Here is a 139,433-nt window from a genome sequence, read left to right as displayed (position 1 = left end):
CATGGATCCCTTGATACAATCTAAAAAAAAATGTGAAATTTATATTGAGTTCTTTATAGCTCTTTTTTTTTTTTTTTTTTTTTTTTTTTTTTTTTTTTTTTTTGAGACAGAGTCTCGCTTTGTTGCCCAGGCTAGAGTGAGTGCCGTGGCGTCAGCCTAGCTCACAGCAACCTCAAACTCCTGGGCTCGAGTGATCCTTCTGCCTCAGCCTCCCGGGTAGCTGGGACTACAGGCATGCGCCACCATGCCCGGCTAATTTTTTATATATATATCAGTTGACCAATTAATTTCTTTCTATTTATAGTAGAGACGGGGTCTCACTCTTGCTCAGGCTGGTTTTGAACTCCTGACCTTGAGCAATCCGCCCGCCTCGGCCTCCCAAGAGCTAGGATTACAGGCGTGAGCCACAGCGCCCGGCCGAGTTCTTTATAGCTCTTTAAAATGAAGTGATTGGTTTTGTGCAGCCCAATCCCCATGAGATGGATGGGGAAATTGAGTCACTTGCCCAAGGTCACGCACCTGATCAGTGGGGGAGCTGGGATTCAAACCTGCTTCTGGCAGAAGTCAAAGTTAGTCATTAAACCACTAGGCTGTGAGGGGACAAGCCTAGGTTCTGCACCACTGTTCCCAGTACAGCTCACTAACCCACTCGTGTACGTGGACGAGGGGACCTACCACTGACAGATCCGACAGGCCACCAGGGGATCCCCAAGCAGGGAGCAAAGGACTCTGCTAGATACCCTACCCTGAGCACATCCTTTCCTTGTAGCTTACGTTTAAACAGCCCTTCGACGACCCTTCGGGCTGAGTTGGGGGCATCTTGGATCCCGCCTAGGCCCTGACCCCTCTGGTTGTGGCTCCATCCTCACCCCGGCCCATTCTGGGCCGCCCCTGCTGTCTGGTGGCAGGTCTGTCTGCCCCGCCAACTGTGAGGGAGGGGAGGGTCTGGGGCCGTCTCGGTCATTTCCGGGTGCCAGCACAGAGCCAGGCACAGAGGAGACAATCTCGGCTGTTCACCTCTGGAACCCACTGGGGAGTGAGAGGGGCAGAAAGGGCCTAGGGCTGGGACAGAGAGAATCTGAGCAACTGCGCGCCATCTGAGCTTCAGATGGGGAACTGAAGCCACAAAGCTCACAGCAAATCGGGGACAGACGCAAGGCCTCCCCCGCCGGACTGGGCTTTGCAGAAACCATTCTTCCCTGTGCCAAGAGTAGTCCTCCTCAGGCTCCCCACGACGGCCCACGTGGAGGCGGACGGGAGGGGCCGTCCTGGGGAGCGCCACAGACCTGTCGTCTCCATACCTCCCTCCCACTCCCTGGACGGAGCGGAGCCACCTCCCCTGGGCGACAGCCGCCTACGCCCGCGTCCCGGCTTCGGGCCTCTCGGGACAGAGCCAGGACGCGGGAGTTAACGCCCCGTCTCCTTGTCCCCCCTAAACGCCCATGGGGCCATTTCACGGGGCTGTGCCCCCTTTCCCGTTCCCTTCGCAGGGCCCCGCCCCCGCGCCGCCTTCTCTCCCGGAACCGCCGGCTGCGGCGGCGATTTTGGCAGGTTCCCCGCAGGACCCCGCGCGCCCCCGCCCCGCTTCCTGTTGTTCTGGACAGGAGTGCGCTCCGCGGGGCCAAGGGCGCCCCCTGGAGGCCGCGGTCGCTCCGGGGACGGCCCGCGCCGCGCCGGGGACTCCCCGAGGCCCGCGGCTTCCACCGCCCTCCGAGGGTCGCCCGCCACCGCGTGGCCGCGGTCTCTCCGGACACGTCCCACGGTGTGACGGACCGCCCCCGACCCTCGCCCCGTCCCGCCCCGCACACGTCCCGCGCCGCGAGGCCGCGTGGCTGCCGCGGGTGCTCCGCGAGCGCGGCGGAGCAGCGCCCCCTTGTGGCCCTGACCTCGCAGCGCCCCGAAGGGCCTGATTCGTGGCTCTGGGCGAGAGCCCCAGCCGGAATGTCGCTAAAGCAGGTTTGCTTAAAAAACAAGATTAGTGGCCGGGCGCGGTGGCTCACGCCTGTCATCCTAGCACTGGGAGGCCGAGGCAGGCGGATTGCTCGAGGTCAGGAGCTTGAAACCAGTCTGAGCAAGAGTGAGACCCCTGTCTCTACTATAAATAGAAAATATTTAGCCAACTAATATATATAGAAAAAATTGGCCGGGCATGGTGGCGCATGCCTGTAGTCCCAGCTACTCGGGAGGCTGAGGCAGGAGGATCGCTTGAGCCCAGGAGTTTGAGGTTGCTGTGAGCTAGGCTGATGCCACGGCACTCACTCTAGCCTGGGCAACAAAGAGAGATTCTGTCTCAAAAAAAAAAAAATTTAGTGTTACAGCCATAAATAACATTATCCCTCAGGCCCTGGCTCAGCCCTTCCTTCCTCTTAGAAGCCCTCCCAGATTCCCCCAGTTGGGATCAGGAGCTTCTTTTGGGCTCCTACAGTCCCTTATGCTCACTCGACAGCCCATGCCCCCCATCCTGCCTCAACCCCCCGGCCCGTGCCCCCCCAGAGCCCTAGACCTTGCTCCCCACCCCGCACTGACCACCCTTCCCGTGTCCCCCTATCCCAGCCCTGACTCCTCTAGGCTGTCACTGTCTATGAAGAGTCCGCCCCTCTCCTGCACAAGAATCCGTATGAAGACTGGGACAAGGGCTTTCACGGTCACCCCTGTGTCCCCAGTATCACCAAGAGCCAGGGAGGCTCAGAAGACCTGCACTCACCTCTCGGGAACATTTGCTTACTCCCTCAACACATACTTTGTTTCAACAGCTTTATTGAGGCATAATTACCTATTATAAAATTCACCTGTTTTAAGTAACAACAATTCTGAATGATTTTGCAGCTGTGAAACCATCACAATCCAATTTTAGAACATTTCTATCACTCTAAAAAGATCTTTTTTTGCCCATTTGCAATCACTGCCCATTCCCAGCCCTGCCCCAGGCAACCACTGCCCTACTTTCTGTCATGTACATATCCTTTCCTTCATTTTATGAGCATTTACTGAATACTTATTTTTATTAGTTATTGAGTGCTGAGGATACAAAATGACACACACAGCCCCTGCCTTCAGGGAACTCAAAGTCTGCTTGGGGTGTTAAGTAATGGGAAAACATGGCCACTCATTCATTCATTCAAAAAACACTTATTGTACAACTGCCATATGCCCATTATTCTAGACACTGAGGATATAGCACTGGAAGGAAAAAAGACAAAAAAAATCTCTACTCTGCTGGAGTTGGTATCCTAATGGAAGCATGAAAAAATAAAGAAATAAACAAACAGGCCAAGTGTAGTGGCTCACACCTGTAATCCCAGCACTTTGGGAGGATCACTTGAGGCCAAGAGTTTGAGGTAGCAGTGAGCTGTGATCATGCCACTGCACTCCAGCCAGGGTGACGGCCATTAACAGCAGAAACGACAGCCAACACCATAGACATCTCAGTTGGTTCCGCTCACACAATTTTCACTGAAAAGTTAAAGTTGAGCAAATTTTCCACTTGATGGGTGCCAAAACCATTGCACCCAGATCAGCTGTAGAAAAGAACATTAAAATTTCAATGGAGATTTTTTTTTTCTTTTTTTGAGACAGAGTCTCGCTTTGTTGCCCAGGCTAGAGCGAATGCCCTGGCTTTAGTTGGCCAATTAATTTCTTTCTATTTATAGTAGAGACAGGGTCTCACTCTTGCTCAGGCTGGTTTTGAACTCCTGACCTTGAGCAATCCGCCAGCCTGGGCCTCCCAGAGTGCTGGGAGTCACCGCGCCTGGCCTCAATGGAGGTTTTAAACAAGTGGGATCAAGATCCCGAAGCATTTCCTGGAAGAACTGTAACAGGAGAGGGGACATGTCTTTACCAGGAGGATCCTGAGGACAGAGCACAGCCAAGGCGACCGCGACCAGCAGGCGGAAGTGGTCCAGTCACAGCAAAGACAGACAGGTCAAGAGCAAAGGTCGTGGCAACAGTTTTTTGGGATGCTCAAGGCATTTTGGTTGTTGACTTTCCGGAGGGCCAAGAACGATAACATCTGCTCATTATGAGACTGTTTTGAGAAAGTTAGCCAATGCTTCAGCAGAAAAGCACCCAGAGAGTCCTTCTCCTCCAAGACAATGCTCCTGCTCGTTCCTCTCATCAAACAAGGACAATTTTGCGACAGTTTCAATGGGAAGTCATTAAGCATCCCCCTCACAGTCCTGGTTTGGCTTTTTCTGACTTCTTTTTGTTCCCTAATCTTAAATGGCACTCATATTTCTTCAGTTAATAATGTAAAAAGGCCAGGCACGGTGGCTCACGCCTGTAATCCTAGCACTCTGCGAGGCTCAGGCAGTCGCATTGTTTGAGCTCAGGAGTTCGAGACCAGCCTGAGTAAGAGCGAGACCCCATCTCTACCAAAAATAGAAAGAAATTAGCTGAACAACTAAAAATATATAGAAAAAATTAGCCGGGTATGGTGGCACATGCTTGTAGTCTCAGCTACTCGGGAGGCTGAGGCAGAAGGATTGTTTGAGCCCAGGAGTTGGAGGTTGCTGTGAGCTAGGCTGATGCCACGGCACTCTAGCCAGGGCAACAGAGATTCTGTCTCAAAAATAAATAAATAAATAATGTAAAAACATTACATCAGCATGGATAAATTCCCAGGACCCTCACTTCTTTAGGGATGGACTACAAGGCTGGTATCATCACTTACAAAAGTGTCTTGAACTTGGTGGAGCTTATGTTCAGAAATAAAGTTTATATATTTTTATTTTTATCTTTTAATTCCACATTTCCATGAACTTTTTTTTTCTTTATTTTTCTTTATTTTGAGACAGAGTCTCACTCTGTTGCCCAGGCTAGAGTACCATGGCATCAGCCTAGCTCACAGCAACCTCAAACTCCTGGGCTCAAGCCATCCTTCTGTCTCAGCCTCCCAAGTAGCTGGGACTACAGGCATGCGCCACCATGCCCGGCTAATTTTTTCTATATATTTTTAGTTAGCCAATTAATTTCTTTCTATTTTTAGTAGAGATGGGGTCTCGCTTTTGCTCATGCTGGTCTTGAACTCCTGACTTTGAGCAATCCTCCCATCTTGGCCTCCCAGAGTGCTAGGATTACAGGTGTGAGCCACCACACCTGGCCTCCATGAACTTTTTGATGGTGTCAACAATGTTCCAGCCCACATATTCCTCTAGAAACTTGAAACCCCTCTCATTGAGAAGTGGGGTTTATGTACCCTCCCCTTGCATCTGGGCAGGCTTGTGACTTGCTTATAACCAAGAATACATGGCAGGCCGAACCAGGCGGATTGCTCGAGGTCAGGAGTTCGAAACCAGCCTGAGCAAGAGCAAGACTCCGTCTCTACTACAACTAGAAATAAATTAATTGACCAACTAATATATATATATATATATATATATAATTAGCCGGGCATGGTGGTACATGCCTGTAGTCCCAGCTACTCGGGAGGCTGAGGCAGGAGGATCGCCTGAGCCCAGGAGTTTGAGGTTGCTGTGAGCTAGGCTGACGCCATGGCACTCACTCTAGCTTAGGCAACAGAGTGAAACTCTGTTGCAATAATAATAATAATAATAATACTTGGCAGAAAGGATGCTGCATGATTCCCAAGGCCAGATCAGAAGAGGTGAGGCACCCTCTTTTGCAAAACATTTGCACTGGGGGCCTGAGATCCCAATTAAGTCCAACTGCTCTGTGGTCACCATGATGGGAGGGAGCCCAAACCAGCCCATGTGGAGAGACCACGTGTAGAAACCCTGAGACAACATGGAGAGAGAAAGACAGAGAGAGAGAGTGTTCATCACCCTGCCCGCAGCTGCTTCTCTGTCCCAATTTCAGCTGCCAACTGATTACAACCATATGAAATTCCAAGTGAGAACTGTCCAGCTGAGTCCTTCCCCCAAACCTGACTACAGACCTGGTGAGAGATAATAGGATGGCTGTTATTTTAGGCCACCATGTTTTGGAGTGATTTGCTACCCAGCAATAGTAACTAGAAAGAAGGCAGAGTGCAGAAAATAAGGAACTTGCGGAGCAAAGCAGCCATATAGTGGCATATAATGACAGGAACAGCAGCTAACATTTGAGTGTTTCCTTCCATTCTAAGTGCTTTGCATTAACTGACTCATTTAATCCTCACAGCAACTCTAGGATGTGAGTCCCTATTATCTTTCTTTTACTTGTGGGACACAGGGAAGAGAGAACAGGTAGGAATTGGCTAAAAACGTAACTGGAACCCAGATGTGACTCGCCTAGCCCTAGTGTTAAGCACTCACCTTACTACTGAAGAACATGTGACTTAGCTCAGCCAATCTGAGCATTCCAATTCCTCCCTGCTCCTCCCCATACAGTGATTGGCTCTGGCATGGGCATGTGACCTCAGTTGGCCCAATCAGAGTTAGCCTTCTTACTTCGGTGGGAAATCTGAGCTCAAGGTGCCCCTCCTTTGACTTGGGGATGTGAACAAGGTTCCCTCCCTGGGGCCAGAGGTGGGTGTCAGCCATCTCGGGAGCTCCCGCTGGAAAAGATGAAGCAGAGAGATGAAAAGACATGGGGTTACAAATATACAAATGTGAAGAATGTAGAAAAAAAACAACAACAACAACAAAAAAAAAAGACATGGGGTCCTTGGTGACATTGCTGGGCTGTTGTGTCAACTTTGCCTGAAGCCAGTGCAAAGTGTGGATTTTCCAGTTACAAATTTCCTTTACAGTTGAAGCCACTTGGGTCAGCTGTTCTGTTACTTGCGTCCAGACAAATCGTCAAAATATTTGACAGCCAGTGCTTTGGGCATGGAGCAATCGGAATGTTCTGTTCACCTCGGTGCCCGACATTTACCCTTTATTTGCTATATGGGAGGGAGGTCTTGGAAGTCCTGGGGGAGGGACCAGGGCAGCTGGAGTGGCAATAGTGGGGGGCGTTTGCAAGGCACGATTTACCAGCCAAAAATATCTTAGCATTTCAACAACCAACATAGCCAAGAGAGCTTGTCTAAGCTCAATATTAGCTTTACTTGCTGACTGACATAACTCCCTTTTGACATGAGCCAGTGTGGACGGATTTCTGTTTCTTGCAACTGAGCACCATCCAGGAAAAAAAAAAAAAAAAACAAGTCCTCTCACAAGCCTGAGTCATGAATCAAACTTTTAGGAAATAACAAATAGCAGTGCAATCTCACTTTAACCGTATGAGGTCATTTTTGCTTCGGGTCAGGCTGAAACCCTGCCGAGATTTTGATCATGAGCTGCCAAAGGGTCCCCACCCTTTGGCCCAGGAATCCTGCCTCTGGGAGCACAAGGATGTGCATGGGGCATTATTTATAATGGGAGGAAATTGGAAACAGCTTCGACGTCTGGCAACGCTGCCCTGTTGAGTAAACATAGTGCAAACATTAGAGATTGTGTTTACCCAAAGATGTTTTAACAGGAGAACAGCTTATATTTTAAGAAGGGGAAAAAAACAGGACTGTCTAAACAATTTGCTCACACAGTTATGTAAAACACACACACGTGCACACACACACATCTAAAAAGCCCACGTGTAGAACAGAAAAGGCCGAATGGAAATACATCAGAATATTAACTGTAGTGGTGTCGCACTTAGGCAGGCTGGGAGGGGTGTCCTTACCTTACTAATTTTCTGTAGTTTCCACACTACTTAATAAACCCCAAATTCTCCTTTTTAAATTTTTATTTTCAATTTGTTAAATTTATAGCATGAACATTTCCAAACAGACACAAAAAATAGAGAGACCATAAACTTACATATGCCCATCACCCACCTTCAAGAACCATCAATATTTTGCCATTTAATCTTCTTTTCCCTCCCCATTGTGCTAATACTTTATTTATTTATTTATTTATTTTTTGAGACAGAGTCTCACTTTGTTGCCCAGGCTACAATGAGTGCCGTGGTGTCAGCCTAGCTCACAGCAACCTCAAACTCCTGGGCCTCAAGCGATCCTCCTGCCTCAGCCTCCCAAGTAGCTGGGACTACAGGCATGCGCCACCATGCCCAGCTAATTTTTTCTCTATATGTATTAGTTGGCCAATTAATTTCTTTCTATTTATAATAGAGACGGGGGTCTCAATCTTGCTTAGGCTAGTTTTGAACTCCTGACCTTGAGCAATCTGCCCACCTTGGCCTCCCAGAGTGCTAGGATTACAGGCATGAGCCACCACGCCTGGCCCTGTGTTAATACTTTTAAAAAAATTACAGGTGATGAATAGCATATTGTTTCATTCTTAAATATTACAATGAGCATCTAAAAAAACAAAAGAAGGGGGTGCATTTCTTTACATAACCACCAAACTTTTATCAAGTCTAACAAAATTAACAGAAATTCATTAATACCATCTAATAGCCAGTCTGCATTCAAATTTCCCCAAGCATCTCAAAAACAAGTTTTTACAGTGTTTTGTTTGAATTCGTATCTAGATAAAGTACATTCGTTGATTTGATTTGGGTTTTTATTATTCGTCTTTACAAATGGTAAAGCATGGGTGAGCGTGGGTGTGTGTGCTCAGGGGTAAGCAAGAGTCTGGGTTGTGACAAATGTTTAGAGTCGTGTAATCACCACCACTGTCAGGATTCATGGCAATTCTATTACCTCAAAAATTCCCACGGGCTTTGTAGTCAAGGTTGTTGATTTTGATATCCCTGCATTTATTTTTCATTTTTTTTTTCCAACCTCAGCCATTTTCCATCAGTACATTTATTTTTCTAATGGGAGAAAAAGCAATTGTTTGAGGCCTGAAGTTATTCAAGATTGCGAGTCCACTGGCAAGAACCCAGGGTCAGGCCGGAGGAGACCTTGGGTCTGGGCCCTTGGGCCTTCCTCTCCCTGAGCCTCAGTTTGCTCATCTGTAAAGTGGGTGCCACGCGGACCCTGAGAGTTGGGAAATGCATCCAGGAAGCTCTCAGTTATGGCAGCAGTTGGTCTGACTGCTCTTTCTTTTTAATTTACAGCCCCTGAGCATGAGTCATCTCCTAGTCCAGGCACCCGGCCTACAAGGAGCAGCCAGCTCTCTTTGTCTCCTCCCCTCCACTCCCCCTACAGACAATCCAACACTGTGTTCTGTGTTTTCTACCTTCAATACCACTGAAATGTGCCCCTTCCTCTAGCCCACAGTCCCCAGGGCCTGCCCCTCCTGGCCTTTCCCATCTCTGCAGCCTGGGTCCCTGCCCACCCACCTCCTCCCTGGGCTCCAGCCCTGGACCCACTCCCACCCAGCCCCCCAGGGGGACTTCCTAAATCCAACCAGAACCTCCACGTCCTGAAAGATCATGCTTGCCAAACACCTCCCTTCCCTATAGGACAAAGTTATTTCCAGTAATAATCAAAGAACGAAACGAACAATACTAATGGCCAGCAAAGAAATGTAAACAGTGAACATTTTCTTTTCTGGACCCTTGTATATATAAAGTCGTGCCAGTAAAAAATTACATAGAGAATAAACATTACAGTACTAAATAAAAAATGCACTACTATTTATTCAAAGTTTATTGAAAAATTCGAAGTTTGAACTTAGATTCTTTGGTTACAGTCTGATAAAACAAAATTTTATGTAAATAGCTGTGAGGTTTTTTTTCTTCTTGAGGAGAGAGAGATTGGGAGGGAGGGAGAGAAACGGGGAAAGAAAAACAGAGACAGAGCGGGAGGGAGACTGGTTCCCCGCGCGTACACACTGGGGGGGGGACCTGGGCACTTGGGGGTCACCTTGCAAAGCCCCCTCCCCCAATCAGGGTTTAGTACAAGGGTGTCCGGGAAACATTACTTCCCCCTGCCCGGCTCCACCCCAAAGCCCAGTCCCCTGCGCCCCCCCTTGCCTTCCGCCAGGGTTCTCTCTGGGGACCTCCTGCCTGGAACACTCTCGGGCCAATGTGCTTAGCAAGCTGGGGGAAGGAACTCAGGGCCCTTGGGGGTATAAAAGCACATTGTCTTGGGAGGAAAGGACCTGGGGGCTGAAAATGTCCTGTGGCTTAAGCTGGGGACTGGTGGGTGTAGCTCACTGTTTTTTGCAACTGTTTATTTATTTTTTTTTTGAGACGGAATCTCATTTTGTTGCCCAGGACGTCAGCCTAGCTCACAGCAACCTCAAACTCCTGGGCTCAAGCGATCCTCCTGCCTCAGCCTCCTGAGTAGCTGGGACTACAGGCATGCGCCACCATGCCTGGCTAATTTTTTCTATATATTTTTAGTTGGCCAATTAATTTCTTTTAATTTTTAGTAGAGACAGGGTCTCGCTCTTGTTCAGGCTAGTTTTGAACTCCTGACCTTGAGCGATCCTCCAGCCTCAGCCTCCCAGAGGGCTAGGATTACAGGCATGAGCCCTGGCGCCTGGCCTTGCAACTGTTTTTGAAGCAGACACACATGCAGAAAAGCACAAACCATAAGTGTCACCACAAGATGACTTGTCAACAACTTAACACACACCTGCATCGCCAGCTCCCAGTTCAAGAAACATTTCTAGCCCCCTCGATGCCCCCCATTGGTGGTTCCTTTCAGTCCCACCCCCCCACCCCGCTCCAAGGTCACGGTCACCCTGATTTTTCTGTCTGTGTGTGGGTGGTACTTTGTTATGGCATTGTCATTCTGATGTCTGATCGATTGTTCCTGTTTTGAATTTTATATAACTGGAATCAGAAAATATGTTGTCATTAGTGTCTGACTTTTTTTTTCACTCAACACGGTGGAAAAAATTCATCCTGGTTGTTGTGCGTAGTTATAGGTTTCCTCATTGCAGCTCACGATTGCACTATGGGACCAGTTTATTTGCCTATTTTCCTGTGGGTGGTGAGGAACTGAGCCACGTGGAAAGAGTCCCCCAGACAGAGGGAACAGACAGTGCAAAGGTCTGGAGGTCGGGACATGTCTGATATTTTACAGAAACAGCAAGGTGATCCGTGTGGCCGGGGAGGAGTGAGCGAAGTGGGGGATGGGAGAGATGAGGTCAGGGAAGGAACAAGAAGCAGATGGCACAGAGTCTCTGGGCCACAGTGGGAACTTTGGCTTTCACTCTGGGTGAGATAGAGCCCTGGAAAGTTCTAAGCAGAGGAGGGACTGGATATGACTTGAGTGTTCATAGAGTCCCTCTGGCTGCATTGGGAGGAGAGATTATGGGGACAGGGGTGGGGGCAGATGCCTGGGAGGAGGGGGAGACCAGCATGGCATCAGTGGAGGCAGTGAGACAAATTTGGCCCCTGAATACATTGGGTGTGTGTGTGTGTGTGTGTGTGTGTGTGTGTGTGCTTAGTGATGCATTTTATTTACTTTCACAATTTTCCTTTTCATTCTACCATCCTCATTTTTTCTGTGCTTTTTTCCTCTCTCATTTAAGCTTCTTTGACTTGGCTGCATTTTTGGTTTGGTTTGGTCTTATGTTTTCTCACTTTTCTTTTCCCTCTGCTAGTTTGGAATGTATTTCTATTCTTTTTTTTTTTTTTTTTTGAGATACAGTCTCTCTTTGTTGCCCAGGCTGAGTTAGTGCAGTGGCATCAGCCTAGCTCACAGCAACCTCAAACTCCTGGGCTCAAGCGATCCTCCTGCCTCAGCCTCCTGAGTAGCTAGGACTACAGGCATGCACCACCATGCCCGGCTAATTTTTTCTATATGTATTAGTTGGCCAATTAATTTCTTTCTATTTATAGTAGAGACGAGGTCTCACTCTTGATCAGGCTGGTTTCAAACTCTTGACCTCCACCAATCCACCTGCCTCGGCCTCCCAGAGTGCTAGGATTACAGGCGTGAGCCACAACGCTCGGCCTATTTCTAGTCTTTTAATAGTAATCCTTGAAATTTTACCATGCACGTTTTAAAAAATCAAGTCTGAAATTTAATCAAATGACATTTTGAATACCATTAATCATTTAAGTAATAACACCTACGTTTACAAAAGTTGAAAACATTACATATGACATTTGAACTGATTAGTGAAGAGTAAGAAACAAAACTGGCCGATTGGATTTGTAGGTGTTTCATGTAATAAAAGAACTTTCAGAGATGAGTTGAAATCCAATGGTGTCCATGTAACTAGCTCCTGTAACCTGGGAAAGATCTCAAAAAGGCAGTACAAGAGGTGAGAGGATTTATTTGCCATGGTTGTGGTTGTGATGCGTTTGCTACTTGATGATAATAATAAAAAAAAATAAGTAACAAGATGACGTTGAAGATGAAGCCTGCAGTGGCTTCCACGTCAATTTGTGGGGAAAAAACTAAATCTTGTTTTTGCCTTAATTGAACAAGCCTGACCATTAACAGAAGAAACACTCGCCAACGCCACAGACATCTCCATTGGTTCAGCTGACACAATTTTGACTGAAAAATTAAAGTAGAGCAAACTTCCCACTTGATGGGTGCCAAAACTGTCATGTTGCACCCAGATCAGCTGCAGAAAAGAACATTAAAATTTCAATGGAGATTTTAAACAAGTGGGATCAAGATCCCAAAGCATTTCCTGGAAGAACTGTAACAGGAGAGGGGACATGGCTTTACCAGTAGGATCCTGAGGACAGAGCACAGCCAAGGCGACCGCGACCAGCAGGCGGAAGTGGTCCAGTCACAGCAAAGGCAGACAGGTCAAGGGCAAAGGTCGTGGCAACAGTTCTTTGGGATGCTCAAGGCATTTTGCTTGTTGACTTTCCGGAGAGCCAAGAACGATAACATCTGCTCATTATGCGAGTGTTTTGAGAAAGTTAGCCAACGCTTCAGCAGAAAAGCGCCCAGAGAGTCCTTCCCCACCAGGACAATGCTCCTCCTCGTTCCTGTCACCAAACAAGGGCAATTTTGCGACAGTTTCAATGGGAAGTCATTAACCATCCACCTTACAGTCCTGGTTTGGCTTTTTCTGACTTCTTTTTGTTTCGTAAACTCAAGAAAATCTGTAAAGGGCACTCATATTTCTTCAGTTAATAATATAAAAAGACTGCAGCAACATGGATGAATTTCCCAGACCCTCAGTTCTTTAGGGATGGACCACGTGGCTGGTATCATCACTTACAAAAGTGTCTTGAACTTGGTGGAGCTTCTGTTCCGAAATCAAGTTTGGGGCAGGGCGCAGTGGCTCACACCTGTAATCCTAGCACTCTGGGAGGCCGAGGTGGGAGGATCACTTGAGGTCAGGAGTTCGAGAAATAAAGTTTGTATTTTTTTGTTTTCTGAGATAGAGTCTCACTCTGTTGCCCTGGCTAGAGTGCCATGGCGTCAGCCTAGCTCACAGCAACCTCAAATTCCTGGGCTCAGGCGATCCTCCTGCCTCAGCCTCCCGAGTAGCTGGGACTATAGGCATGCACCACCATGCCCGGCTAATTTTATTTTCTATATATTTTTTAGTTGGCCAATTAACTTCTTTCTATTTATAGTAGAGATGGAGGTCTCAATCTTGCTCAGGCTGGTTTTGAACTCCTGACCTCGAGCAATCCGCCCGCCTCGGCCTCCCACAGTGCTGGGATTACAGGCGTGAGCCACTGCGCCCTGCCTATATTTTTTATTTTTATCTTTTAATTCCAGTTTTCCACGAAGTTTTTGGAGTCCCCTTGTATGTATAAAGCAGCTTAGTGCCTGGCACATAGAAAGCGCCATTTGCTTATTAGTTGTTGCTAATGATGATGAGGACGGTGGCGGTAGTAGTGGTGACGACCAGGAAGGATGAAGACGATGACGATGACGACGGGTCTGCAAACCAAAAGGCTCCCCCGTAGGGGCTCAGTCCTCCCTGATGACTTTGCGAGCAGCGGCCACTAGGGGGCGCGGCCGGCTTGGGCCGCCCCGGCGCGCTGTGACCAGCAGGGGGCGCCGCGGCGCGTGCTCCCCAGCACGGAGGCTCCCCCAGGACTTTTTCCCTCTGAACATTCCAGAGGAGAACAAGTCGGTCTCCGCCAGTAACGAAAGCCCCAGCGCCAGGGCTGGGGGTAGTGCGGGGGCCGTGGGCAGGATGAAAACCAGACCTTTAGCACAATCTCCAGGCCCCGCGTGGGTGACAGGGGGTGACAAGGGCGCGTGGATCTGAGAAGACAGCGGCCACCCCACCCACCCCAGGATGCTGAAATTCGACCTCAAAGTTTTCCAGCACCGTTGGCCACCCCTGTCCCAAATGTCCCGGGACATTTACACAGCAACCTGGTTGTGGGGGATGGGATACCCACGGGAGCTGCCCAGGGAGGGAATGGGAATATTTGCAAATAGCCTTTGTTTGTGTGTGTGAGTTTTTCTTCTGGGAACGTCCAGATCTTTCAACAGATTTTCAAAGGGATCTAGACCCGTGCAAACAGACTGTTCAGAGCTTTACCTCTTTCTCCAGGAAGCCTTCCCTGATATTCTGTCAGACTGGGCCGGGTGTCTCCTCTGGGCACTGATGGCCTTTGATTTTCCCCGCCACAGCCCTGGCCCCTCGGCCTGTGCCTCCCACTTCACAGCCCAGGCTGTCATGTGTGGCAATGTGTTTGTGTCCCCCACTGGTGCTCCATACAGGCAGGGGCCGGGGATTTCCTTTTTTTTTTTTTTTTTGAGACAGAGTCTCACTCTGTTGCCCAGGCTATAGTGAGTGCCGTGGCATCAGCCTCACTCACAGCATCCTCAAACTCCTGGGCTCAAGCAATCCTCCTGCCTCAGCCTCCCGAGTAGCTGGGACTACAGGCATGCGTCACCATGCCCGGCTAATTTTTTCTATATATATATATTAGTTGGCCAATTAATTTCTTTCTATTTATAGTAAAGACGGGATCTCGCTCTTGCTCAGGCTGGGTTTGAACTCCTGACCTTGAGCAATCTGCCCGCCTCGGCCTCCCAGAGTGCTAGGATTACAGGCGTGAGCCACCGCGCCCGCCCTGGGGATTTCTTAGGCACCAAAGATATCACCAGCAATGTCCAACACAGGACTGACATACCAAAGGAAAGATATTTAAGATATATTTGCCATTCTTACCTCTAAGCCTTTGCAGATGCTGTTCCCTCCATGGGGAAAACGGTTCCTCGCCTTTATCTGGCTCATTTCCCTGCATCGGTTGTTCAGGTCTCAGCTCAGACATCCAGAAGCGCGGCCCAGCTCCCACTCCCTGCAGCTGCCGGTGGTTTCTTTGTGTCCCCAGCCCTCGCTTATTACAAAGCAGGTATTGTATGGAAAATATTTGTTGAATGAATGAATGAGGGGCTGGCGTTTGGGTTGAGTTTCCTGTACCAGCTACAGAGGGTAACTTCCTGACCCTCTTTGTGGAAGTTTTTTGTTTGTTTGTTTTTTTCCTTTTTAACGCTTGGGTTACAATTCACATAGCATACAACTCACCCCTTTAAAGTGTATAAATCGATGATTTTCTGTACGGATTTGTGCAACCATTGCCTCCTTTGTGGAGCCGTGAGACCCTGTGGTCTGTCACCCCTGCCCATCAAGGTCCCTAATCTGGGTGTTTCTCACCGTTCAGTTGCAAGGGAGAGAGTCTGGCCCCCTGGGAGTGAGAATTGGTAAAGGACAAGACCCGGCCATCTGCCCATCTGACCAGCCACAGGGCTCGGCCTCCCCTGGGAGGCTCAGGGTTATGACAGCAATGACTGAGCACTTGCTATGTGCCAGGGGCCATTCTAAGCACTTGACAGATATAACAATTTATTTAACTGCCAGCAACAATCCTGTCGATTGGGCACTCTTTTTTTTTTTTTTTTTTTTTTTTTTTTTTTTTTGAGACAGAGTCTCACTCTGTTGCTTGGGCTGGAGTGCTGTGGCATCAGCCTAGCTCATAGCAACCTCAAACTCCTGGGCTCAAGCAATCCTCCTGTCTCAGCCTCCCGAGTAGCCGGGACTACAGGCATGAGCCATGATGCCCGGCTAATTTTTTTCTATATATTTTTAGTTGGCCAATTAATTTCTTTCTTATTTTCTTTAGTAGACACAGGGTCTCGCTCTTGCTCAGGCTGGTTTCAAGTTCCTGAGCTTGAGCGATCCTCCCACCTCGGCCTCCCAGAGTGCTAGGATTACAGGCGTGAACCACCGCGCCCAGCCGGCCAGATATGTTTTGAATAACCACAGGGTGGTTATTAAAAATATATTATTATTGCCAATGAGGAGATCTTCCTTCCTGTTCCACCCAACCCGTAGGCAGAACGTCACTTGTTGCGCTTTGGTTTTCTCATCCTACTCCAGCTTTCCCCTAACGTCACTTGTCTGGTCCCTGCAGAGTTGGAGTTTGAAACCCTGGGGAGAGAAGCACTAACAGGTGGGTGGAGATGACTCAGGAACAGATTTTTGTTGTTTTCAGCCCGGCCCAGCCCAGTGAGCCCCTTCACTCCCCAACCCTCCTCCCTTGCCCCTGCCCTGAGCTTAGGCTGGTCCAAGCTGTTCTTGTTTTTTAGGGAGGGAGAATCTGGACTCCCTGCATGGCCAAGTAGGCAGCGGGATTTGGGGGTGACCCAACTGGGCACTTGACCCGTCACACACAGCTCATTCCCGCCTCCACCTGCCAAAACTGCCACTCCCTACTTTGTCCACAGCCAATTCCCAGCTGGAGGGAATTGGCTGTGGACTGAGTCCCAGGGACTCCTGCCTCCTCCCCATGCCCTGCTTGTCCCAGGATAGCTTAAGACTTCCTTGGGGAGGAAAGGAAATCTGAGGGGAGCGCCAGGAACAAGGTCTGAGGCCACCTCATTCCATCCTTCCTCGACCCCCACAACAGGGGAAGAGCAGGCTCCAGGTAGACTGATTGGGAGAGTCAGTGGTATAAAAAATGCAGAGGCAAGGCCGGGCACAGTGGCTCACGCCTGTAATCCTAGCACTCTGGGAGGCTGAGGCGGGAGGATCACTCCAGGTCAGGAGTTCGAGACCAGCCTGAGCAAGAGGGAAACCCTGTCTCTACTAAAATTAGAAAGAAATTAATTGGCCAACTAAAAATATATAGAAAAAATTAGCCAGACATGGTGGCGCATGCCTGTAGTCCCAGTTACTCGGGAAGCTGAGGCAGAAGGACTGCCTGAGCCCAGGAGTTTGAGGTTGCTGTGAGCTAGGCTGACGCCACGGCACTCTAGCCAGGGCAACAGAGTGAGACTCTGTCTCAAAAACAAAAACAAACATTCAACAAGCCACGATTTTGGGGTGTAAAAGAAAAAAAAGTAAAAAAATGTAAAACAAACAAAAAACCAATTCAGAGGCAAGATCTCTCTCTCTTGAGATTATAGAGAACCAAACAAAGAGAAGAGGAAAAAGAAAGGCACACACCTAGACAGAGAAAGAAAAGAGACATAGAGAAAAAAGACATAGAGAAAAGAAAAGAGACATAGAGAATTGGGCAGAGAAAACAAAGCAGAAAGACCAGAGACAGAAGACAGAGAATGACAAAGCTAGAAACAGAGATAGGAGGAGAAACGGAGACCGAGGGAGACAGAGACAGAGCTAGGGAGTCTGGGAAATTAAGAGGCAGACGTGGCCCGGAATGGGAAGGGACCATTTTTGGGCCCTTCCTTGTGCTCTCCCTTAGCTGACAATATGGGTCTGCTCGTCCTCCGTGGTGTATGTGTCTCTCTGTAAACCTGTATCTAGCTCTTGCCCTATAATCCTATCTTTCCCTCTTCAATAAACCCCATTTTCGTGCTTGCCTTAACAAAAAGGAATGGGAAGGGAATGGAATTTAGTGACTGAAAGAACAAACTGAAGTCAGATTTGAGAAGCAGAAAGACAGGCAGAGGCCGAAGGTACAAAATAGGTGTTTTTTAATTGAAAATTTTATAAAAGGGAGCGGGAATGTGAAGGGGCACCTAGCTAGGCCCGCGCCCGCAGCTGCGGTGGGAGGGGTGTGGTGGCCGGGGCAGTGAAGGCCTGGGGGCTTCCGGGCGTCTGTCTGTCCGTCCCTCCCCTCGGTGCTGTGGGGAGGCTCTCTGCGCATGCGCACGGGCGGGCTGCAAGGTGCCTGCAGGAGTGGGTGGGCGACGCCGGGGCGCTGGGGCTCAGGCCCGGGGCCTTGCGGGCGCACAGTGGTGTGCCTGGTGCGTAGGCGCGAATCCCGGGCGGCAGATGCAGCGGAAGGAGCCGTCGGTGTTGACGCAGCGCGCGTTGACGCAGAGCGGGGAGGCCGCCTGGGCCTCGTCACATTCGTTGATGTCTGGGGTGGGGCGTACAAGGAGCGCTGGACTGAGCCTAAGGTCTATCAGACTTCCCCAGAGTTCTTGATTTTAATCACTATGCTTTACTACTGTCTGAACTAGGTGCTGGCAAGCGCCTGTAATCCCAACACTTTGGGAGGCCGAAGTGGGAGGATCACTTGAGGCCAGGAGTTCAAGACTAGCCTGGGCAACATTGCAAAACCCCTGTCTCTACGAAAAAAAAAATTTAAAAATTAGCCGGGCTTGGTGGCACACGCCTGTAGTTCTAGCTACTCCGGAGACTGAGACGGGAGGATGACTTGAGCCCAGGAGTTTGGGGTTACAGTGAGCTGTGATCTCTAGCCATTGCACTCCAGCTCCTGCAACAGAGCCAGACTCTGCCTCTAAAAACATAAAATAAAAATAAATTTGGCCGGGCGTGGTGGCTCACGCCTGTGATCCTAGCACTCTGGGAGGCCGAGGCGAGCAGATTGCTTGAGGTCAGGAGTTCGAAACCAGCCTGAGCAAGAGCGAGACCCCCGTCTCTACTATAAATAGAAAGAAATTAATTGGCCAACTAAAATATATATAGAAAAAATTAGCCGGGCATGGTGGTGCATGCCTATAGTCCCAGCTGCTGGGGAGGCTGAGGCAGGAGGATTGCTTGAGCCCAGGAGTTTGAGGTTGCTGTGAGCTAGGTTGACGCCACGGCACTCACTCTAGCCTGGGCAACAAAGCGAGACTCTGTCTCAAAAAAATTAAATAAATAAATAAATAAATAAATAAACAAACAAACTTGGCAGGTGTGATTAATCTTCCCATTTTACAGATGAGAAGACAGGCTCTCCAAAGAGGTCATGCAAGGTAACCGCTGGTGAAGTCACACCTGAAGGGTTCTACCCCTGCATCCTGCTTCAAGGCCCAGCCGCGACCCTGTGGCCAAGACCCTGTGGCCAAGCCCTGCCTTCCGTGCTCCCTGACCCCGCCTTCTTCATCAAGCCCCGGCCGTGCAAGAATTACTCTCTCCGGCTGGGCTGGCCGGTTCCCTGGTACGAGGTCCCACGTCTAGCCTCTCTGGTGGAGCCCCCCCTCTCCCCGCGGGCCCAGCCCTCACCGACGCAGGCCATGCGGGTCATGTCCAGGCGGTAGCCGTCGAAGCAGCGGCAGGTGAAGCCTTCGGGGACGCGCACGCAGCGGCCGTGGGCACAGCCGTCCACAATCCCGCACTCCTCTGCCTCCAGCTCCTCGTAGTGCTCAGACAGGGCGCCTGTGGGGCGGGCGGGGACCCCGTGACCGGAGGTCCCTGCCTTCCGTCCCTAATCCCCCCACCGAGTGGCTCGGCGCGTCCCTCTAAACTGCCCAGCCCGCTCCAGGGCTCTGGGGGGCGCTGTGGGGCCGGGAGGGTCCCCTGGTCCGGGTCGCCCCAGCTTTCCCTCTAGCCGCGTCGCTTCCTCTGCCGGCCTCCGTCTCGTCGTCGTCGCTGGTCCGCTCGCGGTCGCCCTCCCTGACCCTGTCCCTCCTCCTGCCCTCTGTTTCCCTCCTCCTCTCTCGGTCGCTCTGCGCACCTCCCTCCTCGTCTCGGTCTCCGCCATCCTCGCGGTGCTCACCAGTGTAGCCTCCTCCTTCGGGTGACTCCTCGGGCTCTGGGAAGGAGCCGCGGGTGTCGCGGGACCGATAGGGCCAGCGGGTGCCCGGGCCCGGCGGAGCAGGAGCCTCGGATTCGCCATAGGGGCCACCGTCGTCCTCGAAGTCAGGCATGTCGAAGGGTGGCGCCCCGTAAGGGGCCTCCCGGCGGGCGAAGGGCCCAGGTGGCGGTGGGTAGGGGTCGTAGGGTAGCACAGGTGGTGCGTACAACTCGGGCCCATACGGGAGGCCCTGGTACGGTGGACCCAAGTCTGGGCCATACTCGTAGGGGAGTCCAAAGCCACCGGGTCGTGGGGGGCCATATGCAGGGGGCCGCAGCACATTGCACAGGGCCTCAAAGTCATCTGTGAACGGGAGCCGAGCCGAACAATCAGCCCTTGCTCGTGTCCACTCTGGGAAAAGAGGCAGGGGACACTACAGGGGAGAGCTTTGGGCTGAGGCCTGGGAATGGGAGCGGCCTGGAGTGTAGGGCGGGATCAGGGTTTTCTGGAGCCGGGAGTGAAGGTCTGCTGGCTGGGATGGGATTCCGAGGTGCTGGGATCAAGGGTACTGAAAACTTCAGCTAAGAATCAGGGCCCAAGGTGCTGGAATTTGGGGACTCACAGGAGCCAGGACTAGGGACCTGAAGAAATGAGAGTGTTTTATGGACCAGAACCAGGGAATCCCAGGGATTGCTGCTCGGGGCCTGAGAGGCCAGGTTGCATAGGAAAGCGTGTGAGCCACTAGGACCAGAGGTCTCAGGACCCAGGGCTGGGTTCCCAAGGATTAAGTTTTTCTTTTTCTTTTTTTTTTTTTTTGAGACACAGTCTCACTTTGTTGCCCAGGCTCGAGTGACTGCTGTGCAGTCAGCCTAGCTTGCAGCCTAGCTCGCAACCTCAAACTCCTGGGCTCAAGCGATCCTCCTGCCTCAGCCTCCCAAGTAGCTGGGACTAAAGGCATGCGCCATCATGCCCAGCTAATTTTTTCTATATATATATTAGTTGGCCAATTAATTTCTTTCTATTTATAGTAGAGATGGGTCTCGCTCTTGCTCAGGCTGGTTTCGAACTCCTGACCTCGAGCAATCCGCCTGCCTCGGCCTCCCAGAGTGCTAGGATTACAGGCGTGAGCCACCACGCCTGGCCCCAAGGATTGAGTTTTAAGAACCAAGACTTGGGGCTCTCTGGGGGTGTGTACTGGGGTCTTAGACACCTGGGTGGTGTGGGTGTCCAAGGCAGTGAGACCTGGATGTCTGTGTGGCAATGACCAGAGAGTCTTTGGGCCAGGATGGGGGGGTCTAAGCAACTGGTATTTCAGGTCTAAGGGCCCAGGATTTAGGGGAGGACATATCATAGGCTGTGTCTTGGGGTTTTGGAGACCAGGGCTATGACAGCCTAGACCACAGAGGCCTATTGGGCTGTCACTGTAGGATCTGCTGAGTCAGGCCCTGGATTTCTGTGGCCGAGACTTTGAGGTCTGAGGGATGTGACTTGGGGACCAAGATTTTGGTATGAGCTGTGACATGAAGATCTAAGGGGCCTAGTTTGGGGGTATCTAGGGTTCTGAGACTGGAGATTTGAGGGCCTGGATTTAGAGGCTAAGGGGCAGGGCCTCTGAGTACAGCCTAGGCTGGTGGCAGTACCTGAGTCCTGGGCAGGGCAGAGGGCACAGTCCATGCCCCAGGCCTCTCCATAGAGGCAGCAGCACTCTGTGTAGGTGGCCTGCCGGTCCAGCCAAGGGCGACTGCACACGAGGTCAGCCCCAACTTCCTGCCAGCACACTCCCAGATTGTCATCTGTGGGTGGAGACAGCAAGCTTCAGAACGGAGTGGCATTCAGATCCTGCTGAGTGCTGAGCCTCCCCCCTGCAGGGGCAGCCCAGCCACTGTCTTCCTGTCCCACAAATTCTTCTCATCAGCTGTGATTTGACTCCTGGAAGTCCTCTGAGGTCACTCCAGGGTTCTGGATTGAGGACAAGGATTGTTCTGGCATGAGGTTGTCATGGGGAGGAGAGGGCAGAAGAAGGGGCTGGAGACTGGGGGGAGAGGGTCAGAGAGGGCTCTACCTATGTCTGGCCTCTGAGACCCACAGAGGGTGGAAAGAGACAGAGACACAGATAAACATTTAGCAGGTAACATTTAGCACTTAGTAAGACCAGGCTCCATACTGTCCTTAAAAATAAAATTCCTTGTTAATGAAAAAATAAAATAAATAAAATTCCTTATAACAGAAAACACTTATACCTCCTAAACGTTTGGAAAGTTTTAAAATATTTGCTTTTAAATAAATAAAATTCCTCACCCCACCCTGGAAGGTTGGGGCTATTCACCCAATGTGCAGAAAGGAAGCTGGAGTCAGAGACACAAAGTGCAAAGGTTGCCTGCTCATCTCAAAGACACACGAATTCAGGCTAAGAGGGGACAGCCGGGGCGTGTTGAGCCGGGGGCGTGGCCTCCGTGGGGGCGTGGCCTCCGTGGGGGCGTGGTCCGGGTGCAGACGCGAGCTGAGCCAAGGGAACGCAGCCTCGACGGCATGGGCGGGGCGTAAACGGGTGGGCGGGGCAGACTTGGGGGCGGGATTACCGAGGTTCTGGCTCTCGTTGGAGACGCAGCGGCGCCGCGAGCCGTCCAGCACTAGTGGGGGCTCGCAAGTGCAGTGATAAGAGCCCACGGTATTGACGCAGCTGCCACCCTCACAAGCCGGCTCCTCATCAGCACACTCGTCGTTATCTAGGGGACCATGGGGAGGGTGGTGAAGGGGCAGCCCCCTCAACATCCCCTCCCCTTTCCCGTTTCTCTCCCCAGCGCATTGACAGTGTGATAGATGGAGTCTAGACTCCAGGAAGGATTTCCCGCTGGTGGTGGCCACATTCCAGACAGGGGTTGGCATGGCTCGGGGATGGGGAGGGTCCCCGGGGGATGGTGGAGGTGGGGCTCCTACCGATGCACTCCAGCCGCTGTGCATGGTAGTAGTATCCGTTGCTGCAGTAACACGAGTAGCCCGGGGCCGTATTCACGCACACGCCACTCTTGCACACCTGGTCTCGGAAGAGCTGGCATTCATCCACGTCTGCGTGAAGAGTAGAGAAAGATGGGAGTGGGCGGGATGGGTGAGTGCGAGAGGGCAGGGCATGACCAGGGAAGACAGGCAGAGACGTGATAGAGACAGAGGACATGGGCGGGGCGGGGGAGACGGAGACAGAGACAGAGACAGAGAAAAAGATAGGGTGAGAGACAGGGATCAAGCAAACAGAAAGCGACCTGGGGGCTGAGGATGGGTCGGGGCTGAAGCCTCACCTCTCCGGAGGCTCAGGTCTCCACTGGGCGCCAGGTAGCCGCGGCCGTGGGGGCACAGTGACTGGTACTCAGCTGCACACAGAGACAAGACTGAGCTGAGACACAGGAATCCCAGCCCAGACTGGAGCCCTGACCCTGGGTCTGCTTGTGTCCACCCTTCTCAGCGCCCCATGCCCAAGTCCTTAGGCCCTGTGTCCATTTGTTGCCACCTTAGCCTCATGCCCACCGTGCTGCAGCTCCCTCTTGCCCTGGGAGTACCAGTACCTCAATCCCTCGTGCAAATGTGTCCCCTTTCCCAGTCCCGTACCCCATCCAGTATTTCTACCCAAACCCTCAGCCGTGGGTCCACCCACCAGCCCATGCTCACCTGTCTCGGTGCTTGGGCACTGCTGGATGCGGCAGCCACTGCCCCAACCCTCACCCACAGTACAGCAGCACTCCTGCCACGTCACGTTCCGGGCCAGGATGTTGTCACATGCATCTGGGGCCGCTGTGTCAAAGTAGCATTCCCGGCGCCCACTACCCACAGGGCCCTGCCTAGGCGTGCTGGGCCGGCGGGGCACGGGTGGCGGGGGTGGCCTGGCTGGCAGACTGGGGCTGGCAGGTGCCTGGGGCTGCGAGCCTGGGAACGTGCCTGGGGAGACAAGGAGCTTTTAGCCCAGTGTGGGCTGAGCCCCCAGCTGCCCGAGTCATAGATGGGGAAACTGAGGCCCAGAGGGCAGCAGCCATCAGTGGCAGAACCAGACTCCACACCTCTCACCCATCTGTCATCTCTCTCCCAGTCTCACCTCCTATCATCTCGGCACCTCCCCATCTCACACTTTCCCATCCTTGCAGCTGCAGCTTGGGGCGGGAGGATCTGGGACTTCCCTGGTCCTCTGTTGCCTCCCCTCCCCCACCCTGCCCCTTCGTCTTCATATCCCAAACAGGCACAGAGTCTTCATCCCAAAACCTAGGCCTTGTCTTGGACACAGCTTCCCCACGCAGGTAGCCCCACAGCTTGTTCACATGCCCTCTTGGATGTTTCTCCCACCCGCCTACCCACGCCCATGGTCCCCTGCCTTGGTCCGGCTCTGTCCTCTCCCACCTCGGTCCCTGCCCCAGCCTGCTTCCTGGCTTCCAGCCTCCAGTGTCACCCTCTTCAACCACCTTCACACAGCAGCCAGAGGGAGGATTCAGAATTTGATTATATACCTTTCCTGCTCAAAGCCCTTCCATGGTACCCTGGGGAAAAGGCCAACCTCCTGACCACGGTAAGTCAGGGAGCCCGGGCGCCTGCCTCCTTCTCTGGCCTCATCTCTCGCCTTACCACTCCTTCCTTTGCTCTCTCAGTCGTGCCATGTTGAGCTTATTTCAGTTCCCCAAACATGCCAGGTACTCTCTCGCTCTGCCAGGCTTTGCCCCTGCTGTCTCTTCTACTCCTGTGGTCCCCAATCCCCAGGTGGCAGACCAGCACCAGTGCCTGGCCTGTTAGGAACCCAGCCGCACAGCAGGAGGTTGGCGGCAGAGCTAGTGAAGCTTTATCTGTATTTACAGCCGCTCCCCGTCGCTGGCATCACCGCATAAGCTCCGCCTCCCCCTCCCCTGTCCGTGGAAAAACTGTCTTCCATGAAACCAGTCGCTGGTGCCAAAAAGATTGAGGACCACTGCTTTACCCAGAATGCCCTCCTCACACAGTGCACCTCGCTCATTTCTGTTCATCCTACCGCTCTCGGTTCAGACATGCTCTCCTGCAGGAAGCCCTCCCTAACCCCTTCTCAGGCTGGGCCAGGCACCTCCTCCAGAACCCCCTTCTTGCCCCTCTGGCTTGTGCTTCCTCCCTCCTATCCCTGATTTCTCTAGATGGTCACTATCTAGACAATTGGCATATTAGCCCCTTGGGGACAGAGAGATCTTTCTTGGTCACTGCTGTATCCTTAGTGTGCAGAATAGGGCCTGAGTGCAGTGGATGCCCTGTGAGCACTGGTGCAATGAAGGAATCCGGTAGAGTTGCAGCCAGGATCCTGACACAGTCCGGCCACCCATGTTAACCCAGGTGTTTTTTGTTAATGCTTAAAACAACAGCGTGTCACTGATGGCAGCTGTCCACATCAGGAATGGTTGGACCATGTCATTTGCCTGTAGGGCCAGTAGCTGTTAAATAGACACATCGGTCTCACCAGCAGAAGTCCGTGGGGGAACACAGCGGCCAGTCATGGGGTCAAACTCCTCCGGGCTGTTGGGGCAGACACAGAGGAAGGAGCCCTCGACATTTTCACACACGGCAGCTCCACATACACCCTGCAGTGTTTCACACTCATTCACGTCTGTGAGCAGGAGACAACAGGGGAGAGGAAGTCAATGATTATAAACCTCTGTGATTCCAAAGATCGAGTCTGAGCTTTCAAATAGGGTGGGGATATTTAATAGCCGAGACCCCACCATCTCCTTTTCTTCTGGTGACAAACCCTGAAATTCCCTTGGGAACCCAATGTTCCTCCATTTTCAACCCATTGAGATTGAGTAGGACTAAATCTACTCTGGGGGGTGGGCATAAATCCTAGACGTGACCAATCAGATTACTGTTTCTCTGGTTGAGAGATAGGAAGTGATCATATTGAACCAATCAAAGCCAGGCCTGGGACTTTTGCTAGAAATGTTGAAAAAGAACCTCCCTCTTTGGTTCTAGGGTTGCCAAGCTGAGGGTGTTAGCCCAGAGGTGCTAGGGTCACCTTTGTCACTGTGAAAAGAGACTCCGCCTGAAAATAAGTCCAATAGAGGAAAGAAGAGTTGAAAGAAGGAGACAGAAATAGCTTTGCTAAAATCCTTGGATCCAGTTATGCCTAAAATTCAAATATATCCCAGGACTTTGCTGTTTTAATTCCTTTTAAAGAAATAAAGCCTGTTATATTTGTATTTATGAAAATTTAGAGAATGTATGATTAAGATTCATGCACTTCAATTCAATTCACTTCAATATGTAAATTGAACCTCGAATGAAAATATCTGTAAATACGTATTGAACTCTGGTTATTGATATATATACTGAAGAATTTAAGGGGAAGTGTACTGATGCTTGCAATTTACTTTTAAATCTGCCCCCAAAAGTAGATGGATTAACAGATAGGTATGTGAGGAAACAAATAAAAAGAAAATGCTAATAGCAAATGCTAATAGCAAGATCACGGCTATGCAGGTGTTCATTCTATACTTCTTTCAGTTTGCTGTGTTTAGGAATTTTTCCAATAAAATGCCAGGAAAAAATAATGTATATGTACACTTAAGATTAGCATACTTTGGCCGGGCGCGGTGGCTCACGCCTGTAATCCTAGCTCTCTGGGAGGCCGAGGCGGGCGGATTGCTCAAGGTCAGGAGTTCAAAACCAGCCTGAGCAAGAGCGAGACCCCGTCTCTACTATAAATAGAAAGAAACTAATTGGCCAACTGATATATATATAAAAAATTAGCCGGGCATGGTGGCGCATGCCTGTAGTCCCAGCTACTCCGGAGGCTGAGGCAGGAGGATCGCTCGAGCCCAGGAGTTTGAGGTTGCTGTGAGCTAGGCTGACGCCACGGCACTCACTCTAGCCTGGGCAACAAAGCGAGACTCTGTCTCAAAAAAAAAAAAAAAAAAAAGATTAGCATACTTTATACATTCTATGCAATTTTTAAAGCACAAAAATAAAACCTGAATAAGGTTTCTTGCCACTAGAATAGCTTTGAGACTGACATGGAGAAGATCTTACGTTCCAAGGTCTAAATTCTACAACCCGGAAGTTCACATTTGTTCAGAGGTATGGAGAGGGGCAGGGCCCGACCAACCCCTCCCCCACAACCCTGTCCCAGCCACTCCCCGGAGCCCCGTACCCACGCAGTGACGCCCGTCCCGCGCCCCCTCGTAGCCCTGGTCACAGAGGCACTGGAAGGAGCCAGGCAGGTTCTGGCACACAGCATGGGCGCCACAGAAGGACCGGTTCCGGCATTCGTCCACATCTGCAACCGGCAGACAGTCAGGCCATTTGGGGACCTCCTCCCCCCTCCATATCTCACCGGATGCCCGACGGACACCCACCCTGGCATCCGCCCCCTGGCGTGGGCTGATAGCCGGGGTCACAGGCAGGCGTGCAGCGGTAGGAGCCAGGGGTGTTCTCACAGCGCTGGGCTCCACAAATCTCAGGGCCGTACTCTTGGCACTCATCCACGTCTGCAGGAGAGTGGGGAAGGGAGGAAGGGAGGGGAATCAAGGCCTGGATCCGCAGATTCCTAACGCCACTTCCAGTCCCATTGACTCGACTAAGAAGTCACTAAGAATCTGGTATTCTAGGAGCCTCAGCTTTTTTTTTTTTTTTTTTTTGAGACAGAGTCTCGCTTTGTTGCCCAGGCTAGAGTGAGTGCTGTGGCGTCAGCCTAGCTCACAGCAACCTCAAACTCCTGGGCTCAAGCAATCCTTCTGCCTCAGCCTCCCAAGTAGCTGGGACTACAGCTATGCGCCACCATGCCTGGCTAATTTTTTCTATATATATAAGTTGGCCAATTAATTTCTTTGTGTTTATAGTAGAGACAGGGTCTCGCTCTTGCTCAGGCTGGTTTCGAACTCCTGACCTCAAGCAATCCGCCCGCCTCAGCCTCCCAGAGTGCTAGGATTATAGGCATGAGCCACCACGCCCGGCCCTAGGAGCCTCAGTTTTTACAGATCAACAAGTGTTGATAATGCTTACGTCCTCACTGCCATTTCTCAAATAGCCCAAATGTGGTCCTACCTCAGGGCCTTTGCACTTGCAGTTCCTTCTACCAGGAACACTGCCATCAGGCCATCAGCTACCTGCATGGCTCCTTCCTCCCTTCACTCAAGTGTCTAGGTCAAGCCCTCCTAGCACTCCTGCCCCCACTGCCCTGTCATCTCTGTCCATTTATCCTGTTTTATTTTCCTTCTTAAACCTGACAATACATTACATCCATGTATCTCTTGGTATGCCAATGTTGCCTCCCTAGAACACAAACTCCACAGTGGCAGGGATTTTTATGTCTGTTTATATCCCCGGGGGTAGAGAACAGTTCCTGACACATAGTAGGAGGCTAAAAATTATTTGTTGAACAAATCCTGAATTGATTTACATAGTTATTATCTGCCTCCTCCCCCTAGACTGTTAACTCCATGAGCACAGGGGTTTTGTGTGACTCGTTTCCTGTTGCACCCTTAGTGTCTGGCACACAGTAGGTGCTTAATGAATTCCTGTGGAATGAACAAACGAATGAGGTCTCGTGAAATTGGACTTCCCCGAGTCAGAGGTCTAGCAATCAGAGAGTCAAAGGCAGCCCACTGTTGTTTCATGTGTTCCATCCAACGCCCACCCACACGCCATTCCTATCCCTGCCCCCCAAAATATATATATATACTGTCTGTGAGGTTGGGCCAGCCTCCCGCCTCGGTCAGCCCCTGCTGGAGTCTGCCAGAGGAAGGAGGAAATGGGGGAGCCAGAGGGCAGGTCTATAGGAGGAGCTGATATGGGAAGTGGGCGGCCTAGACATTCCGAAGGGCTGGAGGAGTCTGACTAATGGCAAAGGACAGTCTGGAGAGATAACCCCAGGACAGAGCTTCAGCTGGCAGGAGCCAACTCCTGGGGAATTTTGCACTGGGAAAGGATGAGGCTGGGCAGCCAGGATCGGGCCTCCCTGGAGAGGCAGTGGGAAATAGATAGTAGTGGTGGGTGGGGAGAGGGAGGGCCCAAACTTCTATTAGGAAGAGGAGTGAGAAGAGGGAGTTTTAATCCATAGGCCGAGTGGAAAGGCCTGGAAAGGCTGAGGCCTAAGAGTCTCACTGTGTGTTTGGCGGGTTCTGGCCTACAGTGCAGACTGGGCTCAGGCTGCAGAGGGGCATGGCTGCTTCTGGAAGCAGGGCTTGGACAGGTTCCTGGTAGAAGTGTCTCTCTTCCCCTACCCCTACCCCGTGCCTCCACAAGAAAGTACAAGCCACTGTGGTGGCTTATTCCACAGAGATACCCTGAGGGGTTCCCAAGTCAGTGAGGCAGGGCGCTCCTCTTTGGTCCCCAAGGGAGCAGACTCACAGTAAGAGCTGGCGGAGCAGGGCGGGGAGTAGTCTCACCGTCACAGGTGCCCTCGGGCCCCGCGTGGTAGCCAGGATCGCAGTCCCGGACACAGCGGTAGGACCCAGGGGAATTCTCACAGCGCTGGGACCCGCACAGGGCCGGGCCCTGCTCGCGACATTCGTCCACGTCTGCGGAGGGAGACAGGGCGGTCAGATGGGGAAGCAGGGGAAGGAGGCAAGGTAGGGGAGGGAAGGAGGGAAGGGGAGAGTCAGAAGGGGGCGGCAGAGGAAGCAGAGGAGAAGAAGAGGCCAAGAGAGGGGCTGGGACAGTAAGGGGAAGAAGCAGAGGAAAGGCAAATGGGGGAGCCAGGGGGTCAGAAGGGGGAGGCGTCAGACCCCGGCGAGCCTCTCACCCAGGCAGGAGGCGAGGTCTGGGCCGGCGCGGTGTCCCGGAGGACAGATGCACTCGAAGGAGCCGTCGGTGTTGGTACAGATGCCGCTCTGGCAAAGGTCCTCCTCGCTGCACTCGTCCACGTCTGCGGGACAGGGTGTCCGAAAGCCCGGCCCACCTCCTCCTCGCTTCAAGCTCCAGGCCACACACCCCAGCCCTTCCCCGCCCCTCTGGCTCCCGGGCCCTTCGCGTCTTCAGCCACCTGCCTTAGGCCCCGCCCCTCCCCCGGCGGGTTTAGGCCCCAGACCCCGCCCCTCCCTGCAAGCCCCACCCCCGGCGGGTTTAGGACCCAGACCCCGCCTCTCCCTGCAAGCCCCACCCCCGGCGGGTTTAGGCCCCAGACCCCACCCCCCCTGCAAGCCCCACCCCCGGCGGGTTTAGGCCCCAGACCCCGCCCCTCCCTGCAAGCCCCACCCCCGGCGGGTTTAGGCCCCAGACCCCGCCCCTCCCTGCAAGCCCCACCCCCGGCGGGTTTAGGCCCCAGACCCCGCCCCTCCCTGCAAGCCCCACCCCCGGCGGGTTTAGGCCCCAGACCCCCGCCCCTCCCAGCAAGCCCCACCCCCGGCGGGTTTAGGCCCCAGACCCCGCCCCTCCCTGCAAGCCCCACCCCCGGCAGGTTTAGGCCCCAGACCCCACCCCTCCCTGCAAGCCCCACCCCCGGCGGGTTTAGGCCCCAGACCCCGCCCCTCCCTGCAAGCCCCACCCCCGGCGGGTTTAGGCCCCAGACCCCGCCCCTCCCTGCAAGCCCCACCCCTGGCAGGTTTAGGCCCCAGACCCCACCCCTCCCTGCAAGCCCCACCCCCGGCGGGTTTAGGCCCCAGACCCCGCCCCTCCCTGCAAGCCCCACCCCTGGCAGGTTTAGGCCCCAGACCCCGCCCCTCCCTGCAAGCCCCACCCCCGGCGGGTTTAGGCCCCAGACCCCGCCCCTCCCTGCAAGCCCCACCCCCGGCAGGTTTAGGCCCCAGACCCCGCCCCTCCCTGGCCGCCGCCTCGAGACTCCTGCGAACACGTGGAGACCCCAGCCAGAAATTCCTTTCCCCCTGCTGCCCTCTTCTCCTTGTCCCGCCTCTTCCTGCCACAAGCCCCCCGTTTCCGGGCCCAGGCCCGGCGTGGGTACGAACCGAGGCAAGAGGCTCCGCGGGGTCCGGGCCGGTAGCCGGGGGCACAAGTACAGGCGAAGGAGCCGTCCGTGTTTAGGCACTCGCCGTGAGGAAAGCAAAAGTCGCCCTCCAGGCACTCGTTCACGTCTAGGTACGCGGGAGATCGGGCGGGGTCACCCGAGCCGCCCTCCAAGACAAAGCGGGCACCCCGCCCGCACCCCGCTCCCCCGGAGGCGGTCCCGAAGCTTCCACAGCGCTTTGGTCCAGCTTCCACCTGTGCGGCAGGCTTTGCCCAGGCCCCGGGCCCACCCCCAGGCCCTCTGGCCCGTCCTCACGCCGCCCACCTGCGCAGGGTCCGGGCCGGCCCGACGGCGCCCGGTAGCCTGGCGCGCAGCTGCAGCGGAAGGAGCCCTCGGTGTTGGTGCAGTGGCCGTGAGGGCCGCAGGGGGCGCCGGAACTGCATTCGTCCACGTCTGCGGGAGCAGGGGTTTCAGAAGGGGTCCAGGCTAAGGACACACCGTCGAATCCCCTTGAAGAAGGGGGTCTGCGGGAGCTGGTGGGAAGTGTCTTCAGTTGGGGACGGGGCGAGGGCTCCATGGCAGAGGTGGGTGGCGCAGACCTAGGTTCCCTGGTTCTTGGGACCATAGTTGGGAGTCCCGTGGGTCTGGGTTTCCAGCAACTCCCTGTGCCAGGATCCTGGGGTCAGGGGAAGGGACCCAGGATTGGAACAGGCATCAGAAATTAGCCAGGGTAAGGAATCCCTCTAGTGTTGTAAAGCAGGATCATTAGATGGGATTCTGCCGAAGCATGGGTTAGAGTCAGTGACGGGAATCTCAGACCAATCAGGGTCAGAGGTTACGGTCAGCGTCAAGAATTTATGCCTCAATTCAGGGTTCAGGGTCAAATGTCACAGTCAAATTTAGGGGTATGCACTCAGGGCCAGGAGATAGTCAGGAGGGCCACAGTTGCTGTCAGGGATGTAGACAGGGGTTATCAGCAAGGGTCAAATGTCACAGTCAAGTGGAGTGTCAGGGTCACAGAGTCAGGAGTCACACTCAGGGTCAAGAGTTGCGGTTCAGGTCAGGGATTGCAGTCTGGGTCAGGAGTCCATAGTCTAAGGGGGAGTCACAGGTAGACTCTAGGGGTTATGGTCCGGGTAAGGGGACTGAGGTCCAGGAGGTTATAGGCCAGGTCACAGTTGTCCAGGTCAAGGGTCACAGCCAGGCCTGGTCTCACCGGTGCATCTGCCGCGGTGCAGGTGGTGGCCAGCAGGACAGGCCCTGCACTGGAAGGAGCCGGGTGAGTTCACACATTCCCGCCCAGGACATGCCAGGTGGTTCTCACACTCATCCACATCTGGGAGGCAGGGGAGAGGGTGGCTTTGAAGGAGCGGCCCAATGCCCCCCTCACCCATCCGCAGTCCTCCCTCCCTCCCCGGCCTCACCCTCGCACTCGGAGCCAGCAACGTTGGGTTGGAAGCCCGCGGGGCAGACACACTGGAAGCTGCCTTCTGTGTTCTCACACCGGCCATAGGCACAGGGCGAGGGGCTGCGGGCACACTCGTCCACATCTGGGGCAGAGGGGACCAGTCGGGCTGAGGACCCGTCCCCATTGCCCACTACCCCCCCATCTTCTAGTCCTGAGCCAGCCTCCTGGACTGTGCCCAGGCTGCTCCCGTGGAAAAACCCCTGTCTCGTGTCCTTATTCAGTGTTCTCCCCAACACCACCTCCTCCAGGTCGCCCTCCCTGACTCAGCTGACCCTCCTCAGTGTTCCCAGGAGCACAAGAATCTCATTCAAAAAGGAAAGAGGAATGAGGAGCACTGTCTTATGGTGGAGAAAGGGGAGAAGACTCTGGAGTGAGACCCCTGCCACCCTCTCAGTACCCCCCCCTGCCCACCCTCCATCACTGGACCCCATCGCTCTGTCTCTGCCCCCCAACAATGTCTCTCTCCAGTCCCCACAGCAAGCGGTGGTGAGGTGGGGTTGGACCCAGCACCCTCACCTTGGCAGGGGGCCCCCGGCCCTCGGGATTGGAAGCCGGCAGGGCAGGCACAGTGATAGGAGCCAGCCGTGTTGTCGCAGCGGCCCGGCCCGCAGGGCGGCGGATCCTGGGCACACTCATCCACATCCTCTTCACACGCCGAGCCCCGGAAGCCAGCCGGGCAAACACAGCGGAAAGAGCCGGGCAGGTTCTCACAGAGCCCCCGGCCGCATAGGCCCGGGCTCTGGGTGCACTCGTCCACATCTGCTCGGGGCAAGGAGCAAGGGGTCCTTTAGGACCCCCCACCCCATGCTCCGCGCTGCCTCCCTGACCTCCATCGCTTGGGCTTTCCACCCTGCATCATTCTGCCACCCTGTCCCCATCACGCTGCCCTCCGTCCTCCCCCACGCTGCCTCTCGTCGCCATCGTTCGGACTCTGCAGCCACCAGCCGTCCCGACTGAGCTGCCTGGCCGGCTCCTGAACCGCTTCTCCAGGCCCCGTGAGTCGGCCTCCTTCTCCCCAGTTCTCCATAAATCTCCCCCTTCCCGGTCACTGACGTCGCCCGCTGCACTCTGCTGCCCCGTCCTCCGTGACTCAGCCTTTCTCTGTCCCTCGCTTGGCCTCTCCATCCACAGGTCACTGTCCCTGCCGCCATCGGGCCGCACGTCCAGCTCTCAGAGCCCGGCCTGTCTCCCATCCGTCAGCCTCGCCTCTCTGAGCCCCCTTGCTCGGTCTCTCCACCCCTCGTCACAGCTGCCCAGCCCTTCCCCTCGGCCCCGCCCGGTCCCTCACCCTGGCAGCCGGCTCCGTGCGACGCAGCCTGGTACCCGGCCGGGCACACGCACAGGAAGCTGCCTGGCGTGTTCTCGCAGCGCCCGAGGTCACAAGGCGGCGGCACGCGGTGGCACTCGTCCACGTCTGTGGGCACAAACCGGGCGGCTGGGACTGGGGCAGACAGTCCCCGGAGAAGTGCCCCGGGGAGACGCGGGTAGGGGCGGACCCGGCGGGACCCGGCTTGGAGCGGGGCGGGGGCGGGGACCAGAGGCGGTGGGCGGGGCTCGGAGTGGGGAGGCTCACGGCAAAGGCGGGGCTCGAGCAAGGAGGGCGGGGCAAGAGTTGGGGACCCCGCCAAGACAGAGGCTGAGAGGGGGCAAAATGGGCAAGGCAGGACCTGGGGTCGTGGTCAGGAGATTGGTTGCAGCAGTTTGTAGGACAGGGACGGGAACTGGCCTGGATAGGGGGGCGGGGGCAATAGGGGCGGGGCGGGGTCGCCGGGGAGGCGGGGCAATAGGAGAGCCAGATTAGGACCAGTTTGGGGCCGGGCAGGGGTGGGGATGCAGGGAGGACGGGAGCTGTCCGGGGCGGGGCGAGGCCGGGGAGGGGGCCCGGGCGGGGCCAGACCCGTCTGGGGAAGCTTGCGAGAACCGGAGCGAGACCCAGACAGGGGTAGGTGCAACCTGGAGCCGGGTGGGGCAGGTTTCTCACCCAAGCACTCCGTGGCCCTCGGGCCGGCTCGGAAGCCCGGGCCGCACACGCAGCGGAAGCTGCCTGGTGTGTTCTCGCAGCGTCCCGGGGCACAGGGCAGGGGCACGCGGCGACATTCGTCCACGTCTGGGGGCACGGAGGGGACTGACTGGTCACGAGGTGAAGGGGCGGAGCACCGCCCCCCCACCGCCCTGCCTCCGTCCACCCCCTCCACTCTGCTCACCGATGCAGCGGGTGCCCTGGGGGCTGAGCCTAAAGCCGGAGTCGCAGGCGCAGGTGTAGCCACCGGGCCGGGGTATGCAGCGTCCTGGGCCGCAGACCTGGGGATTGCGCTGACACATGCCCGAGGGAGGACCTGGGGGGTCCAGTCAGCCAGGTTCCCCCATCTCTGAATCCTCTGTCCCTTTCATCCCAGTACAATCCCCTCGTGTCCTGGGCCTAAAACACCTTCACCAATGTCCCTTGCCCCAGCCCAGCCTTCTACCCTTGACCCCCATCTCCTTTACCATGGAACGTTCTCATCACATCCTCTGCCTGAGTCCCCCCAGAGTGCCACCCCAAGGTCTTCATCTTCGAATATTTGCTGTCTAACCCTTTGCCTGAGACACGTTCTAACTTACTGCCCTCCCTGAAAAATAGTTATTTATCTAACATTAACCGAGCACTTACCATGTGTCAGATACTTCAGATGCATCTCATGTAAATCTCACAATCATCCCCATTTTACAGGTGAGAAAACTGAGTCTCAGAGAGATTAAGAGACTTGCTCAACTGACAGAGAATTTGAGCTCAGTTCCGACTCCAGCTGTTGATCTAACTACAGCTCAACCCTTCAGACCCTCATCTCTTCCCATCATTCCTTACTTCCTCTGTCTGTGACATCCCCATTCATGCTGTCCTCGTAGTCTCTTCCCCCAGAGAAGAATCCAGAATCCTCCCTGCCTGGAATCCCCCCATCCATGCCCTCAGTTCTCGCTGTCGCACCTGATTCGGGGATCTCAGGACCAGTCCAGGCAGGGATGCTGGGAAAGGGAAGCTCAGAGCCTGGCCGTGGCTCGGGCCGTGACTCGGGCCGGGGCTCAGGCCGGGGCTGCAGGCGATGGGTGGGCAGAAAGCCTGGGGAGGAAGAGGCATCAGCGAGTGGAGACCTAGATTCGGGTGTCCCTGCTCCTCTCTGGCCTCTCCTCCCTATGGGGCTGGGGCAGCAACTTGAAGATCACGCCCCCTCCTCCAGGAGCCAGCTCACCTGTGGATGGCTGAGAGGTGGCTGGTAGCGTGCGTGGCTGGCTGAGAGACACTCGGGGGGGCTCCTGGCCCAGGGGTCTCGTGTTGTAGCGGAGGTCAGAGGCCGAGTAGTGGTAGCCGGGGCCAGCTGGGCAGATCTCCTTAAAACCCTCTGGGAATAGGAAAGGGCGAGGGGCAGAGAGAGGGCAAGAGAGCAGGAGGAAATGAGTGGGTGGGGGTGGTGAGTCTTGACTCTGGCCATGGCTGGGGCAGAATGTGGCTTGGTCTGAACGTGTGAGGGGTTTGGGTTGGATGCTGGGATGGGGTGGTGTCCTGACCAAAGGACAGGATGTCTCTGAGGCTAAAGGTGGAGTGAAGGGCATTTTCCCCCATTTGGGATGGTGGCAGGGACAGGGGTTGGGAGCAAGGTCTGGTTTGGGGTCTATAGGGACTGAGTTGGAGGCCAGGAAATAGCTCTGTTGTGGGGTTTCGTTTTAGCAGAAGCTAGAATGCCAGGGGGGTGTCTCAGGGAGAGGCATTTCTGGGGTGGCACTTAAGGGGGAGCCCAAACTGAGGGCAGCATCTCAGAAGTTGGAGACTTTGTTAAAGTTCAGGGATGGGACAGGTGCAGTGGCTCATGCCTGTAATCCTAACACTTTGGGAAGCCAAGGTGGGAGGATCACTTGAGCTCAAGAGTTCGAGACCAGCCTGAACAAGAGCAAGATCCCATCTCTACAAAAGAAAGAAAAAATTAGCCGGGCATGGTGGCACACGCCTGTAGTCCCAGCTACTCTGGAGGCTGAGGCAGGAGGATCACTTGAGCCTAGGAGTTTGAGGTTGCTGTGAGCAATGAGGACACCACTGCACTCTACCTAGCAACAGAGCAAGACTCTATTTAAAAAAAAAAAAAAAAAAAAAGCTCTGAGACAGGGTTGGGCTGGCAGCATATCTCAGGGGCTGGCGATGGCATTTCCAAGACAAAAGCTAACTTCAGGGTGATGTGGGGTAGGTGTGGCTAAGGATGGAGGTGGAGCCTTTGGCGGAATCCAGTGTGAGGCCAGAGGTCTCAGAGGCTAGGGTCGTGGCCAAAGGCCCTGCCTGGTTTGAGGGTGGGACCTAGGGCTAGGGCTCTCTGTGTCGCCTCTAGGGACAGGTGTGGCAGCAGGCGCTCACCTGAGCCGAAGGGCGGGCAGAGCTGGCAGCCCCGGCCCCAGGCCTTGCCCACGCGGCTGCAGCAGCAGATCTGTTTGGTGATGTTGCGCAGAATGGGCAGCGAGCAGCCGCCGTCGCGGAGCACGCGGAAGCAGGGCCCCTTCGCCTCCGAGATCACGTGTTGGGCTGGTGCAGAGGGGAGGAAATTCTTCAGGGCGGGGCTGGGAGTGCGGAGGAACTGAGGCGTCTGGGAGGTAGGGGGATGTCCCAGGGAGGGTTTGGGGGGTGTGGGGGGTTTGGGGGAGAGGTCTGAAGGAGAACTGACAGCTCTGGAGGTCAGAGTAAGGTTTGAGGCCTGAGTGGTGAATAGGAGAGTCTGGAAGGAGCTCAGGATAGGAAGAAGGTTGAGTGTCGAGAGGGATGCATGGATTTGGGGGTCTGGGAGTCTAAAAGGATCTGCATCCAAAAGGTTTGAGGGGTTCTTGGAGGGTCTAAAGATGGTCCAAGGTGTCTGAGGGTGTATGAGATTCTGAAAAGTTCTGAAGGAGGTCTAAGATTGACTGGGGGGGGCCTGGGACTCCGGGAGGATCTGGGGGTCTGAGGGTATTAAAGGCCCGGGGATGCTCTAGGATGCGGTCTGGGGGCAGGGCAGGGCAGGTGTGGGACCCAGCCTCAGCCCCCTTCTGGCGGCTCACAGATGCAGCTGCTGCGGGACGAGTCGAGCAGGAAGCCGTCAGGGCACACGCACGTGTACCCGCCGCGCGTGTTGGCACACTCCCCGTGCTGGCAGCGCCCGCCTGTCGCGCACTCATCCACATCTGCAAGGGTTGGGGAGGTCACAGCGGAGTCAGGGACTGGATCCCCGCAAGTCCCGCCCCCAGAGCCAAGCCCCTCCCACCCCGCCCCGTCCCACCTTCACAGGACCCGTTAATCCTCTCAAAGCCTGTGGGACAAGGTCCATTTGGGGCGCCCACTCGTTCCGAGTTCCCTGCAGAGAGTGGAGAGGAGTGGGTCAGGGACGGACGGGCAGGGACGAAGATGGGGTGGGAAACTAAAAGATGTTGGGGCCGGGCGCGGTGGCTCACGCCTGTAATCCTAGCACTCTGGGAGGCCGAGGTGGGCGGATTGCTCAAGGTCAGGAGTTCGAAACCAGCCTGAGCAAGAGCGAGACCCTGCCTCTACTATAAATAGAAAGTAATTAATTGGCCAACTAATATATATAGAAAACAATTAGCTGGGTATGGTGGCGCATGCCTGTAGTCCCAGCTACTCGGGAGGCTGAGGCAGGAGGATCGCTTGAGCCCAGGAGTCTGAGGTTGCTGTGAGCTAGGCTGACGCCATGGCACTCACTCTAGCCTGGGCAACAAAGCGAGACTCTGTCTCAAAAAAAATAATAATAAATAATAATAATAAAAGATGTTGGGTGTAGTTTGACTGCAGGATCAGCCTTGGGTTGGTGGTCTGAGAAGCCAACGTAGAAGGCTCCACATGAGCACGGATGGGGCCAAGGTACAAAGGGGGGGGGGAGAACAGAGTGGCCAAGGTCAGAAAATGGGGTGGATGGTCCCGGAACGAAATGGACAGATCTGGAAATGATCTCCAAGACTGAAAGGGCGTGACTAAAAGTCGTGAGCCGGGTGTACCTATGGGCAGAGCAGGAGAAGAGGTGAAGTTCCCGCCTCTCCCCAGCTGCCAGCGCTCTGGGGAGTCCCCGGGCTTACCGGCGTGCTCCGAGCACGACTGACAGTCGTGAACGCCCCAGGCCACGCCGGCTCCTCGGCAGCAGACCTCCTGCGTCCGGAGCCCTGGCAGCGGGGACGCACACTGTGGAGAAGTGCTGGGTGAGCGCGCCACCGCGCGGTGGCCAGCTCCGGGCCCCTCCCCACCGGCCTCCGCTCACTTCGCTTCCGCGCAGCTCCCGAAAGCAGTAGCCGAAGCCCGAGGCGTCCGAGTAGCCGTCCTCGCGCGGCGCGCTCTGTGCCAGCACCGTGTAGGGCGCCGCCGCCTCCGCCCGCGCCGCCGCCTCCGCCCGCGCCACCGCGTCCGCGTCAGCCTCCTCCCAGGGCCCGGACACGCGCTCCACCTGGTGCACCACCACCGACGCCTCCTGCGGGTGCTCCACGTGGACACTCACCATAGATGCCACGCCTGGCGGGAGGCAGGCCGGACAAAGGGATGTCTACACGGGCCAGTACAGACTAGCACTGGAAATGGGGGGAAGGGCAAGCTGGGGAAGGGCCCTTGGCGAGGCGGCCAGGTTGAGGGTTAGGGGAACGGTAAGATGGTCGACGGAGGTCGGAGGGGACTCTGGCTACAGTTTGCTCACCGTGCTCGTCGTCGCGGTGGTTGGCCAGTGGCATAGTGTACACCGAACGGGTGAGGCCTGGCATGGCCGGGGCGGGGGGCCGGGCGCCTGAGGAATGCAGCTGGCAGAACTTGCCAGCGAAGTCCGGGGGACAGAGACAGCGGTCAGGCTTCACACACACCCCGCCGTTGTGACAGATCAAGGGACACAGGACTGGGGGGAGAGCGAGGACACTCAGGGTGGGCACCACGCCTGGCAGGTGCCCCTGGGGCCAGCGCACCCAAGGTGGCTCAGTCCCTGCGCCTTCAAGGGGTCATTCATTTCTAAATCGCTCCCCCGCCTCTGGCCGTCCGTCCGCACTGGCCGGGTCCACGCGTTCCGCCCACTAAGTCGGCTCGCCACGCCCTCGGGCTCTGTGTCCACTTTCGTGTCACCCGCTCTCCCCTCTGAGTCCCGCAGATCTCGTTTACTGACTGAGTCCGCAGCGCTCCATCCCTGCCCAGACAGCGCTGACCCGGTCCTTTGGGTCAGCCCTGCTCACCCTCGCTGTCCTTAGCATTGAGCCCGCCCTTGCCGGCGCCGGGCTGGGTCCTTTGCTGTTCCAGCTCCTCTGGCCCTGCGCGGGTCCCTTCCACTGACTCAAACGTGTAGCCACTCCCTGGCACACAACCCCTTCTCAACTCCGTCTCCTTAGCGTTTTGTGCCTGCCCCTGCTCCCCCAGGCATGGCCCACGACGTTTCAGCTCACACACGGGCGACCAGCCCCCTCCTAGCCCCACCCCCACCACCTTCCACCGGCGGGATCCTAAACCCCGCCCATCAAGCCTAACCTGCGGCCTTTAGCCCCGCCCACCTCCCGTTCCTCACTCTGATTTGCTCCGGCTCACTTACTCACGCCCCTCCCACCGCGCCTCCGGGCGATCTGGGTGTCCTAGCCCCGCCCACCGCGCTGTGTCTCCGCCCACCTCCTCTCTGGCTAGGGCTCCAACCTCCTAGCTCTGCCTTCCCGCCTCGGGTAGCACCCGGGCGGGGCCGCGAGCGGGAACGCGCCTCCTCTCCACTCTGCGCGCCCTCGCTGGGCCCCAGGCCACCTCTGGGCGGGGCAGTGCCAGCTGTGCGGCGGGGTAAACAAAGAGAGGGGTGCGGCGGGGGCAGGGCGGCGGCTCCGCATTCCCGACCCTTGGGGAGCCTCGGGACCGCTGAGCCAAAGGAGGCCGGACAGTCCTGCGAGGGCACCCCCTCCCTCTCTCCCCAGAGACTGCAGAGAACAGCTGGAGACAGCTGTGCGGAGGGGAGGGAGGGGGCAGGCGGCCGGGGCCGTCCAGGGAGGCGCCTGTGGGATTCTGAGCCACAGCTGTAGAGAGGAAAGCGCAGGGGAGCCACCCCCGTTTAGAAGGGTAAGGGGACTGGAGTCCCGGGAGAAGGTCAGCTACAAGGCAGTACTCTGGGGTGCAAAGCTCCAGGTTTCTGGGATGGAGAGGAAGCCTAGCTCAGAGGAAACGGAGGCGCCCTTTCCCCAGGAGTCTCTCAAGTCCTTTTAGGGAGAGTTACCTAAAAACCAGGAGTCTAGTGCCTTCTAGGGGATGACCAGTTTGAGAATGCTGAGAACATGATTTCTATGGAGAAGTGGAATTTCTGGAAGTCCCCTAGCACATCAGAGCCTCAATTGGCTGGGACCCTAAGATACTGGGGAACCCCCTCCCCTCCCAGCTAAGGAATTAAGTGCTCAAGTCTTTGGATTCATGGCTGCCTGCAGGGAGCACAGTGTTTGAGGTCCTCTGGGGGGGGGAATCAGCTTTCCAAGACCAACTCTGGGTTCTCTGTAGATGGAATAAAAAGTTCCTAGGGAGGGGGGGGTCAGCTGCAAGAGCAGGGTTTGGAGATACAGGAATCAAGAATCTCTGGTGGAACTGGGCTAGGCTCAGTTGGAAATATAAGAAAATGGGAGCCTTTTATGGGAAGAAAATTGAGCTGGGGAGGAGAGTTATCACCGTAAATCTTTGTAATCTGGGTGTTCTGGAAGTGGGAGAGGTAGCTGAGAACAATATTACAGAGTTCTCTGGTGAGGGGCACAGTTTGTGGGGATGGCAGAGAATGAGGGAACTTCGCTGGAGGAGCTGGTCTCTGGAGGCTGTTGACAGCGGTGGGGAGGGGGCTTAGGGTCTGGGGGGGCGGAGACACTGGGCTCCCCGGGTAGGAGAGTCAGGCCAGGACTCCAGGGTGCTCTAATGGGGATCTTCCATTGAACACTGGGACCTGAGAGACCTAGCTAGGAATTAAGATTCCAAGATGGGAAGGGTCTCTGATGGCGGGGGGTGTGGGAACGCAGCCATGTCTGGGGGCGTTTCCCAGCCACCAGGGGCATTCCTCTGCCTCCTCTTGGCCGGCATGCAGGCCCCCAGCCCAGATCCCTGAAGGCACTCACACCCAGGTTGGCCCTTAAATGGGCACAGCCAACTCCCCACCCCACACCTCTGGAGGGAGGGAGGAGCTGAGGACATCGGGGTCCTGCTGAGGTCATCCCCCCTTCACATGCCCCCTCCTTGCACCCCCAGGGGCTTGGCACCCGCCTGGGCACCGCGCCTCGGCTGGGCCGGGAGGGAGCGAAGGCAGGAGAGAGGAAGGGGAGGAGAGAGGGAGTGGCAGCGGGCGGGGGCTCAGGCGGGAGATGAGCTCACGCCGGCGGGGCTGGGCTGGCTGGGGGCCAGGCTGGGCGAGTTCTCCGCGCCAGGGGCCCCCACTCCCCACGCCATAGGGCTTTCGGGTGGGGGGTGGAGGGAGGCCCCGACCACAGACAGCCTGTCCACTTCTGCACCCTGGGACAACAGGTGGCGGGCCCTCCCCACCTCACCTGAACCCCCAGGGCTCCCCATCTCTAGGAATGCCGGCCTGATGCCTACACTTCTCCGGTCCCCTCCACCCCCAGGGGGCGCCCCTTCCCCTAGGCCTCTTATCTGGATTTCTCTCGCACGTGGGACCCTTGCAACTCAGGTCTTGCGGAGACAGCCCCCCTTTCTCTGGGCCCTTTCCCTCTTAGCTTTCCGGATCAACTTTCTTCACCCCGGTCCCCTCCGCACCCCTCCTCACAGGCATTTCCATACCGAACTCTCCCAATCCCTCCCGCCCAAAGATACAGAAACTGAGACATCCCCCGGTGGCCCTGAAACTCTCCTTTGGTCTCTGGGGACTCCTTAGAGTCTCAGAATTCGGGCCCCCTTCCCAAAGCCTCCCAGGCCCCTCGATTCTGAAATCCTCATTTTGACTCAAAGGCATGAGAGCCGGCCCCAATCTCCCTCACGTGGGACACCACAGGTCCCTGAGAACCCTCAGTGCTTGCAAAGTGGGGACCCTCAGGACCCACCCCCCAAGTTTGGGGCCCCCTTCCTTAAATGCCCCCGGGATTCCCCAGCACTGCTGCGCGGGGAATCTGGGCTTCCTCTCCCTGGGGGACTGGCTCCTCCATCCCCAGGGATCCTCCTCCCCCCCGGGAATCCCTCCCTCGGGACCACCACCCCGCACTCACAGGCGCGGAAGCCGGGTCCCCCCGGGGCCGCCCCGCCGGGCGCGCCGCTGTCCACGCTGGTGGCGTTGCGGGGCGCGCAGGTCGGGGTGCAGCGGGAGCCGGTCGGCCCGTGGATGCAGCGCAGGCCGCACACGGCCGGGGTGAAGCGCACGCGGAGACGCTCTCGGGGCCGGCCCAGTCCGGGCTGCGGCCCGAGCTGCGCCAGCAGCACCAATAGCGACACCCAGAGCAGCCGCACGCCGCCCGCCATGGCTGCAGCGCCGCGCTCCGCCGCGCCGCCGCCCCAGCCCGCCCGAGGGGCCCGGCCGCGCCCGCCCGCCCGCGGGGGAGGGCGGCCGCGCCCCCGCTCAGGCCCCCCCTCCCCACCACTCCCTCCCCGGCGGCCGCGCGGGGGCGCGTGGGGCCGGGCGCTCAGCCAGAGGCGCGCAGGCTGGGCGCTAGACTCGCAGGGGGGAGGGGGCGCCCCCTCGGCCCCCACCCGCGCACCAACAAGTGGATGGGGCCTGCAGGGGAGCGGCGGGGAAGGGAACAGGTGGGGGCGGGCGGGTTTCCCCCTAGACGGGGCTGAATCCAAGAAGAGGAAATCCGTAAAGAGCAGTGGGGGCCGCCTTCGGGGAGACAGCTAAAGGCCGGTCCTCTTCTGCCCGAAGCAGAAAGAGGCTGCATCTAGACAGGGGGCTAGCATGGCACATCTGGGCAGCCAAGGGCACATGTGGGGCACAGGAGAAGGGTCGGTGCACCTGGGCACATAAAGGAATCGGGGGTCTGGATCCTGGGTAGGAGGGGGTGGGGAGGGGGGAGGGAAGCGCATTTGAAGTTGCAGCCACATCTGACCAAGACCCCCACACCTGGTAAAGAAGTCACAACGGGTAACGGGAAGCGGTGGGCTGAGGCTGTGGGCGGGGGTCCTAACATCTGGCCCAAGGCTCACATCTGGAAGACTTTAGAGATGAGGGGACACAGCTGGGCTGAAAGCTACAGCAAGAGGGGGACTTTGAGGGTGGTTAAGACAAGGGGTGTTCTAATCTGGAGGAGAGTTGCAGCGGAAGGGGGACAGGGGGTGGGTCCGGGAAGCAGGGGCAGGCCTTTGGCCTTCAGCCGCCCCTCAATCTCGGGCACTCGGTGCCCAGGCAGGCGCCAACCCGCACAATCGCTTTTGTTGTCTGGGCTGGTTCAGCACCCCCCTCTTTGGCCGAGGGGAGCTGGGACGCCTGGCTTCCCGGCCCCACCCCTGCGGGTCAGCTCCTCTGGCCTGAGTCTGGCCTGTCCTGGGCTCACCTCCCACTGCCTGCCGGACTCTGGGGTCCCTAGAGGGGGCTGCATCCTAGGGGGGAGACTGAGCTACAATAGGGGGGCGGGTAGGCGGCGGCTGGACCGTGGGAACCAGACGGCTTTATCTGGCCCAGAACCCCCTCGTCACTGGCAGAGGAAAGGCGGATGTTTTTACCTCGGGCCTGGCCAGCGAAGGAGCGCTGTGGGGGCCTCCTTTTCAGCAGGGCCCGGCCCCCAGGCCCGCGGGGCCGCCGTCGCTTCAGCAGAGCGCGGGCCTCTTGCAGCCTGGATGGGAGGGGCAGAGAAGTGGCTGTCACAGCACTTAAGCTGCCCCCTCCCCAAGAGCCTCCCACACCAGGAAAGGGTCTCCCACTAGTGGCTCTGCCCCTTCCCGCCCCCTCCCATTTAGGGGACCAGGCCTTGAGTGTCCAGCGGATTGGGATTGCAGAGAAACAGAGACCTTGGAAGAAACAAGAGATGGGGGTGGTGGAGAGAGAGAGAGGAAGAAGAGGAGGAAGAGGGAGAGAGAGACACAGAGACAGGCAGTGGGACAGACGTGGGGGGAGAGACAGACAGACTGACAGGTAAGTGAGAAAAACAGAAAGAGACATAAGACTGAGATAGAAAAAAACAAATGCGGAGCAACAGAGAGATAGAGACTGAGAACCGTAGGGACTGAGACAGGGAAAGAGGAAATGGCAACAGAGACACAGGCAGAGGGAGGGCGCGATGGAGGGAAATGGTGAAGGCTGGGAGTTCCCGAGGGAGGCTCTGGCAGGGGAGGGATCGCACACTCACGTCAGCGGCTGCCAGTTGAGGGACACCTGTCTCTTCCTCACACTGGGGCTGGGGCTGGGGACAGGAGGCCCTGGGGTCGAGCCCCGCTGGAGGCCTGCGCACTTCTGGGGCTGGCAGCTTCGGACCCTGCAGGAGGCTTCGGAGACAGCCAGGGACTAAGTGGGGAAGGAGGGGACCGAGTCCCTCTCTACCAAACGCACCCAGCTCCGCACCGGGATGAGGGTTGGGGAAGGGAGTCCCCAGCCCCTCCCCTCCTACCCTGCTTCGCCCCTGCTCGTACTCCACCCGGAACAACCCACCTCGGATGCAGCGGCTCCTCCTAGGTGTCTGGCCTGGGCCGCAGCGACAAGCAGCAACGCTATAAATAGGGGGGTGGAAGTCACTCAGGCCCTTAGCGCCCCACGACTCCCCAAAGGAGGGCAATGAGGGGAGAGGAAACCAAGACGAGGCTCGAGGCAGCTCAAAATAGATGTGTGACTAACTTGAGGTACTTCTCTCCATGCTTCAGTCTCTCCATCTGCACAAAGGAGGCAAGTCGGCTGACTTTCGAAGGGTGAAGGCCAGCGCAAACTGACTTGCAAGTTTGTCTCATTAAGTGGTTTTGGAGGTAAGATTTTATTGCAAAATAAATTGTTTTAAAGTCTTTAGAAAAAAAATGATTTAAAAAAAAAAAAAGAATCAAGATTTTTAAGCGCATTTCTAAGCCCAGACTATCTGCGAATCTAGAACCCCGCCCCTCCCGCAAATCCGGGGCTCAACTGCCGCCCTGAGCTTGGCCGGCAGGTGGCGCCACTTCCCCAGACCTCGGCAGCTGGGGAGGGAGGTCTCCCCTTTGACTGTGGGTCCTGCAGGGTGCTGAGGTGGAGAGGGGGATACAGTCCAGGACCGGGAATCCCAAGGCCTGAGTTCTAGCTCGTTCTTGCCCTTCCGCGATGCGTGTCCTGGAGCCAGCGTCTCCCGGTCTTTCGGCCTCAGTTTCCCGACTGAGCAGGATGAAGGTGCAGTTCTTGGAGGCATGTCTGGGCCCAGAGGGTCTCAACGGCGGAGCCTCCAGCTCCAGCGCAAGTGCGTCGCAATCAAGGGGCCCCCCAGACAAGTCCATTACGCTCAGGCTAAGGGGGAGGGCGAGAGACGCAGGCGCGCCCTCGAGCCCCGAGAGAAGAGCGGCGGGGGACACTGAGAAGGGGACATCCAGCACGTGGATGTCCCCCAGACGGGCGGGGCCCAGTGGGGGACGAAGCCACGCGGCGGAGAGGCTCCAGGACCCCCAAAACTGCCGCCATCCCTCCTGCCTTTTCTCCAGGTTAACCCCTTCCCGGCCCCGCCCCCGCGGCGGCTCGGGTTACTAAACGCATTCCCAGAGACCGAGGCGGGAGCGGAGCCCGGGCCTTTGTAACGGAGCGCTGGGCCACCGAGCTGGGGCGGGGGATACTGGGCAGACAGTGTTCTCCGATCTCGTCACCCGAACAGGAGGGGCGGCTACAACCCCCAAATCTGCAGGAAATCCTGAATCTCTGGCCGCGAAATCACTGGGACCCCATTCAATCCTGGAGTCCTCTCTAGTCGTAGGAAACGAGAGCATCTCCAACCCTCCTGAAACCTGAGGACTCCCCCCATACACACACGGTTCCCCACCAGCCCCTCCGCCATCAACCCAAGAGTCCACGTCTTCCTGTCCTAAAATCCAACGGTCCCTTTTAATTAATCCAGTTCCCCCAAACCTAGAAAACCAGGACATCTAAACTCCCACATACAGTCCCTGCAGAGTCTCCCCATGCTTTTCCTCGTTAAGCACCCCAAAAAACGTGGGGAGCTCCGTCCTAGCTCCAGGGCCCCACCCATCTCTATTATTCTAGGAGAACTCAAAGCGTCACCCCATATAGAGGTCTCTCCCCGAATAAATCCCAGGAGTCCCTGGAGACTTAACCATCTCCACCACAATGGAGGGGAATCGTTCCCCTAAAAATCTCAGTACTCCCCGATTGTGACCCCTGCAAAATAAGGGCCCCTAATAGATCCAAGAACCCTGGCCTTTTCATCCCCCCATCAAAGCAGTGGTTTCGTAGTCCCCTAAATGCGAACGAATGTCGTGGTGCTCCTGGCCCACCAGATTGATTGGAGGGGGCACAAGGAAGACCGGGCCGTACGGGGCTTACCTGGCCGGGCGGCCCGGGGCTACCGAGACCCCGACTGCCGGGCTGGGGCTGGGGCTAGCGGCGGCGGCGGCGGCGGCTGCGAGGAGCGGCAGCAGCAGCACCAGCAGGAGGGGGCGGCGGCCCCTGGGGCCCGGCCGCCGCATCGTGTCGGGCGCCGAGTCGCGCTCCGGGCGGGCGGCGTGTCCAGCGGGTCCAGCTCGGCGCGGCCCCGCCCCCGCCCCCGCCCGAGGCCGACTCACTTTCTCCACTGTCCCGGCCGCGGGCTGCGAACTTCCCGCCAATCAGAGCCCTGCGCCTGCAGAGCTCGCCGGGCGGCCAATCGGGAGGCAGAAGGGGAGGGGCTGGGGGACAGGTGCGGGGACAAGAGCGCCTGGCCTCGACTCCTCCAAGCCGTGGGGGAAATCGGCGTCGGGTACTGACTCAGTGAGCCCTCTTTGTGAAGCAGAGGCCCCAGTGTGGGGGTGCTTACAAAGGCGAGGGATGCGGAGGCGGCTGCAGGGTCTCCTAAGCCGGACTCCCTCTAGCAGGCCTCATCCCTCCGCTCACAGTTCTGGGAGAATTCGGTCCGAATTTAGCTCCCTCGCTGACGTAGACGCTGCAAGTCCCCAGGGGTGCCCACCTTCCACGCGGGAGACTGAGGATTCTGGGGATGGAGCGCTCAGCCTGCACTAGGCCCCGGGGCCCGCCCGTCTGAGTATCCCAGGTTCACACTCCACCTTCCCAAAGGATGTGTCCCTGCTCGAGGCTCTGTGCTTCAGGGGTTCCAGGCTCACACATCTGCAAAAGCTTGTTCCTCAGAGACTCTGCCCCTGGCCCACAGACTCCGATCCCAAGCAGGCCCCGGCTCTGCCCCCTCCTGCGTCCCTCTTCACTCCAGAGCACCAGACCCCCTTCCCTGCCTGAATCTTTAAAGGCTCCCAAGAGCAGCCTCCCACCCCCCGAATTGCAGACTTTCTCCTTAAGAGAGTTCCAGTCCTCTCCTTGACTAAGAATCTCCACCGTTAGGAGCCCCAAGCCACCGGGGGCCTTAAACCCCCTTTAGTGGGTTCCGAGCTCCAAGCCTTGCTCAAACACGGCCTTCAGGTAAGCACCGCCAGCCAACCGATTGCGCCCCTGGAGCTCCGTCAAACACAGCCTTCAAACTCAGAGTCTCAAGCCCAGCTCCTTCCCTTCAAGGCCCCACCCTCTTTGCTCTGAAATTACAAACTCTGCCCCTCCTCTCCCCGAAGCTCCGCCCCCGAGCTTCAGACTCCGCCCCCTAGGCTCTCTTTTATCTACTGAGTCTCAGGCCACACCCTTGCCCGCAGAGAATCGGACGCACTTGAGATTTCAAGCCCCGCCCCTTTCGTGTTTGTCCCGCTTCTGGGTTCCCGCGTCCATCTCACAAGCAGTTTGAGTCTTAAGGTTTCCAGTTTTGTAGCATTAGCCCCGCCCCCAGTGGGTCCCAGGCTCCACCCACACAGGGTACTAGGCCACATGGCGTCACTGCAGGGCCAAGCCCGGACCAAGAACAGCGACTGATCCAGCTTCACCCCAGCCCCCACTCCTGCTTCCTCTCCCAGTGGAGGGTGTGTAGGATAGATGAGGAACCCCTTCACCCCCCGTAGGGTGAGACACCTGGTACGCCACACTCGCACCATTACTGCCACCTACAGCAATCCATACCTCCATCCCATTCTGACACCTAGAGCTTCAGGTCCACCTTGGGCCAGGGACACACAGCCGCTGGAGCGCTAACGGTGGCATGAACCACTCCATTCGCTGGCATTCATAGGCTGTGCCAGCGCAATGATGGGGTGCCCGGCTCTGCCCACTCAATGTCCCTGTCTCTGTGTCCCTTTGTGTGGCCCCCAAGATCCCTGCTCACACATGGCCCTGAGGGATAACATGTCCTTGACCATTCATCCCCCCTCCTACCCTGAGGCTGGAGCATTTGCTGGGGGCGCTGCCGAAATTTCTTCCTTCTGCCTGGGATCCAGGGCATCTTCAATACCGGTTGCTAGGCAACAGCCTCTGGCTCACCACTGCAACTTCCGGTGTTGGCTTCCCCTCCCCCCAGATATTGGAGTCTCCAGCTCCCAACCCCTTCCTATGAGTGTCACTACCTCCAGGGTCATGTCTGTGTTACTCCTTCAAGCCTAATCTGATTTCAACCCTTCAGAATCCTTCAGAGTTCTGGACCCCTGGCAGTCCAGAAGTTTTCTCCCCAACCCACCATGCAAACACACACACACACACACACACACACACACACAAACACATGCACACACAGTGTTATCTTTAGCATAGGAAAAAAATCCAACTCTTCAGTGTTCTAGATTTGCTGACATTTCAGATCTCTTTCTCTCCTATTTCTAGAATTATCAGCATTCCAGACACACCAGTGTTCTGCATTCTGGATTCCCAGGCATGGAAAAAATGACCTCAAAATTCTAGATCTGCGAGTATTACAAAACACTACTATATTCTAGATTTCCTGACATTCCAATCCATCCTCCCACATTCTAGAATTTCTAACATTCAAATATCATGCAGCATTCTGAATATCCTGTAAAAAAAAAAAGTCTAGAGTTTGAGATTCACAGACATTCCAGAACATCCAGGTTCAGAATCACTCACCTGTTAGGTCTCCTATTTGTGCTCCAGATTCCCTGATAGTAAAGACCACTTCCTGTGATTATGTATTTCTTGGAATGCAAACACACCTTCTAGTGTCCTGAAAGGGTTGACAGTCTCTAGAATATCTCCCATTTTCTAGATTTCCTACTAATCCAGCTCATTTCTATATCCTATAATTCTCAGCATTCCAAATATCTGGCATGCAAAATATTCCTACTGGGGGAGATTCACAGGTATAAACTCTCCTTGACCCTCTCTTCCTCTAGAATCAGTGACTTTCCAGGTCCTTTTGTGGGAGATTTCTACAGTTTGGATTCTCTGATATGCAAGGGAGAACCCTAATATTGTTAATCCATTAGCACTTCAGAGTATCCCGGTGTTCTAGATTTCCTAACATTCTAGATCACTCTCTACTATGTTTCAGAAGCTCTGGCATTCCAGAAACTCTGGAATTCTAGAAGCAACATATTCTAATATTCTTTGTTCCTAGTGTGGCCCACTTCATGTCCTCTTCATTGGCCCAAAGAAAAGATGCAGAAAACCTCCCTGAAGAAGCACCCCAGGAATAGGTATTATTTGAGGGGAAAAATCCCAAGGATGTCAGGCTGGGGAGAGCTGAACCTGTCTCCCACACCCTCTCTGGTGTGGACATAAAGGGGTAAGGAACCTCATAGCCAGGAATGCAGGGCAATGTGTTTGCAGTGGCAAGGTTTGGGGTGCAAAAGTAAAGGTCAACATCCGTTGTTTCTGCCTACCTTAGCCTTTCAACCCTGCGTGGGGTGACAGTGTCCTGATTCTCCTTTCAGAAGCTCCTCCTCCACTCCACCCACATGGGGCTGGCCCCACCTCCTGCCTTGTGAGGGCACATGACCTGAGCTGGAGCAATGGAAGTCCTCGATCACACCGGCCATAGTGATTGGTTCAGGAATGGCCATTGACTCAATTCGAGCCAATGAGAATCGGTCCTGGGATTTTTGCTGCTGCTAGAGACAGAACTGTTGCTAAGGAGCTGCCTGGAGTCATCCTGCCACAGAGGGGGGAAAACCTTGCCTGAGAATGCTGCATTCCAGAGGGCAGCAACGTGGAGAGATGGAAGGATATTCTGGATGAGTGTTTGAACCCCTGAACCCAGACATGCCTGAAGCCAAAATGTAAGCCAACTCATTCCTCTTCTTTGCTTAAACCAGAAGAGGCAGATGTTACTGAATTTACAGAAAGGGACCTGGTTGGGTCCCACACCTCCCCAACCCCTTCCCAGGTCCCCAAACCTGCTAAGAATGCAAGAGATTATTGGCAGTGAGGACTTTATTGGGGAGGATGACTTTGGCTTCTAGAAAAGGGGGGAGGTAAGGACCTAGTAACAGTGACTCCAAGGAGGCCCTGGCCCTGAACCCAGGGCTCCAACAGGAAACAGGGAGGCACCTGAGTCCCCCAGGATCTGGGTATCCAAAGGCACCATGGCAGCTGTGTTCAAAAGGAAGTTTCGTTGAGCTTCATCTTGGGAGGTGTGAGGGGAGCCCCAGGCCCCGTGGAGGGCCGGGGGGCTGGTGTTGGTGGCCGTCGGGGCTCCGGCCCACTCCGCACCAGTTCCTGGCAGCGTTCCACGAAGCTGCCTCCCCCACGGCGCCGGGCCTCAGCCTGTGGGGGGCTCGGGCTCCCACGGTGGCCAGACAGGGAGGTGTTGCTGGAGGCTGAGTGGAGACTGAGGGGGTGAGGAATGTCAATGCAAGTGACCAAGGGGCAGCTGGGCCCCCACCCCTAAGGCCACCCAGTTGTCCCCTCTCCCCACTGAGCAGAAGGGGAGTGGAGTTGCGGCTACCTGGTGAGAGAGGCCCGGGGCGAGGGGCTGGGGAGAGAGCCCCGAGAGGGAGCCGGTGGGGCCAGCTCGCACTGTTCCAGCTGCTCCATCAGCTCTTCCTCTGTCAGGCCACCTGCTGGGGGCACAAGGAGGCAGGGTTGGCGATGAGACGGGCCACAGGACAAGGGACAGGGGTTGCAGTGCAAGCATCAAGGGATGGGATGAGAGAAGGAGTGCAGAAATCAGTGTACCAGGGCCAGAGGCTAAGAGACAGGGGCTGGAGGGCAGAGAAGGGTCAGAGGGCACGGGCTTGGGAAGAGAGGTGGGGATGGGACAGGATTGAGGTGGGGCGGGCGTACCAGGGGCCTGGCCGAGGCCGTCCATGGCGGTGGTCAGGTCCCACATGGCCAGGCTGCCGTTGGCCTGGCCCGTGAGCAGGTAGCGCCGAGGCCTGGAGCCGAGCCGCCGGGAGCCCTCACACTCGAGCACCGTGAAGGCGGTGGTGGGCGAGCCGTCCACCGAGCGCACGGAGCACACCCTGGGGGTGCAAGCGGGGAGGGTCACCCTTCCCGGCCACGGCCCCACCACTGTGGCCTCAGCTCTGGCCCCTCCAGTGGCCTTCGCCATCCTCATCCACCCCAACCTGCTTTCCTCCTGAGTTCCAGTCCCAGAGGTCCAGCACCTCTTGGACAGCCCTGACCCCCACCCTGTGTCCCAAATGGGTCTCAGAATTCTCCCCAAATCTGTTCTTCCCTGTTCCCATCCTGGGGAAGGCCCAAGTTGCACCCTTGGTGCTTCCCCGCTTCTGTGAGCCTCCTCACGCCTCTCCCAGCCTCCCTCCTGCCCTCTCCCACCAGCCACCTGTCCCAGCGTCCTCCCCCACCTGCTGGTCATTTCCCGCCTGCAGTCCTGTGCTCCAGCCCAGGAGCCGTGGCACATCCCTCTCCTCACCCATTTGGCCCTTCCCGGCCTTCGCACACGCTGTTCCCTCAGCCTGGTATGCTCCTTTCCCTCCCCTCTCTGTCCCTTCCTATGTGTCCTCCAGGTCTCTGCTCAAGTCCCCTCTTCAAGAAAACCCTCCCAGGCTCCCTTCCCAGCCGGAGCAAGCACCTCCTCTGGCTCCCACAGCTTCCTGCCCCCATCCCACCCCAGCCTCTGCCTGTGCCCCTGCCCCGGGCCTGACTGCGCCGGGCTGGGCTGTCTCTGTCCCAGGCCCTGCACAGAGGCAGCTTCTTCACTCCCACCCACTTCTCCCCTGAGCGCCCTGCTTGACGGGACAGTCCTCACCGCTGCCCAGTAGACGAAAGACGCACGAAGAGCTGGCTGGCGCTGGGCACCACCTTCTGGATGAACACCTGCTGGTCATCCCGCTCGCCGTAGGGGCCTGGGCCAGGCAGGGGCGGGGGTCAGGGCAAGCGGGACCTTGGGCCTCCAGACCCCAAGGCCCTGCTCTCCCCCCATGAACCCCCTCCCGGACGGAGGTCCCACCCCCAGGCTGTCGGAGTCGGGCAGGGTCAGGGAGGCCAGGGGCTGTGACAGCCAGGGGACTGAAGGGGTGGCAGAGATCAGCTGCACATTGGTGGGGTGCAGCCCGGGTCAGGGGGCAGTCAGGAGGAAGCAACAGGGGTAACAGGGCTCAACAGGGGCCAGCTGGGAGTAAGTAGAGGTTACCAGGGGTCAGGTGGAGATCAGTGGAGGTCAAAGGCATCAGCAGTCAATGGGGGTGTGGCCTAGGCGGCCAGTGGGGCTCGGGCAGGTCAGCTGGGTGGGTGGGTGAGGCCCACGAGGGCCAGGCAAGGGGGCGAGTGGGGGCCAGTGGGGACCGGGCAGGTCAGTGGGGCGGGGCCCGTGGCCAGTAGGCACCGATGTCGTTGCCCGCACTGCAGCCGCCATGCCCGTCGGCCGACTCCAGCGCCAGGATCTTGAAGGAGGCGAGCGGGGTGGAGCCCGGCTGGGTGGAGATCATGCCCCGGAAGCGGGTCACAGACCAGGTCCTCACGTGGTTGTTGTCGGCACAGACTGCGGGGCACGGGGACAGCAGAGGGTCGGGCCTGGCCGTGGCACTGCCATCAACACCGCCCGACCTTCCCGAGCCCCAGGACGACCCCCTTTCAGAGGGGTCAGGTTCGGCCCCTTCAGAATTGTTCCCTTTTGGAGAATTCAAAAGGGTCAAAAACCCTGTTGGCTCTGCCTCCAAAATTGTTCCGGAGCCTGATGTCGCCTTGCCCTGTCCGCCGCCTCACCCTGATCCTGTTCATCTCGTCTCCTGGCTGTAGCATCACAACAGTCCCTCCCTGCTCCCGTCCCCACAGTCTGTGCCCCACACACAGCCAGGTGGAGCCTGGGAACAACTGAGTCTGGTCACGTCCCTCCCTGCTCAGAGCCCTCCTGTGGCTCCTGCCCCCGTCACCATCACCGCCCTGGTCTCCTCCCACTCTCCCCACTCCCTGCTCCAGGCAATGTCTGTTCCCTCTGCCCGAATGCTTGTCCCCACCCACCTGCACTGCTCAAAGGCCCTTCCTCAGACAGGCTTTCTCTGAACCACCCCATCTGCAGCGACCCCACGCTCTAGCCACGCACAGCTTCATTTTTATTCTTGGCCCTTATCATCGCCTGACGCTGATTTACACTCTTACATATTTATCTATTCTCTGCTGTCCCCACTAGAACATCAGCTCCTCCAGGGCAGGGACCTGGCCTGTCCTGTTCATCACTGTAACTCCCTTGCCTGGCGCACAGTGGGTGCCCAATAAATGTTTGTTGATTGAGATTAATCCTCCCTGCCTTCGCAAGTTCACTCCCCCCCAGACGGGTCTCCCCTATGGTTTTCTGTCGCTCCTGCCATGACCGCCCCAGAGCAGCCCTGTCCCCTGGCGAGGCCCACCTGAGATGAGGTGCTTCTCCGACAGCATGATCTTGGTGACGGGGCTGCGGTGCACGGTGAAGGTCTGGAAGAGCTGGGGCCCCGAGCCCACCGTCTCAGGGTGCTGCACGATGACCCGCACGCCCCCCGAGCTGGTGCCGTAGGCGATCTCGATCCAGTTCCCGCTGTCACCTGGTGAGGGCCAAGGAAGAGGAGAGGGCCTGGGTCACAGAGACACAGAGTCAGACATCGAGGATGGAGGGAGGGAGATACGGTGGAGAAGAGATGTGAGATGAACAACAAGGAGACAGAGGCTCACAGCAGAGGGGCAGGGACCCAGAGACGGAAGTGAAGACAGAAATAGAGCTAATGAGACAGGGAGGAGAAAACTAAAGAAATGGAGAAAAAAGCCAGGCATGGTGGCTCACGCCTGTAATCCTAGCACTCTGGGAGGCCAAAGCGGGCAGATTGTTCAAGGTCAGGAGTTCGAGACCAGCCTGAGCAAGAGTGAGACCCCCGTCTCTACTAAAAATAGAAAGAAATTAGCAGGACAACTAAAAATATATAGAAAAAATTAGCCGGGCATAGTGGTGCATGCCTGTAGTCCCAGCTACCCAGGAAGCTGAGGCAAGAGGATCACTTGAGCCCAGGGGCTTGAGGTTGCTGTGAGCTAGGCTGATGCCATGGCACTCTAGCCAGGACAACAAAGTGAGACCTGTCTCAAAAAAAAAAAAAAAAAATTGGAGAAACACAGGGACCTGAGAATCTGAGTCACACTGATATAGGGACAGAGACAGAAAGACTTGGAGAGAAAGAAAAACACAGAAAGAGGCCCATAAACAGAGCAAGACAAGAAAACGTCACCCCGTTTGTCTGAGGCGCTCCCAACCCCGGCCAACTTTCCATAGGGGGAAAATGATTTGTGACTGTCAGGAACTTAATGGGCCATATTAAGGAATGCAGGGAGGTAAAATGTGGTTCCAATATTTTGTGCAGCCGTGAAAGGCAGTGGATTAGGGCTACAGCGCACAGTAACTGGGACGGACACTAAAGCGAGGGCAGGTGAACAGAAAGTCAGAGTCAACTGAGACAACGTACCCGATGCTATTTATGTAAATTCCAAACCACGTCCACAACACCCGTTTCACAGAGACACACACAGATGGAAAGGTAGGTGTGGAACACGCCAGAATAGTTGCACGTGGTGGGGGGGATGGGGAGGAAAGGAATAAATAAATAGGAAAGGGGCTTACATAGAAAAAAGGGACGATGTGACGTGAAGTTAGGTGTATTATTAACTTATTTCTGCTAGAAAAAAACAAGCTATAACCCCTGCCTCATACTATACATAACAGTTCAATTGAGATGGAACAGAGACCTCTCTATAAAAGCTAAAACTATGCCAAAGCTTCTAGAAGAAACACAGGAGAATCTTTGTAACTTAGGGTAGGTAAAGATAAATCTTTAGATCCAGAAAGCACTAAGAAAACAACCATTATGCTAAGTGGAAAACTAAATACTAAATACAAAATGCTACCTACAAAGGGCCTTGTACTATATGATTCCATTTTTACGTGAAACCTCCAGAATAGGCAAACCCACAGAGCTAGAAAGTAGATTACTGGTTTCCACAGCCTGAAGGGAGTGAGGGCTGGGGAGTTATGGATAATGAGTAGGGGGTTTCTTTTGGGGTTGATAAAAATGTTCTGTTCTAGATCACTATCCTGAGTAAAAAGAAGGAAAAAAAAAAACTATCCCATGAAAGAGAGCTCAGCTTCATCTACTGCAAAACATGCGTCCTCTTTGTTTTACAAACATGTAAACATGTTCTCCCCAACCACAGAGATGGGAAAGAAACATAAAGATTAACTGCTAGTGGCCCGTTTTGCTCCTGGTGGAGAGGCTGGCCATGAAGAAGCACCTAGAACAATGCTTAAATGACACAAGGGGTGCTCAGTAAAGGTTTGTTGAATAACTAAACGAGAGTTCAATCTGTCCCCATGCCTATAAATCCCACTGCGTCACACTACACAAGTAGGGCGGTGGCAGGGTGGTGGCGGAGCCGGGCCACAGCTTACTGGTCTTGGGGGTGAGGTAGACACTGAGGGCGGTGACCCCGTCCTCTGCCGGATCCCGGTAAAGCTCGCTGACAAGGAGGTCGTTGTCCTTCATGCGCAGGGGGAACTTCTGCACGTCTGGGGCGGGCAGAGAGAGTGCAGCAGGTTTGTTCAAGGTGCCCCGGCCTGTGTCCCTCCCATTTCCCGGGGGAGGCTCCAGGGCATCCTGCTGCTCACCCACGTAGTAGATGGAGCCGTTGTTGCAGCCCAGGAGGAGGAAGGAGCCTGCCGCGTCGTAGCTAGTGATGGGCTGCACCTCCTGGACCTGGGGGCAGGGCAGGTTTTAGCTGGGGAGACCCCCTGCCTTTGCTTCCACACCCTGCCCCTGCCCCCTGTGGAGCCCACCTGCTTCTCCCCAGCCTCCACTTCACCCCAGCCTCCCTAGGTCTGGACACTCTGAAAACCTGGGACGGGGACAGCCAGGCTGGCTAGAACCCTGACCTGCCAGTGCTTGGTGACGGCATTCCACACCCCGATGCGCCCCGTGTGGCTGGTAGCAATGAGCTGGTTCCCGACGAAGAACAAGGCCTCCACGGGCACCCCCAGATGGAAGACCCCTGCAGTGGGCAAGGAGGGCTCAGCCAGGACCCTGCTTCATGGGGGAGGAGAGTGGTGGCAGGAAGAACTCCAAGGCCCAGAGGATTCAGCTAGGCTGCGGAATCCTCAAGGGACAGAGGATTCCAACAGGAATCACAGAGGATTTGAATGGGCCAGATTTCTGACAGAGTGTGGGACTTCCAGGGGTATGAATTCTAACATGGCTGAGATTTGAAACAAGGCAAAAAAAGAACCCTAATGGTGGCAGAGGGTTCTTATGAGGACTGAGATTTGTTTGGGGATAGATTAGTCTAAGAAGTCAGAAATTTCTAATGGCAACACGGATTCTAACAGGGTCAGGTATTCTACTGGCATGGAACATTCTAACAAAGAGAATTCTGATGGAGGAGAAAATTTTAGGTGGGTGGATTTTTCTAACAGGCCAAGGAATTCTAACAGGACGTGGTATTTTGAAGGGTTGGTGCATTCTAACAAGGCACAGAGATCTAATGGGGCAGAGAACGTGTACAAGTTGGAGAATTTTATGGGGTGGGTTATTTTAACAGGCCGCAGAATTTCAAGGACAGAGGGTTCTTGAAAAGGCCTGGAGCCATACCTATCTCGGAGCCACCACCTTCTGCCTGCAGAGCCCACAGCAGGATCTCGCTGCCTGTGGCCGCTGCCACCATCTTGTCATGCTCACCCAAAGCCCCGCCAGGCACCCGGGCTGTGAGCGCCAGCCGCTCGATGGGCCAGTCCAGGCGGGGGCTGGAAAACACCAGCTGCCAGCCAGAGGCCTCCTTCAGCCTATGGGATTGGGTGGACATCAGCACCCCTCACTGCAAGCCCTCGCCACGAACAGGGCTCAGAACCTCCTGCCACCCCCTCCTCAAGCACCTGTAGCAGACAAGAAACTGGGTATAGGCCACAGCGATCCAGTTGTGGTGTCCACACACCAGCCGCACCATCCCCGGCTCCTCTGGTTGCCCTTGTAGGGGAAGAGTAGGGATCAGGGCAGGGTCCCAGGGGCCATAGTAGCTGCCCCATTCTCCCAGAAGATAGAAATGTACCTGAGGGGGAGGGAGGGACCCTCTCATCCAGCATTCGACCCAGCAGCCCTGCATTGCCCAGGTTGGGGGGCATTGTGTTGCTCCGTCGAACAGGGGCCGGGCGTCCCCCTACCTGCTGGGGCCCCACCAGGCTGTGCCGGTTCCGCCGCTTCACTGGGAACACTACAATGGGGATAAAGGGCAAAGTAACAATAAATGTAATCGTGGCTGTCACAGGGCATATAGTCAGGCACTTCCCTTTAATATTTTCCCCCTCCATGCAAAGAAAGCCAGGTCTTCCAAAGCCTCCTACAAGAAAATCAAATGGGAACTACAACTCCCATCAGGCTCTAGGCGGGCTTCTGAGCCTCAGGGGGAACTAGCTGGCCCATTGCCTCATGGGAAATGCTGTTGCCTACTTCCTTTCCCAGTATCAATCCTGGCATTTGATAGAGAACTACAACTCCCAAGTCTCAAGGCTCATGGTACAGGCACACCACGGGAATATGCCTTATGGGAAATGTAGTCTTTAGCCCACCTCCTCTCCCCTCTATCCATTGGGAGTGCCCACCTGGTGGGGGCAGGTAACCATTGAAGAGGACGTTTCCACAGGAAGATCGGTCCAACTCCTCCCGCAGCTGCAGGCGACGAACTGCAATGGGAGGACTCAAAAGCTGGGGCTTAGAGGATACTGAGGCAGACCCCTTTCGCCTCCCCATCTCTTTCTCCACAGAATATCACCACTTCCTTCTCAGACCCAGGGCTAAATCCAGTGCTCCCAGCTCTAACCCCACCCTCTTTCAGGAGAAAGGGGGAAGAGACAGGTAGCGTGTCTAGAGAGGGGTTTTCTATTCAATAAAGGATGCTAGTTGGTGTCCCCACTTACCCAGAGGAGTGAGTCCATAGAACTGGGCTTCATGGAGGAGGCTGGAACCATGGACACCCCTGGGTAGAAGAATTGATTAGGGGTCAGGGTATGGGGTGTGGGGGAGAGCAGAAAATTCTGAGGAGGAAATTTTCAAAACTGCACAGAGAATGTCAAAGAGTAGTAAATTTTGAGGGGATCAAAATTCTAAAAAGTAATGATATGGGTGGTGAAAGTGTGTGTGTGTGTGTGTGTGTGTGTGAGGACTTTTGAGGACATATAATTTTAACATGATCAAGGTTCTAAATGAGAACTTTAGCAGGTTGGAGCTTAACTGAGACATTCTGAGCTGGAGAAAAGACTTCTCAGGGGGTGGAAAGAGTGGGAGACTCCCTCCCCTTCATCCATGCCAACCTGGGGTCCAACTCTTTGGTGCGCAGGAAGTTGAGGATGGGGGCGAAGACGGTGGGGTCCCTGTCGATGAAGATCTGCGGGAAAGCGGGGCAGAGGATGGACGGGGCAAAGAGCGGGACTGAGTGGGGGTCACTTCCCTCCTCCCACCGGCCGCCCCATTTCAGCTCTTGCCCAACTCACTGCTCCGGTCTCATCTTTCAGAGTCGAGATCCGTCCGCTCAGAAGACTGCAGGAAGGGGACAAAGACCAGGTGTCATGGGCAGGGGCGGTCTCCCCACACTCTCTCCTTCCACCCCCCAACCCTCGCCCCAAACTCGATCTCCCAATCACCTGGAGAAGAAGGAGTCTGGGATCCAGGTGAGAGTCTGGCGAGAGGTACTGAATCTGGGCGGGGAAGGTAAGCAGATGCAAGAGATGCTGCGGAGCTAGTGAGGAATGCGGCCCCCTCCTTTGAGTTCCCCCCGCTCCCGCGGCGTTTTTCCAGGTTCTGGCGCCTCCAGCAGGGGGGCGGAGCAACCCTTGATGGACAGGGATTCCCCCCAGGAGAGGCGGGTACTCCCACCCCCTTCCCGCCCCCGAGGTGAGGCCTCGGGAACCTCCCACACTAACCTCTTGCCTCCCACGTTCAAATGGATCACTTCCCCGGGAGGCCCCCGACTCGGGACCCCCTCGGCAGCAGTCGCCACCGCGGCCATGGCCCCCGGACGAGCCGGCCGGCCTACACCCGCTTCCGGGTTTGCACCGTGACCCCGCCCCAACCGCTTGCCCATTGGGCCAGAGACTCCCAAAGCCGCTGTCGATTGGACGGAGCGCTTGCCCGTCGCAGTTAAGTTCTCCGCCTCCTTAAAGGGGGTCCGCCTTTCCTGTCCTGGACGGAGCGGACCTGGCGGCCTCTTTGAGGAAGTTTACAAAGGATAACAAAATACTCTCCATCTCTAGGGTTCCCATTTTAGGTATGGCATCTAGGCGCCTCCTCCAGGGGCCTTGTGTTTAACCTCAAAGTTAGTCCACATCAAGGGGTACATCTAGATGTTCTCCGCAGCCTCCATTTCCCGGTTTCCCACACCGCAGCCCTCCCGTCATTCCTCCCAGGCGCAGCCCATGTAACGAAAACAAACCAGAATAGACCGTCAAAGCCAAAGGGTTTATTATAGGTACATACAGTGTGCGCCCGCCACACCATCCCACACCCCCAGGCCCCAGCGGCTCCTCCAGGCGGCCATGGGGCTGCCCACAGCCCGGTCCCCCCACGCCCCAGGGAGGTGCTCCAGCCAGAAGCATGCAGGGGGGAGGGCTTCCCCTCACCCCTCCCCTCGTGAAGTGGCATGTACAGCTGGAGGGGGGAGGAGAGAGGAAGACTTTGAGCTTTGACGCCCCTCCCATTAAAAGCCTTCGCAGATGCGGGGCAGGTGAGGAGGAGGTCGACGTTTTGCAAAAATAAACTAAGTCAGGAATTAACCGCATGGCTCTGAGGCGGAGGAGTGCAGGGGCGAGGGCCCCTTCGCTCCTCCCTCCCAGACAGAGATCAAGGCAGCATTGGAAGTGAGGTAAAGGCGGGGAGGGGCTGTCCCCTCCCTACCCCCTAGCACCCTGGATGGTCCAGGGGACCTCACCAGCGCCCCCGTGCCCATCCCTAGGGCGGAGAGGGGGACAGGAATGATCGCCCCCACCACCCCAGCTTCTTGGGGCAGGATCTGTGGTTTGGGGCAGGGGGCTTGGCTCAACTGGCCCCCTGCCCGCCCCCACCAAGCTCAATTATTGCATAAAAATAATGGAGCCCCAGCACCTGGGGTGGGGGGGTGGAGAGCGGGAAGGGGCCGAGATATGGCTATAGGGGCAGCAATCTCCCCACCACTTCTTAGGGTGTGGGAGAAGTCCCCTCCTTTCCAGTGCCCGTCATGGCGCGTCCGCAGTGTTGGAACTAGGGGCTCCGGCCCGGCCCCCGCAGAAGAGAAAGTGTCTTTGTGCCCACAGTGCGGAGAAACAGAGGCAGGGAGATTTGTCAGGCCCTGGGGGTGAGGAGTCACTTCCGGCGCCCGCTGGCCCTGCGCTCCCCGACCTCCCTCTTGGGGTTGCCCTCGTCTGTGGACGAAGTGGTGGGTAGTGTCTGGCCCCAGCGGGCGATCTCAGCGTGTTCCGCCACTGATGTGGCCACAGCCTCCAGCCAGCCATTCATCTCCTCCTGGAGGAAGAAACAGGGCACGGAGTCTGTACTTGGAAAGAGGAGCTCCAGTAACACATGAACCTCAAATCAGACTACCCTCTCTGAACGTGGCTCCTCATTTATTAAACAGGGGTGATGATGATGATGCAGTTATGTAGCACTTACTATGTGCCAGGCTCTGGTCTAAGCACTGTTGTGGATTAATTCACTAAAACCTATGCAATAGGGTTAGATATAATTCCCACCGCAGAGATAAACAACAAAACATCAATAATAATATAGTGGCATTTCTAGAACACTGACATTTACTAGGCCCTATGCTAAGTACTCTACATGCATCGACTTACTTAATTCTCACAATAACCTTATGATAAGAAACTATTTTTTTTGGGGGGGGGTGGAGGGGGGCGGTGGCTCACGCCTGTAATGCTAGCACTCTGGGAGGCCAAGGTGGGTGGATTGCTCGAGGTCAGGAGTTTGAAACCAGCCTGAGCAAGAGCGAGACCCTGTCTCTACCATAAATAGGAAGAAATTAATTGGCCAACTGATATATATAGAAAAAACTAGCCGGGCATGGTGGAGCATGCCTGCAGTCCCAGCTATTCGGGAGGCTGAGGCAGGAGGATCACTTGAGTCCAGGAGTTTGAGGTTGCTGTGAGCTAGGCTGACGCCACGGCACTCACTCTAGCCTGGACAACAAAGTGAGACTCTGTCTCAACAACAACAACAACAAAAAAGAAACTATTTTTTATCTCTATTTTATAGATATGTAAAAGGAGGCATGAAGTGAATGAAGGCCTACTTCATAACCTCTTGTGAGGATTGAATGAGATAAGTTTTATTACTCTCAACATCTCTTCAAACCACCTCCATGCTTGCTCCTCCCCTGACCTCACCCCTTAGTCCCAGCCCTGAGGCTGTCTCTGTCACCTTCCTCTTCCTCCTCTCCCCACAGACCTGCCAGGTCCAGCCATGTGTTCTCTCACTTGGGCCCTTATCCTGGCCACCTCCTCAGCTCCCCACCTCCACTCTCTCCTTCTCCAATCTGCCCTGCACATGGTAACCAAAAGGATCTTTCTTATGAATCACTGTCACCTTCCCTGGCTCAAAACCCTACCATGGCCCCACAGTGCTCTTAGAATGAAAATCCAACCTCCTCCAAATGGCCCATAATGCCCTGACAGATCCAACCCATTGGAAGTTTTCTGGAGCCTTCCTCCTAGATCTCTGTTCTCCAGCAGTTAACCCTCTGCAATTCTGCCTCTCTGGTCCTCTGCACTTGCAGTTCCTCCACCTGGATCACCCCTTTTTAGGCTAACTCCTTCGTCTTATTTGTCCAGTCTCACCTGAGTGGCCAAGAGAAGGAGATTGGACTTTGTCATCATGGTCTCCAGACAGCCTCCCTTAACCCCTTCCCACTCCCCTGGTTAGGAACCTCTTCTGGGCTTTCAATGCTCATTGACTTTCCCATTATGGCCCTGATAACTGGCCTGTGAGGTTCCCTTCTCATGGCTCCATCACCATGGGCCCGGAGTCGGCCAGCCAGGTCATTCCTGAACCCGCATAAGGGAGGGAGGGAAAGGACCAGATCTCACCTCATCTTTAGCCTGGAGCAAAAACTCGCTGCCATCCTGGGTCCTGCAGGAAGGGACACAGGACTTGGGGGATCTGGGAAAAGGCCCCACCCACCCACCCACCCACCAACTGTCCTCTGGGGAAGCCAGGATCCTGCTGGGAGGGAGACTGGGCCTTGGATCCCTCCCTCCTGCCCATTGGGGGCTCACTGGAGCTTGAAGACATGTTTCTTTTTCTTGTAGTCACTAGCCACCTCACTGGTGGCCTTGTGCAGGCTGAGCAGTGGCTCCCCGCCATGTGTGCTCCCAGATGACGGACCCTTGGCGTCCTTGTAGAAGCCTAGCTCCCCCTTATTGAGCACACAGTACAGGCTCACCCACGACCTGGAGTGACAAGAAGGGGCTCAAGGCAGAGCTGTAGAACTATGCCTAAGTACTCTTCATTAACATCCTCATCCCTGAATCTGCCTGAGCCCTCCTGTCTCTTGGTCTTTGCCCTAATTGGGGCATAGGCCTAGGATGCTCTTTCTTATGGCTGCTGCTGAGCCGAGGGAGTATCTATGTCCCTGAGCACTAAGCCTTTGCCCAGGCATGCCCCTGCTGGGGTTGCCCTTCTTTGTCCTCTCCCATACTAAATTTCCTGAAGGCAAGACTTAGCCATCTCCTCCATAAACCTTTGTTCCATTTATTCTTCCCTACTCTATACCTCACGTAGCATTCTCATGGAAGAACTATTGGTCTACTGTCTGAAATGAAGAATTCCTGTCTCAATCCAGGAGGAAGCCCTCCAAGAGCAAAATATACTACTTGTCCTTGTCCTTGTTTATTCCTACTTCGGCCTAGATACAGGGAGGAAAGACCACCACCCGACCCAGCAAAATCTGAACCTGCCCTACCCACTCCACATCTTGGGTCTAGGCCCCACTCCACTCCTTGGCCAGTGCTACCCTTTCTTTGGCTCCAACTGTCCCCAAAGTCTACCTCCCAGTTGGGTAAAAAGAAGTTGAACAACCTTGAAGTTAGACTACAAGAGCAAACATCACAGCTAGACCCCCATTTGGAAACAAGAGATTACTGCTCCGCCCTTTTTCAGACCGTCCTGATTTGAAACTTTAAGGATGGACCCACCTACTCATTGGCTGGAAGAGCTCTCCAGGATCCACCGCAAGCCACTGAAACCTTCTAGACTAGACTCCACCCCCAGTCTGCTATCTAGCCAGTCAACTCCTAGGTTGGCTGCTATGAGATTTGAGATTAGGTCCCAATTTATTCACTTTCATAACATTTTCGTCCTGCCCCCATCTATGCTCCACCCACTCAGCCCTGGTACTCATTACCTTAGTCTCCGCCCCTCCTTCTCATTGGCTGGATTCCTCGATGTTGAGTCCCACCACCCGCCCTGGCCCCACCTACCCGCCACTAGTGGGAGGTCTTCGAATTGAGCCACACCCCCTCCTCAGGCCTAACTATTCGCTCATTGGGTACTTGAGCTTGGGACCCGCCTTCCAAAGCCCCGCCCACGCGCTCACCGGTTGGACGACTTGCGGTTAGCGTCGAGCTCGCGCTTGCGCAGCAGGAAGCCCTCGTGCTGCACTGTATGAGTGGGCGGTGGCGGAGGCGCGGGAGCTGAGCCGCCCTGGGCCGGGGCGGAGCGCGAGCGCCGGCTTCCCCCGCCCTCACCACCCTCTCGGGGCCGCGGCCGCCGTCTCGGCTTGGGCCGGTCCCGCGCCCGCGGCCGGTCCGGCCGAGGCGTCCGCTCGGGCGGCTCAAGCCCGTTGGGCAGGCGGCCAGGGGGAAGCTCCCGAGGCTGAGGCAGCGACGGCTGTGTGGAGGGAGGGGGAAGAGGGGTGCTGTCCATGGGGTGTGGGGGCCATCTGTCTCGGGGAGCTCACGGGTCTGGGGTCCCATCCGCCTGCAGGGCCATCTGTCTTGGAGGCGATTATGGGAGGACCTCAGGGCCCGAGTCCAACTCCTAGGGGCCCCATGGGTCTTGGGAGTGAGTCTGTCAGGACTCACTTGTTTAGAATCTCTTGATGGTGGGAAGAGGGGGCTAGATTTATGGAAGTGGGGGTGCTAGCAGATGGGTGTCCCATCTGTCTGCAGGAGGAATCTGGGGCTTCCTTCAGTGTGTGTATGTGGCCATCTAGGAGGAAATTTGGGACCCCAATGGGCTGAAGAAATATGGAGCCCAGGACGGATGTTGGATGAGTCTGGAGTGTCTGTCTCTTATGTTGGTGCCCCATCTTTCTAAGGGAGAAATTTTCAGACTCTGGGGGGGGGGGTCATGTGGGGCCCCTGAGAGTCCATGCTGTCTCTGCAGGGTCCAGGTAGGAGGATGGGTCCAGGGCTAGCACTGGTTGTTTCTCAGATCCTTACTCCTGCTCTGAGAAGAGGGGTCCCCATATCCCTCCCATCTGGAGGCTCAGCTTACCCCAACAGGGAGCCCTGGGCTGGCCTCTTTCTCCTGCAGCTGCTCCACAATGTCAGCCAGGGTGGCCTTCCTGGGGGGAACAGAAAGACCCAATGGAACTGGAATGTCTTCTCCCAGGAACCTGCCTGGCTGGACTGAGGAGCCTCCATCCCTCAGCCTGAAGTGCCAGTCCTCCATTCCCTTCCGCAGCTGTCTCAGATGCTGGCCTTGCATACCCCAGGCGTTTGGGACATGTCTGCTGAATGGAGAACTGAACCTCTCTCCCCTTTGAGTTTTAAGCAGCACAAAGAGCAAAATCCAATATGGTGCCTCCAGCCATTGAACATAAGGCTGCCTTTCTCCACCCGCCCCTGAGCTCCCAAGCACCCCTGCCACTTCCCCCATCCCAGTCCTAATCATTCCAGGTCATCACTGTCTGGTGACAAGTCTGTTTCCCCCCACTGGACTGTGAGCCACAGAAAAGCAGGGCTGGGACTGTTTAAGTCACTGCTGTCTTCAGGCACAGAGTGGGGCACTCAGCAAATGTTCACGAAAGGGTCAAGAGGTCATTGTCTCCTGGCCAAAGGTCTCTTTCTGGAGGCACAGCTGATTGGACTATTCTGTGCCACACACTCTAGTTAACTCTGGATTCTGAAAGGCCTGAGTTCCAGTCCTGCTTCATCCAAGCTGAGTGACTTGCCCTCTTTGTGCCTCAGTTGCCCTATCCATACAATGGACATGGCTACAGCCCCCACTTCATAAGGCTGTTGAAAGAAATTGTGATAAAGGGTCTTCTTTTTTTGTTGTTGTTAACCAAGGAGGTAATGGTTCCTCCACTAGCCCAGTGAAGAAGCTAAGGTGCAGCGAGGACAAAATGCCCGCCCAGAGGCACCAGGGGACTTGATGCACGTGTCAGAGCGCAGTGGCTGAGGACCTGCCCCTGGAGGGAAGCGCTCCACTTTCCTCCAACAAGAAGGGCTGCCTCTGTGAACAATGGGCGTATGTCCTGCCCTCTTTCAGCCTCAGTTTAGAGTCTGCAAAATGGGTACCACGACGGTATCTCCCTCCTTAGGAAGTTCTGAGGCAGAAGCCGCCCTCCCCCCAGCCTGCGCGGCTCTAGGAGCTCTGCGCGTGCCCCTTCCCTCACCCCTTGGCCACCTCTCTGGTGGGCATCTCCTGTTCGCTGGACTCCTGCCGCTCCATCCGCCGCTCCCGCCGCTCGCGCCTCCGCTCCATCTGCTCGTAGCGGCCCAAGGTAAGGCTGTGTGCTGCCTCGTGCTCCGTCGACTCCTGCCGCTCGGGCCGCCGCCTCCGCGCAGCCTCCTCGGATTGATCGGCGGACTCCTGCCGCTCGGGCCGCCGCCTCCGGGGCAGCTCCTCCGCGCGATCAGCTGACTCCTGGCGCTCTGGCCGCGGCCGGACCTGCTCCGCCACCGCGGGGACCCCGGGGGTCTCCGCTGCGTCCTCTGGAGCGGCCGGCTGGGCAGTGGGCTCCACCCTTCCCGGGACCTCCGGCAGCCGGTCAATGCGCGGCTGGAGGCGCTCGGGCTTGAGCTCCTGGCGCACGTACCCCACCCGGGTCCGCACCTCGGCCGACAGCGTGTCCGAGGCCCGGCGGGCCAGGGGCTCCAAGCCCCGCTCGTAGCCCCCTGGCCGCAGCAGGGGCGCCGCCTTGGCCGCCAGTTCCGTAGGGTCCCCGAAGAACTTGCGCCCCAGCAGCGGCGTGGGCGGCTGCTTGCTCTGTTCCGCCTTGAGTTTCTCGATCTGGGGACCGAGGGACCAGCGTCAGGTTGGAGGCGTGGGGGTGGGGGTGAGGGAGAGGTCCAGGACCGTCCCCACGCTTTGCTCTCTGCCGGGAACTCAATTCCTGCTCTCTCAGGCAAACACCCATTGCCTTTGAGAATCAGCTGAAGCATCACTTTCTCTGGGTGCCCTCTGGCCCGCCACTTCCTCCTTTCTGAATGTCCCACCCAGGACCTTAAGACTTTTTATTGTAACAGTCTCTTCACCTCATTCTTTAAGTCTCAGGCCAGGACAACTGTCCCGCGTCTCCCCATCTCTCTTCCCCCATCACATCCCTGAGCACTCTGGACTGTCACTGCCTGCTGACGGTTCTGTCCCCCTGCCCCACTGGGAGCCTAGTAAGGTCTTTCTTGGCCCTCACTCAAGACTGAGCACCAAGTCCCGGCATGTGTGCCCCATATAGAGGGCTGGGCGGTGGAGGGGTGCGGGTGTCTCGCCCGGGGGGCTGGGGCAGGGTCTGGGGAGCTGACCGTGGTGAGGCGCCGCAGAGAGCTGAACCTCTCTTCCCAGGCTGCAGCCGCTTTGCGGAAGGCCTCGTGTCTCCGGATGAGCTGCTCCACCTCATCCACGCTGCTGCCCAGCTCCCGGCTCTGCAGCAGCGGCTCCTGAGCTGTCAGCCAGGCGTCAGCCACCACCGCCTCCTGGGCAAACTGGTGCACCTCCAGCACTGAAGGGAGGCATGACAGGTCAGGGTGCTTGGGGACAGCTGGGCACCCTTCCTGGGGCAGTGGCTGTTTTCCCTGTCCTTCCACGCCCCTCTGGCTTCCCCTATCCCAGCCCTGATCACTCTGGGCTCTGCAGGAATGACAGAGGCTGGGACTGTTTCTGTGGGCACCAGCTTCTCTCCTGGACATCTGCCACCAGGAATCCACTGGCAAGGCAGACCCCTCGTTCACCCTCCCAGCCCTCACGTTTGCTTCTGGAGGCCCTTGGGCAGTGTGCAAAGCATGCTTGCGTCACCCTCCGGGCCTTGGCCGGGCCTGCTGGCGCATGTCCCTGTGCCTTGAACCATGTGTGTCTGGGCCCCCACTCACTCTGCTGCAGCCACTCCCAATGACGGTCCCATTTGTCCGACACCTCCTCCTTCCTGGTTCCCAGCTTGTCCAGCTGTACCTGAATCTGGGAGTGGTGGTGGGTGGGAGGGGAGTCAGGGGTGGCTCCCACCCACAATGTGCCCGGGTGGCAGAGGGGGACCCCCATGCCCCTCCCCACCTCGTCGGCCATGGCACTCTTGCTGAGCAGCAGAGAGCGCCCCAGCTCCTGGCAGGCAGTCAGCTCGGGCGCCCGCGCCTCCAGCTCGGTCTTCAGGCCCTGGTGGTAGTTCATGAGCACCTCCACCGACGACACGTCCCTGCAGCGGGTGGCAGGCAGGCGTCTCAGCCACAGGCAGCCTCCCTGGGTCCGCCCATACACGCGGCTCCTGGAGAACCCAAACCCCTGACACTGATGTCCCGCACCCTCTGCAGACACCTACCTTCTCTGACCATGTCCTGAGGGTCCCAGGTTCTTCACTAATTCAATGCTTCCAACTTTCCAAGGTTGCAACACTTCACACTTTTGTGATTCTAGGATTTCTAACCTTTCTAACCTTCTAGGATTTCAAGATCTAAATTTTCTAATTTTCTATAATTCGGAAGGTTCCACTAGCCAATGATTCTAACTGTCCGAGGCTGGGCTGTCCCATGCAGTAGCAATTGAGCTCTGGAAGTGTGGCTAGTCCGAACTGAGATATGCTCAAGTGTAAAGTGCACGCCACGTTGTGAGGATTTGGTGTAAAAAAAAAAAAAAAAAAGAACGTAAAGTGTCTCATTAATAATTTTAATATTCCCTGCATGTTGAAGTGATAATATTTTGGGTCTGTTGGGTTAGATAAAAATGTATTACTAAAATTAATTTTCACTTGCTTCCTTTTACTTTGTTAACGTGGTTACAAGAACATTTTAAATTATATATGTCACGTTCTGTAACTATAGGACAGTGACATTCTAAGCTATCACATGTCCAAAATAAATTCCAAGTTTCCGAAGGTTCCACTAGTTGGTAGTCATAGCTTTACAGGATGGTTTGAATGTGTCTCTCAAATTTTATGTGTTAGAAACTTAACCCCTAAATGCATAGGTTGATAGGATTTGGAGGCGGGGCCTTTGGGAGGTAATTACTATTAGATGAAATCATCAGGGTGGGGTCCCCAGGATGGGATTAATGGCTTTACAGAGAGAGGAAGAGAGACCAGAGCTAGCACACCCTCGCCCTCTCACCCTGGGATGCCCTCCACCATGCTGTGACGTATCACGAAGAACAGCGCCATGCTGTAGGACTTCCCAGCCTCTAGCACTGTGAGCTAAATAAGCTTTTTTTCTTTGTAAATTGCCCAGTCTGCAGTATCCTGTTATAATAACAGAAAACAGACTAACATACTTTATAAGACAATGTGTCCAAACTTATTGCTAAAGGTTGCACATTGTGATGCATTATGTCTAGAATGATCTTTCTGATTCTCCCCTGTTCCCCAAATGTGCCCTCTTCTCTCCATTTCAGTAAATTCACTCATCATTCATCCATGACTCTTCTCTTTCCCCTAGCCCCTGAAGCCAATCCATCAGTCATTGAACATTTGTAACTTTAAATGTTATTAATTCCACACCCTGTGAAGTGATATGAAGCCTGAGATTTCTTTTAAAATAACTCAGCAGAGCTGTGGGGAGTTTACAGTTGAAATGAAATTAGTGAAATGTTGACAATTTAAACAATTGTTTAAATTTAAATTGTTTAAAGCCAGGTGTTCACGATACACATGTGGGTTCACTGCGCTGTTACCTCTGCTTCTGTGTATATTTGAATTTTTTCATAATAAAAAGACTTTAAAATTCCTAAAACCAAAACCTTGTTTTCCCTCCATCTCTACAACCCCCACGATGGCCCAGACCACCATGGTCTCTCACCTGCATCACTGCTGGCTGGTCTACCTACATCCACGTTTGTTTTCCACAGTATATTCCCTACAAGCAGCTGGGTGAGTTTTCTCCAGTGTACATCACATCACATCCCTCCCCTGCTCTAAACTCTCCCATGACTCCCATCTTCCTCAGAGAGAAGACACACTCCTCACCACGCATGGCTTCCAGGCAGCTACTGCCCATCTGTTCTCAGTTTCCTCCCACTCTTTTTTTTTTTTTTTTTTTGAGACAGAGTCTCGCTTTGTTGCCTAGGCTAGAGTGAGTGCCATGGCATCAGCCTAGCTCACAGCAACCTCAGTCTCCTGGCTCAAGCAATCCTTCTGCCTCAGCCTCCCAAATAGCTGGGACTACAGGCATGCGCCACCATGCCCGGCTAATTTTTTATATACATATATATATATTAGTTAGCCAATTAATTTCTTTCTATTTATAGTAGAGACGGGGTCTCGCTCTTGCTCAGGCTGGTTTCGAACTCCTGACCTCGAGCAATCCGCCCGCCTCAGCCTCCCAGAGAGCTAGGATTACAGGCGTGAGCCACCACGCCCGGCTTGTTTCCTCCCACTCTTGAGTGTCCCCTTCCTCATCCAGCCAGCTACAATGATCACCTCAATCCTCCTCAGTTGTGCCTGATTACACCCACCACAGGGCCTTTGCACTTGCAGATTCCTCCACCTGAAAAACCCTTCCCCCCAGACTTTACTGGACTCACCCATCACCCCATGCAGATCTTTACTCAAATGTCACAGCCCCAGAGAGACCTCACTTTATTTTTCTTCATAGCACTTATTCCTTTCTGAAATAACAGGACATGTTTGTTTACTCGTCTGCTGCCTGTCTCCTCCCTCACAACGTGACCTGCCTCGGGGCAACGGCTTGGCCTTGTTGGGCATCGGGCACACGATAGGCATTCGACAAATATTTGCTGAGTAACCGAATGCAGGCTCAAGACCCCACAATCACGGGAACATTGCCAGTGGCCACCACTTTCCTGGTCCTTTTCCTCCTGGCCACACCATGGGACTAAATTCCAGCCTCCCTGGCAGACAGGTTGGGCCACTCGGCCGGCAGCGTGTGACTACAGGCTTAGTCCCTCGAGCCTCCCACCTGAGCCTCCTGCTGTCTCTTCCCACCTGTGATGGGATGCAGAGGGTCCAGCAAACGACCCCCAGGACCGAGGGACCGAGGGACCCTGGCTCCCAATCACCGTGGGAGAGACTTGTGCAATAAATCGGTGCCTAGTGGGTTGAGCCACTGAGATGCTGGGACCGTTTGTTACCGTTGTTCCCCACCCTGACAAATACAGTCCTGCACCTCCTCTGCCCGTGCTGGCTTCAGCCCGTCCCATGCTGTGACGTCCCCATGGGGAGGGCAGTAGTGGGCAACTGGGAAGGACAGAGGGCAGGAGGATGCCCCATGCCCTGAGTCCCCAGTCTTGCCATGGTGACTGGGAGCCAGGGCTGGCAAGGAGTCCTGACTGATACACAGGAAAGGTCTAGAACAGCGCCTGGCACATACAGGTGCCACGCAGGCACTGACCGTCGTGATTTCTTATGGGAAGGGGACTGTCGATGGGCTGGGGGTGGCCGAGGGGGGCTGCCAGAGACAGGTAGGAAGCCCGAGGAGGGATGAGGGGCACCTGGGCTTGTCAGCTGCCCCGATCTGGCCGGCGATACCATCCATCCAGGAGAGCAGGTCTCGGGCTTGGCTGTGGAAGCGCAGGGCATCGGCCGTGGAGCTCACGTGCAGGCGGGCGTCCTCGCAGGCCGCCAGCAGCTCCTTCCAGCCCTGCAGCACCTCCTGCTCCCGGCTGGCGATGGCCTCGGCGTGTTCGCCCGCGTACACCGTCCGCAGCTGGGCTGCCCCTTCCTGCAGCTGCCGCACCTGGGGGAGGGCACGCTGGGTCGGGCACCAGCCCTCCTCGGGGCCCAGGCTCTGCCCGCCCTTTCCCCCATCCGCTTGAGTGCAGACCCCCCCAAAGTGTGAGGAGCCTGCGCCCAGCGATCCCACAACTGGGCTTCTTTTAGGTCCGCTGCCTGCCTTCTCTTTGACTTGCCTGCCTTCTGACTTCTTTTAGACCCACGACCACATTTCTCTCATGTCTGCTGCCTGATTCTTTTTTAACTTACCTGCATTCTGACTTCACTCACTCATTCACTCATTCATTCATTCATTCGAGAAAGAGGCTTGCTCTGCTGCCTGGGCTAGAGTACAGTGACACCACCACTGCTCACAGCAACCTCAAACTCCTGGGCTCAAGCGATCCTTCTGTCTCAGCCTCCCGAGTAGCTGGGACTGACTATAGGCGCATGCCACCATGCCCAGCTAATTTTTTATTTTATTTTTTTTTTGGTAGAGATGGGGTCTCACTATTGCCCAGGCTGGTCCCAAACTCCTGGCCTCAAGCAATCCTCCTGCTTCAGCCTCCCAAAGTGCTAGGATTATAGCCTGAGCCACCACACCTGGCCTCTGACTTCTTTTAGATCTACTACTAGCTTTTTTTCAGTCCACTTCCTGATTTCTTTGGTCTAAGAGTTCCATTTCCAGTGGGACTGTCACCTTTTCCAGGCAGGCCCGCCTCTACCTTGTTCCTTTCAGGAAGCCCCTTTCCACCCTGATCTCTATTAGACATGCTAGATAATCTTTTCCACTCAATTTATTTCAGACCCTCTACCTCCTAGTAGCCCAGTTTCCCTTTTCAATTGCCATCAGTCTTCTGTCCAATTTCTATTGGTTCAATGACCTGATTTCTTTTGGTTCAATGACCTGACCCCCCCCCCATTTCTGTCAGATCCACCACTTGATTGCTATCAATTCCACAGCCTGATTTCTAACAGTCATCTGTCCAATATATAAAAATAAATGTCCAATTCCTGTCTTCCATTGGACCTGCAACCCAGTTTCCTTAGTCCTGCCACCTGAGTCCTGTTGGGCCCACAGCTTTATTTCCATCTTATTGCTCAGATCAGATGGAAATCCCTCAATCTCTGTCAGCCCCTCCACCTGATTTCTATTAGCTCTGTTGCCTTCTCCATTAAATCCACCTCCATCAAATTTCTTTTGGAAAAATCACACGATCTCTATCAGCGACCTGCCTTCTCTGCATCACAGTCAGATTTCTCTTAGCCCTCTTGCAATTCCCTTTAGACCCTCCATCTGCATTTAGGTAAAATTCACCTCGCAGTTTCCAGAGAACCGCTGCCCAATCTCTACTGGAAACACTGTCTAATTTCTACAAGACCTGCAGCACCGCCCTTTCCTGCCCCTACCTGATTTCTGCACACCTTGCAACCAGCTCATTTTCTCTCTGCCCTGTTACCTAATTTTCTCCTGTTCTGTGGTCTGCTTTCTGCCTGTTCCTCTGTCTAACTGTGACCTGCTCCGCAGCCTGATTTCTGCGTGCTCTGCTGTTACCCAGGCCCTCCCGCCTGCCCCGCCAGCCGCCGGCGCCCCACCTGGGACACGAGGAGCTGCAGGTCATGCTCGAAGGCTCGCAGGGTCCTCTGCATGGAGCTGGCGCTGGGTCTCGGCTCCGGCGGGGCCGTCAGGCGGGGCAGCCGCCTCCGCTTCTCCTCGATCTGTCCCTGGAGCTCTCGGGCGTCGCTGAAGAACTTGTGCAGCTCGCGAGAGGCGGCCAGCAGCTGGGCCCGAGTGCCCATGAGCTCCAGCAGCTCGGCCCAGGCCTCGTTCAGGCCGTCCTTCCACTCGGCCATGGTGGCCGCCGCCGTATGGCCACACTCGATCAGCTCGTCCACCATCTGGTTCACGGCTGCCAGCCGCTCCCGCCCTGCCGTGCCCGTCTCGTTGGCAAACTCTGAGAATTTCTCCTGCAGCACCTGCCACCGGGAAGTGGGGACGGCAAAGTGGGCAAAGGGGCTGCCTGCACCAGCCCCCTCCGACCTCCTGCTGTGTGGCAAGCATGAATCATGACGATCATCGTCATCATCATCATCAAAATAATATCTAACACTTATTGAACACTATTTTTTTTTTTTTGAGACAGAGTCTCACTTTGTTGCCCAGGCTAGAGTGAGTGCCGTGGCATCAGCCTAGCTCACAGCAACCTCAAACTCCTGGGCTCAAGTGATCCTCCTGCCTCAGCCTCCCGAGTAACTGGGACTACAGGCATGCGCCACCATGCCCGGCTAAGTTTTTTTCTATATATTTTTAGCTGTCCAAGTAATTTCTTTCTGTTGATAGTAGAGATGGGGTATTGCTCTTGCTCAGGCTGGTCTCGAACTCCTGAACTCAAACAATCCACCTGCCTCAGCCTTCCAGAGCACTAGGATTACAAGCGTGAGCCACCATGCCTGGCCTGAACACTATTATTATAGCAATAATAGTAACAATAATAAAATAAGATGATAATAACTAATGCTGTATTAGGCACTATGTCTGAAAATTATGATCCTAAGTGCTTTCCATCACATTAACTCATCCGTCTCATAGCAGAGCCACGAGGGGGGTGCTATTATTATCCTTCTACTATGGATGGGGAAACTGAGGCCCGGAGAACCTTAGCGGTTCTCACACCATGGCCCCAGAGTCACTGTTACTACTAACGATGCTCACCGAGACATGCTCGAAGTCCTGGCCGAGCTCGGGGGAGCCAGCCACCACCTCCTTCTCGGCAATCCAGTGCTCGAGCTCGTCCACCTGGCGGCTGAGCTGGTACAGCCAGTACTGCTGCTCCAGGCCCACCCTGCGCTCCTCGCCCAGCTCCTTGAGCGCCACGTACAGGCGGTCCACCTGAGACTGCCGCCGGCTGATCTGCTCGCTGGTGGGGGACAGCGAGGGGCAGGGATGGAGCCCCCTGAGACTTCTGGGGCAGAGCTGCCACCCCCGGTCACCTCCCTCCCAGGGCAGGGCTGTATTTCCTTGGAATCTCCAGGCAGGGTCGTCTCCTTGCAGACTCTGTTTTCTGCAAGTCTCAGCTCAGCCGTACTTGTATCTCGGCACCAGGGATAGCTCTGCGCCCCTAGCCTGAGGAGCTCCCCCTGCCCCAGCCTCACTGACTTGATCTCTGCAGCCCACACCCCTCCCATCCAGCGACCTGGCTGGGACTCAGACTCCCCATTGCCATCCCCAGCCAATCTGTCCCCTACCAGCCCCACTGTCCCGCTCACTTGCACAGAGGTCTCTCTCCCCCGTCCCCACTCAGACCCCAGCCCTGGTCCAGGCCTGGACAGCCCCGCTATACCAGGAGGTCTGAGGCCCTGCCCCATCCCCAATCCCAGCACTCCAGGCTTTTCTGTCCTCCCAGACACTGCCCTGACACTGGCTAGGAGGAGACCCGTGCCTATCTTGAGCGATTACTTCTCTAACTCAGTCCTGGACATCACCTCTCCCTTCCTCCCCCAATGAGGAGGTCCCACCACTACACTCGAGGCCCAGTGCTCCTGGCCCCGCCCTCTCAACCACCCCTGGGCAGTACCCAACCCCCACTCCTCTCCCCACCCCCACCCCCACTCCAACCCGCATGCCTGCCCAAGTCCGAAGTCCGAGGCTCCAGCACACAGCAAGGAGGACCCCTCCCCACCCAATGTCCAAATCTGGCCCTGCCTCAAGTTCCAACAGCGAAGCGCCAGGGCCCGCGGGACCAACCCTGGGAACCGGCCGCGCCCCTCGCCCGCCCACCTGTCGGGGTGCCCCATCTCCAGCAGCGCCCGGCACTGGCGCGACAGCTGCGCGATGCTCTCCTCGTAGTTCTCCACGCCCTGCTCCAGCTGCAGGTGTTTCTTGAGCAGCTGCAGGGTGCTCTGCTCGTCCTGCAGGCACACGGCGCCGGGATGAGGCGGTAGCTGCGGCCCCGGGGGGCTCCAGCGTCCCCAGGCCCCCCCTCACCCCCAGCCCGGGCGCACCTTGCCCTTGTCCTCACTCATCATGAGCAGCTCCTGCTCGCCCAGCCACGCCTCCACCTCGGCCACGTCGAAGTAGTACTGCTCCACCTGGAAGGCGGCGTCCAGCGCCTGCTGCCGCCGCTCGGCCGCCTCCCGCAGGCCTGCCCAGGCGCTCTGCAGCTGCTCCAGGCCGCAGCGCACGGCCTCCGCCTCCGGGCTGCGCAGCGACGCCAGCGCGCCCGCGCGCTCCAGCACCTCCTCCAGGCGAGGCCCGTGCGCCTGGATCTCCCGCCGCAGGCCCTGGGGGCGGCAGGTGGCGCGTGAGGGTGGGGACGGACGTCCCGAGGCCCCGCAAGGCCCCATGGTCCTCTGCGGCTGGCAAGACCCCCCGTCCCCCCAGCTAGCAACAAGCACCCTCAGATTGCTCTCCACGTGCCAGCACCACGTGAGCATTTTGCAGATAGTCGCCCACGCACACCCGCGTCCTGCAGGTGGGGAAACAGGCACAGGGGGGCGCAGTACGATGGCCCGAGAGCAAGCAGCTAGGAAGAAGTGACAGGATTTGAACACAGCTCAACAGTTTTACACATGCCTACACCGGCGTCCCCAGAACAAGATATGAACCACGATCATCTCCCCTAGAAAGTTCCCTCAAGCAGCGCTGTACTTGCTAAGCAGCTTATTTAACTTCTCGCGTGCCTCAGTTTCCCCAACTGGCAAATGGAAATAATAACAGCCAACACTTCCTGAGTGTCTGCGACCTGCCAGATGCCTTGCTAGGTAAGGGCTTTATTTAATGTGGCCGCACACCTCCTCACTCCAACCCCATGAGCCAGACAGCAGCATCATTCGCATTTTACAGATGGGGAAACTGAGGCACAGGGAGGGTGGGGAACTTGCTGAAGTCACATGGCTAGTGGTACCCTGCAAAGATCTACCTTATGGGGTTGTCGGGAGGCCATAAACCACGGAACACTTAGAACTGAGAGTAACACACAGCAAACCCGCGATCACTGTGAGCTGCTAGTATCTGCGTAACAGCCCTATGTACCCAACCCTCTGATCACGCGCAGCCAAGTTCACCCAGTTTTGAGCATGAAGTGCACTTGATCAGGTTCCTCAACTGAAAATGAAGGGTCAGTTCTGTTTGTCCCCAACACTGTCCACGCCGAGAGTATTTTCATCACATAGAAAAACAAAAACTCCAGACTCTTAAAGAACTCCATCTACTACTGTGTTTTCCCAAAAATAAGACCTACCCATAAAATAAGCCCTACCAGGATTTCTAAGCATTTGTGCAATAGAAGCCCTACCCAGAAAATAAGTCCTAGTGATGGGCGTGGCCACGCAGCACATCTGCACAGCCCATGCATTTCGTGGTGGAGCAGTAAAGATGAACAGCCCTTCTCATCTGCCCCATGAGAGCTCTATGGCTCGACATGAGAGATTGGGGCCAATGGTTCTAGAGGAAATAGAGTCGCAAGAAATTCAGGATGGAATTCGGGCTTTGGAGGGTTATGATGATATTCCAGAAGAAGACGACTTAACTATATTTGAATAAATGTAGATTGTTGTACCGTACTTAAAAAAAATAACACATCCCCTGAAAAGAAGCCCTAGGGTGTCTTCTTGAGGAAAAATAAATATAAGACCCTGGCTTATTTTCGGGGAAACACAGCAGTGCAGCATGATGATGAACCTTCCAAAATAATTGGCGGTCCCACCTCCCCAACATTCTCTAGTCTTCTAGCCTCCCAAAACTTACATATTTTTTTTTTTGGTAAAATGGGGATAATGACAATATCTACCTTATAGGACTACTGAGGGGACAAAATTAAGTAATCAACACAACCCCCTAGAACAGCACTTACGATATAGTCTTTTTTTTTTTTTTTTTTTTGAGACAGAGTCTCACTCTGTTGCCCTGGCTAGAGTGCCGTGGCATCAGCCTAGCTCACAGCAGCCTCAAACTCTGGGCTCCAGTGATCCTCCTGCCTCAGCCTCCCGAGTAGCTGGGACTACAGGCATGTGCCACCATGCCCGGCTAATTTTTTCTATATATATTAGTTGGCCAATTAATTTCTTTCTATTTTTAATAGAGATGGGGTCTCACTCTTGCGCAGGCTGGTTTCAAACTCCTGACCTTGAGCAATCCGCCCACCTCGGCCTCCCAGAGTGCTAGGATTACAGGCGTGAGCCACCATGCCCGGCCATGATATAGTCTTTAATCAATGCATTATTATCATTATACTGCTTAGGTTTCTTACTTTGAGCTTTGGTGAAAGAGTTGCTTTGACCAAAGGGTTCCTCTGCTACGCAGTTTGAGAACCACTGCTCTAAACCAACTCTCTACTTATTTAGATGTGGAAATCGAGGCCCAGAGGGGTGAACAGAGATCCAGAGACTTTAGGGGCTCAAAAGCCCCCTCCCCCACCTTGCTCAGCTTAGGGGACAGCACCCTCTTGTTTACTGTCTTTGTCCCTTTCATTGGTGTTTTGAGTTTTTGTTTGTTGGTTAGTTTACTTGTTCCTTGCCCAACAGCTATTCCTCCTCCCCTGGCCAAGGGACCCCGATTTTCCTTTGGGGAACTCCTCTGCCTCCATCTCAGCTCAGGTAATTAAAGCTGACTCCACCAGCAAGTTCCAGGAACAGGCTCTTAGCCCAGGCCAGGCTAAGGAGCGGACCCAACCCCTGGCCATCATGTGAGTTCAGCGATGGGCATGTGACTCAGGCTGAGCCACTAGGAGTTGTCCCCGGGATTACTGCTGAAATTACTGACAGGGAGAAATTCTCTCCACTTTGCTGGTGGGATGTAAACCTGAATCTGCCGGATGCCTTTTATCACCAGGAGAGGAGGGTTGGCCTCAGAACAAAGCTAACACAGGGGGAAAAACAAAAACAGAGCTGAGAGATTCATGAAAATATCTGATAGCACCTGGATCCACCGATACCTGCTGTCCACGATCTTTTCAATGACAAGAGCCAACAAACTTTTTTTTTTTTTTGCCTTTAACCACCTTGAGCTGTTTTCTATCACTAGTATCCCAAAGTGTCCCAACTCACCCCTCCTCTGGCTCTGCTCACCTGGTTCTTTTTGATGTGCTGCTGGACAGCCTGCAAACCGCTGCCTCGCTCCGTCTGCATGGCCAGTGGCAGCCGTTCCTGAACCCACACCTGGAGGGACACAGGGAGCAGGCGGGGGGGGGGGGGCAGAATGTGCCCAAGGGCCCCTGCATCCCAACCGAACCTTAAGCCCTTCGCACAGCATCTGAGGCCCCTCCTTGCTGAAGAGCCTGGTCACATCTTCAGCCTAGAGCTGTCTTGCTCTTGGTGCTCAGCCCTGCTCTGCCTCAGGTCTCAGCTCAGATATCCGCTCCTACCGGAAGCTCTCCCTGACCTTGAACCTTGGCCAACTGTCTTCTCTGGGTTCCCACAACTCCCCCATCGTATTCTTTTTTTTTTTTTTTTTTTTTTTTTTGAGACAGAGTCTCGCTTTGTTGTCCAGGCTAGAGTGAGTGCCGTGGCGTCAGCCTAGCTCACAGCAACCTCAAACTCCTGGGCTCGAGTGATCCTTCTGCCTCAGCCTCCCGAGTAGCTGGGACTACAGGCATGCGCCACTATGCCCGGCTAATTTTTTTATATATATATCAGTTGGCCAATTAATTTCTTTCTATTTATAGTAGAGACGGGGTCTCGCTCTTGCTCAGGCTGGTTTTGAACTCCTGACCTTGAGCAATCCACCCGCCTCGGCCTCCCAAGAGCTAGGATTACAGGCGTGAGCCACAGCGCCCGGCCTCCCCATCGTATTCTTAACCACCCTGGGTTGTCACTGTCTGGGGACAAGTCTGTTTTCCTCCTTGGACTTTGAGGCCTCTAAGGGCAGCAATGGCGTCTGCCTTGGTCACTCATGTCATCCTGACCCAAGCACAGGGCTGGGCCCAGAATGATCGAGTGAGTGAGCAAATTAGAGAGTGAGTGAATGAATGAATGAGCAAACCAGGAAGTGAATGAATGAATGAGCAAACCAGGAAGTGAGTGAATGAATGAATGAGCAAACCAGGAAGTGATTTTTTTTTTTTTTTGAGACAGAGTCTCACTTTGTTGCCCAGGCTAGAGCGAGTGCCGTGGCGTCAGCCTGGCTCACAGCAACCTCAAACTCCTGGGCTCAAGCGATCCTCCTGCCTCAGCCTCCCAAGTAGCTGGGACTACAGGCATGTGCCACCATGCCCGGCTAATTTTTTGGGGTTTTTTTTGAGACAGAGTCTCGCTTTGTTGCCCAGGCTAGAGCGAGTGCCGTGGCGTCAGCCTAGCTCACAGCAACCTCAAACTCCTGGGCTCAAGCGATCCTCCTGCCTCAGCCTCCCGAGTAGCTGGGACTACAGGCATGTGCCACCATGCCTGGCTAATTTTTTTTGTGTGTGTATATATATATTTTAGTTGGTCAATTAATTTCTTTCTATTTTTAGTAGAGACAGGGTCTCGCTCTTGCTCAGGCTGGTTTTGACCTCCTGCCCTTGAGCGATCCTCCTGCCACGGCCTCCCAGAGTGCTAGGATTAGGGATGTGAGCCACCTTGCTTGGTGGAAGTGAGTGATTGAATGAGGAAATGAATGGTTGAGAGAATAAATGAGCAATCAGTAAATAAGTGGAGGAAGAAAGGATGAATAAGTGAATAGGTAAATGACCTCATGAATAAATCATTGAGTGACTGACCGTGAGTAAATGAATGTGGAAGAGTGAATGACTAAGTAAGCTTGAAGGACTGAATGACAGGCCATCAGCTGTACCAGTGGGAGAGTCTCTCAGCCCTCTGCACCCTGGGACCCGCCATGGTGTCACCCCCCCAAGCCGCCCCACCCCGCCCCACCCCCTCGCATTACGCTGGCGCGGCCCCAGGTGCCCGCGCCCGCCCTCACCAGCTCGTCGTCTATGTCGTGCGCCACCTGGTGCAGCTCCTTGGAGGCGAGCAGCAGGCGGCGGCGCTCCTGCAGCGGCTCGAGCAGGCGCACCAGGCGCTCGCCCACCGCGCTCTGCCGCTCGCCCACCAGCTCCTTGCTCGCGGGCTCCAGCGGCAGCGCGGCCGTCTGCGCCTGCAGCTCTCCCACCTCGCGGTACCACTCCTCCACCTGGGACTCCATGGACTGTGGGAACAGCGGCAGCGTCAGCGGGCCCCGCCCTCCCTCCCGAGCCTGCTGTGGCTCCTCAGTACCCTAATGGTGACAGCCCCAGCCTCTCACCGCGGCCCGCCATTCCAACTCCCCTCCGCTTGCTCTGTCCCTGCCAGAAGCGCTGCCCTCTGAATGACCCTGCGACACGCTAAGCTAGTCCCTGCCTCAGAGCCTTTGCCGTTGCTGTTCCCTCTGCTGGGCATGCTCTTCCTCGTCAATTCGATTTCGTTTCAAATATTACCTTCTCAAAAAGCCTTACCTGACCCCTAGAACTAAAGTGGTCCGTTAATTCTCAGAACAACGCTTTAAAAGTTGGTAGTATCCTTATTTTACAGAAGAGGAAACTGAGGCCAAGAGAAGTAAATTGACCAAAAGGGCCAAGCTTTCCAGATGTCAAACGTAAATGCAAGGCTATAGTGGTTTGGATGGTGGATGTACCATAGGGATAGACAGAAAGTGCAAAAGCAGACCCAAATACACAGGAAAATTCATGTATTTTATAGACACCATTTCAAATCGCCAAGGAAAAGATGGATTATTTAATGAATGGTCAGGGGCCAACTGGCGAGCCAATTTAGCTGGATCCCTTCCTTGCTCTTTACACTGGAAACAATTCCAGATGGATTAAAGACTTAAACGGAGTAAGTAAATCCATAAGGCACCAGAAGAAAACCTGGGCAAACGCTTTTATAATCTTGGGATGGAGAAAACCTTTCCAAGCATAAAAACCATAAAGGGAAAGATTTGCAAATTTTACCATATAAAAAATAAAAATACTCCTGCATCGACCAAAATTTCATAGATGTAGTTAGAAGGTAAATGACAAACGGTAAAAATATTTGGTACCTATTAGAGCAAGGAACTAGTTTCTTTAACAATCCAAGAATTCCCGTTTCCTGCTTCCTTTGTCTTCACAGAACTTACCAGCATTGGACGACTCTGTCTCTTTACTTGTGGTTTTTTGTTTTGTTTTGTTTTTTGTTTTTTTTTTTTTTTTTTTTTTTGAGACAGAGTCTCGCTTTCTTGCCTAGGCTAGAGTGAGTGCCATGGCGTCAGCCTAGCTCACAGCAACCTCAAACTCCTGGGCTCAAGCAGTCCTCCTGCCTCAGCCTCCCGAGTAGCTGGGACTACAGGCACGAGCCACCATGCCCGGCTGATTTTTATATTATATATATTAGTTGGCCAATTAATTTCTTTCTATTTTTATGGTAGAGACGGGGTCTCGCTCAGGCTGGTTTTGAACTCCTGACCTTGAGCAATCCGCCCGCCTCGGCCTCCCAGAGTGCTAGGATTACAGGCGTGAGCCACCGCGCCCGGCCTTTTGTTTGTTTTTTTGAGACAGAGTCTCACTCTGTTGCCCGGGCTAGAGTGCCATGGCCTCAGCCTAGCTCACAGCAACCTCAAACTCCTGGGCTCAGGCGATCCTCCTGCCTCAGCCTCCTGAGTAGCTGGAACTACAGGAATGTGCCACTATGCCTGGCTGATTTTTTTCTATATATATATATATTAGTTGGCCAATTAATTACTTTCTATTTATGGTAGAGACAGTGTCTTGCTCTTGCTCAGGCTGGTCTTGAACTTCTGAGCTCAAACAATCCTCCCGCCTTAGCCTCCCAGTGTACTAGGATTACAGGCGTGAGCCACCACGCCCAGCCTTGTTGTGTTTTTTTATTGGTTTCCTGATTCTAGAATGTGAGCCCGATGAGGGCAGGGGCTGTATTACATTCACTGCTGTATTCCCAAGAGCCTAGAACAATGCCTGGCACACAATAGGCCTTCAATTATGATTTGTTCAATGCATGAATGAATGATATCAGCAAAGAAGAAGACTGCCCCCCAAAAAAATAGGCATCAGCTGTGAACAGGCAACACACAGAAGAAATAAGCATACGAAAAGATGCCCAGTATTACTAATCAGTAGGGAAATGCAAATTAAAAGAAGACATCCTTTTCTATTCATCAGATAGGCAAAAATGTAAAAGATCAATAGCATCTAGTGTTGGCAAAGATGCTGAAATACAGGCACACTGAGCCACTGTCTGTGGTGGTGTAAATTGGTAGACCCTTTTTGAAAGGCAATTTGGTAGATTCTTTTTTCTTTTTTTTTGAGACAGAGTCTCGCTCAGTTGCCCTGGCTAGAGTGCCGTGGCACCAGCCTAGCTCACAGCAACCTCAAACTCCTGGGCTCAAGCAATCCTTCTGCCACAGCCTTCCAAGTAGCTGGGACTATAGGCATGCGCCACCATGCCCAGCTAATTTTTTCTATATATTTTTAGTTGAATTTGGCAGATTCTTGCATCAAAATGTGCATATGCTTGACCCAGAACTTGCACTTCTAGGAATATATCTAAAGAAATACTGGCACATAAATACAAAAATGTTTGTCCCAAGCATGTTCATCGTAGCAGAGTTTGTAATGGAAGAAAAAAATTAGAAACAACTTTAATACCCATCTAGAGTGAAATGGTTAAAACAAATCCATACCAGTATGGAATAATGGCCAAGAGTTTCTGTGAACAGGAAAAAGTAATTTAGAACCTACCTATGAATATATATTTGTAGTGGATTATACATGCAGTAAAAATTCCCTGGGGTAAATAAGAAATTAATAACAGATGGTATCTACTGGGGAGGATGAGAACTTAGTGAATGGGAAACAGGGATGAAGGAGAGAATTTTCACATAGGATTTTTAATATATTTTTTGATGTCTGAACCATGGAAACTTATGCATTCAAAAATTTAAATTAAGCATGAAAAACAAATTAATTTAAAATGTTAAAAATCCACTTGTCAAGGCATAGAAAGAGGTCTAGAAGAGCAAACATCAAATAATAATTGCGGATCCCTTTGGGGAAGCAGATTAAAAGGGAGACTTTATGTTTTACTGAAGACTTCTAGGGTAGTAAAATCTTCTACCAAAATAATATATTCATATATTACTTGTGTGATTCTAAGCAGATGGAGGAAAGCTAGAGAAGAAAAACAAAATAACAATAATAAAATTAAGTGGTAACAGATTATGGCAAATAACTGCAAACCAAAAGTCAAAATCCAAGAGCCAAGTCAAGGCTTTTGTTCCAGGGTCCTGCAGTGCAGAGTTGTTGGTTTTGCCTGTCCCACGTCCACCCCCCTCCTTCCAAGCCCCTCAAATCTCAGTCTCACATCCTGAGCTTCCTGAATGGCTCATGAAACCTAGAGGTCTGAGTGGTCATATGACCCAAGCCTGGCCAATCACAACACTGACATCACCTTGGCCACCTGGGATTGGATTAGGGATGGTCATGTTACCCAAGCTGAGCCAATGAAAACTCTTCCCGCTTTTTTGAGAAAAGTGTGTGTGTACAGAAGAGGTGCTCTCTTTCCCATGGGGGTTCCTAAACCGGTATGCTGGAGGCCTGGGGCACTGGCAGCCATTTTGCCACCATGAGGGAAGAGACTGCTGAACAATGCAGCCTGCACAGAAGAAAGCAGGGCTCAGAAACGGAGATAGAGAGATTCCTGCCGACATAATTTGAGTAATTAATCCAGTCATTCCCACAGCTGCACACCCCCTGGAGTTTTCAGTTATGTGAGCCAATAAAAGTCCCCTTTTAGCCTATGTCAGTGTGGGCTGGAGTCCTTACAAGCTGCACTCCACAGAGTCCTGATTGATACAGTTCACAGTCTACAGGAGTCATAAAAATGGGCAAAAACCCTCATAACAAGCCAAAGCACATAAGATGGAAACTTAAAAGGCACAATTACAAGCTGCAGAAATCAGAGAAAAATAAAAATTTATCCCAGAACTTCCTTCACAAAGAACCTTTGCCTACAAAATCACTGTAGTGCTGTGTAGAAAAATAAAAACGCATTAATATTCAGGAAACTTTTTTTTTTGACACAGGGTCTCGCTCTGTCACCTGGGCCAGAGTGCAGTGACGTCAGCCTAGCTCACAGCAACCTCAAACTCCTGGCTCAAGGGATCCTCCTGCACCAGCCTCTCCAGTAGGTGGGACTACAGGCATGCGCCTGGCTAATTTTTCTATTTTTAGTAGAGATGGGGTCTTGCTCTTGTTCAGGCTGGTCTCGAACTTGTGACCTCAAGGGATCCTCCCACCTTGGCCTCCCAGAGTGCTAGGATTACAGGCATGAGCCACCGCACCCAGCCAGAAAACTTTTAAAAATCGTCTATAATGTCAATTTCCAGCTCCCCATTAGATGCAAATCCCTCCATAACTCCCTCCATGCAGCCAGCAAGTGACTGCATGGCCTGAGAGGGAATAATTCCAGGGACTGACGCTCTTCTACAAAAAATGTCACATATTTTGAACATCTATTTAATGTGCATCGTTTTCTGCAAACATGGGCGAAGGACACAGAAGCATAATGCTCATTAAACACATGAAGAAATGTTCAACCTCTTTCAACATGCAAATTAAGTGCAAATTAAAATAGCTACAAGATGGGATCCTTCACCTCTCACATTAGCAGAGACGAAAAAGCTTGATAGTAAACACCTACTGATTGTGAATACATGAGGAGATGGCTTCTGTCACACGGCTGCTGTCATATGGCAGGTGTGAAAAAGCAAAAGCCTTTTCAGGAGGATACTTGGCAACATCTACCAAATTTTTTTACTGCATATACCTTTTGGCCCAGAAATTTTACTTTGAGGACCATTTTCTACAGAAATACTTGCACGTGGGCTCAAATACACACGGATAGGGATGTCTGCTGCAGAATTATTTATACTAGCAGTAGACTGGAAACAGCTCAAAGGTCTCTCGGGAGAAGGCTTGTTAAAGACAGATTGTCAAACCACCCTGTGAAATATTCTGCATGACTTTAAAAGAACAGAGTCTATCCACATTTTCTGACAAGGAAGGACGTCCAGAATGTTCTGTCAAGTGAAAACATCAAGTTCTTGTATGGTATATATATTACATATATCTGTATGTATATGCATAGAATATTTACTTTTCACATTATGCCCTTCTGTTTGAACTTTTTTGTTTTGTTTTGTTTTTTTGTTTGTTTGTTTTTGTTTTTGAGACAGAGTCTCACTCTGTTCCCAGGCTAGAGTGCCGTGGCGTCAGCCTAGCTCACAGCAACCTCAAACTCCTGGGCTCAATCCTCCTGCCTCAGCCTCCCGAGTAGCTGGGCCTACAGGCATGCGCCACCATGCCCGGCTAATTTTATTTTCTATATATTTTTAGTTGGCCAATTAATTTCTTTCTATTTTTAGTACAGATGGAGTCTTGCTCTTGTTCAGGCTGGTTTCGAACTTCTGACCTTGAGTGATCCACCCACCTCGGCTTCCCAGAGTGCTAGGATTACAGGAGTGAGCCACCAAGCCCGGCTTGAACTTTTTTTTGAGCCAAGGTCTTGCACCCCAGCTAGACTCTAGAGTGCAGTGGCCTGATCACAGCTCACTGTGATCTCAAACTCCTGGGCTCAAGCAATCCTCCTGCCTCAGCCTATGGAGTAGCTGGGACTACAGATATGCACCCCCATGCCTAGCTAATTTTTCTGTTTTGTTTTATATATAGATATAGATATATAGATATATAGAAATGGGGTCTTGCTATGGTGCTCAGGCTGGCCTCGAACTCCTGTCCTCAAGCATCCTCTTGCCTCAGCCTCCCAAAGTGCTAGGAGTGTTTGAACTTCTTACCCTAACTACAACAATTGGTAACATATCCTGACATTCACTCCATGCCAGGTACTACTCAAAGCAATTGACAAACATTAACTCACTTAAAACTCACAATGGCATATGAGGTTGGGGAAGACAAGAGATGTTTGTTTCATTCAAGATTGGATCCCAGCATGCCTGGCACAAAGTACATGCTCTGTAAATGAGTGTTGACTTGGTTCGTTGGATCAGTCACCATACTATTCTGCTTATCTTAGCTGGGTAGTATTAAAGGTTAAAAATTTTGAAATTAAACTAACTTTAAATATTAAAACCAAAGGAGCCAGGAAGTACTGATACCTCCTATAGCATGGATGACACTTGAAAACATGTTAAGAGAAAGAAGCCAGCCACAAAAGACAATATATTGTATGATTCCATTTATATGAAAAGTCCGGAATAGGCAAATTCATAGAGCTAGAAACTAGATTAGTAGAGGGGAAAATGGGCAAGAGACTGCTAATGGGAAGTGCTTTCTTTCTTTTTTTTTTTTTTTTGAGACAGAGTCTTGCTTTGTTGCCCAGGCTAGAGTGAGTGCTGTGGCGTCAGCCTAGCTCACAGCAACCTCAAACTCCTGGGCTCAAGCAATCCTCCTGCCTCAGCCTCCCAAGTAGCTGGGACTACAGGCATGTGCCACCATGCCCGGCTAATTTTTTTTTGTGTGTATATATATATATATATTTATTAGTTGGCCAATTATTTTCTTTCTATTTTTATAGTAGAGATGGGGTCTCACTCTTGCTCAGGCTGGTTTTGAACTCCTGACCTCGAGCAATTCGCCCACCTCAGCCTCCCAGAGAGCTAGGATTTCAGGCGTGAGCCACTACACCCTGCTGGGAAGTGGTTTCTTTTTGGAGTGATAAAAATGTTCTGGAATTAGTGGTGAGGATTGCTCAACTTTGTGAATATATGGAAGACCAATGAACTGTATACTTCAAAAGTGTGCATTTTCTGATATGTAAATTATATCTTAGGCTAAAAACAACAGAGGAACCTACTTCCAAAACAGCCTCAGGTGCCAGGCACATAGTAGGCAGTGACAAAGTAAGCCCTAACCCCAGGTCAACCTGATTCCTACTTGGACACACCTTGCTGCCTTCCCATCTTCCAATTTCAGAAACTGAGGCTCAGAGTGTAGTCATCACTGCTCAAGAGTAGAAACTGCCAGAGCCAGAATTTGAGAGCTTGCATGGAGGTTCTAGCAGGGGAGCAGAGCTACTTGGATACCCTTGACCGAAGAACGGTCCTTCTCTATCGGGGAGGGTCGTCCTCTTTGACCGAGCATCCAGCTTTAGGAGGGACGCACGTGGCAGAGCCAGAATTTGGACCCAGGACAATCAGACCACAAAACTGAACCTCTCAGCCACTCTGCTTCTCTATCATTGGGGGCGGTGAGTCTCAGAAAGGGGGGCCACGTGCCCGCAGTCACCTAGTAGTGGAATGGGGATTCGAACCTTGGCCATGCTGAGCTGGATGTAGAAACATAGGACAGAGAAGGAGCCTTGCTTAGGGTTTGGGTGGGCTTGACAAGGGGACCCCAGGGACTCAGCCCAGCAGCTGCAAAGCCTCTAGCTAGTTTTCCCCTGGCTGGTCCCCCTCAGATGGCAGGAGCCTGAGGCTGAGCCAGACCAGCTGGCTGGGCCCCTGAGGGCTGGGACTTGGGCCTTGGGACTCCACCATCTGGCCCCTTGGCCAGTAAGGACAGCTTGGCAGCAGGCCCTGAGAGAGGACTCTCTGGGTCACATGGCCTCGATCTGGGATGTGGGATCCAGGGAGTTCTGCTGCAATGGCTGAGGTGGGGACGACAGGGAGGACACAAGGGACAAAGACAGATACCAGGGAGGGAGGAGAATCAAAATACAAAGAGAGAGAAGAGCGTGAGAGAGCAGGACAGAGAGACGTAAAGAGAGAGAGACACAGAGACGGAGACAGAAGGACAGAGAGGCGGGCAGAGAGACAGAGAGAAAGTAAAAGTCACTAAGAGAAAGAGACACAAAGAGGCTGGGGGAGAAGGACTGAGAGACTGGCCCAGAGAGAGGCAGAGGGGGACAGATCACTCACACATCCACATCCCCCAGACCCTGAGCCAGCACCTCCCTCGGCCCAGCCTGGTCCCCGTGGCGACCTGAGGGGTGGGGCAGCCAGGAAATGTGCCAGGAAGGCGGCAGACCCTCCCTCCTGCATATGCCCAGTGCTGGGGACACTCGGGCCCGGGCAGGTTCCTCCTGTCCCCAGCAGCAGCTCCTGAGGCCCAGCTGGGCTCCATCTGGGGACTGAGGCCCACTCAGTCACTCTCCGCCTTGGGCTCCCTCTGCCAGGAAAAGGACCCAGGAATCCTGTGCTGAGGCCTGCCTCCAAATCCCCCCTCTGAAAACCAAAAGGGACAAGGACACTCAAGCTTGCCAGTTATCAAAAAAGTGAAAATGCATGCACCACAGTGAGATATCACTTCCCACCCATCAGACTGGGGAAAATCTAAAAAGTCTGAAGATACCAAGTGTTGACAAGGACGGGGGGAAACAGGAACTCCCATTTGCGGCTGGGGGGACAGCATGAATTGGCATAAGGACCCGGGCAAGCAGTCTGGCAAGATCCAGTGACACAAAGACAGCTCTAACTTTCAATACTACAGGAATATGTCACAAAATACATTTTGTGACATTCCCACCCCCCCAAAAAAATACATTTTTAAAAAGCATGGAAGGCTCACGCCTGTAATCCCAGCACTTTGGGAGGCTGAGGCGGGAGAATGGCTTGAGGCCAGGAGTTGGAGACCACCCTGGGCAACATAGCGAGACCCTGTGTCTACAGAAAAACAAAACCAAAAACATTATCCGGGCATAGTGATGCATTCCTGTAGTCCTAGCTGCTGGGGAGGATGAGGAAGGAGGACAGCTTGATCCTCAGAGTTCAAGGCTGCAGTGAGCTATGATCAGGCCACTGTACTCCAGACTAACAGAGCAAAAACCCATCTAAAAAAAAAATAAAATAAAATAAATAAAATATGGAGAGGGTGAAATGCTCCTTAGAAACAAATGAAATTTCTGTGTATCACGTAAAAAAACATAACTAAAGCAAAGGTGGGGTGATAACTGATGTAAAAGTGAAGACCTGTAAACAAATATTGAATCTGTTAGGTTTGTTGGGTCAGCAATTCTGAATTGAGACAATTCTGAATTATTTGAGACAGAGTCTCATTCTGTTGCCCGGGCTAGAGTGAGTGCCGTGGCGTCAGCCTAGCTCACAGCAACCTCAAACTCCTGGGCTTAAGCGATCCTCCTGCCTCAGCCTCTTAAGTAACTGGGACTACAGGCATGCACCACCATGCTCGGCTAATTTTTTTCTATATATTTTTAGTTGGCCAATTTATTTCTTTTCTATTTTTTTTTTTTTAGTAGAGACAGGTTCTCACACTTGCTCAGGTGGGTTTTGAACTCCTGACCTTGAGCAATCCTCCCCTGCCTCGGCCTCCCAGAGTGCTAGGATTACAGGCGTGAGCCACCACGCTGGCCTGAAACTACTTAACGTTTCTTCATTATGTGTCTTCATTTTCAAGACTCCCTGTAAGGTCAGTACTAATATCATGCCCGTTATACTGAAGAAGAAACTGTGGCACAAAGAGGTAGTCACTTCCCCAAGCCACCCAGTTGGTAAAGCCCAGAGCCAGGGCTTGACCCCAGGCAGCCAGGCTCCAGCATCCAGGCCCTTGGAGATGCTGTGCTGCCTCCCGTGGCCCTGCTGTCCCCTGCTGTCTCCCACGGTGGCTAAGCGCGTGCCTGTCCTATCACAGAGGAGGCATCTGAGGCTCAGCGAGACAGACAAAGCCACTTGCCCAGCATCACACAGCTAGTGACCACCGGCAGAGCTAAGATTCAAACCCAGAGCTGCCTGAGCCCTGAGTCTCTGCCTTTGGCCACTGCAATACGCTGCTTGGGAAGGATCGGTAATCGTGGTAAGATCATTAACAGCTCTGGCAACAGCTGCTGCCGTGCTGGATGTCTTAACTGCCCCCCTGACCCATGGTCCAAGCCTCTCCACCCTGCTCTGTGCCCCAGGGGGTGACCGGTACGGACCGAATCGGCCGGCTCCCCCTACCCATTGCTGTCCAGGCGGGTTAGGCTCAACACTGGCTACGTGATTTTCAGGGCCCAGTGCAAAATGGAAACACAAGGTCTCCTGTTCAACCTTTATTAAGGATTTCAAGACTCCAATAGTAGGGCATTAAACCGAGTGTGGGCCCCTGTGCAACTGCATGCCCAAGTGCCCATGAAGCCGGCCGTGGTGGACTCACGGATGGAGGAGAGTCAGGCTGGGGTGTTAGTTCCCCAGCCCCTCCCTGCTGCAGTGCCGCGGGCTGGCCGCCATTCTTGACCAAGGGTCCCAGCTCCTGTCTGGCGACCCTCTCCTTCTCAGTTCCAAAAACCTCTCCTTCCCAGCTGCCTTGCACTGGGGGTGGGGGTGGGGTGAAGGCTCCCCACTGCTAGCCCCACAGGGCCATCCTCTTCCTTGTGCCTTCCCCATGCCCCGCTCACACCTTAGTCTAGAAACACTCTATAGGCCAGGCGCCGTGGCTCACACCTGTAACATTAGCACTCTTGGGAGGCCGAGGTAGGAGGATCACTTGAGGTCAGGAGTTGGAGACCAGCCTAAGCAAGAGCTCTCTACCAAAAATAGAAAAAATTAGCCGGGCATGGTGGCACATGCCTGTAGTCCCAGCTAATTGGGAGGCTAAGGCAGGAGGATCGCTTGAGCCCAGAAGTTTCAGGTGGCAGTGAATTATGATGACACCACTGCACTCTACCCAGAGTAACAGAGGAAGACCCTGTCTCAAAAAAAAAAAAAAAAAAAAAAAAAAAAAAGAAAAGAAAAGAAAGAAAGGAAAGGAACCAAAAATAAAGGGAAAAAGGAACACTTTATAAGCCCTTGTCAAATTTCCCTCAGTTGAGCACATCTTCTGTTTCTGGCTGGGACCCTGGCAGTCAGAGGTCCCCACTTCTTGCAGGCTCACCATATTCTGGGCGCTGCGCTAAGTGGCTCTTTTCTGGGCACAACCTCCCCTGGCCCTGGGAGGCCAGCACTGAAGGGTCCCACTTCAGAGAGAAGACAGAGGCTCACAGACAGACTAAATGTAGCATTGAATGGCCACTTGGTAGCTGTGTGACCTTGTATGGGACACAGATCCTTGCTGTGCTGTGTGGTCTTCTCGTGGGTACAATGAGGATGATGACAGCACCTCCCTTATAGGGCTGCTGGGGAGGGGAGAAGGGTTAACGGTACCTGGCACACCAGTGGTTCTCAATGTGTGGTCTGGGGACCCCTAGGAACCCCTGAGATCTTTCCAAGGCACCTGCCAGGTTACAACTATTTTTATAAAATACTAAGATGTTATTTGCCTTTATTTCTCATTCTCTCCCAAGTACGTATGCCGCATGGTTATTCACAGACCAGATGACCTGAGCTCACGCAACTGACCCAGCGCAGAAGCAGATGTGAGAAGCCGACTGTATTCTCTTCCAGACATGAAAGAGTTGCAAAAATGAGAACAATGCCAATCTCCTCACTACGTTTTTTTTTTGAAACTGTAGCTATTCTTCATAAAAGAATGCTACTTGAGTTAAGATGTGATGAATTTAATATTGCTGTCTTAAAGTGAATCAATAATTTAAACATGTCTCAGTTTTCATTTTTAATATAATAAATATCAATAGGTCTCATCCACACAAACAAAAGCTCTTTGAGGATCTCCATAACTTTTAAGGGTGTGAAGGGGTCCTGCAGACCAACACATTTGAAAACTACTGGTCTATTTAAAGTAATGAGGCCTGGTAAAGTGGCTCACACTGAGGCAGGAGGATCACCTGAGGCCAGGAGTTCAAGACCAGCCTGGGCAACATAACGAGACCCTCCATCTCTATCAAAAAAATTAAAAATAAGATTAAATAAATAAGTATAATTGTGACTTCATTGGTCATCACATTCAGATCTGTTTGTCTTTTGCGCTTTCGCTTGCCTTCCCCATCAGAACGTGAACCCCATGAAGCAGCCATTTTTCATCCATTTTGCCCCCTGCTATATTCCAACACCTAGAAAAGTACCTGGTAACACAGGAGATGCCCAGTAAATATTTGATGCAGAGGTAAATGAATAAATACTCATCACTGTCATCATGCATTTATTATTAGTCTACTTTTCCCCCCCACTATGCCAAGCACTTTATAACCATAACTTATACAGGAGGTGTATCAGAAAGGAGGAGTGAAGAGTTGAGGAAACTGGATTTGAATCCAGGCTCTGCCACTTGCTACCCTGGGCAAGTAATTTACCTCCTGGAGCTGTGGTTTCCCATCAGTCACCATGAGGCATTGTTCCTGGCACATGCAGGCAGGAGCCATTGCACCTTGGAAGGTGAAAAATAAAGCCTACATTTGCCTGCGGTCATTCCACGTGAGCTGTCATGGACTGAGCGCCAGCCGGCTCCAAGCTGGGAGCAGAGATAAAGCAGACACTGTGCCTGTTCTCTAAAACCCCCTGTTTCATAAGAGAGATGCTGGCTAGCTGTGTGTCCTTGGGCCAGGCACTTAACCCTCTGTGCCTCAGTTTCCCCATTAGTAAAATGGGCAATAATGACTATCAATCTCCAAGCGTGGCTGGGAGGGATTAGTGGCTGCTCAGCCCAGAGATGAGTAGAGGAAGTACTCAATGAATGTCACTATATTCTATGGAAAGCCATTGCCCTACCTCTGGATCTTGGCTTCTCCATTCAGGAACAGGCGACAGGGTCCTACAAAACCTTCAGCATGCTGGTTGCTAACATACTGCTTTGTGGCTCTAAACTCTTTCTTTTCCCTTTGTTACTCCATACCCTAGAGCAGCGGTCCCCAACCATTTTGGCATCAGGGACCAGCTTCATGGAAGACAATTTTTCCATGGACGGAGGGCAAAGGAGGGAGGGGGAGGTAGAGCTCAGGTGGCGATGCAAGCAATGGGGAGTGGCTGCAAATACAGATGAAGCTTCACTTGCTCACCTGCCACTCCCCTCCTGTTGTGCGCCCCCCTTCCCCACCAACTGGTTCCTGTTTCATGGAAGACAATTTTTCTACCACAAATGGGAGGCAGGATGGAGCTCTGTGGCCCGGTCCCTAACTGGGGGTTGGGGACCCCAGCCCTGGAGGGTGGTGGCTGTTTGCAACAGTTATTACTAGTTAGATTGCTTCAGTATTCCCTTTCTGTTCTTCCAGCCCCTCCCACACAGTTGAAATAAATCCCTACATTAAATACCCTCTCTTTGAAATACCTTGAGTGGGGTTTGACCCTGATTCAACCCCACTGCAGTGTAGGGAGCCCCCATCTGGGCCAGCCAGGCGGTACCTGCAGCTTCTTGAGTTGGCTGTTGACAGTGGCCAGGTCCCCACCAGGGTCCACATCTTGCAGCTGGCTTTCCATGTGAAGGAGCTTCTTGTCCAGCTCAGCGAAGCTCTGCACTAGCTGGTCAGCCTTGCTGGCCTCAAAGAGCTGCCGCGCCTTGGCCTGGGTGGTACTCTCCAACTCAGCCCAGCACTGCCGGATCTCACCCAACTTCTTCCTCACAGAGGCGGCCAGCTCTGGCTTCTCCTGCATCAGTTGCTGGCCCTCCTGCCCCAGGCAGGCGGATGGCAGGAAATGAGGAGGAGGGGATGGGCAGTGGGGAGGGACAGAGAAGTATGGCAGGGCAACAGGATACAAGGATAAGTGTTGGAGAGAGTCAGAGGTGGGAAGTTGGAGACACACAGGGAGACAGAGACAGAGGGGTAGATGCAGAGATACACACCCAGAGATAGAAGGAACCAAGGAAAAGAGACAAAAATAGAGAGACAGACAGACATAGGTGAGAGGAAGGAGACAGGTGGAGGAAGAGAAAAGAGACACAAACAGAGACAATGGAAGGAGACAGGGAGAGACAGTCACAGAGCAATGGACACAGAGACACACACACAATCAGAAATGCATGGAGGGGACCATGAGACAGACAAGGAGAGAGACAGAGATAAAAGAGAGTGAGAGAGGCAGAGAGACAATGAACTTCTACTAAACTCAAAGTCAAGAAGGTTGGTTGGCTTTGCCACATGTCACTTTGTGGGCCATGAATGGCCATTTAAGGGTTAAAGGCCAACCTGGGGCTCTCTGTTTGAGTCAGAAGAGTAGGGTAGACCTCCAGGTCTGCAGGTCTAGGGGTTCAGCTAGAGTAGGGAGAAGTTCTGGGGGTGGAGACCTACAGCAAAAAATCTGCCTGAGTCCCTCAGAAATTAAGCTCCTTGGTGGCCCAGAGCTACATATATTATATTACATTTAAAAGTAACAATATCATAATCATCACAGCTCTTAGGTGCTTGGCCTTGTGTTAAGCACTTTATGGGCACAAGAGCCAGGGAAGTGGTTATATTTATTATTTAATTAATTTTAGAGAAGAGCAAACTCAAGCTCAAAGAGGTTAACACAATTCCCCAAGGCCCATAGACTGTAACAGGCACAGATACAATTAGAATCCAGGGCTGTAAGAATCTAAAGTTTACTTTAACCTTGGGCTTCCTGGGGCTGTCTCAGCACCTGACCTTCCATCTTAGGTGCTCCAAAGGGTATAGAAGGTAGCCTGGTAGGAGCTTATAGGAAGGAGTGAAATGTTTAACAAACAGGAGGATATAGGCACCGCTCAGACAAGATGTTGGCCATTTTACAGGTGGGCAAACTGAGGCTCCATGAGGTTACACGAACTGCTAGGAACAGATATGGAGCTGATTTGAACCAGTTCAGGGGGGCGAGCGCAGCAGGATGGTGGCGGAGGGTGCAGAAGATGAGTCGTGGGCTCCCTAGTGGCCTCCGACACCTGGCACGGGCAGAGGGGCCTTCTGCGTCCTCACCCTCTCGATCTTCTCCAGCCACTCCTTATTCTGAGCCAGTTCGGCCATGAACGCCTGGTGCCGGAGCCATCTCTTATGCAGCTTGTGGCTGTCTTCCCGCGTGCCATCCCGCGCCATCAGCATCTTCTCGTGAATCCAGCCATCCAGCTGTGCAGGACAGGGTAGGAGGGCTCAGATGGTCATCACAACCTGGCACAGCCCCCTCCAGAAGGTCCCAGGTTCAAAGCCTGGGCTGCCAGGGTTGAGGGGAGGAGGAAGGGATGGAAAAACCTTTATGTTGGGGGGAACAGCACAAGCTCTTTCCTGGGTAGAAAATGGATGGGAGAGTCCCCAGAAGGCACAATCCTTTGGCTCCCCTGTCCTGAAGGCAGCCTCCTCAACTCCCCTCAACCTCCTCCCAGGCAAGGCTCCTGGGGCCAGTCAGCCTCCTCCCTGCTGGGGCCAAATCACTGCCCCCCCAAAACAAGCTCTCTGACCTCATGTAGCTAACTCCCAATTCATCCCCAGCCTCCCCCCCATAGCAACACTTAGACCCTTTGATTCAGGCTCAACCGCTCCCAATAAGGGCCAATGCAAGATCCTCAACCATCCCTCAGGGTATCAAACGAAGCCCCTACATCTATCCCCAGCCCCCCAATATGGCCAGATCACCCCCCAAACAACCTCTCAACTAGTGCCAAGTCTAACTCCCTCCAAACCAGCCACTCCAGTGTGGAGTAGGCTCATCCTCTACAACTAAGATCCAGTACCCCAATAAGCCCACAAGGCTCCCCAAATCCAGCCCCGGGGCTCCAAGACCACAATTCCCCCAAAGCATGCTCAGTTGGAGCCTGAAATCCAAGCCAACCCCCAAATTCAGGCAACAAGGCTGCCTTCTGGCTCCCCAAACCGGTCTACCCAAAAATCTAGACCCAGACTCCCCAAGGTGGATCACATCAAACCTCTCAACCCAGTCAGCCCCCTCCCCAAGCCAGTCCTAGTCCTCCCACCCAGGAATAAAACCAGCCATCCAAAATGCCAGCACCAAGAGTGGGCCCCTCTCACTGTCCTGGGCAGGACCAATCACAAGGCTGCTTTCTGAGCCTCCCCCCATACCAACCCGGCCTCTGGAAAAAGAAAAAAAAAAAAAAAACACCAAAAAAAACAGGACTTGTCCCCAAGCTAGAACCTCCCCACTCATGACCAAACCTGGCACCTGGGACAGTTTGCTCCTCCCCCGTCTCCTCCCCCCTTCCAGTCACAAGATCCTCCTCCTCCCTCCTGCAAAAAAGGAAAAAAAAAAAAAATACCGGACTCCAGCTATTGCCTCCGCGGTCCCGAGAGGCGATTGCAGTCCTACCCAAGGACAAATCCCAAGCTGGCCAAACCCCACCCCACACCCCCTGAGCATTTGCTCCCCAGGGGTCCAGGCGAGCTTCACACTCCCCACGCACACACGCACCCCACCGGAACCCAGCAGAACGCTGAAACCCCCAACTCAGTTCGCAGCTTCCCGAGTCCAACGGCAACCGCAGCCCTCAGTGAGGGCAAAGCCCCTAAAGGAGGTGGTACCCCGTTCTCAAGGTAAAGCCCCCTCCAAAGCGATTCCCTCCGTCACTGAGGGTAGAGCCAGACTCCCCAACAACCAAGGAAAAGCCCCCCAAAGTCAGAGTCCTCCAGACGCAGAGCAAATCCGAGATGCTCATCGCCCAAGGTACAGCCCTCGGGAAAGTGATTCGCCTCCATCACCCAAGACTGACAGATCCCCCAGGGACCAAGGAAGGACCCCCCCCAAAAGGCTGAGACTCCCCCAACCCCAGGGCAAACCTCAGATTCCCCATTACCCAGAGAAGAGCCCCCTAGAGAGGGTGAGGCGCCCTTAACCCCAGGGCAAATTCAGACTACCCTAGGAGTAGTCTCAGAAGTCCCCCTCTTCGCGTCCCTCCCCTGGGGGCCGGCCCCAGTCCCGCCCGCGCCAGCACCGCGGACAGCTCCCGGCGCCCTCGCCCCTCCCCCAGGGCGGGGGTCCCGGCGCCAGCCCGGCCCGCCCCCGCACCGCCCCCGCCCCTCCCTCCCGCGGCCCCGCCGGCCGAGCACGCGCCCGAGCCCCTCCCCCGCCCGTCTCGGCGGGGGCGCGCGCCAGCCCCCTCCCCTGGGCGCCCCCGGGACCTGAAGCGGCGTTGGCGTCGGCGGGGCGTCCCTGCGGCGGGCGGGCGGGCGCTCGCCCCTCCACTGCGACGGCGGCGGCGGCAGCGGCGGCGACGGCTGAGGTTCTGGCGGCCGCGCGCCCCCTCCCTCGCCCCCGCGCCGCGGCCGCGCGCCCGCCCGCGCGCGCCCCCTGCCTGCCTCCCTGTCCGCCTCCTTGCGGGCCGGGCGGAGGGTGGAGAGGGATTCACCACCCGCCCTGAAGCCCCGGGTGGCGGGGCTTCTGCGCCATCCCAGATGATTGCTACCTGCCCCAGAGCAGTCTCAAGGGGGGGGGCTCCGGGACCAAATCTAATGGCGGCAAGGGGGTGCCCGAGGCCTGGGCTACCTCAGCTCTGTGCAGACGGGGAGTATGGGCAGGGGCACTGGAGGGGCCTCCAGAACCATCTCTAATGGGAAGAGGCTGGGGCTCCTGGCTACCAGATGGGGTAGAGGATATGGGAGTGGGAGCTGAAACATCTCTTACAATACTTCAGAACGATTCCCAGTGCGGGTGAGGGGCAATGGGGGTTCCTGGACCCACCTCTAACGGCTTGAGTCCCGGCCCACTCAGTTATGGGGGGCTGCATGGAGGCCCTTGTGTTTCATATGTGGGGGACCGATCTCCCATGGGATTCAACATGGACAGGGTCAAACCATCTTTTAATTGGGGGTAGGGGGGTCAGGGGACCTGGTTCCTGACTTGCCTTTGGTTGAAGGAAATTAGGTATGGGGTCATCACGGGGGGGAGGGGGTGATCCTGGGGGCCACAGATGGAGGAGCTTGGGGCCAGGACTATCTCTGTCTGGGGTTAGGAAATGTTTACTGGGCCATCCCTAATGTGGCCAGAGTCCAAAACAGTTTCTATGGAATGCAGGGAAAAGAGGGGGCCTTGGCGAGTCTCCTGAACTGTCTCTAATAAGGAAGGGGGCTGGGACCATCTCTGATTTGGGGAGATCCCTGTGTGTAGCTAATCCCCGAGGGAAAGGGGCTTGACTCCTGGGCACCTTTACAGGGGCAAAGCCTTGGTTGGGAGCGCTCTGGGCCACGCACGTTCCCCGCTCCTGGAGTAGAGCGGTTCTCACAAATCTCCAAAGGGAAAGGTGAGCTCAGCGCGCGTCCCCGCGGGACCCGTAGGCGCGGACGCGCGCCGCCGTTGCCAGTAGCGCCCGGGGCCCTCCCTCCCCAGAGCCCGCGTGGGCGGGCAGCGACTTGCGGAGCATGCGCACTGAGACCAGGCGCCGCGCGCCTCCTGGCGGCGCAGAGCGAGCATCGCTCCCCGACCCACTTAGACGGGGCGTCCCCGCCCCCACCTCTGCCAGGGAGCGCTTCCCTACCTATGGAAGTGGGCGTCGCCGTCCCCAGCACAGCTGGAGGTCCTACCTCGTGGCAGTCTCGGAGGAAGTGCTGCAGCTCAAGTTGGTCGTGTAGTTTCTGCATCCACTGCTGGGCCCGTAACTGGTTTTCCTGGCTCCTGGGGATGGGGAAATAAGGGCTGGGCAGAGGTCCAGGGAGGGGAGAGCTGGGGGGAAGAGGGGAGGGCACCCCTGGCAGTATGACGGTGAGGGCATCGGGCTGGTAGGGGAAGGGAAGCCTGGGGTTCAAGGAAGAGCAAGAGGAGGAGACACCAAGGTAGGAATGGGGGGAGAGGCGGTCTGGGAAAGGCAGAAAATCATCAGTGGGGCAGAGGCAGGGACAGGGCTGGAGAGAGGCACGGAGAGAAACAGACACAGGCAGGATGGGAGAGAGAGAGACAGAAAGAGATAAAGACCTAGAGAGAAAGATAAACAGATGCATACACACGGACACAGGACCAGAGACAAAGAGATAAACAGAGACCTCAGGAGGGAATGACTGACAGACCAGGAAAGAGAGAGAACGAGGAGAGACAAGGAAGAGATGGAGTGGAGGTGGAGCCAGGGAGGACAGAAAGAGAACCAGAACCGGAGAGCAGCAAAGGACAGAGGAGGAGGCAGAGGGAGGGAAAGTGACGGAGGGAGTCAAGGCAGGGGCAGCCCAGAGAGGGACAAGCAGAGACGTGGCAAGATGCCACCAGGAAAAGACACAGCCTGACAGACAGACAGAGGAGGGCACAGCGTTCGAGAGGAAAGAGTGCAGGGCGTGGAGAGAGATGGCACTGGAGCTAGAGGGAGGCTGGAGCGGGTGGGTGTTCCGGCAGGGAGAGCCAGGCCCTTGGCCAGAGTGAACTGGCCAGGCCGGACCCAGGCCCCGCCACCCCGGAGCCGGTTGGGACCACAGCCCCAGGCAGCCTGGCCACCTGCCCGCAGTGCAGGGCCAAGTGCCCAGGAGGCCTGGTGGAGGCATCCCACACTGGCTTCCATGTGAGCCTGTCACTGTCAGTCTCCCCTAGGAAGACAGAGAATGAGACTCTCCTCCCAAGGTCTCCCTCAGAGTCTTTTATGACCTCCAGGTCCTACGCACGACCCCATGCCCCTACCTTTCCAAACTCTCCTCCTCCTCCCACTCTTACCCTGCAACTCTGCGACAACCATATGGCCTCCTTGCTGTGCCTTTAACAAGCTTCAGGGCCTTGGCACTGTCTGTTCCCTCTGCCCGGAATGTTCTTTCCCCAGCATCTACTCAAAGGCCACCTTCCTCCTGAAGTCCCTCCTGAACACCCCCCAATACTCTCTGGCTGTCTTCCTTCTCCAATCTTCTCCTTAGCACTTAACATGACCTAACACATTATATATGTTACTTATGTATCGTGTCTGTCTCCCACACTAGGACGTCATTTCCATGAGGGCAGGGAATTTGTGTCTGTTTTGTTCGTAGCTCTATCCCCAATGCCTAGGAAAAGGGCTTAGCACACAGTAGGTGCTCAATAAACTTTTGCTAAATGAATGAATGCAAGAGAGACATAGAGAGAAAAAGACACGGGAGAAACAAAGAGGCAGAAGAAAAAACAGGGTTAGCAAGATGCAGATGGAAGGAGGAAAAAAACCAGAGAAAGAGAGAGAGAGAGCAGGAAACAGAAACACAGAAATGGATGGAAGAAAACAGAGTGTGTGGGAGACTGTTTCAGAGAGCGCCAGAGAAGACAGGAAGGGCCTGAGACAAGCCAGCGAAGCACTGCCTGCCTCCTGCCGGACTTGGGCTCCAGAGCCAGGAAATAGGAAATGCCTCTGAAATTGAGCTGAAATCAATCCATCCCAGGCCTTCACCACCAGCCAAACTGTCAAGCGTCAGTCCCCAGGAATGAGGAAAATCCCTGTCTCCATGAGGGTGAGAAAACAACAGGGTTCAAATCCCAACTGTGCCACTTCCTGGCTGTGACCTGGGGCCAAGTCAGTTCCCTTCTGTGAGCCTCATGTGCACAATGCGGGTAAGAGCAGCACCTCACATGCAAGTTCCAGGTAAGGTTCCGGGCACGGAGAGACTAAGTGACTTGTCTGAATCGCACAGGCTGAGTGATGGCGGGTGGGCCTGGGACCTGGCCCTGTTTGATGGCAGAGCCCCAGCCCCCAGCCCTGCGTGGTTCTGGCCCCCTCGTGGGTGCAGAAAGCCTTCCCAGCCCTCCCATACGGTGGGAAATGTCTCTCCAGACAAGTAAATGACTGTGATGGTGGGGATGGGGTGCAGGGATTGGTCCTTCTCAGTCCTGGCTGTGTCCCAGCCTCAGCCAGCACAAGCCGAGGGCACAGGTCTCCTCTGGCCTTCCACAGCCCCCTGCATTTCTCCCATCCAGGCCCTGGCCCCTCTGCCTGGGCTCCCTCCATCCCCGCCCTGCCCACTACAGGCCATTATTATCAGATAACGCGCAACTGCAGTGAAGTAGGAATCGGGTTCTGTCCTGGTCACCACTGTGTACCAAGGGTTGCCCCACACAGGGCCTGGAACAGAGCGTGGGCTCAGTGCATGTTTAATTGAAGAATAAGTGAATAAACAATAGGATGAAAGGCATAATTAATGTATGAATGAAAAAGAAGGAATAAATAGATCATGGAATGAACAGTCTCCTGGGCTCATTCTGCATAGCCTGGCATGCAGCAATGTGGGCCAAAGGAAGGAAGGGTCCAGGCCTGCAGAGGGGACCCTAGATGATGAGCTTGCATCCTCAGGGACCAGAATTCCCATAAAGGTTTCCTTTAGAAACCTCCAGCCTTGTCCCAGAGTCCTGAAAGAGAAGGGGCCGAGGTCTCGGGGCTGTGTCTGGTGAAGTGAACCAGGTCTAAGACAGGAGAGGTGCTGGGCCCTCTTGCAGCCTGGATCATGTCAGAGAGAGCCACAGGGCCAGAGAGGAGGCAGCTGGGGTCACCAGGAGGGCCACAGCGACATTGACTGACAGAACGAACTGGGAAAGGACTCTCCATGAGAGCTGGGATTTTTGTTTCTGTTTTGGAGGGGCGTGGGGCTGTTTTGTTCAGGGCCCAGAATAGTGCCTGGCACACAGTAGATGCCCAATAAATGTCTTCACTTGATTAGTGCAAGGACAGATGAGAGGACAGTGACAGAAGAAGAAGGATAAGGCCCTTCCTTACCCTGAAGAGAAATATGAGACACACACACACACAAACTCTCAGGGTGTTTCTCAGAGAACTGGGTGGCTGGGGCCAGGCGGAGGTGCTTATTCAAAACACGTGACAACCAGGCCAGGCACAGTGGCTCATGCCTGTAATCCTAGCACTCTGGGAGGCCGAGGCAGGCGGATTGCTCAAGGTCAGGAGTTCAAAACCAGCCTGAGCAAGAGCGAGACCCCGTCTCTACTATAAATAGAAAGAAATTAATCAGGCAACTAATATATATAGAAAAAATCATCCAGGCATGGTGGCGCATGCCTGTAGTCCCAGCTACTCGGGAGACTGAGGCAGCAGGATGGCTTGAGCCCAGGAGTTTGAGGTTGCTGTGAGCCAGGATGACGTCACGGCACTCACTCTAGCCTGGGTAACAAAGTGAGACTCTGTCTCAAAAAAATAAATAAAATAGGCCGGGCGCGGTGGCTCACGCTTGTAATCCTAGCACTCTGGGAGGCCGAGGCGGGCGGATTGCTCAAGGTCAGGAGTTCAAAACCAGCCTGAGCGAGACCCCGTCTCTACTATAAAATAGAAAGAAATTAATTGGCCAACTAATATATATATATAAAAAATTAGCCGGGCATGGTGGCTCGTGCCTGTAGTCCCAGCAACTCGGGAGGCTGAGACAGCAGGATTGCTTGAGCCCAGGAGATTGAGGTTGCTGTGAGCTAGGCTGACGCCATGGCACTCACTCTAGCCTAGGCAAGAAAGCGAGACTCTGTCTCAAAAAAAATAAATAAATAAATAAATAAATAAATAAATAAATAAAATAAAATAACAAAATAAAACAAATTATGTGACAACCAGCATGGCAGGGGACACTGTCCCATCTGGAAAGCTGGAACACAACCTGTGCCTGGCCCCTAGCAGCTGATCTGGGGAGGTCTGGGGGTTCCCAGGGAAGGTCTAGAACAGCAGGGCAGATGCTGGGACATTAGGGAAATACATTAACATTTTTTTTTTTTTTTCAGAAGTTCTATCCAAGGGGAAAGAAATACATTAACATTTTAACAGCTCAGGCTATCCTATGCTGAGGGCAGGCTTGGAAGGGAAACTTCATTGTATATCTGTCTGTATCTTTTTGATTTACAACCTTGTGTTACCTTTTCACAAAATATCCATTTAAATCAAATCTAAAACAACATGGAATTAAATAGAAATCAGAAATCGTCACCGAAAGGAGCGGGACCCTGGCCTCCTGCACCCCTCCCCTGTGCCAAGGGCCCACCCCCTGCGCCCTGGAGCCTGGGGGACCTACTTCTCCAGCAGCCGGGTCACGGCCTCCTGGGCCTGCTCCCCGTAGACATTGCCCTGCCTCAGCAGGCCCTCCGCAGCCTGCACGGCCACCTGCATCTTTTGCTGGTTCAGCTCCATCGTGGTGAGAAAATCCCGGTGCCGTTTCAGCGCCTCTTCCACCGACTCCACCGTGCTTGGCAGCTCCGCACTCGACAGCGCCATCTCCTGGGAAGGCGGAGGGATGGCACAAAGGTCAGCCTCCCTCCATTCCAGGACCCGGGAGAGGCCACCCGCCAGCCCAGCTTGCCACATTCTCCTCCCCCGAGCTGGCATCGAACATTCTAGGCATGGTCCTGCCTCAGGGCCTTTGCCTGTGCTGGTCCCTCTGCCTGGCAGCCTGTTCCCTCCAGATACCCCCTCAACTGGCTCCTTCACTTTCTTCAGGTCTCTGACCACGCTGCCAAAAATACCAACTCCCACCCCTGCCATTTCCCTTACCTTGCCAAATTATTTCTCGTATATATAACGTACATGTAATACCTGACAATATTATATATGCATTACTTGTATCTTCACATAATAGCACATTTAATCATCTCATGATTCAGGGGCTGTCTGTCTGTCCTCCCACCCTGGTAATCCCCAAATCAGTCAGCATCCCCTAGATCAGCGGTCCCCAACCTTTTTGGCACCAGGGACTGATTTCAAGGAAGATGATTTTTCCACGGATGGTGGGGGAAGGGGAGAAGAGCTCAGGTGGTGATGTGGGGAGCGGCTGTAAATGCAGGTGAAGTTTTAGCTCGCTCCCTCCCCACACATCTCCTGCTGTGTGCGCCCCCCACCACGGTGGGGGGGGGTGACGCATTCCTAGAGGGGTTGGGGACCAAATCCCTAGATAACCAGCACAGGTGGTCATCTTTTCTGTTATGATCCCCAAATGTTGACACACACTCTTGGACAATCTAAAAACTGGGTGTTCCATCTTGCCCAAATCCTCAAACTCGGTTCCTATTTCAGAAAGATCTCCAAACTGGATCTCCTGTCCCTAGAGAACGATTGCATTTGGTTCCTCGAGCCACAAACACAATTACCCTCTCCAGAGAATCCACCAGTTGTTATCCCCAATAATGAAGATAATTTGCTAATTTAGGCACTCACAACCACAAACACCAACCATCCTTACTGACCTAAAAAACCCCTCAGCCTGTTCTCTACCTCCACAATATTAATCCTTTGTTATCCGCCCCAAGATCTTGTTTGAACACCATTGAACCATCACTAAGCAACGTCATACTCTTCTTTCCTTCCAGAAAATCCACAAACCCAGGAAGCCACTCCAATAAATATCCAAGTGCATTACTTACTCAGGATAGTCCACAAACTGTTTGTCACCTCCGATAAAACACCAACCCACTTCACCCATCACTCTACATACTCACATTGGAGGAACCACAATTATTCATTCCGGATTCATTCCACAGTTATTCATTCCGGATACCCTTCCAACTCCTGCCACCTAGTCACGAACTCAGTGGTCCCCGCAAACACGCCGCCCCCCCCCACACTACCTTGTTCCCCCAACACCCCCCCCCCCCGTGGAACCCCCGCCCCCTACACACACCCCCCGCACACCCGGGGCGGGCACCTGGTTATGCAGCACTGCGAGTGCCTGGCGTAGGTCGCGCAGGAAGAGCTGGTAGATATGGGCCTGGACCAGCGCCTCCCTGCGCGCCTCCCACAAGCCGAGCAGTTTGTGCCAGCCGAGCTCGAGGTGGGGCAGCCACTCGTCCAGCGCCAGGCCCGGGCCTAGGTCTGCGCCGTCGTTCGCCAGCAGCGCCTCGCTGGCCGCCACGATGCGCGCATAGTCCTCCTCCCGCTGGTCCACCTCCTCCTTGAGCGCAGCGTGGCGCGCCAGCAGCGCGTCCGCCTCCTCTAGGCTGTTGGGCAGGGGCCCCTCGCTGCCACCCGCCGCCTCCTGGGCACGCACGAGCCAGTCCAAGAAAGCGTCCAGGTCATGCAAGAAGCGCTGCAGGCGCCCAGCGGCCGCCACCGCCTCACCGCAGGCCTGAGCCGAGCTGGCTAGCGTGCCCCACTCGGCGCCCAGCTGCTCTGCGCCCTGGTGCAGCCGCGCCGCCTGCGTCGGGAAGCGCGCAGCCAGCAGGGCCGCCTCCTCCAGAAGGGCCGCCTGGCGTGGCTCGAGCGCTTGCAGAGCGGCCTCTAGGCCGCTAAGGCGCCACTGCAGGGCGCCGCCGGCGCGGGGTGCGCTCTCCACTGCTCGCCGCTTCTCGCGCACCTGGGTGCGCACCTCGGCCACCTCCAGCACGTGGTTCTCCACCAGCAGCACCGCGCTCACTTCCTCTTTGCGCTGTTCCACCAGCTCCACGATGCGGTTCCACCTGCGCAGGAGAGAGAGGGCGACTTGAGGAGGATAGGGACTCGTCTTGGGCCGTGGAGGGTCCACCGACCCAGGGGAGAATCCCGGCCCTGGCCACCCAGAGTGTGACCTTGAAAAGTCCCTTTATCTCACCGAGCCCCAGTCTGCCTGTGTAAAATGGAACTCCGCCCGCCCGGCATATTCCACATTCGCTTACAGCAGCGGTTCTCAGTGTGTAATCCGAGCCAGGTCAAAACTATCTTCACAATAATGCAAAGATCCAGAAGCCGCATGACAGAGACTGAATGCAGAAGCCGATTTAAGAGCCCGACTGTCTTCTCTTAAGCCAGACATTAAAGAGATTTGCAAAAGTGCAAAAACCAATACCACTCTTCTCCCACTACGTTTTTTGTTTTGGGAGAAAAAAGTTATTTCTCATAAAAATGTGTTGGTTATGTTAACATATAATGGGTTTGGGGTTTTTAAATTTTATTTATTCATTTAGTTTTCAGACACAGAGTCTCAATCAATATGTTGCCCAGGGTAGAGTGCCATGGCGCCATCAGCACATGTCTCCTATATAAATAAATCAACAAGCAAATAAAGTAAAATTACCCCCAACCTCTGGCCATGCCTCTACATCACTCTATTTCTTGCATAAAGCCTTACAACTGGCTACATCACTCTATTTCTTGCATAAAGCCTTACAACTTGCTACATATCTTGGTTTTTGTTTGCTTTTTTTTTTTTTTTTTTTTTGAGACAGTCTCACTCTATTGCCCAGGCTAGAGTGAGTGCCGTGGTGTCAGCCTAGCTCACAGCAACCTCAAACTCTTGGGCTCAGGCGATCCTCCTGCCTCAGCCTCCCGAGTAGCTGGGTCTACAGGCATGCGCCACCGTGACCGTCTAATTTTTTTCTATATATTTTTAGTTGGGTGATTAATTTCTTTGTATTTTTAGTAGAGATGAGGTCTCACTGTTGCTCAGGCTGGTTTCGAACTCCTGACCTTGGGCGATCCTCCCACCTCAGCCTCCCAGAGTGCTAGAATTACGGGTATGAGCCACCACACCGGGCCTAATATCTTGTTCTTTATTAGTTTATTTAACTGTTTCTCTGCCCCCTCTCCGATGGACACACCACAAGGGCAGAGATTGGGACTCTGAAATCAGTAAAACCCCAGTTCACTTCTGCTCTGGCCAGATTTGCCTTGTGGCCTTGGGCAGAAAATGTCCTTATCTGATCCTCAGTTCTCTTACCTGCTGTTGAGGTGGTCCTGGCAGGAGCGCACCTCGTCTGAGCTGGGGTGGCCTCCTTCCACCAGCTCCTGCACTGTGTGGTTCACATCCAGAACGCGGCCCATCAGACTGTTCATCTCCTGGTCCAGGCTCTCGAATCTACGGAAGGAGGACAGAGGTGCTCAAAGACCTGGCCCGTGGGGACCTTGGATTTTATGAAACTGCCATCTCCTGGTTTTTCCCCTAACTTCTCAGGGGCCTTTGCTGCTGCTCCTCTTCTACCTGCCGCTTAAATGTTAGATTCCTCAGCAATCTGTCCTGGGCCCAATGGGCTTGCCCTCACTCCCTCTCTGGGCCAGGCCTGGCCACCCCTTGAACTCCACACATTCGTCACCAGCCTCAACCTCTTTCTTTTGGAACCTGTCTCCAACCTCAAAGCCTGCTGTATACCTCTTTAGGCTCCTCATACCCACTCTGACTCAGATCGTTCTCAGCATCTCACCTCAAATTTGTTTTTCCTCTGGGTCCCCTCTCAGGGACAGCCCCACCATCCCCACCCACCAGCCCCCATGACCTGTCCCCTTGGCCTCCTGCCCTGGTCCAGTCCTGTCCCCTTCCACCTGGGTCCTCCCTCCAGCCACCTCTCTGGGCTCTCAGCTACCCTTTCCTCCACTCCATTGCACCCTCCACCTGGTAGCCAGGGAGATCTATTTTGAGCTGGGCATGGTCCTCCCTCATTTAAAACACTTGGGTGAGGAGCAGCCCTGTGTTTCCATCAATGCCCAGCACAAGCCCTAGAATGGAGCAGTAACTACCTGTTGAATGAATGAATGAATGAATGAACAAGATGGGGGGGCACAGAGGGAAAATACACATTGTTCACCCACTAATTGAACAACTCATCGCTAAGTCAGCCAACAGACAAATCTGTATGTAATAAGGCACAGGGGGATAAGTGCTCTGAATAAATGTAAAGCAGGATGAAGGAAAAGAAGGTGACAAGGGCCAGAGCTATTTTATTAGCTAGGGAGGTGACTTTTGTGCAGGGGCAGTGGGGGTCCCAGGGGAGGAGCTTAAGTCGTTAATTTCATGCCATTTAAATGCCAGCCTCCGTGGTAATAGCAAATGCTCTTGGAATGCTCCCTGGATCGTCAGGCGTTTGCTAAGTGTCCTGCATGTATTAACTCATGTACTATTCCCCACAAGCCCCCGGTACAGGCTCTTTTACAGATGAGCAAACTGAGGTTCAGAGAGGTTGGGCGAGTTGCAAAACAATCATAGAAGTGGTTAAGGATGAATCAGGGATTGGAATCCCTAGTTCTATCTGCGCTAACATGGGAACTTGTTGCACCAACGAAGGCGAGACTAGGCGCAAGAGGAAGGGGACCCAGGAGTCTCCCAAGCGCGCGCTCACCGATGCTGCACCACCTCGACGTCGTCCAGCGAATCGGGCACGCGCATGGAGAGCAACCATTGCTCTTTCTCCCCGATCCACAGCTCGCACGCGTGCACCTCGCCGAACATGCGGTATACAGCGAGCGCGTCCCGCAGCCACTGGCGTCGCAGGGCGGCCACCTCAGTCACCTCGGCGAACAACTGCTCAGCCTCCACCACGCGCACCTGCAGCGCCACCACCAGCGGCCCGGTGCCGCTGGCACCCCCCAGTGTCGCCAGCTGGCGCCGCAGGCTGCCCACTGGGCCGCGATGGGCCTCCACCTCCCCCGTGAGCGCGCGGTGCTGGCGAGCCAGGCGGCGGCTGGACGCTTCGTCGTGGCCGAAGTCGCCGGCGGCTGCCAGGCGATAAGCGTCGCGTAGCCAGTCCAGGAGCCCGTCGAGGTCAGCGCCGAACTGGTGCAGCGCCCGCGCCTCCTGCAGCCGCCGCTCGCGCCGCACCGCCGCCTCTTCCAGCCGCTGCCAGCGGCGCCGGGCGCTCGACACGCGCTCCGCCAGGCCCGCCAGGTGCACCGTGTCTGCGCCCAGGCCCGCGGCGCCGCCCGCCGCAGCCAGCTCCTCGCCGCGCCGCAGGGCCTGCTGCAGCAGCGCCCGCCGCCCGCCCAGCTCGCCCTGCAGGATCTTGTGCTGCGCCAGTAGGCGCGCCGTGCTGGACAGGTCGTGAGCGCCACCCGCCGCGCCCGCCGCGCCGCCGCCGCCGCCCGCGGCCTCCAGGAGGCGCTCCTTGTCGCGCGCCCAGCTCTCGGCCTCCTCCAGCTCCTGCAGCAGCGCCCACAGGCTCCGCGAGGCCTCCAGCTCCGCGCGCCGCCGCGCCGCCTGCTCCTGCAGCTCCGCCAGACAGCCGTGCACGTGGTTCACCCGGTTGCAGATGACCTGCGGGTCGCAGGGCTGGTAGCCTGGGCCAGCAGAAGGGGAGGATCCCGGGTTGGACATCGGCCAGGGAGCACCCAAGAGAGGGTGACGCAGGCTACCCAACCCGTCCCTGTCTTGACTTCCTCAGGTACAAAGTCACGAGTCCCCTCCTCCAGGCAGCCTTCCCTGACACCCCAAGGCTGGAGCAGGTGCCTCCTCTGCCTCCCCCATCCCAGCCCTGAGCACTCTGAGCTGTCACTGCCTGTTCTGTCTCCTCCCCTGGACTGGGAACTCACTGAGGGCAGACCCCGGGGCTGTGTCTCAGAACCGGGCCAAAGGAAAGTTCTAGGCTCTTAGGCCGAGTTTCGTCCCAGGGATGACCTGAACTCCCCTTCTTCCTCAAATATTTCACTTTCCTCCTGGATCTCTAGTTTGCGGCTAGAGAACTGTGAAATTAGCTTAATGGGCCCCAGCCAGCATCTCTTTATTGGAATAGAATAGAATGAATGGGAAGTATGGGAATGCAACACGCCGGGTGGGGGGAGCGTTGTTTTATGAAACCTCTGCGTCTGTGTGTGCGCATGTGCACATGGGAACTCTGGCTCATGCGGTCAGTGGATTTCTTACTGGATCAAATAAGGGTGAGAGACACTGGAAAGTGGGAATTCTGTAATTCGGGACATTTGCTGATGTGGACTCAAATACCAAGGCATCCGGCTGAATAGCAGTTACAACAACAATAGCTCCCATGTAACCAGCTGTCACTCTGACACAGTCATTGAAGCTTCACAACCATCCGATGGGGCTAGGATCCTTATGAGCCCCATTTTACAGATGAGGAAACTGAGGCTCAGAGAGGGGAATGATTGCCCCCCCCCAGGATCAGCTAAGAAGTGGCCAATCAGGAGCTCACACGCTGGACCACTCCTTGGGCCATGCTGCCTCCCATCACCATGACAACATGCACCTCCCGCCATCCCCTTTGCTGCATTCGGGGTGTGCTGGCTGTCACTAGGAGCCGAGGTCTCACAAGGAGAAGGCAGGGGGAGCCTCCCGAGACGAGCGTTGCTAAGGTAAAGAGTAGGGTCCCAGCGACACCATCCAATCCACAGCAAAACGCATCGCACTGAGTCATCCTCTAGACCCCCTGACACAAGCCCAGATCCGATGATAAGCCCCTCATAATACTTTCTTACTGGGATGCCCCGTGGTTCCCCGCTGTGTGTGCAAACAGATGACAAACTCGACCTGGCTTGACCATGAGGGATTTCTGGTGGCCTTTGGCATTGACATGGGTGAAATGGGAGCCTTATTAGAGCCAGGCGTGGTGTTGCCTAGCAGCATCTGTGTCCCTGCTTCTGGTGAGGGCGTCCCTCCCTCCTCTTCCTCAGTCTGTGTCTTTGGAGCAGGCTGACCCCACTCCTGGCCCTGACGTGGGCATGTCACATAGATGTGGCCAATTATATCACTGCATGCCCTGGGGCCACCACGATTGGCTAAGCAATGGGGATGGAGCCCACAGTGAGCCAGTGCAAGCTTCCCTCGGACCTTTGTGAGAACTACTGGGAGAAAGTGACCTATCTCCTGCTAGAATAGAAACATGGGGCTGAATGATCCCTGGTTTACACCACAAGGGGAGGGACTGCCTGATAGTGACCCCAACACTGAGACTAGAGATGGAGAGAGATGGAGGCTAAAAGCGCCCTTGAACCGTCCCTGGATCCAGCCATGCCTGAAGTCAAACCGAACGTTTTACTTGCATAAGCCAATACATTCCCCTTTTCTCCTTAAGCCAATTCAGTTGAGTTTCTATCACTTGCCGTGAACAGGCCCTGACTATATGTTACTTTACACAGGGTTTTTAATGATATTCGCCTCGATTGGGCTGTGAAGGGCTTGGCTCATACCGAGTACTCAATAAAGGGGAACTATTATGCAGAATCTCAAAGCAGAAAGATGGCAAGTGGTCCAACCTGCCACTCAGGGCACCAGTGCCCCCAAGATTTCCCTAGTAGAGCGTGCCCCTAGGCTCTGCTTGGATGCCTCCAGGGATGGGGAGCTCACCCCTCCTTCTGTTTCTCAGGAGTTATTCTTGCCTCTGTTAACACCAGCCCTGAGAGTCCACACCCCCAGCCTCAGCCCCGAGACTCACCCTGCAGCTGGGAGAAACGCAAAGCAGCGGCGTTGAGCGCCTGCACCCGCTCGCTCTGGGCCGCGATGTCCCCCTCGAGCAGCCCATGCTTCTGCAACAGGTCCTCTGCCTCCACCAGGTGCTGCCCGCACTCCCGGGACAGCAGCTGGGCCTGCAATGGGGTGGCACTGAGCACAGCACTGGCACTGCTGGCATCTGGGCCACTCGCCTCTCCCCCGTTACCCGGCCAGCCCTGCTGCTCCTCCCCCTCGCCCCGAGCTCTGACCCGTCCCAGCCCCGGTCTCCATCATTCTCTCCTGCCTCTATCTCTCTTTCTCTCTCTCAAACTGTCACTCTAGCTTAATCTCTCTGTCTCTGTCCCTGGCTCTCTCTGTCTCTATATCTCTGTGTCTTTTTCCTCTCTCCTTACCTGTCTCCCTTTCTTTCTCACTTTTTCTTTTTCTGCCTCTCTTGTTTATCTGTGTATCTTTCTCTCACTCTCTCTCTTGCTTTCTCTATCTCCCTGCCTTTCTCTTTAGCTCTTTCATTCCTTCCCCTTCCATTTCCATCTCCACATCTCTGTCAACTCCTTCGTGTCTGCGTCCTCCCCTCCCTCATGGCACCCCACCCCACCCCCGGCCCCGCTCCGGCCCCCACCTGCATCTCCTCCATCCAGTCCACCATGTACACCATCTCCTGGAAGACCTTCTGCAGGGCCAGGTTCTGCTCGAGCCGCGTCCGCCGAGCACCCACCAGCCCCGTCAGCAGGGCCCACTGGCGCAGGACACTGTCACGCTGGGCCGCCACCCGCCGGGCATCATAGTAGCCTTCAGTCGCCAATGCCTGGGCCAGCTCCGCGACACCCTGCACCCGTTCCTCGTAGGCTGCGATGTCCGCCTCAATCGCTTCGTGTTTCTTCATGGCCGCCTCCACTGCCGGCAGCTCATACCCAAAGTTGTCCTGGGGCAGGGCAGGCCAGACACTCAGCCATGCTGCTTCAGCAGTCCACCTGTTACCCTGACCCTGTGTGATCCTGAAACTACCCCCCCCATTACCCTGGAGACTGGCCCTGCCCTTCCCAGTTACCCTAGAGACCACCATCCCCCGTTACCCTGGAGACCAGTCCCATCCTCACTAGTTACCCTGGAGACCAACTTCATCCTCCTCTGTTACCCTGGAAACCAGTCCCACCCTCACGTTACCCTGGAGACCAGCCCCACTCACTCCTGTTACTCTGGAGACCAGCCCACCTTCCCTGTTACCCTGGAGACCAGTTCATCCCTCCTCTGTTACTCTGGAGACCAACTCATCAGCCCCACCCTTTCCAGTTACCCTGGAAACCTCCCGTTACATATCTAACCCCAAACTTGTTACACAGGAAACAGGCCTTACTTCCATTGTCCTGGAGACTGGGGACCAGGTACGTCCTATTCTGTTACTTAGGAGACCAATTCTATTCTCCTGAGTTACCCTGGATACCAGATACAACCTCTCTTGTCACTTAAAGTCTAGTTGAACACTCCCCCTGTTCCTGAAGAGACTAAATATGCCCTGGAGTATTTCTAGTTACCCTAGAGACCAGCCTCACTCTCCCATTACCCTGGAAATCAGGCCCACTCCCCTCACCCACTGATCACTTAGGAGACCAATTTTCCACTCTCATTTGTCACCCAGGAGACTAATCCAACCCTTTTCTGTTGCTTAGGAGATCCAGTCTCCCTCTCTAGTCCCAGGGCCCTCAGCCCCACCCTCCCTCCCTTTCCCCCGGAGCCAAGCCCTACACCTCGTACCTGGGAGACCAGGCGCTGGTTCTCATTCAGCCAGCTCTCCCTCATAGCCACCTTGTGGTCAAACCTCTGGGCCAGTAGTTCCAGTTTCTCTTGCCGGATCAGCTCAGCCCGTAGGGCGGCCTCCCGCTCATGCTCTGCCTTCTCCAGCTGGCCCCACGCCTGGGGGAGACAGGAGGAGGCAGTCAGACTCCAACAATTCCCCACAGTTTAGTGGCCATGACTTCTCTGTCTGAGGCCACTCATAGCATTTGTGGCACCTTTATGCAAATTGGGGGAAAATGTTACATCCTTATGACACTCTACCGCTGGAAAACTGTCAAAACGGAATATCCAGTCCGTGATGTCTACAATGTGAATGTCTTCCTTGAGCAGTGCACAGCTCATATAACTTCACAGAGCAACCCTACCTCTCCCCCACATCCCCAAGTTTACCTTGTCAATATCCCAGATGCCACAGCCCTCTCGAGGCACAAAGAGGCGACGGTTGCAGGCACGGAGTTTGCTTTGGATGCTGAAAAGCAGCACCTCCAGGTTCCCCTTCTCCTGAAACCTGAAGGAGCATGAGCTCAGGAGCCCTGCACCCATGCCTCCACCTGCCACCCTCCCTCCAGAGCTGGGCCTCACTTGACGGGCTTCTCCAGTGTGCAGTAGGCCGTGAAAGCCTGAAGCTGCTGCTGCACCCCACTTAACGAGTTGGCAAACTTCTGGTTGCTGATGAGGCCCACGGTGCGGTGGATCCAGGCCAGCAGCTCAGCCGCCAGCTCCTCATAGCGCTCTATGATCTTCCCCACCTCCAAGACCTGGTCCAGGACCTGAGCAGACAAAGGAAGGCGGGGTCAGCCTCACCCCACGTTTGCCTGCAGGTGGTCCCCCGGCTCCCACCCACCCCAGTCCTTGGCTCCTCTTACCTTTCCAATGCGCTTCCCCTCCACAGCCAGAGCCTTCATCTTGGAGAAATAGTGGTAGAAAGAGACCACGTAGGTGATGATGGACTTCTCATCTGGAGCCTCCATGTTCACATCTGGGGGCAAAAGAGGAGTGGGGGAGCATGACTCAAGGGAGGTAGAACCCACTCTTACTAGCTATGTGAACTTGGGCAAGGTAATCAACCCCTCTGTCCCTCAGGTTTTGTATGTGCCGAATGGGGATCTAGCTCGTGGCATGAAATAATGCCTGACACATAAACCACAATAGGGAAATTATCTTCTATGATTTGTTTTTTTGTTTTGTTTTGTTTTTGAGACAGGGTCTCCCTCTGTTGCCCAGGCTGGAGTGCAGTGGCATCATCATAGCTCACTGCAACCTCAAACTCCAGGGTTCAAGGGACCCTTCTGCCTCAGCTTCCTAAGCAACTGGGACTACAGGCACATGCCACCACTCCTGGCTAATTTTTAAATTTTTTATAGACACGGGGTCTCACTTTGTTACCTAGGCTGGTCTTAGAACTCCTGGTCTCAAGTGATCCTCTTGCCTCGCCCTCCCAAAGTGCTAGGATTACAGGTGTGAGCCACTGTGCCTGGCCTATAAGCATTTCTTGAGCACACCATTCTACCTTCCACCTCAGGGCCTTTGCACATGCTGTTCTCACTATCTGAAACACTGTTCCCTCTCCCATATGCCTAACTCCCACTCATCCTGCAGGGTTCAACTCAAATTTCTTTAGACAGGCTTCCGTGTTCACTCTGTCTAGAGTTGGTTTCCTCATGTTTTGTTTTTTTTTTCCTCTTAGTATCTTATTATCAATACTTCCTTCCCAGAACATATCATACTTTATAATTAAATATTCACTAATGTGAGTATGTCATTATCTAGAGTTTGAGTTCCATGAAGACAAGGACTCTGCCTGTCTTTTTTTTTTTTTTTTTTTTACCATTGTTCCTGCCATTCCCAGAATTACAGTAGGAGACCACTAAAAATTTAATAAGCTTGCAAGTGGTATATGAGGTTTGAGGTCAAGAGCATGGGCTTTGGAGGCAGCATGTACTTGAATCCCAGCTCAACCACCTCCTTGCTGTATGTCTTTAGAAGATGGACCTAATTTCCCTGAGCCTCAGTTTCCCCATTGTTATAGTAAGGATAATCATGGTTCTGGCCTCCTACAAACACTGGTAAGTATTAGAAAGAATAGCTGGGCACAGAGTATGCACTCAACAAATTCTGACATCACTTTAACTTACCCATTGAAGGCATAACATTGTCCTTTGTCCTTATACCTTACTACCTCATGAAATTCACATCCATTAACACCTACTAAGTGCTAGGCACCGAGCACAGAGTGTGGCTGCAAGAGGCAGGTAGAGGACTGATGGAGACCGTGAATTACTGGTTTCCACTATAAGGGGCAAAGTGGCTTCACATCCCTGAGCCTTCATCCCCACCACTGAAAATAGGGTTGGTAAGTTCTACCCAACCAGGCCAGTGTGAAGGTGAATGTGAACAGTTCCGATAAAGTTCCTGGCAGAGGCTCAGAGGATGAGAGCAATTTTTATTCCAGGGGTAAGAGGTTGGCATTGGGAGTACTCATGGATTGGGGATGAGGTTGAAGTCAGGGATGGGGTTGGGGATACGCCGAAAATGAAGGAGTTGAGATGAGGATAGAGCTGTGGAGAGGGGTGGATATGGGGATGGGCTGGGGTAGGAATGAGGCTGGAAACAGGATTATAGATGGGATAGGAATGGGGCTGGCACTGAAGATAGGGCCAGGGTTAGGGGTAGGAGATGGCATTGGGGTTGGGGCTGGGGAGAAAGGGGGTCAGGTCTGGGGGAGATGGTTGAAGATGGGGTTAGCTAGGGAGTTGAGGGTGGGGAGGAAGCAGGGGTGGGGAAGAGGGTGGGGTTCTGTTGGGCTGGGAATGGGGGTGGGGATGAGGTTGGGGTGGGGATGGAGAGAGGATGAGATGTGGGGAAACGAAGGGGAAGGGGTTGGACATGAGGAAAGGCAGGAAGTTGGGGAGGGAGCTGGGATTGGGAATGACCTTGGGATTGGGGATGGCACTGGGGTAGGCTGGGGTTGAGTCTGAGATGGCATTGGGGTTAGGCATACCCCAAGAGGAAGTCTGGGCAGGGCCATGCAGGGCTCACCTTCAGGGTCCAGCAGACGCGCCAGCCCCAGGTGCTGTTCAGCTGTGCGGAAGGCTCTCTGCAGGTTGTAGTTGGCGTTGGATTTGGTGAGTTTGCTGAAGTCCACGAGATCAGGCCTGGGCAGGGGCACAGAGCGGGCAGGCAGCAGGCGGGCTCCAGGGCAGGTGGGCAAGCAGGTGAAAAGGCACATCCTTGTCTGAGCCCACCCAGGGCGAGGGGTGGGGGCACAACCCAGCCAAGGGGCAAGCCGTGTGTGCTGGTGTGTGCCTCGCAGTATTTACCTGTGGGTGCGTGTCACCGACTCGCACGTGTATCTGTGAGTTCCTGGGAACGTGAGTGTGTGTGCATTTGCCACAGGGCACGTGTAAGCCAGCCTGTGTGCTCACAACTATGGGTGGGGCAGCCTGTGGGTGCTGGGACGAGATGAGCCACACGGTGCTTGCCTGTGTGTATCTCTGTGGAACTATCTGACACCATGAGTGTGTACATCCCTTATGTGTGTTGTGTGAGCACACGTGTACATCTGGTGCACACGTGCCTACCTGGGGGATTTACACAGTGTCATGTAGCAGTGAGAGGTGTGAGGTCTGGAGCTAGCCCCTCGGGGTCCAAGCCCCAGGTGGTCACATCCTGGTTATGTGGCTCTGGGTGAGCTACCTCATTTCTCTGTGCCTTAGTTTCCTCATTTGTAAAATGGGGAAAATAATACCATGTGCCTAATATGTAAGAGACGGATTGAATATATTGAATAGACACATCGAATATTAAATGACTTCATAGGGACCACTTAGAACAATGCCTTGTACAGAGACAGCACTTAGTAAACGTTACCTAAATTGTTAGCATGGCGCTGGTTACAGCTTGTGAGTTTCTGTTTGTGGGGGTGCCTCTGGGTCTCCCCATGTGTGTACGAGTGTGTGTATGTGTGAGAGGCAGGGCTTGTGAGTGACATGTGTCCACAGCAGTAAAAGCTGGGTTCTGGCTTCTCTATGCCACAGCAATTCCCTCCTAGCCCCTGAGCCTCAGTTTCCCCAATCTGTCTTGTGCACGATCATGACGTGGGTATAATTTGTACGGGTGCCTGACTCTCAGCCAGTTCAGCACCAGCCCCTGAGGTACAAAGAGGTGAGTAGGCTGGGAGCCAGGAAGGGGGACTCTGGGGCTCCCCTCTGATTGGAGGTGCTTTGTACACCCCAAAAGGGAGAGTGGATCCCCCACTCTGAGGGAATCTAAGCAGCAGGTGCAGGCTGTGTGTTCCTGCATGTAAATGCACAGGGCACGTGTGTGAAGGGAAATAAATGTGTATTTGTCTGTAGGGTGAAAATATGGGTCCTCGTGTCCCTTTCTGTCATCTATACGCATACACGTACAGGTGTATAGCTGTGGGGACATGGGGTGGGGTGCAGGGCCGGGCTGGGCTGCCCCAGGCCAGGTGGTACCTGTGCCGGTGAATGAGGGCATTGAAGGCCAAGCCATCCCGCCAGCTGGTGGTGAAATTCTGAATGTTTACCTCGGGGTAACTGGCAGTGTAGAGGGGGAAACAGAGGCAGAGATGGAGAAAGGACGGAAGAGGGAGGGAGGGGAGAGAGGGGAGGAGGGCAAGAGAAGGACACAAAAGGATGGGTGGACAGGCAGGTAGGTAGGTAGATAATATAGATAAGATAAGATAGGGGAAGGCAGAGAGACAGAGGGAGCCAGGGAGGTGGAGAAAGAGAGAGAGACAGGAGAGGAGAAAAAGAGAGGCAGAGGGAAGAGGGAAAAGAAGGAGAAAGGGAGGAGGGAGAGAGACATAGACAGACATGGAGAGAGAAAGGAGGGGAGAGAAAGGGGAAAGAGGGAAGGAGGGAGGGAGGTGGACAGAAGGAGAGAGAGGTACCAGGAAAAGCAGACATGGCAATAAAGACAGACACAAGGAGAGACAGATGGCATTGCAAGACACACAGACAGCCCAGAAGGATGAGAGTCAGAGAAACTCACCTCCCTCCCAAACCTGCCCCCTCCCTCCTTTCTCCCAGGGCTACTTGAGTCTCAGGCCTTGTCCCCCTGCAGGGCAGAATTGGGGGTCCCAGGGGACATGCCCAATACAGCCTGTGCCTGGCCCCACTATCTCAACCACACTGAGGGTACCCAGGACCCTGACCTTTCCTGCCCAAGCTGCCAGAGCCTTGGTGTGCCCTCCCAGGCAGAGGGGTGACACTCACAGGGCAGGGGGGGCCAGAGCTTGGACATGGGGCTGGGGATCAGCTGCCTATGAGGTCTCAGGAGGTGCAGGGGAAATGGGGTGGGAAGCGGTGAGAAGGGAGCAGGCTGGGACAGGCTGCCCCCTTCCAGCATTGATCTCTGAGCGGTCAGAGGGTTCTAAATCTGAACTTGGCCTTCCAGCTTGTTAGGAAGGGTTGTCAAGGTCAGGGAAGTGGACATATTTTATTTACCAGTTTCTTGGCTTCGGATGTTACTTTTGACACTGAGGACATGTGTTGCTCCTTAAGCTCTTGTCTCGGAAGGAACCCCGAAAGTAAGTTAGGGGTCCCCCTGCCTGTGAGGAGGGCGTGGGGCTTACCCAGCTGTCTTCATCTGACACCATAAGAGCAGAGCGTCCTTGGCTGAGCGCGTCTCTCTGTTGTCCTCAGTCTCAATCTTGATGACTTGAATCTGTGAAGACACAAAAAATGCTTCCGGGGCCTGGAGAGCTTGAGGCCAGGGGACCCTCCCCTCCCCATCCTGCCACCAGGGGTCGTGGCAGGTGACACAAGAGATGGGAGAGGCAGCTTCGGGCTGGGGGTGGGGGTCCAGGAGCGTGAGGCTGAGCTCTGGAGTGGGCCAGGACATCCACAACCTGGGAGGCAGTGGTTGTGGATTCAGGTCTCAGTTTCCAGGGAAGCCACCAAACTGAGAGTCCAGGCCAGTTTCCTGATGCAAGCCACCGTCACCTCCCGCCTAGGCTGGAGCAGCAGCCTTCGTGCTGATCTCCCTGTTAGTGCGCCCACAGGGTGGTGGAGACTTGGGTCCCGGACTCAAGAACCGGGCTTGGCATGTGGGTTCCCAGGGACAGAACCAAGATCTCCAAGGTGGCCTCAGCCCCTTCTGCAGGGCTCCAGCCCCCAGCGGAGATCCCTGACTCCCATGGTCTCATTCCCTGATTTTATACCGACAACATCCACACCTGTCTCCAGCTTTCCTTGTCCCCTGAGCTCCATCCCCAGGATCCAGTGGACTCCTGGATGTCCCACCCCCACCCCAATGTCCTGGACCCATAACCACTGCATCTCGAGCTGGCCTTAGTATCTTCCCCAAACTCCTCCCTGTCCCTGTGTCAGGACGGCCCCACCGTCCCCCAGTCCCCAGGCCAGAGCTCTGAGTCTCCGCCTGGATACCCCTTCCCCTAAGGCCTGTCCACGCCACCTCCTGAGTGTCTTCCCCACCTGCCCCCTATTCACTTCCCCACGGTCCCACCCTCGGCCACATCTCTAGCCTCCTCCTTAGGCTCTCGGCTCCCAAGTTTGCTAACCACCTCCAATCCAGAGGGATCTTGCTAAACCTGATGATACACCTTCTCTTGACAAAACTTTCCAATCTTCCCTCATCTCAGGCAGAATAAAATCCAAACTGCTCATCACAGATCACCTGGGCCCTACCAGCCTCTCTGCCTCATCTCCTCCTTGTCTGCCCCTTGCCTCCGTCTTCTAGCCACACTGCTCTTCCTTCTGAACTCCCAACATGCCAAGCTCAGACCTACCACAGGGCCTTTGCACCTGCTGTGCTCCCTGCCTGGAATGCTTTCTCCCTTCATATTCATACGTTGTTCAGCCATCAGCTTCTCAGAGAGCCCTTTTCTGACCATCATATCTAAAATCTCAACAGCACCAACCTGATATTTTATATCTCTTTTACTGCTATCATACTCTATTCTTTTATGCATAGCTTTTTTTGTTTTGTTTTTTGAGACAGAGTCTCACTCTGTTGCCCAGGCTAGAGTGAGTGCCATGGCATCAGCCTAGCTCACAGCAACCTCAAACTCCTGGCTTCAAGCAATCCTGCTGCCTCAGCCTCCCGAGTAGCTGGGACTACAGGCACGCGCCACCATGCCCGGCTAATTTTTTCTCTATATATTTTTAGTTGGTCAATTAATTTCTTTCTATTTTTAGTAGAGACGGGGTCTCACTCAGGCTGGTTTCGAACTCCTGACCTCGAGCAATCCGCCCACCTCGTCCTCCTAGAGAGCTAGGATTACAGGCGTGAGCCACCGTGCCTGGCCATTACATACCATTTATTACCCCGGCCTCCACTGGGAGGCCGAGGCCAGCGGATTGCTAGAGGTCAGGAGTTCAAAACCAGCCTGAGCAAGAGCGAGACCCCATCTCTACTATAAATAGAAAGAAATTAATTGGTCAACTAATACATATAGAAAAAATTAGATGAGCATGATGGTGCATGCTTGTAGTCCCAGCTACTCGGGAGGCTGAGGCAGGAGGATCGCTTGAGCCCAGGAGTTTGAGGTTGCTGTGAGCTAGGCTGACGCCACGGCACTCACTCTAGCCTGGGCAACACAGTGAGACTCTGTCTCAAAAAAAAAAAAAAATAGTATGTAACTTACGGAGTTGCTGTGTGTATTAAATGTCAAGTACTTGGAACAGAGTAAACAATATGTAAATGATGATTATAGGGATGGTGATGATAATGACAATTATTTTTATCATTATTTTTATCCTCACGACCTGATACAGGGTTCCTGGGGATATTTTTGGAAGGCAGGAAGGAAGAAATGGGTAAATGGTGGGGGGCGCCTTCCCGAGGCCCACCGTCTGGGATCACCTGGAAGCGCAGGATTATGGTCCAGACCAGCCCCAGCGTCAGCCGGTGGTTTCCATCCACGATGTCATGCGACCCCACGTTCTCCAGGTGCACGCGCTGCTCCTTCAGGAACTGCAGCGCCTTGTCCACGTTCTCCAGCGAGTGGATGCGCATGCGGCCACGCGTGGGCCTCGGCTAGGGCGGCAGGAGGAGCGCGAGGGGGTCTGGCCAAGGAAGCCCGCCCCTCCCATAGCCACGCCCCCTGCGTGTCCAGGACCTGTCTGCCCTCCCTCGGTTTTATCCAAGACCCAGGACCCTGAGTCACATCATTTCGTGGCTGATTGAGGTCCCTGGCTCCGCCCCGTCCACCCACGCGCCACCCCTTGCCTTGATAACCACGCCCCCAACATGAAGCCCCGCCCCTGATACCTGTAGCTACATCCTGCCCCTTCCCCAGCCCGGGGCTCTTCCCCCTGGTTTTAGGCTCGATTCCTTGCAGGGGCGTTTCTTCCCATTCGATCGCCCTGCCCCCTGAGCTGCAGGCTCCAGGCCTGTAATGAATCTCCACCTTGAATCCCCCGATTTGAGATGAAGCCCCATCCAAGCCCAGAAACACAACCCCACCCATGCAACAAGCCACCCCTCCACAACACTGCGTCCCCAGACCCCCGCGACATAGGTCTCACCCTACCAACGACACTGCCCCCCACCGCCCGCCACAAGAGCTCGGCCCCAGTTTCGTAGCCGTGCCCTTTGCTAGGTCGTAACCCAGACCCGACCTTCTAGCAAGCTCGTCCCTTCTCCGGTAGCCCCGCCCCTTCAAACGAAGCTCCGCCTCCGAACCCAGCCAGCCTGTTCGACCGAATCCCGCTTTGGTTCCCAGCCCAGCCCCCCCCCCACCATTAGCCAGGCCCCAGTCTAGTCCACCCCTTCCAGAGAAGCCCACCCCCCAGCCGCAGACCCCAGGGCCGCCCCCTGTCCCCAGCCCCGCCGGCCCCTCACCAGCTGCTCCCCCGACAGCACTTCCAGCAGCCGCGTGAGCACGAAGCCGTCCCGGAGGTCCGCGTAGAGGTCCGCGATGTGGCAGCCCACGCGGGCCAGGTGCGAGTTCACCCACTTGGTGAAGGTTTTCTTCTGCACAGCCTCGCGCTCATCTGCAGGACAGGCCCTCGTGAGCCCCCGGCCGCCCGCGCAGGAACCCCCGGCCCCTTCCAGCTGCGCTTCGCCCCTCCGCCACCAACCCCGGCTGGGCCCAGCTCTCTGCAAGAGTCCCACCTTGGTACAGGCGCCTCCTCCTACCTGGAGCGCCTGCCCCTGCCCTCCTGCCCACTGGTGACAACCTCCTGCCCTTTATCGCCTTCCTGAGAGATCACTGTTTTCCTGAGAGATCACTTCCACGGGAAGCCGTCCCTGCTTCCTATCTCGGTGGGCTGTGTTCATGCATTCTGTAACTCCGTGTCTGGACTCTGCAGATACAGACAGGGCCTCCCTCCCAGAGCTCAGTTTGGTGGGGGCACGGGTAATACCCCAGGGAACCCCGGGGCTGGGGCGTGGGGAGTTTAAGGAGGAGGAGTGACAGGAGGAAAGTTGTGTCTCAGGAGTTTCTCTGGCTGCTGTGCGAAGAGTGGATCAGAGAGGGCAAAAATGGAGCCTCGAACCTAAGGAGGAGCTTGGAGAAGGGGCTCAGGGGGAGAAAGGATGAGGCCCAGCCAGGGCAGAAGCTGCGGGGTTCGGAGAAGGGGACATATTGCAGAGTCATTTAAGAGGCTGGGCACAGTGGCTCAGGCCTGTAATCCTAGCCTTTGGGAGGCTGAGGTGGGAAGATTGCTTGAGGCCAGGAGTTCAAGACCAGCCTGAGCAAGAGTGAGACCCCGTCTCTACAAAATATAGAAAATTCAGCTGGATGTGGTGGCGCGTGCCTGTAGTCCCAGCTACTCAGGAGGCTGAGGCAGGAAGATTGCTTGAGCTCAGGAGTTTGAGGTTTACAGTGAGCTATGATGATGCCATTGCACTCTAGCCCAGGCAATAGAGTGAGACCCTGTCTCAAAAAAAAAAAAAAAAGGTAAATTCAATGGTTTTTAGTATATTCACAGACTTGTGCGACCATCACCAGTATCTAACATCAGAACACTTTCAACCCCAAAAAGAAACCCGGTGCCCATGAGCAGTCATTCTCCCCTTTTCCCTTCCCTGAACTCTATGCAAACACTGAGCTACTTTCTTTCTCTATGGATTTTGCCTATTGTGGACATTTCACATAAAAAGAGTCATAGAATATGTGGTCTTTTATGTCTCTGGCTCCTTTCACTTAGCTTAATATTTTTAAGAGTCATCTATGTTGTAGCAGGTATCAATATTTTATTTCTTTTAATGGCCAGCTAATATTCCATTGTGTGGATATACTGCATTTTGCTTAACCCTTCATCAGTTGATGAATATTTGGGTTGTTTCCACTTCTTAGTTATGGTGAATAATGCCGCTATGCACGATGGGAAAAAGTTTTTGTGTAGACATGTGTTATCTTGGGTATACACCTAGGAGTAGAATTCCTGGGTCATATAGTAACTTTATGTTTAACTTTTTAAGGAAATGTCTGTTTTCAAAGTAGCTATACCATGTTACATTCCCACCAGCAATGTATGAGGACTCCAATCCCACATCCTTGTCAATACTTGTTATTTTCCCCTTTTTAAATTTATTTTCTGTTTTTAAGAGATGGGGTCTCAAAAAAAAAGAGGTGAGAGTCTTGCTATGTTGCCCAGGCTGGTCTCAAACTCCCGGCCTTAAGTGATCCTCCCACCTCAGCCTCTGAGTAGCTGGGATTACAGGTGCAAGCTACTGCACCTGGTTGCTTTTATTATCATTATTATTATTATTATTATGGCCATCCTAGTGGGTGTGAAGTGGTATTTCATTTTGGTTTTGATTTGCATTTCTCTAATGACTAATGATGTTGAACATCTTTTCATGTTCCCCTCCCCTTTTTTTTAAGAGACAGGGTCTCAATCTGCCACCCAGGCTGGAGTATAGTGGCACGATCATAGCTCACTGCAGCCACCAACTCCTGGGCTCAAACAATCCTCCTGCCTCAGCCTCTTGAGTAGCTGGGACTATAGGCATGCACCACCATGCCTAGCTAATATTTTTAGACATATTTTAATAGACAGGGTTTTGCTATTTTGCCCAGGCTGGTCTCAAACTCCTGGCCTCAAGTGATCTTCCCACCTCAGCCTCCTGAGTTGCTGGGATTACAGGTGTGAGCCACCATACCCAACTTTTTTCATGTTCTTATTGTCATTTGTATATCTTCTTTGGAGAAATGTCTATTTAAATGGTTTGCCCCCCCCCTTTTGAGACAAGGTCTCATTCTGTCGCCCTGGGCTAGAGTGCAGTGCTATCATCATAGCTCACTATAGCCTCAAATTCTTGGGCTCAAGCAATCCTTCTGCCTCAACCTCCCAAGTAGCTGGGACTACAAGTGCACTCCACCAAGCCTGGCTAATTTTTTCTATTTTTGGTAGAGACAGAGTCTCACTATTCCTCAGGCTGGTTTTGAACTCGTGACCTCAAGCAATCATCCCACCTCAGCCTCCCAGAGTGCTAGGATTACAGGCATGAACCACCGCGCCCGGCACTCCTTTGCCCATTTTTTTTTTTTATTCTTTGCTCATTTTTAAATAGGGTTACTTGGCCGGGCGCGGTGGCTCACGCCTGTAATCCTAGCTCTTGGGAGGCCGAGGCGGGCAGATTGCTCAAGGTCAGGAGTTCAAAACCAGCCTGAGCAAGAGCGAGACCCCGTCTCTACTATAAATAGAAAGAAATTAATTGGCCAACTGATATATATATAAAAAATTAGCCGGGCATGGTGGCACATGCCTGTAGTCCCAGCTACATGGGAGGCTGAGGCAGGAGGATTGCTTGAGCCCAGGAGTGTGAGGTTGCTGTGAGCTAGGCTGACGCCACGGCACTCACTCTAGCCTGGATAACAAAGCGAGACTCTGTCTCAAAAAAAAAAAAAATAAAATAAAAAAAAATAAAAATAAAAATAAAAAAATAAAAAAATAAATAGGGTTACTTGTCTTTTTATCATCTGTACTATCTTTGAAACTTCCTGTGAATCTATAATTATTTAATAATTAAAAGTTTTAAAAAAAGGCAATTGCTTCCTGGTCTTTCTCTTTCCTTTCCTGGCCCCCATAAGCTGGAACAGCAAGGTCTACAGAATACAGGATGGAAGGAACCTGGAATCCACATTGACTGCTTGGAGCTGAGTCACCTGCCAACTGGGCTGCTCATTTGGGACTATCCAGGAGAGAGAATAAGCTTTTATTTCCTTTAAACCAAGTATCATTCAGTCTTTTTTGTTAACAGCAGCTTAGCCTGGACAATTACTGTTTGGATTTCATCACAATTTTTTTTTTTTTTGAGACAGAGTCTCCCTTTGTTGCCCAGGCTAGAGTGAGTGCCGTGGCATCAGCCTAGCTCACAGCAACCTCAAACTCCTGGGCTCAAGCGATCCTCCTGCCTCAGCCTCCTGAGTAGCTGGGACTACAGGCATGCGCCACCATGCCTGGCTAATTTTTTCTATATATATTAGTTGGCCAATTAATTTCTTTCTATTTATAGTAGAGATGGGGGTCTTGCTCTTGCTCAGGCTGGTTTCGAACTCCTGACCTCGAGCAATCTGCCCTCCTCGGCCTCCCAGAGTGCTAGGATTACAGGCATGAGCCACCACGCCCAGCCCATCACAAAATTTTTAAGTTTCCTATTAATGCAGGAATAAAGGCGTGTATTTCTAGCCTATTTCCCCTTTCAACCATTGGAAATCTCTCAGTAATTTCCTTTTTCATAAAATTTACCTTTTGTAACATTATTGTTACATTATTGCATTTTACTCTGGCAGAATACACATTGATTGCTCTGTATTTTTTTGACTTTTTTGTATTCAAGTTGCATCTTGAATGTTTACCTCTAATTTGAAAGCAAATCTGCAGATATTAGCAGCACATCCAAATGAAATATCTTGTTTGTTTAAATGTGGGTTTGTGCCGTTTAGACTGGTTGGGGGCCTGTGTGAACATGATCATCAATCCCACGTGGGGAAGTGATGACAGGAAAGACGTTGAATTGGTATTTGTTCCTCTGCCCTCTAATGGCCAAAGCCCATGCCAAATAGCAGATTTTGGCTAATACTAAAGCCAAAGTGGAACACTAGTACATGCCCAGATTGGTACCAGAATGAGGACAGTTGGATTCTGTCCTTCTTGTAATGACGACTGGCCATGTGACTTCTCGACGTCATCTCCCTTCTCCAGGCCCCCATTTTCCCATTTGTTAAAAAAGGGGCTTTGAGCTAAGCTGATGCCACTGGCACTCTAGCCCAGGTAACAGAGTGAGACTCTGTCTCACAAAAAAAAAAAAAAAAAAAAAAAAAAAAAGGTGGGTGGGGCTTGGACTAGATCAGGGTTTCTTCAGTGGGTTCTTGGAGACCTCTGGTGTTTGAGATCTCATGCTTGAGGGAGAGGAATCCATGACAGTATTTTTTGTTTTGTACTTTCACTTTGATTATGCCCAAAGAAAATCAATAGAAACATATCCTAGGCCAGGCGCTGCGGCTCACACCTGTAATCCTAGCTCTCTGGGAGGCCGAGGCAGGTGGATTGCTCAAGCTCAGGAGTTCAAAACCAGCCTGAGCAAGAGTGAGACCCCATCTCTACTATAAATAGAAAGAAATTAATTGGCCAACTGATATATATATAAAAAATTAGCCGGGCATGGTGGCGCATGCCTGTAGTCCCAGCTACTCGGGAGGCTGAGGCAGAAGGATCACTCGAGCCCAGGAGTTTGAGGTTGCTGTGAGCTAGGCTGACGCCACGGCACTCACTCTAGCCTGGACAACAAAGCGAGACTCTGTCTCAAAAAAAAAAAAAAAAAAAAAAAAAATTAACCAGGCATGGTGGCGCATGCCTGTAGTCCCAGCTACTCGGGAGGCTGAGGCAGGAGGATCGCTTGAGCCCAGGAGTTTGAGGTTGCTGTGAGCTAGGCTGATGCCACGGCACTCACTCTAGCCTGGGCAACAGAGTAAGACTCTGTCTCAAAAAAAAAGAAATATATCCCAGTCCATCTCGATGACAACTTCATACAGGATGATGCCATGAGATTTTGGTATTTGTGATTACAATATTGGTAGCATGGAGCCGGGATCTAGAACTGAAATGCTGGCTGGGTACAGTGGCTCATGCCTGTAACCCTAGCACTCTGTGAGGCCAAGGAAATTGCTGGAAATTTGCTTAAGGTCAGGAGTTCAAGACCAGCCTGAGCAAGAGCAAGACCCTGTCTCTACAAAAAAATAGAGAAATTAGCCAGGCGTGGTGGCGCATGCCTGGAGTCAGAGCTACTTTGGAGGCTGAGGCTGGAGGATCACTTAAGCCCAGGAGTTTGAGGTTGCAGTGAGCTATGGTGATGTCACTGCACTCTAGCTGGAGCAATAGAACAAGACTCTGTCTCAAAAAAAAAAAAAAAAAAAAAAAAGGAATTGAAATGCCCACAGAGTCCAGACAGGCTGTACACAGTGAAGAACTAGGACCTTCTACAAGGGGGCTGTGGCCACAGGGCCTTGTGACTGTAGCCTGACGGATGGAGGCCAGCATTGCCGTATCATGTGATAGTTCATGAGGAGCCAAAAATCTGGCTTTTTTAAAGTCAAAATTTCCCTATTTTTAAATGTTGGCAACTGATTTACCTTTTTATAAAGCACAGTGGGGGTGTAACCAAATATGTCTCTGAGTGCCGCTCTGACCTAAGGTGACACTGAGTGTTCACCGTGTTGGTACATTTGGCTACCATGTGCATTTGCCTTCTGTTGGGCCCTCTGGTGCCACCGTCCACTTCTCTGGGCCCCAGGAGGCTGGCGGTGTGGACTGTATGAATGGGCTCCCCAACCCTCAGAGGTCCTCAGGCTCCTGGTCAGGTTGGGCCAGCAGGAGATCGGGGGGCAGGGGGGGATTTTTTTTTTTTACTTTATTTATTTATTGAGTCAGAGTCTCACTGAGTTGCCTGGGCTAGAGTGCCGTGGCATCAGCCTAGCTCTAGGCAACCTCAAACTCCTGGGCTCAAGCGATCCTCCTGCCTCAGCCTCCCGAGTAGCTGGGACTACAGGTATGTGTCACCATGCCAGGCTCATTTTTTCTATATATATTTGGTTGGCCAATTAATTTCTTTCTATTTTTGGTAGAGGTGGGGTCTCACTGTTGCTCAGGCTGGTTTCGAACTCCTGACCTTGAGTGATCTGCCCCCCTGGCTTCCCAGAGTGCTAGGATTACAGGCTCTGCTATTGCTCTCATACTGAGTTCTTTTACCATTTATATATTCTTCCCCACAGTGGGAATCACCAATTACAAGTGGAACACATTTCCTTAGAATAAGACTTTAATTTATTCATACACTTAATACATTGAGACTTTCATAGAGGAGAGGAGTAACTACTCCTTTATCCATTGGCTTATCCATGGCTAAGGGGGAAAAGATAGAGACTTAATATGTAAATGATATGTTTAGACATCTGGGAAAAGTTAGGAAGCCAAAGAATACTGAATATTGAGAGCAATGTGGGTCTATCATAACCCTCATGCCTGCCGACAGGAGTAAAGGCAGGGACGGCCACTCTAAAAGCTATCTGAGGCCGGGTGTGGCGGCTCACGCCTGTAATCCTAGCTCTCTGGGAGGCCGAGGCAGGAGGATTGCTCAAGGTCAGGAGTTCGAAACCAACCTGAGCAAGAGCGAGACCCCGTCTCTACTATAAATAGAAAGAAATTAATTGGCCAACTAATATATATAGAAAAAATTAGGGCCGGGCGAGGTGGCTCACGCCTGTAATCCTAGCTCTCTGGGAGGCCGAGGCGGGCGGATTGCTCAAGGTCAGGAGTTCGAAACTAGCCTGACAAGAGTGAGACCCCGTCTCTACTATAAATAGAAAGAAATTAATTGGCCAACTAATACATATAGAAAAAATTAGCCAGGCATGGTGGCACATGCCTGTAGTCCCAGCTACTCGGGAGGCTGAGGCAGCAGGATCACTTGAGCCCAGGAGTTTGAGGTTGCTGTGAGCTAGGCTGACGCTACGGCACTCATTCTAGCCTGGGCAACAAAGCAAGACTCTGTCTCAAAAAAAAAAAAAAAAAATTAGTCGGGCATGGTGGCGCATGTGTGTAGTCCCAGCTACTCGGGAGGCTGAGGCAGGTGGATCGCTTGAGCCCAGGAGTTTGAGGTTGCTGTGAGCTAGGCTGACACCACAGCACTCACTCTAGCCTGGGCAACAGAGTGAGACTCTGTCTCAAAAAAAATAAAAAAAAATAAAAGCTATCTGACATTCCTAAGTCAAATTATATCAGGACATACTTGCTTGACCCAGCAATTCGGACCCTGGGTCAAGTCCCAAAGACTTTTCTCACACTGGTTCATAAAGAACCATCAAGAGCATGTTCCATGCAGTACTATCTGTTCAGAGGGGAGGTTTGGGGGTGTCCCTTGCTGGGAAGAAGTCACATATTGTGAGAGCAAACAATGGGCCCCAGGCAGCAGTTAAAAGCAACAGATTAGATTCCCTTAGAACCACACGGACAAGTCTTCAGGCACAATGCTGAGTGTGGAAATAATGCAAAGAATGCAATCTAGAACATGATAAAACTTGCATGGGTTAGCAATACTTGCATGCACGAACCCACGGATATATGGATCGCAGATTTATAACAAAGTGACATTGCATTTCACTAGAAGAAAAAATAGTCTTTTCAATAAATGGAGCTGAGTCAACTGGATATCCAAGTGCAGAAAAAATGAACCTGACCCACACTGTTCTCAACAATACATGATAATAAATTTCATTTGGCTTAAAAATCTAAATGTGAAAGCAATACAATAAGGCCTTTAGAAGAAAACATCAAAGAATATCTCCGTGACCTTGGAGTAGGCAAAGATTTCTTAAGTAAGACACAAATAATGTTAGCCATATAGGAAATCATTATTAAAATAGACTACATTAAAATTAAGAAATTCTGTCCCTTAATAGGCACCATTAAGAGGACAAAAAGACAAGCCACAGAGTGGGAGAAAACTCAACACATATATCCATCAGAGTAGTTGTACTCCTCCAAAACTATCAGAAAAAGGCAGACAAATTGATTTAAAAAAATCAGCAAAAGACTTGAATGGGCTGGGCACAGTGGCTCACGCCTGTAATTCTAGCACTCTGGGAGGCCGAGGTGGGCAGATCACTCAAGGTCAGGAGTTCGAAACCAGCCTGAGCAACAGTGAGACCCCACCTCTACCAAAAGTAGAAAGAAATTAATTGGCCAACCAAAAATATATAGAAAACTTAGCCGGGCATGGTGACGGATGCCTGTAGTCCCAGCTACTCAGGAGGCTGAGGCAGGAGGATCGCTTGAGCCCAGGAGTTTGAGGTTGCTGTGAGCTGGGCTGATGCCATGGCACTCTAGCCCAGGCAACAGAGTAAGACTCTGTCTCAAAAAAAAAAAAAAAAAAAAAAAAAGAAAGACTTGAATGGTCTTTTCACAAGAGGATATTCGAATGGCCAATAAACATATGCAAATGGGCTCCACCTCATTAGTTGTCATTAGTCATCAGGAAAACTCAAAGTGCAACCATAATAGAATGCACACGGCTGGGTGCAGTGGCTCACACCTGTAATCCTAGCACTCTGGGAGGCCGAGGCGGGCGGATTGCTCGAGGTCAGGAGTTTGAAACCAGCCTGAGCAAGAGCGAGACCCCGTCTCTACTATAAATAGAAATAAATTAATTGGCCAACTAATATATATAGAAAAAATTAGCCGGGCATGGTGGCACATGCCTGTAGTTCCAGCTACTTGTGAGGCTGAGGCAGCAGGATTGCTTGAGCCCAGGAGTTTGAGGTTGCTGTGAGCTAGGCTGATGCCACGGCACTCACTCTAGCCTGGGCAACAAAGGGAGAATCTGTCTCAAAAAAAAAATTTAACAACACTGACCATACCAAGGGTTGGATGTACAACAAATGAATTGCTCATACACTGCTGGTGGGAAGTAAAATGGTACAAGCTGGCAGCTTCCACTAAAGTAGAGACATACATCTTCTATGACCCAAGAACTTCACTCCTCGTGGGTACAGGCCACCAGAAATGAGTGCATATTACCGCCAAAAACGTGCTGGAAAGTTGAGAGTACCACCATTTGTCTAATAATAGCCCCAAATTAGAAGCAGCCCAAATGCTCATCAACAGGTGAATGGATAAACAAATGGCGATATTGCGGAATACTCCACGGCAACGAGAAGGAACAGCCAACAAGTCCGGGAAGACATGGTTGAATCTCACAAGCATAATGAGGAGTGGATGAAGCCAGACACAAAAGAGTACCCAACGAATTATTCCATTTGCATAAAGTTCAAACACTAGCAAGATGAATCTATGCTGTTGCAAGTTTATTTCCCATACAGGCCACCAAAACTATAAATAAATAGCTAAGAAGTTAGATAAGTGTTTACCCTTGGACCGTAGTGATACAGAGGTGGCCTAAGCGGGATTCTCTGGGGCTGTCATGTTCTGTTTCTTGTATGGGCACTGGTTACAAGAGAGTGCTCATTTGTGGAAATAATGGCCACTCATGATTTACCTGCCATTCCCTGTGCATGTACTACTTTATCATAATAATAAAGAGTTAAATCTGTACATACACCTGCATACTAATTAGCAGTGCATATTTTGCAAAATCTTCCAGGTGCATGGGAAAAGATTCTCATTAAAACTATCCAAATGTTGTTGCCTATGAGGAGAATGAATGGGTGTGAGATACAGCAATAAAAGAGAACAAACAAATCAATAAAGAGAAGAGAGGGCTCGCACAGATGAATGACAACAGCAAGCCACAAAGTGTGGAGGGTGACTAATGGTTCTCGCTGAACATGGGGTCTAAACAATTTTTTAAAGCATCTCCATGCAAAAAGCATGTCACGGAGGACCCTGATCAAAGGTTTTGCCTTGGTGTGAATAGAGAAAAACTATGAGAGAAGTGAGCAAAGAGAGGCAAAAGAAATGTACCACCGTGGTCCACATCATGTTTGCACTTTGAGCAGCAGATACTTTCAGCAGGACAGCAGGAAGTGACTGTCAACCTGAATGTTATGGCTTTGTGGTTTGGGCCTGGAGTTCCTCTATAAATATGTTTTAGTTGTAGAGCTATACTAGAACTTCAGGCATAAGAGGTTTTTTTGTTTTCATTTTTTTTTTTTTTTTGAGACAGGGTGTTACTTTATGTCACACAGGCTAGAGTGCAGTGGCATCATCATAGCTCACTGTAACTTCAAACTCTTGGGCTCAAGCGATCCTCCTGCCTCAGCCTCCCCAGTAGCTAGGATGACAGGTGTGCACCATCACACCTGGCTAATTTTTCTATTTTTTGTAGAGACAGGATCAGCATGGGAGATTTAAGCAGAGTTATGCATTTGTGTGAATTTATGGAAACTATAATTGCAATAATTTAGGTGTACACAGAAATGTATAAGAAAATTTTTTTATCTTAAAGGGAATCCTGGCCTAGATGTTCTCTGAAGCATGGTTCTAAGATTTGATTCTCATCTTCCCATAGCCCATCTCTGCTTGAAATCTTTCCATGGCTCCCTGGTGCCCTCCAAGGCCCTTTAAGATCTGACCCCCACTGGCTCTCCCAGCATCATTGCTCCTCACCTGTAGCTGTCTCACTCAAGCCACTCCTAACTTCTGGAGGTCTTGTATATGCTGTTTCCTCTGCGGAGAATATTTTTCTAGTCTTCATCTGAGCGTTCATTCCTATTCATCCTTTAGGCCTTAACTAAGGCATCTCCTCCTCCAGGAGGCCCTCCTTGATTTTCCAGGCTGGATCAAGTACCTCCTCCTGGCTGCTATAGAGCGTGGGCCTCCCTATCACAGCCCTCTGCCTGTACTTGCTTATAACAGCCCTGACCCCTCTGGGCCATCACTATCTGGCTGGATCTGTCCCTCCCACTAGACTGGAGCCCTGCAGGGGCAGGACCAGGGCTGGCTCAGCTGTGCCCCTCATATCATCTAGCACAGCCCGGGCACACAGCAGGCACTAAATAAATATTTTATGGATAAAATATCAAATTCTAGAATTCTAAGTTCATGTGTTCTAAGTTCTAAGTTCATATGTTCATGTGTTTTTAACATCCTAGGAGTAAAAGTATGATTCTAAATTTCCACGAGTATGTCTTTATCACTCTAGATTTCTACATTAGAGGAAGTTAGCAATCCATGGGTTAAATCTGGCTCACATTTTGTGGCACATACAGATTTTTTTTTTTTTTTTTTTTTTTTGAGACAGAGTCTCACTCTGTTGCCCAGGCTAGAGTGAGTGCCGGGGCGTCAGCCTAGCTCACAGCAACCTCAAACTCCTGGGCTCAGGCGATCCTCCTGCCTCAGCCTCCCGAGTAGCTGGGACTACAGGCATGTGCCACCATGCCCGGCTCATTTTTTCTATATATATTAGTTGGCCAATTAATTTCTTTCTATTGATAGTAGAGATGGGGGTCTCGCTCTTGCTCAGGCTGGTTTCAAACTCCTGACTTCGAGCAATCCGCCCGCGTCGGCCTCCCAGAGTGCTAGGATTATAGGCGTGAGCCACCGCACCTGGCAGATTTTTTTTTTTTTAATTGAGAAATTCTAGACAAATGTCAGAGCTGGTAACATTAGGGCCCTTATTTCCCCTTGGCTGGAGCTGGTGATCAGGGCATTATTGTCTAGTACACTCCTTATTTATGTCTCTTGTTTCCCTGGAGGCCTTTGAGTTTGACACCCCTGCCTGACATCTTATAAAGTTCCAAGAATCTTAGTATCAAAGATCCCATGATTATAACATGCTGAGTTACTAAAGTTCTGAGATTTGGAGGGAACTGACTCTGATATTAAGGTTTTAAAATTTCATGATTATAACAATCTATATTTGATGATTATGGTTCTCCATGTTTCTAAGACCTCAAAGTCCCAAGGGTCAGTGCCAGGGGTTTCATGCTTTAAAGGTTTGTGATTATGAAGTTACACATCTCGGAGGATTCTCAAGGTCTTTGCACATAGAGTTTTTTTTTTTTTTTTTTTTTTTTTTTGAGACAGAGTCTCGCTTTCTTGCCTAGGCTAGAGTGAGTGCCGTGGCGTCAGCCTAGCTCACAGCAACCTCAGACTCCTGGGCTCAAGCAATCCTGCTGCCTCAGCCTCCCGAGTAGCTGGGACTACAGGCACGAGCCACCATGCCCGGCTGATTTTTTTTTATATTATATATATTAGTTGGCCAATTAAATTCTTTCTATTTTTTTATGGTAGAGACGGGGTCTCACTCAGGCTGGTTTTGAACTCCTGACCTTGAGCAATCCGCCCGCCTCGGCCTCCCAGAGTGCTAGGATTACAGGCGTGAGCCACCGCGCCCGGCCGCACATAGAGTTTTAATGTTGATGATTAAACACTTCTGAGATTCCAAAGCCCTGTGAATATAAAGTCCTGGGTTCAAGGATCTATAATTCTGAAGGTCTGAGGTTCTAAGACTTTATAATTATAACATTCTCTGGTCTTTGCTGATAAATCAAAGACATCAAAGTAGGGTGACCAACTATCTTGGTTGGCCCAAGGCTGACGGTTTCAGTGGTGAAACCAGGAAGGTCTGATCACTCTATCTCAAAGTTCTCAGGGTCTACATTTTTAATCTGCAACTCTAAAGGTTTAGGATTACAACATCCCAAGCATCTATGTGTATTAGAGTTTAGGTTTCTAAGGGCCTAAGATCCTAGGGCCAATGGTTAAAATTTCTTAGGTCTGTGAGTAAAAAGTTCTACATTTCCAGGGGTCTCTGTTTCTGAAGGTCTAAGAATCTCTGAGTATAATATTCGAAGGTCCTAAAACCCAGTGGTTCTGCATTTTGGGATTCTAATGAAATATGCTTATAAAGTCCCACATTTCTGGGATTGTACATTTCTAAGGATTTGGGGTTTTTTTCTTTGAGACAGTATTTCTATGTTACCCAGACTGGTCTCCAACTCCTGGCCTCAAGTGATCCTCTCACCTAAGCCTCCAGGGTAGCTGGGACTACAGGCATGCACCACTATGCCAGCTAATTGTAAAATTTTTTTTGTAGATACGAGGGTCTCACTATGCTGCTCAGGTTGGTCTTGAACTCCTGGCCTCAAGTGATCCTCCCACCTCAGCCTCCCCAAGTCACTGGGATTACAGGCCTGAGCCACCGTACCCAGCTATTTTCTAAGGTCCTAAGGCTATGCCGCCCCATAAGCAGCAATGAGCTACATGTGTCTCTTTAAACTTAAATTAATTAAAACTAAATAAAATGTAAAATTCAGCCCTTCAAGTAGCATTGGGCACATTTCAACTGCTCAATAGCCACACATACTAGTGATTACTATATTGGACATCACAGAAATGGAACATTTCTGTCATCGTGTTCTAAAGAGTCAAGGGGTAAGTGTCTGTAACTCTCTCTCTTCCCACTCTCCTGGCCATCGAGGTACCCTCCCCCACCCCCCTTTCTCATCCCACCCAGCCCTCCTCCAGGTACCTGCCAAGGCCTTGATTCGGGAGCACTCAAAGAGTGAGGCGGCTGCGTTGGAGGAGGCCGGCTGCTCCCTCTCCCAGCCCCGGTCTGGACTCTCCCAGCGGGTGGCAAGGTTGTTGTTGTTAGAAGCAGGCAGGCCCTCCATGTTGTCCACCTCCCCTGGCACCTGCGCCATTGGGGAAGGTGAGGCCTGGGGAGGGGAAGAGGCAGGTTAGGGATGGAAACAGGGCCTAAGGGAGAGGAGAGGTAAAAAAAAAAAAAAAAAAAAAAAAAAAAAGAAACAGGGCCTAAGCCCGAGGTCCCACTTCTTTTTTTTTTTTTTTTGAGACAGAGTCTAACTCTGCTGCCCTGGCTAGAGTGCCGTGGCATCAGCCTCGCTCACAGCAACCTCAAACTCCTGGGCTCAAGTGATCCTCCTGCCTCAGCCTCCCGAGTAGCTGGGACTACAGGCATGTGCCACCATGCCCAACTAATTTTTTATATATTTTTAGTGGGCCAATTAATTTCTTTCTATTTTTAGTAGAGACGGGGTCTTGCTCTTGATCAGGCTGGTCTTGAACTCCTGAGCTCAAATGATCCGCCTGCCTCAGCCTCTCAGAGTGCTAGGATTACTGGCGTGAGCCACCATGCCCGGCCTGGAGGTCCCACTTCTGACTGGCTGTGCATCTTATCCCCTCTCTTGCCCTCTGTCTTTAAAGTAAACATAATAATAATGATAATAATGTTCACCCTGACCATTTCAGGGCTATGGTAAACCACCTGGCACAGGGCAAGGGCTCAGCAAATTGTCACTGTTATTACTATTAGAACAATAACATTATCAGTTATAGAATTCTAGAATGCAGTAATTACAAAAATGAACACTTATTGATAATGAACATTTGCACTGTTCTCAGTACTTTATATGCATTCTCTTATTTAATTTCCACAAATATAACTCCCTAAAGATCAGCTATTATGACATCAATTTTTTTGTTTGTTTGTTTGAGACAGGGTCTCTGTCACCCAGGCTAGAGTGTAGTGGTACAATCAAAGTTCACTGTAACCTTAAACTTCTGGGCTGGAGTGATCCTTCTGCCTCAGTTTCCCAAGTAGCTGGGACTACAGGCGTGCACCACCACGCCTGGCTAATTTCTCTATCTTTCTGTAGAGATGGGGTCTCGCTCTTGCTCAGGCTGATCTTGAACTCCTGAGCTCAAGCAATCCCCCCACCTCAGCCTCACAAAGTGGTAGGAATACAGGGGTGAGCCACCGTGCCTAGTAATGCCACCAATTTTATAGAGGAGGAAACTTAATCACAGCGGGGTTAATCCATTTGCCTAAGGTTACACAGCTAGTAAGTAGCTAGGATTCAAACACAGGCATTGTGATAGAATTACAGTATTAATGGCCCCAACTCTTCACCAGTGTAGCCACACCCTCTGCCATGTAACTCTTCAGTGTCCTACTGCTAGGGTAGGGGACCATGCCACACCACTTAACTCTGCATTTGGCCATACGATTTGCTTTGGCCAACAGAATTCAGCGGAAGTGCTGGTGTGCCAGCTCTGAGGCTAGGACTCTAGAGACCTTGCATATTTCTGCTTGTGCTCAGCTGTGGCCGTGAGGAAAACACGCCTGGGGCTAGACCAGGTCCCAGGCCCCAGTCCTTCCAGCCAAGGCCAGCAGCGCTGCCAACACTGCCCCCACTCTGACCCCAACGTGTGAATGAGCCCAGCAGAAACCAGAAGAACTGCCCAGCTCAGTCCAGCCTAAATTGCTGAGTTCAGATTGGATGGCTAAATAAATGCTTGGTGTTTTAAGACACTGAGTTTCAGAGTGGCTTGTTATGCGGGCACTATGTGGCAATAGCTAACTGCCATATTGTTTGGCCCCAGAGCTATGCTCTAGAATGCTGCTAGATTGTAAATAGGAAATTTAAAGGGGTGGGTGACATCAGATATATCTCCTCCACCCTCTGGAATCTCAGGCCTGATTCTAAGACTAAGAAAAGAGGGGATTAGGAGATCGATGTTCCCCTTCATAAGAGACCCAGACAATTGCCAACCCTATATTCTAGGAAGGCAGGGTTTGGGGTTTGGTCAGTATAGTAGAAATTGTCCCATGGTCCGGGCGTGGTGGCTCATGCCTATAATCCTAACACTCTGGGAGGCCGAGGTGGGAGGATCGCTTGGGCTCAGGAGTTTGAGACCAGCCTGAGCAAGAGCAAGACCCCGTCTCTACTAAAAATAGAAAAATTAGCCCAGCATGGTGGCACGTGCCTTGTTGTTCCAGCTATTCAGGAGACTGAGGCAGGAGGATCACTTGAGCCCAGGAATTTGAGGTTGCTGTGAGCTAGGCTGACACCACAGCACTCTAGCCTGGGCAACAAAACGAGACTGTCTCAAAAAAGAAAAGAAAAGAAATTGCCCCTTTTGGTGCCAAAATCCATTTTTATTCTTCCCTTCTTCCAGAGAGAGTGAGCGCATGGCTACCTACCACCTGTGTGACCTTGGCCAAGTCACTTCCCCCTTTCTGGGCCTCAGTTTGTTCATCTGTAAAATGATAATGATAAGGGCGCCCATTTCGTAGGGGTGTTTGAAGATGAAATAAGTTAATGAAGCAGGAACACAGTGTCTGGTACCCAGCAAGCCCTCCGTACCTGTTCCCCGCTACACTTCTTCATCCTCCCTCACATATCTCAGCAAACCAAAGTGCCTGTTCTGGAGTCACACAGAAATGCGTTCAAGTCCTGCTTTCTTATTCCTGCATCCTTAACCGGGGGTATCTTTAACTTGGCCTCTCTATGCCTCAGTTTCCCTCCCTGTTAAACCGTGTTTCTTCCATGGAGGACACTTGGGGATGGGAAGGCGCTTGGCACTTCTGAGCTCTCAGGCCGGGAGACAGCTTTGGCCATTACGTGACCGAAGGAGAAGGCAGGGAGAAGGCGGCGGGAGAAGGGGTGTCCTGGCGGCCTCAGCAAAGGCTGGCCCCGGCGCTGAGCTGCGGGTGGGATCAGATGCTTTAACCCTTGCAAGGCCGCGCCTCTGCCTGCGGTCCAGACACCGTGCCCAAGGAGGGGGACCTGGAAGGACAAGGCCTGAGGGTGAGACCCACGCGCAGCGCAGAGGCTGGACCGGGTGTGGGGCCGGGAGCCGGTTCTGCCCTCCATCCCCTGCCTCCCGCCAGCCGGGGGACGCGGGGCTCAGGCCATGCCCACGGCGCGGAGGAGGGATGCTCTGCTCGCAGGTGGGGAGATGCCGGGGGAGGGGCCATCCGCGCCACCGCCACTCACCTGGGGCCGCGGCCGCGGGGGCCGCCGTCCTGGCTGTCGCTGCGCCCGACCGCCCTGCCTGTCGGCGTCCGCGGCCCGGCCCGGCCCGGCCCGGCTCAGCTCGGCCCCGCCGGCCCGCGGCTCGGCCAGACCCGCATGCGCCGCCGCCGCCGCCGCCGCCGCGCCTTCCTCCGCTCGCGCCGCCGCGCTCGGCGCGCCCCCGCCCCTCCCGCCCGCGGGCCCGCAGCCCGCCGCGCCGGCCCCCGCGCCGCCACACGCCGGCCACCGCGTGATGCGCTGCGCTCGCGAGGGGGACACGCAGCGCCACCCACACTCACACACGCCCGCGCCGCCGCGCGCTCCCCGGCCGCTCAGCGCCCCAGCGCACTCTCCGCGCCCTCACGGCCGCGCGGCGCCTCTCCCTCACGGGCCGTGCGCGGTCACTCCCGTCGCAGGCAGGCTCACACATGGGTCCCTCACTGGAATGCTGCCTGGCGGCGTCGCGCTGCCACACACTCAAATAAGGTCACCGCCGCGCACGAAGTGTCACACACAAACACACGTGTCACACACTGTCGCGCGCTCCCAGGCAGTCACAGAGTGTCATACGCCCACACATCTCACACAGCTGCACAATCACGTAGTGTCACGCACTTTTCCACACTCGCACGAACTTGTCCAGGCAGTCACCGTTCACGTCATACCACACACTCATACGTCACACAGTCCCAGGGGTCACGAATAGCCCCCACAACAGAAGCGCCCGCAGCCACA

At 53.8% G+C, this 139,433-nt stretch overlaps 3 protein-coding genes across 6 annotated transcripts; all 3 read right to left on the bottom strand.

Annotated features, from left to right (window-relative positions):
• Window positions 1-17,648: 17,648 nt before the first annotated feature.
• Window positions 17,649-42,488, bottom strand: LTBP4 (latent transforming growth factor beta binding protein 4). Of its 2 annotated transcripts, none has more exons than XM_020283252.2 (30): window positions 42,201-42,488; window positions 38,699-38,890; window positions 38,273-38,520; window positions 38,094-38,196; window positions 37,286-37,360; window positions 37,068-37,190; window positions 36,394-36,558; window positions 35,243-35,392; window positions 34,981-35,112; window positions 34,220-34,351; window positions 33,997-34,122; window positions 33,304-33,429; window positions 32,532-32,774; window positions 31,972-32,097; window positions 31,764-31,883; window positions 30,872-31,000; window positions 30,549-30,674; window positions 29,390-29,512; window positions 29,034-29,165; window positions 27,003-27,134; window positions 26,798-26,923; window positions 25,112-25,258; window positions 23,320-23,586; window positions 22,953-23,024; window positions 22,597-22,725; window positions 22,239-22,385; window positions 21,300-21,452; window positions 19,600-20,022; window positions 19,149-19,301; window positions 17,649-18,054 (listed from the first exon to the last, which is right to left on the bottom strand). In XM_020283252.2, exons 1-30 carry the CDS (start codon window positions 42,448-42,450, stop codon window positions 17,900-17,902), a joined length of 4,725 nt encoding a protein of 1,574 aa, XP_020138841.2. In that variant the 5' UTR covers window positions 42,451-42,488; the 3' UTR covers window positions 17,649-17,899. The 2 variants fall into 2 exon arrangements, with proteins under 2 accessions (XP_020138841.2, XP_012630004.2); XM_012774550.3 differs by having other exon boundaries at window positions 19,642-20,022.
• A 7,844-nt stretch (window positions 42,489-50,332) lies between these two features.
• Window positions 50,333-59,428, bottom strand: SHKBP1 (SH3KBP1 binding protein 1). 2 transcript variants are annotated; one of them, XM_012774553.2, is made up of 18 exons: window positions 59,298-59,428; window positions 59,019-59,072; window positions 58,869-58,914; window positions 58,689-58,762; window positions 58,296-58,354; window positions 57,981-58,061; window positions 57,431-57,592; window positions 57,258-57,348; window positions 56,977-57,167; window positions 56,265-56,380; window positions 56,001-56,088; window positions 55,785-55,901; window positions 53,728-53,898; window positions 52,707-52,862; window positions 52,131-52,227; window positions 51,203-51,381; window positions 50,865-50,979; window positions 50,333-50,747 (listed from the first exon to the last, which is right to left on the bottom strand). In XM_012774553.2, the coding sequence occupies exons 1-18, from the start codon at window positions 59,381-59,383 to the stop codon at window positions 50,516-50,518; spliced, it is 2,115 nt and encodes a 704-aa protein (XP_012630007.2). In that variant the 5' UTR covers window positions 59,384-59,428; the 3' UTR covers window positions 50,333-50,515. The 2 variants fall into 2 exon arrangements, with proteins under 2 accessions (XP_012630007.2, XP_012630008.2); XM_012774554.3 differs by having other exon boundaries at window positions 50,865-50,976.
• A 385-nt stretch (window positions 59,429-59,813) lies between these two features.
• On the bottom strand, window positions 59,814-139,122 carry SPTBN4 (spectrin beta, non-erythrocytic 4). 2 transcript variants are annotated; one of them, XM_075993097.1, is made up of 37 exons: window positions 138,998-139,122; window positions 138,048-138,470; window positions 135,410-135,596; window positions 121,814-121,965; window positions 120,833-121,006; window positions 118,581-118,672; window positions 117,460-117,540; window positions 116,021-116,136; window positions 113,848-113,960; window positions 113,564-113,751; window positions 113,372-113,489; window positions 112,940-113,098; window positions 111,807-112,109; window positions 111,171-111,321; window positions 108,129-109,062; window positions 106,736-106,873; window positions 104,750-105,500; window positions 103,127-103,329; window positions 98,717-98,807; window positions 95,171-95,317; window positions 93,645-93,908; window positions 80,349-80,573; window positions 78,518-78,607; window positions 75,455-75,733; window positions 75,231-75,361; window positions 74,166-74,370; window positions 73,049-73,429; window positions 71,233-71,477; window positions 67,852-67,990; window positions 67,674-67,758; window positions 67,110-67,306; window positions 65,984-66,600; window positions 64,858-64,927; window positions 63,956-64,248; window positions 62,637-62,810; window positions 62,448-62,490; window positions 59,814-60,870 (listed from the first exon to the last, which is right to left on the bottom strand). In XM_075993097.1, the coding sequence occupies exons 2-37, from the start codon at window positions 138,069-138,071 to the stop codon at window positions 60,712-60,714; spliced, it is 7,719 nt and encodes a 2,572-aa protein (XP_075849212.1). In that variant the 5' UTR covers window positions 138,072-138,470; window positions 138,998-139,122; the 3' UTR covers window positions 59,814-60,711. The 2 variants fall into 2 exon arrangements, with proteins under 2 accessions (XP_075849212.1, XP_012630014.1); XM_012774560.3 differs by lacking the exons at window positions 59,814-60,870; window positions 62,448-62,490; window positions 62,637-62,810; ... (23 more) ...; window positions 138,048-138,470; window positions 138,998-139,122 and adding an exon at window positions 97,319-97,420 and having other exon boundaries at window positions 70,001-71,477.
• Between the last annotated feature and the right edge of the window lie 311 nt (window positions 139,123-139,433).

Source organism: Microcebus murinus, chromosome 16 (genome assembly GCF_040939455.1).
Source record: "Microcebus murinus isolate Inina chromosome 16, M.murinus_Inina_mat1.0, whole genome shotgun sequence".
Classification (NCBI taxonomy): Eukaryota; Metazoa; Chordata; class Mammalia; order Primates; family Cheirogaleidae; genus Microcebus; species Microcebus murinus.
The sequence above is the reverse complement of the archived record's forward strand: the minus strand, read 5'-3'. Positions and strand labels throughout refer to the sequence as shown.

Excerpts from the sequence above, each read along its gene's own strand:
- SPTBN4 (XM_075993097.1), bottom strand. The coding sequence starts at position 138,071 with ATGAAGAAGTGTAGCGGGGAACAG. Across the intron at positions 118,673-120,832 it reads CCATAATCCTGCGCTTCCAG|ATTCAAGTCATCAAGATTGA; the intron begins GTGATCCCAGAC and ends GTGTCTTCACAG. Across the intron at positions 113,961-116,020 it reads GCGTCTGCTGGACCCTGAAG|ATGTGAACATGGAGGCTCCA; the intron begins GTGAGCCCTGCA and ends TTTTGCCCCCAG.
- LTBP4 (XM_020283252.2), bottom strand. The coding sequence starts at position 42,450 with ATGGCGGGCGGCGTGCGGCTGCTCTGGGTGTCGCTATTGGTGCTGCTG. Across the intron at positions 35,393-36,393 it reads CTGCCCGCCCTTCGGCTCAG|AGGGTTTTAAGGAGATCTGC; the intron begins GTGAGCGCCTGC and ends TCCTATTCCCAG. Across the intron at positions 33,430-33,996 it reads GAGGGCCACGGAGTGCTTGG|ACGTGGACGAGTGCCACCGC; the intron begins GTGAGAAACCTG and ends TTGTGCCCACAG.
- SHKBP1 (XM_012774553.2), bottom strand. The coding sequence starts at position 59,383 with ATGGCCGCGGTGGCGACTGCTGCCGAGGGGGTCCCGAGTCGGGGGCCT. Across the intron at positions 57,349-57,430 it reads GGTCCCTCCCTCCCCCTCAG|GGCAACCAGAGGAGCCGGGG; the intron begins GTACATTTCTAT and ends TTCCCCTACAAG. Across the intron at positions 52,228-52,706 it reads CAGTGCGGGCAACGACATCG|GCCCCTACGGCGAGCGGGAT; the intron begins GTGCCTACTGGC and ends TGCCTGGCCCAG.